Genomic DNA, 144,179 nt, shown 5'->3' with positions numbered 1-144,179 from the left:
GCTGACATTCTGGTCTGAGGTTCAGTAATATTTGTTCTAAAAACATTTGTTTTTAACGAGTTTCTGGTCGTGTGCTGAATGTACGCTTTTACTCAACGTTGCTCCTTCCATAAATGAATTAATTTTCATTTGCATTCTATTAATATTCAATTAGTCCTCCGAGCGGTTTAATATAGTTTGCCTTGGAAGGTACTATGTTCCATTCGTGCCTCCATTTATTGACAAGTTCATTAGAGATACACAGATATGAACTCAATTTTGGTCAACAGGGTACATTCGTGTAATATAATAATATTATTTGCGTAACTTTGCAATGAATGAGCGATGGAATTCACTGACAGTCAAAATATGAGTAGCCAAATTTGTAGTGATTCCACTCTCATATTGATTGATTCTGATTCTTCCTATATTCTATCAATATTCAATTTTTCCTTATATGCAAGTCACCTCCTCATATAAATCTCGCATCATCAATAGAGATGTGTCTTAGTCAACGCTAATGTCTTTGTTTAGAATTATTCAAGAGGAAGTCGTTTCATTAATTATATCTCCCACTTCATATAGATTAGATTTCAATGGATTTTGAAATTCTCAAAAACTGTACCTTTATAACAAAATAGTCGTCGGTAACCTTCCTCTCATATCTAATGGTGACGTTAGTCCAAGAAGGAAGGAGAAAGAAATTGAACATTTAAGTTTTGTGGCATACTTACTTCACCCCTAAGTTTAGGAAGAACTAAAAGTAAGAACCTGTCACTCATACCATTCGTTCAGTTTGCACTGTTCCGTAGACATTAGAAACAGCTACTGGAAGACTGTGTACAGCAAACTTCGAAATAACCTACAAATTTAATGGTACTGAGTTGCTTTTTCAGGAAGAAAAATGGACCCATTTCAATCAATCAATCAATCAATCAATCAATCAATCAATCAATCAATCAATCAATCAATCAATCAATCAATCAATCAATCAATCAATCAATCAATCAATCAATCAATCAATCAATCAATCAATCAATCAATCAATCAATCAATCAATCAATCAATCAATCAATCAATCAATCAATCAATCAATCAAATAATAACTACCGACGTCCATTTATTGCTGTCACCAAGGCGGCAAGTTCCATATCAATTGCTCACCTTATAATTTCTTAAATTATTTCAAAGGACTTGGAAATTTATCAAACGTCTTCCTTCATCAATTATTCCAATCTCTAATTCTACTTCCAATAAACTAATACTGGTTCCATTTGTCCTCTTCAACAGAAAATTAGTATTCTTTCCTAATTTAAAAAACTGCATTCAAGCTCATTGATATACTACAGTTATTCCAGGCTATCTCTTCATTGGCAGCTCGGAAGATATCTTTTAATCCAGCAGCTCGTCTACTTGCCCGCAACTCTTCCCAGCCCAAAGTTTTCAAGAGTTTCCTATCACTAATCTTCTGTCGGAAATCGCCCAGAACAAATCCTGCTGCTTTCACTCTTGAAGGTACAATGAGAAACAAAAAAAGTTTTTCCAAGTACTAGTTGTATGTTTAAGTCCCCAAACTAAAATGTAATTTCATTTATCTCGTAGAAAAGATTGCAAGGAGCAGTCTTCAACATAACGGAGTGGAAGTGTTAGAGTGGATTTGAAACCGTCGAGACCTTATCGATATTCAGGATAGATGGGAGCTTTTGGAAGGCAAAGTTTACAATCAAATATTTGTTAAAAATACGAAGCTGGGAAAATTTTCATGCCAGAGCTGAAACTACAAAATCGTTTGTTACTATTACCAAAGTCCGCCTCTGTGGTGTAGTGGTTAGCGTGATTAGCTGCCACCCCCGGAGGCCCGGGTTCGATTCCCGGCTCTGCCACGAAATTTGAAAAGTGGTACGAGGGCTGGAACGGGGTCCACTCAGCCTCGGGAGGTCAACTGAGTAGAGGTAGGTTCGATTCCCACCTCAGCCATCCTGGAAGTGGTTTTCCGTGGTTTCCCACTTCTCCTCCAGGCGAATGCCGGGATGGTACCTAACTTAAGGCCACGGCCGCTTCCTTCCCTCTTCCTTGCCTATCCCTTCCAATCTCCCCATCCCTCCACAAGGCCCCTGTTCAGCATAGCAGGTGAGGCCGCCTGGGCGAGGTACTGGTCATACTCCCCAGTTGTATCCCCGACCAAGAGTCTGAAGCTCCAGGACACTGCCCTTGAGGTGGTAGAGGTGGGATCCCTCGCTAAGTCCGAGGGAAAAACCGAACCTGGAGGGTAAACAGATGATGATGACTATTACCAAATTGAATTTAGATCATTACTATACAGAATTACACATTGTGTCATATCAAAAATGCGTAAGTTGTAGGATTAGCTTCTGACACTACTAGGATGCCGCAGAAAGCACTTTGATTTGTTTATTTTCTTGAATTTAGATGAAATGGTTCTTACTTCCGTTTTTAATTTTTATTTTACGTTTTGACACACTGATAGGTCTCATGCCGACGATGGGACAGGGATAGGCCAGTAGTGCGAGGAAATGACTGTGAACTCATTCATGGTACAGTTGATGTGAAAATGGGTAACAACGAAAAACCATCATCAGTGGGGTTCGTACCGGCCATGTCCCGAATGAAATTTGACGGCTAAGTGACGCAAGCCGCGCAGATATTAGCTCGGTACTCTATTCTCTAATATAGCAAACTACGTCCGAAGTGTAGACATAATTTAAGCATTTTAAGTGACACTCAAGTTATATATTTTGCTGTCAAATTGTAAATAACGTACATGCAATTATTGTACTATCCATTTATTTGCTTCAAATAGCGATATTTCAGGAAATAATGTTAATGGAATTAACTTAAATCACAACGGCATCTGACGACGAAATTAATGTTAGGTGATAGACTAGTTTTACGAAACATATGTTCACGATACATTATCCATAAGAACTTGTTTGCGTTCCCTACACTTTGTTCCTTAATCAAAGGCAAATTAAGAAAGCATTAACTTAACCACAAACATTCCAATCACTGAAAGAAACACGAAAACATAACAAAACCATTTAAAATGTAGCACCCCAAAGTGTGTCCGACTTATTGGCTGAATGGTCAGCGTACTGGCCTTCGGTTCAGAGGGTCACGGGTTCAATTCCCGGCCGGGTCGGGGATTTTAACCTTCATTGGTTAATTGCAATGGCCCGGGGGCTGGGTGTTCTTGCTGTCCCGAACATCCCTGCAACTCACACACCACACGTAACATTATCCTCAACCACAATAACGCGCAGTTACCTACACATGGCGGATGCCGCCCACTCTCGTCGAAGGGTCTGCCTTACAAGCGCTACGCTCGGCTAGAAATAGCCTCACGAAATTAGCACCCCAAAGTGTAATGATTTATGTCCTCTTTTAGGAAAAGGTTGGTAGGCAGTTAAATAGAAACTGCATAATATCCTGGATGTACATAAAATAGTTTGTTAAAGAATTTAGCTTATGCTTTTAAAATTATACGTACGTCCCAAAGTAATAGTATGTAAAATGAAAACAGTATGTATATACCAATGAAACATAAGGGCAATTGGTAGAAACTTAGCCATTGGTTCGATTTATTGATCCACTGTAGAGGCTCTGGAAAACAATCAGAATGTAATTCCAGGAAACTGTTAGACTTTGGATTCGTAATCACGTGTGAAGCCTCTTGACAATGGGGCCCGAACTTGTCATCTCCCGAATGTTTATTCACAGCTTCACAACCCATTCCGTGCAGACCGTCCATTGTGTGTGTTTGTGTGTGTGTCTGCATTCGTGTGTGTGTGTGTGGGGAAGGGTTTACAAATAAGAAGTTCAATAATGAGAAAATTAATCGAAACAGACTTTCAACGTATTAGGTCGTGTTACGTACATGCAGTACGTGTTGAAGAGATGTTATGTACAGAACAAAAATGGCCAGCCGGACACCAGTGGGATCCGAACCCACAACCTCCCGATTTCGCGTCGCTTGCTCTACCAATTGAGCTATGGTGGCCTAGGCCTTCTTTGCTCTGTTTGAAAGGATCTGAGCTACAGGTCTTGCACTACTGCTAGCACACTGCAGAGTGCGTTTAAGTCGCCCGTTGTGGGGCATGTCAATGAATATTTAATTTTCACGACCGCATTGTAATCGAAACAGACTTTCAACGTATTAGGTCGTGTTACGTACATGTAGTACGTGTTGAAGAGATGTTAAGTACAGAACAAAAATATTCAATGAGACAATTATTCGCTGGTTGAAATATAATACCGCCTCTGTGGTGTAGTGGTTAGCGTGATTAGCTGCCACCCCCGGAGGCCCGGGTTCGATTCCCGGCTCTGCCACGAAAATTTGAAAAGTGGTGTGAGGGCTGGAACGGGGTCCACTCAGCCTCGGGAGGTCAACTGAGTAGAGGTGGGTTCGATTCCCACCTCAGCCATCCTCGAAGTGGTTTTCCGTGGTTTCCCACTTCTCCTCCAGGCGAATGCCGGGATGGTACCTAACATAAGGCCACGGCCGCTTCCTTCCCTCTTCCTTGCCTATCCCCTCCAGTCTTCCCATCCCTCCACAAGGCCCCTGTTCAGCATAGCAGGTGAGGCCGCCTGGGCGAGGTACTGGTCATTCTCCCCAGTTGTATCCCCGACCGCCTCCAGGACACTGCCCTCGAGGCGGTAGAGGTGGGATCCCTCGCTGTGTCCGAGGGAAAAGCCGACCCTGGAGGGTAAACAGATGATGATGATGATGATGATGAAATATAATATATCTCTGAATTTTCTGAAATTAGAAGCAAATGATTCTCAGAAATACTTCATCGTTATTATTGCCTAGGAGAGAAATACTTCACTCTATTCCCAGTGCTCCCCAATGTTATGGACCTAATCATAATTTTTACAGAGTTGAATCTCCCCTCTAAATTAAACAGCACATAGTCCCAACAAATTCATTAAAGAATTCATTATTTTGCACATTTGAAAGCTCATGAAATCATGTCTGCCGGGTGAGTATAAATATACTTTTTCCACTCTAGCTTCATTATTCAGTTCAGTGGGAAAAAAGCTTTGAATTGAAATATTCTACGCAACAGGATAATTTATATTAAAATATCGTTTTAGTGGTGGTTTGTTTGGGTGATGACCCCTGGCGTTCACTGGATAATTTGATATCCTTTTTATCAATCCGGTTGTTTCCTTTGATCGAACATAGTAATGTACCTGTATGTTGCAAATTTAACGTTACCACAGATGTGACTCAGGATTTGGCTTTGGAGTTTTAACATAGATTTGATTGCCTACTTTATTTCAACATAATAACATTTCACTATCTCCTATATTATTATTATTACTATTATTATTTTGCTAGTGCCTTTACGTCGCGCTGACGCACATAAGTCTTACAGTGATGATGGGGGAGGAAAGGAATTGGAGTTGGAAGGATGCGGCCGTGGTCTTCATTTAGGTACAGCCCCAGCAATTATCAGGTGTGAAAATGGGAAACTACGGAAAACCATCTTCAGGGCTGCCGACAGTGGGATTCGAACCCAATATCTCCCCGATGCAAGTTCACAGCTTTGCGCTCCTAAACGCACGGCCAACTCGCCCGATATAATTTATTATTATTATTATTATTATTATTATTATTATTATTATTATTATTATTATTATTATTATTATTATTATTATTATTATTGTCGTCACAGTCCCATATTGAAGTCTCTCTTTCTCTCTTTTCTGGCGATATTGACTGTCCTCACACCTGCAATGACTTCGCCATCGTGGAAGTTGATGGCATCCTCGGTTGTCATAGGCCCTATAGGCCTCATTCATGTCTTCCTCCGTGTGGTTCTTCGAACGTCTCTTTGACTTTCCGCGAGATGGAAATCTCCTGAAGGCGAGTTACAGTGTTTTACTGACAACTAAATCTGTGGAAGGCATCCCTCCGCGTGTCTTAAGTGTCTCATTCCTGCCCTCCCTCTACTATTGGTGCAAGAATCCCGCAAACCTGGGCCCACCAAGTGGAAAGTAAGGCTCTGCATGCCGCAAGCCAAGAAGAAGAGTGAGTGATAGCCTGCATCTCTTTAAAATTAAACTCTTGACCCAGCTATCGTGGCAGTAGTACGTTATGAGAGCCCTTTTTATGGGTTTCAGGGTTCCTAATAACAATAAACCCATGAGTATTGCTCGATTCCTTTCACGGCTACCATTGTGAAGTCAGTAATTAGTGTCATAAAACCGGGAGATAACTCAGCGGAGTAAGCTATACGCCAAATCTACCGTGATGGTAGTATTCATTATGTACCTCTTAAAACTAACTCGACCGGGCGAGTGGGCCGTGCTGTTAGGGTCGCGCGGCTGTACGCTTGCATCCGGGAGGGGGTGGGTTCGAATCCCACCGTCGGCAACCCTGAGGATGGTTTTCCGTGGTTTCCCATTTTCACACCAGGCAAATGTTGAGGCTGATCCTTAATTAAGGCCACGGCCGCTTCCGTCCAACTCCTAGGCCTTTCCTCTTCCATCGTCGACATAAGACCTATCTGTGTCAGTGCGACGTAAGGCCAATAGCAAAAAAAAAAAAAAAAAAAAAAAAAAAAAAAAAAAAAAAAAAAAACCAACCTAACTCGTCCTCCAACAGTTGTTTTAAGTATGTACTGCATACAAACAACACTGAACCACCGTTTTTGGGTAGTTTCAATCGATAACAGTTAATATATTACATGATGATGAATACACGAAAATTACACGTCACAGCATGTCAATGATCTCACAGGACATTCATTAAAATATTTCATTTACAATAAATTAGATAAAGGGCACTATTACTCAGCTTTATTTGATCAGAGGATAATTTCAATTTAACTGATATTCACATTATTGCTGCTAAAACGTTCAAAAACTCAGTTACGCTTGCAGCTTGAATTGAGTGTTGACACCATTCAATCATCAATGATGTTCATTTAGGACTGCCATCCTGGTGCCAGACTCCCCATCAATTATTAACTAAGCCTTCTCTTAAACACTCTCAAAGAAATTGGGAATTTATTCAACATTTCCCTTTATAAATTATTCCAATCCCATACTCCATGTCGTATAAATGAATATTTGTCACAATTTATCTTCTTGAATTCCAACTTTATCTTCATATAATTACTACTCGAGCGTATTCATCAACTGATGTAATTCCACGCAATCTGTCAACTGATAGCTCGGAATATACTACTTATTCGAGCAGCTCGTCCCCTTATATCAAACTCCTCCGAGCCCAAAACTTTCGTAGCAATTCTGTTTTGCCCGAAATCACCAAGAAAAACTCCTGATGCTCTTCTTTAGTTCGCTTTCAGTTCTAGTATCTAGTAGTCCTGATGCGGGTCCCCTATACAGAAACCATACCCATTTGGGATCTTGCCAGAGACCTATACAGGATTATTCACCGAAGGTGTTACACGGAAATAACGTCTAAACCATTAAAGATATCAGTATTCTATTTCCGTATTCGTAAATGATACCCAGGGACTTGTAAAACAATGTGCTACGTATTCTCATGGGGTGATGTGATTATTAACCGAGATATTAACACTAACTCAATGTTTTAATGGAACGGCACAAATTCGTGCAGGTGGCCTAAAAGTTCAACTGCTTACAAGTTCAGATATGTAAGTATTTTGAAAATCGGACAGTTACTTTCTGAGATATCAATAAGAACCACATGCGCGGTTTTGCATGCCGCATTATACGGCGTGCAGTTGGACAAGGACAAATTGTCACGCAAGTGGTTTCCTGGGTGTGATTGCAGCCACAGAATGGATAACAGGTATGTGAGCATATCGTACACATGTGATGGATTTGCAAAGTGTGTATGTCAGACGAACTCATGACAGGACGGGCGGGGGATTTAATGTTCTTAAATGGAATAAAATAATTATTTTGACTTGTTACCTTTGAGATTTATTTATTTCGTATGGCGTAAAGAGGTTACATAGAAACTATATATATACATACACTTAAAACTATATACACTGAAAGTAGATAGAACAACAATCGGACGAAGGATCAATTGATGGTAATATAACTTATAATTTAATGTCCAGAGAATTTAGCCAATTCACTGCCTCTTCACTTGCCGCATGAAGTTCGTGGTATCTATCCTCCCTGGAAGCTCCGATGTGGGCACATCATTACAATATGGCCGATGTCCTTTCCAAATCCTTCCCATTCTCATCCGTGGAAAAAGACGCCAAACTGAGCGCAACCTGTTACACATGGATTTCAAAACAGAACAGAACAAAGCAAACAACAACTTTAACCTTTAAAAAATTGAGCTCAGTAAGTCTTAAGGCCTTTTCAATCGTGGAATTACCAGCGTTTCGCCGCAGTGTAGCAGTGGGCTCATTTATTGGAATGCTACACATTTCCAAGACGCTGGCGCTAGTGTGCCATTGAGATACCTCTGCAAGCCTCCTTTGTAGGACAATACAGTGACTGTGTACTAGGGGAAGCATGTGCCTCCACTTATATATTATGTGTAGGATAGTTTACAGTACATGCCTGGTAGCCGTTCTGTGGCTGGAATCAATGCCAGGAAACAGCTTGTGTGTCAATATGTCCTTGGCCGAACGCACGCTGCCTGATGAGGCACGCAAAATCCAAAATGCGGTTTTTGTAGATATCTCAAAAAGTAACTGCCCGATTTTGAAAATACTTACACATTTGAACCTGTACGCAGTTGAACTTTTAGGCCAGCTGTATGTATTCGAGCCGTTCCATTTAAATTATGGATTTAGTATTAATATCTCGGTTATTAATCATCGCATGAGAATAAGTAGCAAGTTATTTTACAAGCCCTTGGGTGTCTTACGAATATGGAAACAGAATACCGATACCTTTATTGGTTTAGACGTTATTTACGTGTAACACCCTAGGTGAATAACCCTGCATATCCTCTCATTTACAAGCTTACTACAACCCCTAAATACCCTAAAAACCATGTGAGTAGATCTGTATCCTGTATTTACAACCTCTTTAATGAGATTACCCCAAAGGAATTATATGCTTAAAGTATATTAACAGTACTTACGGTGATCTACATGGGGTGCTATCACCCCATTAACATAGTGATTAAAAGTGAGATGACTTTTCCTCTTGGTGAGACAACCTGACTTTCCATACCGTTTACCATAACACCATTGTCTGCCGTCCATCTCACATTGTCTAAGTCTTTTCGTACTCGCATAGAATCTCTTACTAATTTACTACTCTACACAGAATGACATCATGAGCAAATAGCCTCTTTTGTGCCTCCAGTTATTTTCTGATATCACTTATATACCGGTATATAAGAAAACATAACGGTCTTATAATACTGCGCTGTGGAGCCCCCGCTTCACCTACTCTAAGTTTCTGAGTTCTATTTTATAGAAATTTAACCACTCATTCGATCACTCTTTAGTCTAGTCCAATATCCCTCATTTTTCTTCAGTAACCCCCCATGATCTAGCCTCCCAAAACCCTTGGATAAGACAATAGCGACACAGTCTACTTGACCATCTGAATCTAAAATATAACACGCTATTTCTCGCTGGAATCCTGCACGTTTAGCCTTATTGGATTAACCATAACTAAACCTGAACTGCCTTCTACCACACTATTTAGTAATTTCGCAAACGTGTCTAATATAATCACAAAGAATGATTTCTCAGTGCTTACTAACAACACATGTCAAGCTGACACTTTATGTTTATCACCCATTCCCTTGTATACTGGGGTTACTAATGTAACACTACATTCGTTTGGTAACACTACTTCATACAAACCTTAATCAGATTAGTATTTTAAATATGTTACTATATCCCAACCTATCTTCACTCTTGTCCTCCGTTACAATAGTAATCATAGCCACGAAACCTCCAGCTTTACGTTGAATCTGAACAACAAGAATGTGAATTTTTACTTGAAATCTCCCACAATTATTGGCCGACATCCGAGTAACGGTCGCCTTTGTAAAAACCAGTGACATAGCCACTTGATTACCGCTCTCTGTTGCATGGTGTTAAAATGGAAAGCACGGGAAACCATCTTCAAGGCTACCGACAAAGGGGTTCGAGCCCATAGTATCTCGAATGCAAGCTCAACATATCCCACATCTTAAATCCCTTTTATTTCACTTAATGTCTTAATATCCGACATTGCTGCTCTCGAGAATATGTTTCAATGGCTTGCATTACAGCATTGTCACTTAACGTAACCAAGAATACGTAGCAATATAAATATTGGAAAAATATGCAACTGTGAATTAGGATAGAGCAACCACATTGTCGATCGTGCACCAGAGCTGTCACTCGACATTAAAACATCTTCAACGTTTGAAATGAAATCATGTCCCTTCAAAGTAGGTAAGACGTTCCACGGTATTTATATCGCAAATGCCAATAGAACAGTTATTGATATAAGGAGAATCTCAGGTTAACGACTCATATGAAAGCAGGTGTAGGCGTGGAGTAGTTCATTAACTGCTCACTACTTAATGAGCTACTGTAACCGATGAAGCGGGCCATCAACGAGCAGTAAAATGTTTCAATTGAACGCAGGTCTACAAGTCAAGTGACGAGGGCCTGGACCAGTGAGTGAAAGTATACAGTTTAGTGTAGTGACGGTTTCCAAAAGCTATAGACAAAATAATTTTATTTTCTGCTAGCAAACGCACCCATGCTTCGCTACGGCATACTAACTTGTATACGGACTTCTACGCATATTACTGTACACGCAGTGAGTAAGATTATATTAATTTGCATGTAACTTAGCGCTATCAGAGAAAAAAGTGGGAGTGGGTGAGCCCATGCGTTGTTTCCAATGTAAAGTGCGCGTTGGCGAAGTTTTGATGATAAGGACAGGTCACATTTCCTACTGCCATTCGCAATCAAGTTTCTGATATAACCGAGGGCCCACTTGTCGACTGCCATTCCCAATAGAGAGAGTTTTAAATAATGGCAGGCTCCATTTCCTAATGACAGTCAAAATCGAGTTGGGGAGATTTGATTATAAAGGAAAAATGCAGCGTTATCTAACGTATAAAGAATCGAAATACGAAAATTAGCCATAGGAGCAAATTTGAAGATTTCTCCAAATTGAGCAGGTATTGTGCAATTCTACTTTGTGAAATGACTTACCGTTTAGCCAGCAGTGACCCCGAAACGAAGGTCTGCACCGTCACTGAAATTGCCTCCATATATCTATACTTTTTGTGGCCAAAAAGCTATATATTTCAACACCATGGAATTTAACCTCGAAGGAAAGAGTGTCCATTGGCCAAGCGAAATAATGTACATTTCGCATGCAGTCCACGGATTTTGGAGAATCAATAGATTAAGGGAGAATGGAAGAAAATTGTTCCAGTTTTCCTATAATTTCCAAGTCTATACAGTGATTTTTGAATGATATGCATATCTGAACTTTACCCTGGACAAGTATACTCTAAATATGAAGTTTGGCCGAGATCTAACAAGCCGTTCTGCCGTGATGGTAGAACAAACAGACAAATAGAGACGAAAACTAAAAACGACTGATACGGTGTTGAGTTGACCTAAAACGGATAAATAGGCGAAACATTGTCAAAACAAACGAAATTACAGACAGCGGACCCCCTACAATTTTATTTAAATAGATAAGCATGGGTATATTTATATATGCAGACCTTCGTTTCGAGATTTACTGCTTTCAATGGTACGTCATATCGACAAACTTATTCGACCATCAGACGCCTCCTTTATTGTTTTACGCAGTTAGACCTATAATATTCTTTCATATCTCTTATATTTATATTAACTTAAAATCGAGAGTTGCAGCTCTATCTAACGTATAACGAGATACGACAAAAATGTATAGGACCAATGTTGTAGATCTCTCCGTTTTGTGATACGACTTACCATTTGGCCACCATTTACCCAACAAAGTTCCTCACCATCATTAAAAATGGATCCGTATTTCGATATGATCCAGCGCCAAGAGTTTATATATTCGAACAGCTTGGAGCTTTTCCTCAAAGGAAACAATGCCCAGGTTTCGGGATTAGCACTCACATACGCATGGAGTAATTTAGGCAGAAAGTAATACAGTTAAGAAAGTTGAAATTAATAGAACAGATTATTATAACTGAGGAAACCGGATAGGATATATATGTACGGCCTATATAGCAAGTGAATGTATTAGAGAATGTAATGTCCCTCAGTAAATTGTAATGAAAAGAGTTACGGATATAAGAAGGCGGTAGCAGAGAAGAAAATTAGGCGCAGCGATTATTATGTAGATAGATAAGAATATGGCTTATGGAGTTATTACTTAAGCCTAAAAAGCTAAGGCGGAAGCAAGAAATTAAGGCGGAAAAGAGAAGTAGGAGAGGAATACAGTAAAATATGATAGCAAATGCCAGAAAACATCTTACGTTGGGAAATAATGGGCTACGGTAATGTTTTCATGGAACTGGATTGTTTATAGGAGAGTCAGGATGCAACTGGTTGGTGGATGAAGTATTCATGAAGAATGAAAAGGTGGTAAGCAATGAAAACATTTTTTACAAGCTGCTTTACGTCGCACCGACACAGATAGTTCTTATGGCGACGATGGGACGGGAAAGGGCTAGGAGTAGGAAAGAAGTGGCTGTGGCCTTAATAAAGGTTTAATTGCCTGGTTTGAAAATAGGAAACCATGGAAAACCATCTTCAGGGCTGTCGACAGTGCGGTTCGAACCCACTTCCGAATACTGGATACTGGCTACACTTAAGAAACTGCAGCTATCGAGCTCGGTAATGAAAACATTAAGAATGAGAAACATGTAACACTAGGTGTAAGGTTCATCTGTAAAAATAATAAGTAACTTGTTATTTCTGGGGTGTAGAGACCTGGCAAGGATGACACTGACGCTGACGCAGAATTATTTGATAAGATAATGAGCTATATGGGGAGTAACACGTAAGGAACGTTATTGTAGAGGGTGATCTCAATTTACTAAATGTTAACTCGGAAAGTAACGCGAATGACCAGAAATCGTGACCAATAAGAGGCAAATAAGTGAATGTGGGAAGTACATCTGAATCATATTTACCGTAGTTAAAAATAATGGGACAGAAGTGAAGGTTGTAAAAGCAGAACTATTATGCAATACCATGAGTTCGATAAGGGAGACATGGGCCCATGGTTATCCGTATGAGCCACCTACCTCCCGAGAGGTAGGTGGTGTGTGAGGTACCGTTACCGGTACGCCCATTGGCGCTCCTCTCTCTGTCCTCTCTGTCTGTGATGAGTGTATAATGTTATGGATTTTTAACAATCTAATTTATTTATTTGTGTTATTTAATATCTTATGTGTGTTAGTGTGTTAGTGTCGTTGTGAAACTTGTGTGTGTTACCAGGGTCCACGGTTATTCTTAGTGTTGATTTAATTATACGGTGTGGTTTACCCTGAATCATTACGCATATAGGGTGTAGCCTAGATGAATACTGCTTTGAGATTTGCAACGCTGCACCGTATTTTGTTAACGCTAACTATCAATAAGTATGTGTGTATGGACTGAAGTTTTAGCAGCTATTTTGGCAACTATAGTAAATTGTAAACTATAAACAAGTGTTTCTCATAAGAAGGGGTGGGGGTGGCGCAGAAGATGTAAAAACAGGCCTTATAGTTGTGTTGTTCTGGTCTATATGAGGATTTATGGTAGTTTTATGGTGTGCGTTAAGTTTGTGCTTTTGTTATTGTTTCGTGTTTGTACGGGGGTGGGGGGAGGGTTTAATCAGGGTTTGTTAGAATGTAATATGTATTTACGGCATCGATGATATTTGTCTTTTCTATCTGGGTTGTATTGGCCTAGGATGTTTATTAGTGGGTTGTGTAGTTGGGTAGTATTATAAAGATTTGTTTTTTTTTTTGCTAGGGGCTTTACGTCGCGCCGACACAGATAGGTCTTATGGCGACAATGGGATAGGAAAGGCCTAGGAGTTGGAAGGAAGCGGCCGTGGCCTTAATTAAGGTACAGCCCCAGCATAAGCCACGGAAAACCATTTTCAGGGCTGCCGATAGTGGGATTCGAACCTACTATCTCCCGGATGCAAGCTCACAGCCGCGCGCCTCTACGTGCACGGCCAACTCGCACGGTGGATTTGTTTTTAGTGTACAGTATATGCGTAGTCTAATATGTAAGATACTTTTGTTATGTCGTGTTTTTGTACTATGGGAATGGTGTAATGTTTAACATCTAAGTGTAGTGACCAGTTTTCTCTCTATAACTTTTGTATGTTTGTTATGGGTAGGAACCCAATGGCTGGGTATGCATATGTAAGGGCAGGTCGTATGAGTGTCGTGTATATCAGTTTTACATTATTTTTATGATAGTGGGTAAAGCATTAGTGTGTGTTGTTTTGCACGGTGTATGGTACTATTTATTTTTTAGGGTGAGTCTTGATTCCAGAGTAATTCCTAAATATTTGTGACTGCCGGGCGAGTTGGCCGTGTGGTTAGGAGCGCGCAGCTGTGAGCTCGCATCCGGGAGATAGCGGGTTCGGCAGCCCTGAAGATAGTTCTCCGTGGTTTCCCATTTTCACACCAGGCAAATGCTGGGGCTGTACCTTAATTAGGCCACGGCTGCTTCCTTCCCATTCCTAGGCCTTTCCTCTCCCATCGTCGCCACAAGACCTATATGTGTCGGTGCGACGTAAAGCAACTAGAAAAAAAAAAATATTTTGTCACTATAACCCTGTGTATAGGGTGCTTGTGTAGTTTGAGTTGTTGCTGTGGTTGTTTCGGTCGTCGTGTGAACTGTTGTTTTTTGTACATGACACAGAGATTATGGCGAGAAGCAGGAACCCAGACGCAGCCACACAACGCATACAAGAACACTAGCCTAATACAGGCTCAAACCCTGACTCACCAAGTGGAAAATACAAGTTAATATTTTAGTAGTTTTCCATACATTATTTGTATTTTTATTATTATTATTATTACTATTATTATTATTATTATTATTATTATTATTATTATTATTATTATTATTATTATTATTATTATTATTATTATTATTTGTAGTTATATTTGAAAGTTTTTTAGTTCAGTTACTGGTTGTATGTTTAATTAATTCTCTTTTTGATTTAGACCGTAGTCGATTAAATTCTATTTTATTTTACAGTAATCGTGTTCTTTTAAATGTGGTTCTCTTGAATTAGTTTTATGAGTTGTGGAGGGAGTGTATTTGGTGTTACGAATCGTTGAATGAGGCTGGGTTTTGCTACGGTGAGTAGGGTGGGAGACATGGGCAGTTTAAAGAAAGTCATTTTGATGAGTAGAAGATATTGATTAAAAGTGTAAACTGCCTATGGAATGGTTTTAAACCAATTGTCGAGGAGCATAAAAATAAGTCTGTACCTTCAATGATGGTAAGGAATGGTAAAGGCGCACTGTGGATAGAGGTATAAATAATTTAAGAAAGAGATGCGGGTGAATAAGGCAATGCCAAATAAGCACCTGCGGATCAACTGAAGTCAAGAGAAAAACGGTCAACAGTGTCAAAGGCAGAAGAAGAATCTCATTTCTCAACGGCTGAGAGAGCGGAAGAACCTAGTGGAGTCAACCACAAAAAAGTTTCATTTCAGATCAATTTGATGCAGAATAGAAAAGTCGCTGAAAGAAAGCACTATCCGAGTTGGCAGCTCGGAAGAGAAATCCACCATTGCGTTATGCAATGCATCGGTACCTAGGGTTCTGGGGAGTCCCAACCTCTGCAATAAGGTTGAGTCGAAGCTTCCTTGAAATCCATTCAGACTTAAGTTTAAAGTATTTGCAGGAACTTTGAATGTAAATTCTTTATTGAAGGTTGTTAAACAGAAGGAATTAAAACTACCTCTGGATAGAAACGAAATCCAAATTTTAGCAGTACAAGAGACGAGATTTTGGGTTGAGAATATGGCAGAAACGAAAGATTATCGAATCTTTAATGGTAAACCTGCGATTAAAATTATAAAAGAAATGCCACTCTTGGGAACAGCCTTTTAGGTCCATAAAAGATTATTAGACAATGTAACTGAATTCAATCTTTCGTTTCTGTCACATTCTCATCCAAAAATTGTTAAAATTTGGATTTCGTTTCTATCTACAAGTAGTTCTAATTCCTCCTGTGTACCAACCTTCAACAAGGAATTTACATTCAAAGTGCCTGCAAACAACTTTTAACACTGAAATGCAAAAATATTATACTTTTGCTAACTGTCATGCACCAATAAATGAAGACAACAAAAAGAACCCAAATAAGTAGAGGACTTCTGGACACTCCTAGATGAAGAGTTATCTAGGATTCCAAAATCAAATGTAGTGATATTAGTTGGAGATTTCAATGCCCAAGTAGGAAGAGAGAGAATTCATACACCAATAGTGGGACAATATCGTCGTTGCCGGGACAAAACCTACTATGTGATAATATTTTTGGAGATTTACAGACACGCAGCACATACATTATGAATAGCGAGAGTGCCCTGACAACATTCACGCAATATTGCACCTTAGATGACAGAACCTTATCGGCCGAAATACTAAGCGAAAATATTTCACATATGAGGTTTTGTCCCGGCAGTGACGATATGCTGCACAACAATGAACAAACATCAATGGAATGAGATTAAACGCTCTCTGTAAAAACTTTCAGCTTTTCAACTTTCTTCAGGAAATTATGTAGCCATATCCATAAGAAACATGAATGAAATTAATAATGCCAAGGATGTAAGAAGCAAAGAATTTGATTCCGATAACTACATGTCTAAAAAAAGTCTTACCCAACAGAAATCACAGAAGGGAAAGAGTAAACAAATATAACACAAATAGACTCCAAATCAGACAAGAAACATTGGAAACATTTCAGGAAGAAATAAATGAAATGGCGTATGGCTTTTAGTGCCGGGAGTGTCCGAGGACATGTTCGGCTCGCCAGGTGCAGGTCTTTTGATTTGACACCCGTAGGTGATCTGCGCGTCGTGATGAGGATGAAATGATGATGAAGACGACACATACACCCAGCCCCCGTGCAGCGAAATTAACCAATTAAGGTTAAAATTCCCGATCCTGCCGGGAATCGAACCCGGGACCCCTGTGACCAAAGGCCAGCACGCTAACCATTTAGCCATGGAGCCGGACAGGAAGAAATAAAAGTATCTCATAATGGTAAGTGGAAAGATTTATCTAAAGACATAACTAATGCAGCCCAGAAAATATTTGGGCTAGTCAAACCTAAAAAGAAACATTGGTTTAATCAAATATGTGAAGATGCGTTACAAGACAGAATTAAACAATGGAAAAAGTGGAAATCCTCTGGAAATATTGAGCAATATGATCAATTCAAGCAGCAAAGGAAGGTCACTGCTAGAATAATAAGGGGAGTTAAAAGATCTTTTGAAAAATCATAAATTGATCTGCAAGGTAGCTTTGTTAAATTAACTCTCGAAATTTCCACCACACATTTAAGAGTCAATTAAAGGGGTATCAAGCGCCTAACATATGCTTCAAAGATGAAAATGTTAGACTTGGACTAAGCAATGATGAGAATTGTGAAATACTTGCGAAGCACTTTGATCAACATTTGAGCTGCCCTGAGCCTGTCCATAAGTCGGAATTCTCTCAAATAACTGAAAATCTGGAAGAAGATATACCACCCACTGCTGAAGGAATTAGAGAATTAAAAATCTGAAAAATAATAAAGCTAATGGAGAAGACTCCATAACAGCTAAACTTTTCAAATGGTCTCATGCAAAAATCATTGAAGAGCTGCAGTTAATCTTTGAGGATATTTGGAGAACAGAGAGGATTCCAGAAGAACAGAAAGAGGGTCAACTACATTCAATGCATAAAAATGGAGACAATCCAAAGGTTGAAAACTATAGAGAAATCCTGCAAATTGAATACAAGGTATTGCTGAATAGAGTAGAAACATTACTTGACAAGCAACTGGGTGAATATCAAGCTGGATTTCGAAAAGGCACGTGTTGTTCAGAACAAATATTTAACTTAAAATCCATAATTCGCCATAGGATATTGAATTCAAAGGACACTGTTGCGACCTTTGTAGATTTTAAAAAGGCCTTTGACTCGGTTGATAGAGAAACCATAGATAAAACAATTCGTGAATTTGGAGTTAAAACTAAATTGGTAAACCTAATACGTGAAACCCTTACTGACACAATTTAAAAGGTGAAATTTATGGATGAGTTATCAAAACCTATTAATATAAACACAGGAGTACGGCAAGGTGACGTATTCCACTGTGTTCTACAGAAAATTGTAAGAATTTGAACTGCAAAGATAAAAGAACATAACATTTTCCCTATAACTTTGCGCAGAAGAAACAAAGGCACTGAAACACAAATAAATAGCCTAGCATTTGCAGACTATTTTGTTATACTGTCAGAAAACCTAACAAGTGCAATAACACAAATAAATCCCTTAGAAGAAATAGCCAACAAGACAAGTTTGAGAATCTCCGTAGAAAAAACAAAATGTATTACAAACATCAAGAATGCTCCAAAATATTTGACCACAGATACTGGTGCAGTGCAACGAGTAACGAAATTCAAATATCTTGGAGAAATAATTCGAGAAAATGGTTTAGACAAATCTTCAGTAGAAGAAGAGGTACACAAGATGGAAAGGGCATACGGTATCACAAAGAATTTTTACAACAAAACGTGTCTACCAAAAAATCTTAAAATAAGGCACTACGCTACAGTGGTGAAACCTGAAGGCCTATATGCAAGCGAATGCCTGGTACTAAACTATAGGATAGATAAACTTGAGGTACTAGAAAGGAGAATCATGAGAAAAATCTTAGGCTCTGTGAAAACAATAGAAGTATGGAAATTTATTTTTATAATTTTTTTTGCTAGTTGCTTTACGTCGCACCGACACAGATAGGTCTTATAGCGACGATGGGACGGGAAAGGGCTAGGAGTTGGAAGGAAGCGGCCGTGGCCTTAACTAAGCTACAGCCCCAGCATTTGCCTGGTGTGAAAATGGGAAACCACGGAAAACCATTTTCAGGGCCGCCGACAGTGGGGTTCGAACCTACTATCTCCCGAATACTGGATACTGGCCGCACTTAAGCGACTGCAGCTATCGAGCTCGGTAGTATGGAAATTAAGATCTAATATTGAAATAAACAGGAACATAGAAAAAAAACAGAAACCATAAGAAATAAAAGGAGATTGCAATTTTTTGGGGGGGACATATTTACAGAATGGATTATTCTAGATGAACAAAAAGGAGTTTCAAGTTCCTTTGGAAGAAAAAGGCAACAACTCGCTGGATTCATTAAGCAAAGAATGATTTAGGGAGGAATAGCATAAGAGAAGGAGAAACTACAGACAGAAAGATTTTTAGAAAGAGGGTAGAAAGTATGGAAAGATTCCAAGGAAAACGGAACAAGAAACCTGGTGCGAAGTGGTCCGAAGAGAGAAAGAAACAGCATACTGAAAGGATGAAAGAATATTGGAAGGAACGGAAGGTAATACAACAAATTATGAATAATTGAATTGAAATTGACATGTGGTCCCTAGAAGGCCACATCGAAAAGAAGAAGAAAGTTTGAAAAACTTGTGGAAGTAACGCGAGATTTAATAAACGTGGAAGGAAATTGAATTTAACAAAAATGTAAGAAAGTAAGTAATTCGTGTTTATTTGTGGATAAGTAACGGCTCAAGGCACTATCTTACATTTAACCAGCTAAGGATAACATGGTGCCAGACGTAAATGGCCGTCAGAGATATTTTAAAGTAGGAACAGGCAGGACATTCCAGAGATCATTAATGAACAAGAGGAATGTTTATGGGAGGACTTATACAGTATTCGGTCGGCGATATGTAAACACAGTTGGTTACAAGTTGGTTCCAAAATTCCAAATGTACAGTATATGACGAAAAAATGTAATTTAATTAAACTGCTCATCGTCTGTGAGTGTGTGGGTGAATGAGTGGGTGTTTGGTAGAGTGAAAGAAAGTATGCGAGCGCAGGAATGATCGAATGAATGAATGAATGAATTATTAGCCGACTATCGATAGACAGAATTAATGAGCAGTAGGACATTATATATATATTGCACAGTACTATTTCAGTATTTTGCAAACTGTGTAAATAGTATGTCATCTTATGATATATTTAGGGAACATTTTATATGAACGTGGAGTCTCGCCCTTTTTCTGTAGACCTTAAACATTTCTGAACAGAACTGTGGTAAATAAATAATACTAACACTAATATTGTCCGGCTCCATGGCTAAATGGTTAGCGTGCTGGCCTTTGGTCACAGGTGTCCCACGTTCGATTTCCGGCAGGGTCGGGAATGTTAACCATCATTGGTTAATTCCGCTGACACGGAGGATGGATGTATGTGTCTTCTTCATCATCATTTCATCGTCATCACGACGTGCAGGTCACCTTCGAGCGTCAAATCAAAAGACCTGCACCTGGCGAGCCGAAGTCGTCGGATATTTCCCTGCACTAAAAGCCAAAAGTCATTTTATTTTCTAACACTAATTCTAATGTCCTGGTGGTGGAGGTCATTAATATTGAAATTTAACAGATAAAATATCGAAAGTCGAAGGATACAAAAGCAGATGGAATACCGTACGCCGTATCTCGACGGCCTAGAATGAATACCTCGTATCTCACAAAGTTCTTCCTATCCAATTTTTCCCTTAAGACTCGCCACGCCTCCCAGCCACACATGGATATGCAGTCCATCAGAACAATGTACGTTGTGTTCTTTTTTCCTATGCAGGTGTGTGAAAGAAAATGAACCTTACCTTACCGTACTATAGGAAAGCATGTTTGTGTGACAAATTTACTAACTCCTAGAGTATAAGTTTTATAAGGTTCATTTTCCTTTACGAGTAAGCATAGGAAAATATACCCAACGAACATTGTTCTGATGGACTGCATACCCAGATGTGGCTGGAAGGCGTGACCAGTCTTAAGTGAAATAATAGATAGGAAGAACTTTGTGAGATACGAGGTATTCATTCTAGGCCATCGATCTGAAATATTTATTTAATTACTGTTTTGCATGAAGGAACTATACCAAATATATTGTGAGTAGCTATATTAGCTATAGTAACCCCAGTGTATAGAGGAATGGGTGATAAACATAAATCGGATAATTACAGGACAGTCAACTTGACATCTATTAATTTCAAACCCTGGGAAAGCACTGTTTATGAATATAATTTAGCGAACATTTCTAAGTGGTTTGACAAAAAACAGGGTTTAGGACAGTTTATTCCAATGACGTTCAACTTGTAGGATTCCAGAAAGGGATAACAGATTTTTCAAAATCAGGATATCATATGTACTGTACAGTTATTGACTTATCCAAGTCTTTTGATTAGGTAGATCATTCAAGACTACTGACGAACATGAGGGCTATTGAACTATAGGCTGTATTTCTAGGAAATAGAATTCACAGAATTAGAAAAGGCGAAGCATCGTCTGATGCTGTAATGAATAATATGGGGGTTTCTCAACGCAGTGTAATTGGAAATATATATTTTTTGTGTACATGTACGGTACGGGTAGAAAACTGGAATCACAGATAAGGCTTTCTGCAGTTGATGTAATGCATAGTTTACAAAATAAGTTACAGGGTTGTGACCGACAGCAAAAAGCTCAAGAGTGTTGTGAGATGGACAGCAGACAATGGTATAACGGTAAACGGAATAATATTCAGACTTTGATTTTCCCTAAGAGAAAAAGGCCTTTCAGTTTTAACCCTTCGTTACACGCGCCGCGGAGTGAGAGTCCGCACTTTATTATTCTTTGGTATCATAGACCGAAAATGCAAGGCAGAACGGGCTGCCTTCTTGTAGCTTCCTTCTGCAACAACACAAAGGCCGTGACGGCATGAGAATGTCTGAGTAATCGCCGAGCTGTTGATTACAGAAGTTTATATTGTCAACTGCAGACTTGCGGAGTCTGAGTCCGCAGGCGTGTATTGGTGAGTTGTTAATCTTACTCACTCTTTTGGTAAGTCGTCAATTCTTCCGTTATTATTTATTATAAAATTATATACTTTTATTACCTACAAGTATAGTAGTGGGCTCATTTTGATATATTTTCTACTTGTGATTATTTACCGTGGGATAAACACGATATTAAAAAATGAGCTATGAATAATTATATTGCGTCCTCTTTCCACTTGGTGCGATTTATTCCGAGAGTTATGGATCAAATCGAGCAGTCATTGGACGACGATTAAGTTGGTGCAAGTGATGATAATGATCGGGACGTCGTAAACGATAGTGGATCATAATTCTGAGAGCAAACAGTCCACGTACGAAGAGGACGTGACTGAAAGTGAACAGCATGGAATATATGTTGGAAAGGACGGGGCCGAGTGGAATCATCGCCCTGCAATAGAAGGGTCAGGCAACCTGAACATAACATTATAAAACACTTGCCTGGAGTATTAGGAGTTGCCATGAATACTGAGACGCCAGTTGAAGCTCTGCAATTGTTCTTTACCGACGAAATGCTACAAGAAATCGTAACATGCATAAATCGCTATATATACTCTTGTGCCATACGTCAAGGAAAGATAAAGTTCTATTGGTTCTATCTACTTTCCATGAAGACCATTATATTGATGACGATTCAGATGGATCAAAACCCTCAATGGTTACCTATAATGACACGAAGTTGGGCGTTGATAAGGTGGGTGAAATGATATGCACTTACTCCATGGCAAGGACATCACGACGTCGTGACTTCTTCCGTGCGATATACGTCAATTAATAGAATGTAACGATTATAATTTTATTCCAGGAGTAAATTAATAACCAATTATTGTTAATTTACAATTAGTTTTGCTAAGTCCTGTGATTTGCAGTTGATAACTTCTAATTTATCCTAAAGGACTGAAATGTTCTTGTAAATGTACATTATATATACATTTATCAAAATAAATAAAATCAAAATAAAGTCATTACGATGTAAGACAGATTGAAAAAAGAGAGAAATAAGGAATTCTTGAAAAAAGAATTGAAATGAAAGGAATGGAAGCTTACAAACAATCGCGGACTGTCAGTCCTCGCGCGTGTAGTGGTGTTACAACAGAGCGCGCGTTTAACGGAGGGTTAATTACTGTGTTAATGGGGTAAAATGTACCACATGGGGTCACTGTATGTACTTAGGGGTTAATAAAACGAAAGATCTTTATTTTTGAATCACATTTTAAATAAAGTTTACAGATCCCTTCATATGCTTTTGTGGGTATTTAGGAGCTATATTAAGGATGAAAAGAGAGAATATGTCTCTAGTAAACCCCATGTAGTATATGATTTCATTATAGAGGACTCACACCAGGATTACTTGATTAGAGAACCGGAAATGATCCAAACAGAACGAAATGTTTTGAGTGATTTCTGGCAAATGTGTTGAAAACTTTGAACTGGAAAGACTGGGGGTAAGAATACGAGTTATTCGAAATGGTAAGTTCCGAGCGGTCAGTGGAGAGATGGCGTGAGTTCACATTGGCAGTCTAGACAAATAAACTCGAGTGGAGCTTTGTATAGTAGGATTGATCGAAATATAATGGTAAAGTTGGACTCATGGGGGAAAATTGGAGCAAATATCCTTTCTTATGTGGATGAATTGGGAATTTGAATAATTCATCAAGGGCCATATTTGATAAATATCCATTTTCTTAATTATTCGAAGGCTAGTTAAACTGATAGCAAATCAGCCAGCTGTGAGACAGCCCTTATTGAAGATTAATGTTGATTGACTGATTGATCGAACCTGTTCTTCTACTGAAAAGTATAGCACAACCGAACCCCTGGCAAGGCATGATGAAGGAATATGTTGTTTGAAGTTTATACTGTTTGAAAGTATTAACACTGACAAGGACTGGTTGTTGGTAGATCTCACTTCCAATGCTGAAACAGTTTCGGCATGATGCTACAGTTGACAATGTACCATGCAGTGACTTCATAACTATTCTGTACCACAATATGCTAAGCTCATGAAGGAAGTAGCAGTAATTAATCGTCATCATACTCCTTAAATCATATTAAGGATTACAAACCATAGCTCTCCACATGTGTTATATTTTGTACGAATATCCCCTATAATTAATTCAACTGCTAATATGGCAAACAGCTACTTAGCTGTATCTGCGCTAGAGTGTTGGACTAATGTTTTCTGCTAAATCTCGAAGAACTGCGTAAATTGAAATTGACAAAATTAATTCAACATTAGTAGCCCTCGAATAGATTTCGTTTCCACTGTAGAGCTGCATATAGGAACGGCGAAATTTGTGCGAAGCGTCTGAACGTACAATTTTAGAGTACCTAACTGGCCAATAACTAATGTGGTGGATATCATTGTTATCGTTTTACTAAGTCCATGTCCGGCTGTGGTCAGCCTAGTGGCTTTCGTTTCAGAAGAAACCGGGTTTGATTCCCGGCCAGGACTGTGGTTTTATTTAAATGGTTAATTCCCTTGCCTCGTGGATTGGACGCTCGTGCTATCTCCAACATCCTTGCAACTTATACGTAACACTAGCAAGTAACTCCATTCTGCACCACGAAAGCACGCAGTTTCCCAATACGCGGTGTATGCCACCGAACCCCATCGAAGGGTCTGACATACAAGTACTGTACGAGGCGATCAATAGTCTCACAAAATTTATTATTATTATTATTATTATTATTATTATTATTATTGTTGTTATTGTTGTTGTTTCCGTGATTCAGTAGCTCGCAGAGGAATAACAACTGTCTGGGTTGAATGGCTGGACAGAGAATCATTTATTGAAAACTTTTATGTTTACAAAATTTGGAAATGTTCTTTCTTTCCTTTCTTAACATTCAGAAAGAGTAACTCAATGACGTAACAAGAAACAGTTGAAATATTAACAACGAGATCGTCACCTCCAAGAATGCATTGGACTTAGAAGTCCTAAATCAGGAACAAAATAAATTGGGAGAAACTCCCAGCCGTTAACTTACATACGAAGGAGAATAGTTAATCCTGACAGGTACAATATTATAGCAGTCTCAGCTCCAGGATACAAAAGAGGCTACGCTCAGTCAAGCAGTCAATTTCTGTTCAGAAACTCCGTTACACTCAGTAACCCAAGGGTGACCCCAATTCAAAGTGTTCATACACTGGTTGTCCCATGGTGGGCTTACCTATTACAAAGTTCCACCATTAGTTTAAGTACTATTCCTAAAGGGAACCAAAATGTAGACACGGTTACTCTAAGAACTATAAAGAATATACAGGGGTATAATTATCCACACTACAAGAGGGGCTGCCTGGCCGAGGTGGTAAAGGCGTGCTCGGTTCGCCCGGAAGGAGGTGGATTCGAATCCCCGTCAGGAAGTGGTAAAATTTAAGAAACGAGGTTTCCACTTCCGTAGGTACATATGGCCTTGAGGTTCACTCAGTCTACACCAGGTAATTAACCAGGTTAATTCCGGGGGGCAAAGGCGGCCGGGCGTAGAGCTAACCACTCTACCCCACCAAGTGCCGAGGTTACGGATAGTGGAAGTCTTTACCTTCCACCCCTCCATGGGCCTTCATGGCCTGTACGCAGATGACTTTGCTTACAATAAATAAGGACATTAACAAAAGGCAAGAAGGCGAAACACTGGCATTCTTTAGCGAACATTCTGGAAGAGACGATAACCTACGTGGGAACAGGAGGAAACATTAAAATCCGAGACAGGTATCCAAAATTTAGAGGTTAAAAGTTGAAGGGGAGAGATCTGGGGTTCCCCTCTCGTACTCCCTTACATTTATATTTTCTCAGTAGGGAATAAAATAGAGTCCGAAGACTGCGCAGAAGGTCTTACATTTCAGCCCCAAAAGAATATATTACATGTTAGATACTAAGAAAACTGCTGAAAGCCTCCCCTCGAAGTACTCGCAGGCACAATCACATATTTAGAACACCACAGATCGAATTGCCAAGGTCCTCCGCAAACGCAATATAAAAACCGTGTTTGGCACCGTCACTAAAATTGAGGACCGTTTTTGCAAAACTTGCTTTGTGAAAAAGTGAATTTTTTCAGGAGAGACAAAAAACTGTTTTCCAAGAAGGGCTTTTTAGTTATAAACTTTCTTTTTTGTTGATCAACTTTATAATAATATTAGTGCTTATTACACGGTGATCTTTGGGTTTTATTTAATTTAAGAATTGTACACTGTATGAGGGTTCAAAAGTCAACAGTTCTTTCAAAACTTGCATTCTACACAAAATATTAGTGAAGAAAGTGTTAGTAATCTTACTAAAACATGAGTTATCTTGGTTTTTCCATCAATTAAACATATTTAATAACAGTGTAAGTTTTACAGTACACCATTCCTGCAATTTCTGATCTGTACACTCTGATGAATATCGGTATCCCCTGCCTGTCGTAAGAGGTGACTAAAAGGGGCCCCAGGGGCTCTGAACTTTGGAGACAGGGTTGGCGACCACGGGGCCCTTAGCTGAGCCCTGGCATTGTTTCCACTTAATTGTTCCAGGCTCCTCACTTTCATCTATCCTATTCGACCTCCCTTGGTCAACTCTTGTTCTTTTCGGACCCCGACGGTATTACGTATGGAGGGCTAGGGAGTCTCTCATTTTCATGCCCTTCGTAGCCTTTGTCTTCCTTTGGCCGATACCTTCATTTTTCGAAGTGTCGGATCCCTTCCTGTTTTCCCTCTGATTAGTGTTATGTAGAGGATGGTTGCCTAGTTGTACTTCCTCTTAAAACAATAATCACCACCACCATCAGTTAATTCAGAAGAGAATGTTATTCTTGTTCTATGAAATTTATTTACATGGACATTTTATCCACCTTTCACTCAAAATTATTCGACATCATAGTCTTCAAAATAATTTAAACATTGTCTTTGGTATATACGCTTTATGAATATAAAAGAAACCACAAAAAGAAAGGAAAATAGTATCATTCTAATTTTATCAGATATTTATTAACACCAAAAAGAGGACCATTGTCGTATTAATTTTAAACCAAATCCATGCAGTTATAAAGATTAACAGTTTCAATGACTTCAAAATGAAAATCATTCCTGTAGAAAGCAAGTTTTGCTGTAACTCTTAAGTAGTAGAAAGCTAGTTTTGCAAAAGCTCGCTAAATTTTATCGACTATTACTGCAGCAAGAAGCAAGTTATACAAAAACAGGTTTCACCATCCTATAGAGGACTTCAATATGAATGTGAATCAATAGAAAAGTAAATTTCCAATTTTTTGCAGAAAGCAAGTTTTGCAAAAACGGTCCTCAATTGCTCACAGTCTGGGACAGGTTGTCCCCACTTTTACATACTGGAACATACGAAATTCCCTGCACTTGCTCTGAGGTATACATTAGCCAAACATCTCGGTCCATTGGTACCCATATCAAGGTACATGAACGTAATATTCGTCTCAACCAGCCGAACAAATCAGCAGTAGCTGAGCACGTCGGGTCTTGATGTCATTTTCCAAGATGCTTGAGCTCTTACCCACACTAGAAACTACAGGTCCAGGGTTACATGGGAAGCAGTGGAAATATGTAGAAATCCTAAAAATTTCAACAGGACACTGGCTATCAATTAAGTAATACCTGCTTGCAGGCCATTAAGGATTTACGTAGGTAGTTCCCCTCCCTGTCCCTTCACTATTGTTAATTCGTTTCGGAGTTTTCCACCAAATTCGTACGTTCCTCATCGCCAAACATTTCATTCCGCGCTTTTGTCAGTGTCATACACCTGCCAATATCATATGTTGCGTACATCTGTTATGTTATGCGACCCTCTCAGCCTGATAATGATGGTTCCCTCAGCTTCCACTTCGAACGCTAGCGCTGTATCTCGTCCGGGGAGCCATCTGGTGACGAATGAACGTACCATTTCCACTTCTATTGCAACGTATAAATTCAAAGCTCATAATTTGAGAAGCCTTTCCCGTGGTCAGTCGAGATTTCTTCTGATGACGCAGAGCAAAGTTCTCTGCGAAACGTAAAGAATTTCATCTTATTTTCTTGACACAACGTAAGCCCAAAAGCCTATATCAAGTTTAGGTAAATTCTGTAATCACCTTGTAGCGCTGAATATTCTTTAAGCCGGCCGCACCCTGCCCCCAAGCCCTATCAAGCCACGGTCAAGCCGCACTCTAAGTAACTGGAGCAAATCAGAGAAGACGGCTATAAAGTGCCATAGATGGCCATAGCGAAGGCGCAATTATTATTTTCATTATTATTCAAGACCCGTTGGTAGAAAATAATTTCACCATCAGAATGTTGGCCGGCAGCGTAGGGGAGGTGGTGGTATACAATTTCTAGTCACTAGATTGCGTGCCAAAAGCACATATTAAATTCCAAACCTCTCCGTAATGCTCATATGGAATGAGGGTATATAACTCTGTCGATGGTAATTCTTCCGTCCGATGGAGACCTTAAGCCTTGAGCAGATCCCTTGGTGTTCTTCGACAGGAGTAGGCTATGTGTCGGCACCCTCTCCATTCCTACTATCATATATCACGTCATTAATTTCATCTCATAACTCCTCTGATGAGCTTGACGTCAGGAAGGGAATCCGGTCATAAAAACCCGCCACGACAGATTCATCCCACCTCATACCCGACTCCGTAGAGAAATGGTACAAGGGTTGGACAAAGAAACAAAAAAACATTATTATTATTATTATTATTATTATTATTATTATTAATATTATTATTTTATTTCTTTGCCAGCATATTGATGATAAATTTTGTTTTAAGTGTTGGAAAAATCGGTTATATGGTCGTCCTTATCATTGATATTTGGAGAGGAATTCTTAAATATTTATCAATGAATGAGGGAGAGGGCATAGTAAGAGAAAGACAATAGGAAATGAGAAATTTACACGTTCCCTTGAAATTGTAAACATACTATTGTTGTAGTCGTGAATAAGGTAGATTGTACAGAAACAAGGGAATCGAATAAGCAAGTAAAGGCAAGTAAACGCAGGATAAGCCACATGATGTAACACACGTCTTTAGAAGAGTTAAACTACTTACAAAACAGGTAGGAAAGTAGTAAATTCATGGATAACTAGAATAAATTCCTTGCCACTTCAGCACTGTTTCGGCTGCTCAGTTGACCACCACCTGTTTTCCCAGCGGAAGTACTGGTAGTCACTACGATTGTGCGTTAATATTAATACCAATTTCTGATTAGGTGACCAGATCGGTATCCATCACATGAGAAAGCTTGCAAAATGGGTAGGCAAGGCAGTGTGAAGTACGCTGCTAGGCAGCAATATTAAGAATTATCCATGATATAATATGACTGAAAAATTTCTGATTTTTTGCAGATAGATCCTCAGTGTACAATATCTTTCTGTACATATTTTTCGATACTACAGCACTAAGTGTTCAATGGTGCTATACGCTCAAGAATTATTAATTTATTGTCAACTTTCTGGGTACAGTAGTTAGCGTAATATAGCGACCATCGTGCATTTTCACAATTTTATAACTAATTTTTTTTACTTTAAATACGGTACGCTTACGTTTTCCATCAAGCTCACTAGAATGTACTCCATATTTACGTAAGAAAATTTAAATTCAAATTGTCACATTCCATACGGCGAACAAATTTAATTAATTCCAATGTACGCAAGTAGTGCTCACATAGCTGTATGTACTTTACCAGTACACGGAGTAACACACTGTGGGCTGTTTACTTCATCATGACTCTATCGTCGTAGCTCACATCTATGTTACTGCTACCTCTGACGGAAGCAAAGCAGGTTTTGTAAATAAAACCACATCGGCATATTTACCGATACCAATATGTTTGCACTACAAATACATATGCTGTGTAATTATTGAGTATCAATATATTTGAATTCAATATTCACTTTATGAAGGTGGGGCGCGTGATTAGGTCAGTGGCTTAGTTGCTGGCTTACCGGGCGAGTTGGCCGTGTGGTTAGGAGTGTGGAGCTGTGAGCTCGCATCCGGGAGATAGCGGGTTCGAACCCCACTGTCGGCAGCGCTGAAGATGGTTTTCCGTGGTTTCTCATTTTCACACCAGGCAAATGCTGGGGCTGTACCTAATTAAGGCAGGCCACTTCCTCCCCACTCCTAGCCCTTTCCTGTCCCATCGTCGCCATAAGACCTGAGTCGGTGCGACGTAAAGCAACTTATAGAAAGAAAAAAAAAACAACCTTACTATCTACGGAATGCAAGGTGAGAGTTACGTGACCCAAAACGCACAGCTACTTCATCGACGATGCACAAAATAACATTGTCTGACTTCATATATGTTAAGTCTTAAAACCAATTGTGGTACTATTATGAGGTGTACACGCGTGATGTGGTGTATGTAAATTTTCCACTGCTTTCCTCACTTGAAAATAAAAAGCAGTTTTTCACTACATTTAGCTTTATGAATAGCATCTTTTATAACACAAATGCACAATTGTACTTGGAATATGAATTCTTTGTACCATCCGTACCATAGCAGGTTCCATAATGTCACAAAAATCAGTGGAAGCTACATTTTGACCTGGCCTGCATTAAAAGATGGAAATAAAATCCATCCATCAGGCCAATGGCAACGTTGCTAATTCTCTTACCATCTCTACTCCCAGAGGTTTTATATGAAAACAAAGCGAAGTATTTGTAACAGTGTGAAGGTTCGAAAGTAACATTGTACGATACGTCATTTGTATCGTTTTTTGTACGAACGTTACCCTTGGTTTATCCTCCTGACCATTCCTGTTTTACTTCTGAAATCCTCCGTACATTCGCTTCCGAGGTATTTGGACTGATTAACAGCTTTGTTAGTGGGTCGATTTTTCTGTGTAGGCCTACGTGTTTCCTTTATTTTAAATCCAATGTTTTTCATAACATCAATTTTTATAAGACCTATTTAAAGTAGTCTTTTATTTATTTCAGTAATGTGGTCGAACTATTGTCCATAAAGTTTCTGTTGAATTTTACAGATCTCTAATTTACAAACACATCTTCGAGGGTTTTTTCCAACATATCAATAAATTCTATGAAACATGGAACATTTACATAACCTGTTTATCTGTAACTGGACTGACATGCATGGACCTAGATTAAATAACGTAAAATCTCAAGCTATAATAATTTCACATCCTTGGCTTTGTTCAAAAACTATAAGCAAATTCACGTTACCAAAACTCTACCTACAAAATTCACCCATTGATTTCAGTGAATCTGTCAAAGATCTCGGCGTTATGATAGACGAACATATTTCTTGGAAGCAGCAGGTTACCAGCATCTCCAGGAAAGTATTTGCGACATTTAACTCACTGAGAATATTCCGCAACATATTTTCTCGAGTATTAAAAGAACGCCTCATTTTCACTCTGGTATTACCTCATTTCGACTACTGTGACGGCGTGTACAACGACCTGACTGCTACTCTTAACGACAAACTACAACGCGCGCAAAACGCCTGTGTTCTCCATATATATGACCTACGTTACTTTGACCATGTTACACCTGCCTACGATGAACTCGGCTGGCTAAAACTCAAACAGCGCCGTAATCTTCATGCTTTATGCCTTCTTCGTCGAATACTTTCCTCATGCTCACCTCCCTACTTGCACAGTCAATTTCACCACCTCTCATCCAATCACAGTTTCGGAGCACGGTCAAAATCTGATACACTCTTATCTATTCCACCTCACCGCACCGCACGATACGCAACTCATTTGTTATTTCTTCGGCACGAAAATGGGCTAACGTCTCTGTCAGAGGAATCTCACCTGCTAGTTTTAGGCAACTTTGTCACCGCTACCTACTAAGTAATGCTGTGAAAATATTGTAGATTTAGCCTTCCTCAAACTGTCGACTTTATAAAATCCCACTGTTATTACCAACGTTAATAGAAATTAGGTAATCATGTCATAATTTTGTAAATAATCATCTTCATCATCATCACCATCATCATCATCAACATTCTCCTATTTTTTCCTATTTTTACTTTTTATTATCTATCATAATATTGTATTGTTTAGTAGTTGCAAGATATTTCAATTGTAAGTGTATTTATTTCAATTTTTCACATGTAGAAACTGTATTTTCTGGTTAGATGGAAGAGAGGGCCTAATGGCCTTAATCTTGCCAGACAAAATAAATCCATTGTATTGTATTGTATATGCCCTTTGTTCAACGTTAGCTTCAGTGTTCGTAATATCACGATACACTATATGTAGGAGTAGGTGTATAGTTTTACTGTAAATTCTGTAAGAAAATTGTACGTGAGGTTGAGTAGAGACTGTGAACGTCCTGTACAGCACTAATGTCAATTAATTTCAGGGATACTTCATTTCACTTCATCACTTATCTAAATGATGTGTCAATAAAATGCCTGCCCAACACATCATGTGTTTCTTTCAGACAAGTAGATTTTTTTTGCGACTGAGAAGACAGAGACAGAGTAAATTGCAGATCAAATGAGAAACTAGGTTCTAATGAAATGATTTTGCAAAGGGTAGTATTGAACCCGAGTGACTTAGGCCCATAATCAATCATGATTTGATCGGTAAAATAATATGAGACATTTATTGAAATACAGAGGAGTGTATTTGAAAATATTTCGTTTATGTAATGTTGAAATCAGAGCGAAGGAAGGACGACAGACTGGAGCCTGACGGATTAGCTCAACACGACAACTTTTAGCTACTTCACAGCAGGGAATATCATTAGTTGGCGTACAAGTAAATACAGAGTCCACAAATAAGTCTTGGTCAGAAAGAGGAAGGGGGAGAGTCATACAAAGAAAACCCACCACATGAGTAAGACCTTGGGATATTTTTGGTAGGACGGAAATTCCATGACCTCATGGAAAATTACAGCGGCTGAGTGTACGTTCGCTAGCCTAAGTTCGAGCAGGTGGAGATTTAAATCACGTGACCGCTTGCCGGCCAATAGTAAAAATTTGATGGGAGACTCAGTGATACCATCTTATGGAATGAGGAATGAGATATTTTCGTAACTACAAAAGTAATCAGTAATAAATTAATATGAGTACGCGGATGGATGTAATGAATTTATTAGATGTCACGCATGGAAAAATAATCAATACTTATTGGCAAATTAATTAAATTGAAGGCTGGATTTCTTGGAAACCGGACAGCTTGAATCTCATTGGCTGAAAGAAGACCACGTTGTCAGAGACGCTTACGAAGGCGCGAAATGTGAGGAGCGAAATCCATCCATATCTCCTAAATCTGTGATCACCTGGAGTTCATATTTTATCCAGCAGATATGCTAGCGGAGTGGATTAATTTGATGTAAATTTTAACTTCCAATTCGGAGTGCAAGTACCGATATTAAAAATCCACCCCCTCCCTAAGGGGCATGACGTCAACAAATCCGCGGGAAAAAGGCTTCATCCATATATACGGAGCTGAATTGACGGTCGCCAGCACACTTGTCTTGAATTGTTGGAGCTGAATTGACGGTCGCCAGCACACGTGAATTGAATATCGGGAGCTGAACTGTTGGTCGCCGGTAACTTAGAATTCTACGGACGTACAGTCATTTAATGGCGCGAGCATCCGCCAGTGTTTGTAAAGTGTGATCGCGCTCAAGCAACATGTTAAATCTGGGAATAGTTAACGTAGGATAGTGTTTTTTTTTATTTATGAATAATCAGTGACGTAAAGTAATTACCCTGCAAGAGAGTAGTATAAAATATATCACCATAAGTACGTACATAATAGACTGTGTGACGAACAGTACTTTAAGGAAGTAGTAGCCTGTACTTAGCTATACCGAACCGATGTAATGAACACGTCAAGAATGCCGTATAAATCGGGCGTATCGCGACGGGCGAAATAGTTGACACCTCGTCGTACGTGTCCAGGTCCATTGTGCGGTAGGTGGACGAAGATTAAATAGTGTAAATATATTAAATTCTTGGGTCTAGGATAGAAATTTGTTGTATCCAAATTAAAGTATACAGTGTTAACGTAGTAAATGGTGAAGGTTTGTGGTAATCAAGATATGAGTGTAAAATAATAATAATGTGCCAGGAAATCTTTTGTGAAACTACGCCATCAAGGATGGAGGAGTAAAACGCAGAGAGGGGCTGGATGAGGCCTCTCGTCTGCAAAGCTGCAATGGAATACCGATAACTAAGATGAGTACTAAACTGTAAAATATATTTGGGAAATGTTATCGTGATGGGAAAAATGGGAATAATTTGATTATACTTGGTTACCTTCTGTAACAAGATGGGTCGCTTAACGACCCCATCCTAAATTTGTAGCACGGACAGTAGTAAATCATAATAATGTAAATAATCGGGTCTTTTATGTATTCAGTTTGTTGGAGATGTAAATTTGTATATATAGTGTAGTACGTTAAGTCATGCATGCATTCATATTTTCTTTGTAGTCGATAATTTTCTTTACATTTGATTTTGATTATGCTAGTTAAATAAGACCCGATATGTGCTTTTATGTTTTGTCATTTTAACGAGCCATTTAATGACATGGAAGGAAAATCCAGCTTCGCCATACCAAGTGTGTTTTGTTGAAATTAATATGGTCATATTTTCAAAGTGAAGTTGTTAAATTTGTGAGATGCGATTAATATAATATTTCCAAGTAAATCATATCTGGAGTGATTAGTGCCAGAATAAATTGAATTTGTAAAAGGGGTTATGCGTTAAACATAATAAGAGTGGACTACCGTAGTACAGGCGAAATTATTATTTTTTTTAATATTAATAATAATAATAAATAAATAATATAACTATTTTTTTTGTGAAGATATTTTTTTTAATACGATTTGGAGATAATAATAATTCATATAATTCATGTGATCAAGTGCTGAGTTTATTGGGAATCATTTAATGACGGGAGGTCGTTTTAATTTGGAATTAAAGTGTGAGATAACTTAATTTGATCGATTAATAATATTGAAATGTAGATCGGTGTTAATAATCCGTACATGTTAATGAACGTGTGGTTTAAATTACGGTCCAATATTTTTTACGTATAAATGTCGCGTTTTGAAGTTGCGATTCATTAGCCGGAACATGTAGTGCTAATATTACGAGACCATGATTGTCAAATTTTGGTAAATATAATTTCAAGATGTTACGATTATTTGTGGAGAATGAACTAAGGCATAGATCCAAATGAGATAGAAAATGTGAAAGAATTTGCAGTCAGATAAAAAAAAGGTCGTACGATGTCCGAAATGAATAAATAAGTCAGTTGATAATTCTGTGATAAATAAATAAATGAATCGAGGAATATTGAGATAGAGAGGAAAATAAATTCCGTACGAGAGACACTTAGGATATTGATATGAGTGTAAAATGTACGGGCAGTGTCACAGAGAAATACTGAGTTACGCAGCGGGTAGAATTCGAACCCGTGACAGCATGTACGAAATAAATAGACTGCACAGTTATTCGTTGAGATACAACGGATCTAAGGATAATGAGAGTTCAGATTCCACAGAAATGGTCGTATATTGTATTCATTGTAATAACGAGTGAGGACGATCATGATGTCGTGATAATAATAATAATAAATATTGCAGATAAAGGATTGGACCGCCTTAATTAATTGAGCGTTGATAAAGATGTTAAACGGGAATCTAAATGATAATGTGCAACCGATAATAATAATAACGATGTAAGGACGATGTTAAATCACCGCGGTCGGATTAATAATAATTGTCATAATAATAACTGTAATGATGTCGTTGGTTGATCAGTGAATTAATTTGTAATTGCGACCGATATCTTAATATATAATTTGGCGGAAGTGACCGGTCCATTAATGATAATAACCTTTTTAAGTGACGTGAATAATAATAATATCTTGAGTCACCTATTCATTAATAATAATAATAATCACGAGAGGGATATAATAATAATAACAGTAATAACCATTTGTGTTTGCATCCCGCATAATAATGATGATATTAATCAAACGTGACAGTGCCAGGAACCGTTGAATAATAATAATAATAATAATAATAATAATAATAATAATAATAATAATAATTTCGAGGATGATAATTTTGTGGATTAAATTATTTGGTGACGATATCCCTCTATTCGTATGTTGAATAATGAGAGTGATAATATTAGAGTCTTTTGGTATCTTTTTATTGTACGGTTTCCGTATGGGACGATGTGACAGTCATACTTGCGTGTTTGTTTACTTCGCTCGCGATGCGAGGGGGGTCACTGGCACGGTATTTCCCACCGCTCCTCGTTATCTCATCTGTGTCAGTAGTCTACTGAGGCTAACTGGTGACAATTCAGATCACATGTAAATAAAATGTAAATGCTAATTCATTGGTATGGTACCAGCTGGATATCGTAAGATAGGAACTGTCCGTGGAATCCAGTTTTCGCACTTCACGAGAAACATTACCCAGTCCGAGTACCGGTCTCGGAAAAATGTATATAGCCGGAGTACATCATCTTAGTTAAATCGGGAAGCCGACCGTAACGTGGGTTATGCTCGGGCTCCCGATAGAAGGAAGCTATATCTTTGAGTGACGGTTCGATTCAAATGGAATCGATCCGTAAATTATACCTCCAAAATGTCATTTTATTTCAGAAGCAACGCAGCAAGATATTGATACCACTTGCGGTATGGCAAGTGATTTATATATGTAACATGTGGGTAAATTCAAATATTGTTGCCACGTGTATCAAAGTTTTATACGTCAAATGGCGTAATAAACCGCTCCTTCTGGCAAATTATTTCAAAGGAAACCACTCTCATAATCTTTTTATTGTAGTTAGATGATGCCCTTTTTAAAGTAACAGTCACTTCCTAGTCCTATCATGGAGTCCTTAAATTCAAGTTACAATCGAGCCTTCCCCCTTTTAATTTTAAGTTACTCCGTTCATCCCCGTGTTCTATTATGCCGTTATATTTATATTTGATGATTTAAATAATGAACCGACACCCCTGAGATAAATGCTAGTCTGGGACTCGGGAGGTGGACGGGTGCAGTATGAAGATCTTGATGTTGTGGCCAATTATTATTATTTTGTATCCTTCTACAAAATGCGCATATTGATGATCATCAGACCCTCAACTAAGTTCGCACTGGTTCAACTTACATAATATGTCACGTTCCTCACTTTATATTTTACAATCTAACCTCCCTTACACAATTCCTGGCTTCTTCTCACTCAGGTTTCAGGCATGCGAGGCCTGGCTGGTTCCACGTTCCTTGCATCCCTTCCCTTTCATTCGTCGATTCGTTTACGAAGTGTGTTCAAAAAGAAACGGAACTTCTGAAATAGTGCGCTAGCTAGCAGAGGGTGCGCGCTGCGGCAACTAAGCGCACGTAGCAGCAGGTTTAGACAACAAAATTGCATTTGCTGTAGTTCACTCTGACCATCGGTTGGCGAGTTTCAGCTACTGAAGTGAGCACATGCACTAGCTGTTCGTTGGATTGGTGCCAAAGTGACAATGAATGAGCTTGAATAACAACATGTGGGTGTGAAATTTTGTTACAAACGTGACAAAACTTTCACGGAGAAATTTCAATCAAATTCCTAGTGACAAACTTTGAGGTGCTCCGTGTCAGTGAAAAATTTACGCCGCGTTTACTGACTGACGATCAGAAACAGACCCGTGTCGAAAGCAGTACCAAGAACTGCTAACCACTGCAAATGACAATGAAAACATCCTTGAGAAAATCATAACAGGCGATGAGACATGGGTTTATGGCTATGATGTTGAAACCAAACCATACAGGAAATTCAGGGCAATGTGACAAGACACTTGCTTTCCAAAAGACTTTTCAAAAATTTAAGAAAATGATGGGAGCGGTGTATTGCCAGTAGAGGGGACTACTTTGATCGAGATAGTGCTTACAATGACGTACAATAGGTAAATATGTTAAAGCAAAACTTCGGTTTCTTTTGAACACTCTTAGTATTCATCAAAAAGGTTACCTCTTCGTTTTCCTTTCTGATTAGCTTGAACAGGGATTATTGTTTAGTTGCACTTAGTAACTGTACTGAAATCAAAGTCCGACCAAAAGAGATATATCATATATTGTAACTGAGAATAAATGACGAACATGACGACGCTGATAGTGTATTCAGTGGATAATAATTCATATATGGCAGTTCTACGGTTTAAATGCGAAATATTATAAATGTATAAGTCTGAATATAGAGCCCTTCATAATTACTCAATGTACAGTAAATATAGCTATTAGTGTTGCAATATGGAAAGTTTGTTGAGAAGAAATCAGACGACTGAAGCTTACAAATAGAATTCTGAGAAAATCTTGATACATTTTGATGAATGCCGGATACGGCCCGAACAAGTGTCTATTGGATGTAGAACCAAAACCAAACCCCACGGCACTTAACGCCCTACAAAAGGCCTTGGCCTGCCCAGCTACCGCTGCTCAGCCTGCAGATCACGAGGGATCGTGTGGTCAGCACGACGCATCCTCTTGACCGTTATTCTGGGATTTCGAGACCGGGGCCACCGTCTCACCGTCAGTAGCTCCTCAATTCTAATCACGTAGGCTGAGTGGACCACGAACCAGCCCTCGGGTAGAGATAAAAATCCCTGACCTGGCCTGGAATCGAACCCGGGGCCTTCGGGCTAGAATCAGGCACTCTACCCCTACACGACTAGGCCGGCATGGGATGTAGAACAATCAACGGGAAAATTAGATTGTGATCTTCCGTATATTTTACAACCTTTTGCTCGGTCTATTAGAGCCAAGTAATGTTTGAATAGTTAAATGAACCAGCAATTATTTGACCAAGTCTGCGCTTGATAGTCCACGTGGTATGTAAAGCCACTATTTGGGAGCGTGCAAACGTATAGCGCCAGTCACATTACTCTCATTCAGATTCATATTGAGATATTGAGATTCTCATTATGAATAATTTGTTTTTACTGACCACCGTCCGGTTGTAAGTCACGCGGTATTCTCTTTGATTGATATGTAGTTGTAAGTGCAACGTTAATACAGTGTATGTATGATGTTAATATATTCTTGATATGGCAATTTTCCTTTCTTCCGTTCTTAATCTGCTTACCCTCTAGGGTTGGTTTTTCGAGGTACAGGTCATCCTCTCCAGTTGTATCGCCCGACCCAGAGTCTGAAGCTCCAGGACACTGCCCTTGAGGGGGTAGAGGTGGGATCCCTCGCAGAGTCCGAGGGAAAAACAGACCCTGGAGGATAAACAGATTACGACACGATATTTTAAGTGTATAATTCAAGTAAATTTGTTATTTTAAATGTTCGAATAACCTTGGAATGATATTTTCAACAAATCTGAGTTATTTCAGCAGGTACTAATGTAAGATCATAAGCTTGGATATCGTCAGCCCATGAACCACCTGTGAGAGATGAACTGAACTCATGCAATTTGAGGCGAAATGGCGGCCCCGGCCTAGAAAGTCAAGAATAACGGTCGAAAGGTTTCGTCGTTCCGAACACACGACACCTTATATTCTGCAGACCTTCGAGCTGAGCAACGGTCGCTTGGTACGTGGTTGCTCCATGGGGTATGGTTTGTTTTTTAACTTGGTGTATTGGGCTGTTTCATGTCGAATGTACTTTTTCAACTTTTCTAACTTCCTGGGTAACTACACAGTTCAAAATTTAGGGGAACATATTTTTGAACGTAAGCCATGCTGCAAAAAACAATACCTCACACAGAGGTATATTACCAAATAAACCTTTATTCTTTACCATTGAAGTATACAAAAGAACATCGATGGATTCGCGTCCTTTTTCAGAACATAGACGGAAATGTCGAAGTAGGAGCGAAAACAAAGTGATAGAAGTCCTCCAGGGTGGATTTTTATCGCAGTAGGAGGGCTTCAGTATGGTGTATGTTCTCCACGAGCATTTATCACTGCTTGGCACCTACGTGGCATGCTCCTTATAAGTAGACGGAGGTCACGTTGCGGTATCAGGTCCCATTCTACAATGAGAGCCTGTTCGAGGGCTTGGAGAGTCTGTGGTGGAACAGGATGCCCACGAACACTTCTGTCAGGCCTGACCACCACATGATCGATGGGATTAAGGTGGAGACTCACTGCTGGCCATTCCATCTCTTGAATGTCCAGTCCTCGCAAGACAGCTCTGGTGATGCGAGCTACATGAGCCCTGACATTGCCGTGCATGAGTTCGAATTCAGGGCCAACACCGTATGCAGCAACCAACACATACTGTAGCAGTATTTGCTCGATGTACCCCGCAGCGGTAAGATTACCACGAACGACGACAAGATCCGTACGGCCATGAATACTGGTACCACCCCACATCATCACAGAACCTTGTCCGAATCGGTCGCCTTCCTGGACAACATTTGGCATGAACTGTTCACTACGGCGTCTCCTTACACGTTGACGTTCATTACGCTGTGTCAGGCTAAATCTGGACTCGTCAGTTAACAACACGGGTTTCTATTGGTGAAGTTGCCACTAGACACGGGTACAGGCACACAGAGGGTGAGCTACGCGATGTTGCTGCATTAAACGGGGCACTCGAACAGGACATCTGGATCGTAAGGACACTTCTCATAACCCAGGTGTCCTCACCTGCTATGCTGAACAGGGACCTTGGTGGTGGATGGGGAGATTGGAAGGGATTGACAAGAAGAGAGAAGGAAGTGGCCGTGGCCTGAAGTTTGGTACCATCGCGACATTTTCCTGAAGGGGAAGTGGGAAACCACGGAAAACCACTTCCAGGACTGCTGAAGTGGCAGTCGAACCCACCTCTACTCAGTTGACATCCCGAGGCTGAGTGGACCCCTTTCCAACCCTCGTACATTTTTTCTAATTTCGTGGCACAGCCGGGAATCGAAACCGGACCTCTTGTGGTGGCAGCTAATCACACTATCCACTACACCACAGAGGCGGACCTTCATTTCTCAAGGTTTGACATTTCGCTTTCCAGGCCTTTAATGACTCAATTAGTGTAGTCTACAACTGTTCGGTGTGACTGAACTGATCAACGGTGTCTTGCGGACGATCAATGACATCGTTAAATCCACTTTCCCAGTTTGGTTGCATACGTTGAGTCATTTCAAGCTTCCAAGTATAAGACGCTTTAACAAACAGGCCGAAATGTACGGAAGAATCATAGAACACAGCTCTCCGTATCCAATATGATATCGCTCTAGAATTTTATGCGCGTGACGTTAAGATCGTCACCAAATCAGATGACACAGATATAATCAGCAGAAACTGCAATGGAATATCAAAGTGGCACATTTAATGGTGCTGAGAAGTTCCAAAGGAGTGGAGGTCATAATTCAACATCAAGCGCCCTCCTGCTGGTTTTCATCTCCGGCAAAGAACTTGAATTACCATTATATGAATTGGGTGAAATAGGAAAGCGTGTACTAAATGCTTCTTACACCTCGGTATATGTTTCATTTTCAGCAAGAACATTCTGGATTCGGTCACAAACTTCTCTTGCCCTGATAGCCGGGCCTCAACACTTTCTTCACGATGTATAAATAAATTATACGCAATTGTGAATGTGCATACGCCAATTAATGTTGATAATTAGATGGATCCAGAATGAACGGGTAAATTTTGGAAAGATCTCGAAGATATCCTCAGTAAAATCTCCCCAAACTTGCCTAAAAACATCGTCCTACTTGAGGACTTCAAGGCTCAGATTTGCAAAGAAAGGAATTTTCAGATTGTTTTCGGAAACTACCCAGCCCACCTGAGAACTAATATCAACGGACAAAGATTCACGGACATCTATGAGGCTTTCAACGGACCTATGTAGTAGACTGAATATACTGCTTTAACATAAGCGCAGCAAACAAAAAACATGGACGTTTCCAAACCCCAGACGTGGTGAGTTTCATTTGGTCCCGTTGTCATCGCACCGAAAGTAAAACTGCAGGTCCAGAATATGAAAGTGCTGAGAAATGCTTAACGTTGACTCTGATCATTATCCTTCTAATGTCAAAGTTAAACTCTTTGAACGAAATAAATAAATAAATAAATAAATAAATAAATAAATAAATAAATAAATAAATAAATAAATAAATAAAATAAATATATAAAGAAAGAAACAAGGAAACAAACGCAACGAACCTACTACGCTGTGGTAGCAGGGGGAGTTGTATGGTAATACTCCCGCATGGCGCGTCCCAGGTGGCGGATAACCGGCTTTCTGGCGGACTTCAGCGAAATACAATATGTCTCGTGGACCAAACACACAACTCCCTGTGGATGGGGGACGCAGAGGAAGAGTACACTCACGGTATCCCCTGCCTGTCATAAGAGGCAATTAAAGGAGGCGACAAAGGGATGCATAATTTTGAACCACGATATTACCTGTGATCAGTACCATCACACTAGGAACATCATGATTCGACTTTCCCAACGATTAGTATCACTATATGATGAATACCATGGGCCAATGGGTGGATCACTTTGGGTTTACAATACCCGTCTATAGTATCTGCCACTGTGATGGAGGCTCCCCTCGGTCCTGGTTTGGTTGGAATACCCCAAGGAGATAAAACGAAGCTAACATCGCTGGGTTGTTTCAGCATCTAATTGTGGACATGATGGGTCTGCGTTTCAAGGAACTCCGCTGGTCTGAGCGTTACCGCTGATTAGTACCAGTATATGAGCGACGGCATGGGTCTGCGCTGTCTGTTTTTAGTGCCCACAACGTGAGGAACACTACGGGGCAGTAGGCGTCCTGTGATTGGTAACACTATGCGAGGAACATCATGGGATTGCATTGCCAATGATTGGCGCCATTATGTTGGAAATACCATAGGCCTGCGTTACCTGTGCGCAGTAAATTACCTGTGAGTAGTACCACTTTGTGAGGAACACAGTGAGTCTACGTTACTTGTTATTAGTACCGCTACATGAAAAATACCACGGTTCTAATTTACTAGCGATATGTCATTATGAGGGGCCGCTGAACTGAATTTTGGACACCTTTAGACAACAAGCATCATCAGTTCAGGACTGTGCTTTGGAAGCAGCCTCTTGGTTAGTATATACCATTGTTTTAAGTTAGTTTCTGGGAAGGTGGGGCATTGCGGGTCAGATCCACTGACTGTTCTAAGTTCATAATTCTAGTTCACCGTCGTCTTTTTTAATGCTACTCAGTGGTTTGATTTAGGAATTATTTTTAACTTTTATTGTTGTGAGTTGACCCGCTGATTATTTTACACTCATATTTTTTCATTCATTCTTCATAGTCAAGTTTTGAATTCTGGCCAGTGGATGAATTCAGAAATTTTAAATTGTCATTAAACTTCGTCTTATTTCGTAGCATTAAAGGCCGATGACCTAAATGTTAGGTCTCTTTAAACAACGATAATCACCATCACTAAACAAACAATCAGACAAACAAACAAACTAAGAGAATTAATAGCTTCGATACGATACGAATAACTCAGTCAGAATTTGGAATCCCTAGATCTTAGCAAATGAGAATAACAGAAAGTGGCCATGGCTAAAATGTATAAGGAGACAGTCAACAAATTCGAAGATATATCTGGTTGACCCAGGAATGCGAGGAAGCAATAAAGCGAAGACGGCTAGCCTGGCAGATATGGAACACGCTTGGGAACCAATATAACAGAAAGAACTTCTCGGAGGCGGGAAAGCACGCAACCAAAATCATTCGTGAAATGAAACGTGCCTTAGACAAATACAGCCAGTCCACAATGGTTCAAGCCTTGGCATTTCCTATCCCCACGAATGGCTCTAAGTCCTGGACTATAAAATGTTGCATGTCGTATCGTGCTATCGAAGAATGCTACGAATATCATAGGTAGTAGGTAATAGAAAGAACTGAAAACGATGCAGCTAACGCACGTCTACTACCAAACATCCAAAGACAAATATTGTATTTCGTTTACTTTGTCATCAGACGAGACAGCATTGGCCAGCATAGCATCCAGCACAGAGCTAATATAAATCAGCTAAGGTCACGCACCACGAACCGGTACATTGACCACATAAGGACTTTGACGAACCTGCCGTTTTAAATATTAATGAACCGACCAGGAAGAAAAAAGAAATAGAAGAAGACATAGACCAATGTTCCAAGAAAATGGAGCACGATGGTTTTATACAAACCTCAAAAAGGATCCTGAGTAAGTACACCCTACCAATCCTCCACTTCAAAAGCCTGATGGTAAAATTGATAACAATGACAAGGACAAATGTCAGATCTCGGCAAACAATTTGATACTTCCCGCAACCGTGAGCTTCCAAAATCAGAACCCATATTCGAAAGAAACACATCCACTAAATCTGAGTGATCTCCACCCCACCAGAGGAGAAATCTGAAAGACGAATCTAATCATTCATGAACAACAAACACATGCTGAAAACTCCATAATTAAAAAATTCCGGAAATATTAAGCTAGCAAGGTGATCGAAAAACTAATTCCGCTCTGATACACTCTCATTTAAAAAAAAGTGAAATTGCAGACGTGAACGCAGCAATTAATTTTAAGGATCATATCTGAAACTCAGGAAACGAAAATTATTGGTAATCTTCGCTGATTAAGAAGACCTACTACTCGATTGATTGAACCATCTTTTGCAAAAATCTAAAATAATATGGTTGGGACAATAAAGCAAGAGCGATCTAAATGTATTTTTATTTCCATACCGGGCAGTGATCAAGTGACCTATGTCTCGCTGAACAACCTAGAACGAAATCGTTACATTCATTGACCAGCTTTGGCCTGATTTGTAGCTTTGGCTATGCAAGAATGACTTATAGTATGAGCGGTGCTAGTAACTTCACTTCTTATACAGCCACTTCCTCTTGTAGAGTTGGTATACTACTTTCGGTAGGTTTGGCGCTCAGCTATCTTAGAACATTTTCCGGCCCGTTGAGTACAGCAAACCAATCCACCTTACTCCCCACTGCAGGCCTCCTGGCTGAGCAGCGGTCGCTTGGTAGGCCATGGCCGTTTGGGGCTATTGCGCCATGGGGTTTGGAGGGGGGGTGATTTACTCCCAACTCCTTCCCAAGAACGCCATTCCAATTGCGTCAGCGATTTTCAGTGGAACTGCAGGGCTTCGGACTCGCCATCGGCGTGAGAGTTCTCCACCATCGCATTAATCATCGGTAAATAATTCGGAATTATATTGTATAAAAAATTGTGTGCGGTGGCAATTGTTGACTGTCATTTCATATTGCTGATATAGCATCTGATTTCTTTTTAACGTATTAATGTAGTATATTTGGGTGGCCACAAAGTCCTATTACCCCTCATAAATGTTTTGTTGTACGTTTCAGATTGTGTGAACTAAACGGTGGCTGATACGTCCAGTTACAGTATTGAACAACGTCTTATTGCAAGTTGTTGGGTGCATGAGAGAGTTCAAACAGGGAAAACAATAGCACACGTTCGTACTGACTTCAACGAGAGCCTCCTCCAAAAGAAACACTTCTCCGATGGGAAAAGGAACTCTTCGCCACAGGAAATGTGAAAGATATGGACAGAAATGGGAGACGAGAAACATGTCAGTTTATCGAGGAGTCCGTGGAGAGGTCGCCGAAGAAGTTGATGCGTAAAAGATCGGAGGAATTGCAAATACCATGGTCGACAATGCAGAAGCACCTAAGAAGACTTAGGTTTGCTCTCATATCGGCCTACGCCAGTCCAGAAATTATCACATGCTGAAATGGACCGGAGAGGTGCGGCACTTCTTCAGATGTTTGACACAATACCAAAACGAGGTACAGTGCTCTTTTCCGATGAGTGTGCGATTTACACGAGCTCTCGCGCACGAAATGTGGTCTTCTAGAGCAAGACAAATACACACTTTTATGAAGCGTTGGAAAATAACCCACCGCACGTCATGGTATGGGCAGCCATGGACAGCAGACGCTTGTTTGGGCCTTTCCTTTTCGACAGTGTTGTGAATCAGTACAGTTACCTGAACATGTTGCAGGACTGTTTTTTTCCCTCTCTTGGAGGAGCACGGAGTTAAAGAGACATGTTTGTTCCAGCATGATCGGTCACCTGCTCATTTTGCCATCGCAGTGCGCTAATATCTTAATGAAGTTCTTCCAGGGCGATGGGTAGGTCGTGGTCCTCCTGTGCTGCCGGCTCAACTTGCCTGGCCACCACGAAGCCCATACCTTACCACATATGATAATGCGCTATGGGGGTACATAAAGGGTATCGTTTCAAAAAAAACCGATAAAATACCACGGATGAACTGAAAGATGCTGTAAAACAAGATTTCACTAAAGTCACACCAGCAATGCTCCGAAGAATGTCGCACAGAACTTGGCGCCGTATTATCCTTTCCCATGAAAATGATGGTGCACAGACTGATGCTTTGGAGTAGTAACGCCGTATATTCCCAAGAAAACTTGTCTTAGAAATCGTGTACAACATATTTAACTAGGTTTAGGGGTTTCTCTTGGTTATGAGAGGGGGGTAACGGGACTTTGTGGCCACCCGGTACAACGTTCCGTCATCATTAGCGCACTTCATGTTACTAGTATTACTCATTACTAGTATTAAACGTCCCAAACGGAGAGTGAGAGCTCTGAATGCACGTCGCATGGAGGGGTTCACAAGGGCAAAGTCTGCACGTCACAACGATAAATGACTGAAGGAATCTGGAACATCAAATAAAGACGCGGCCCGACTGGAAATTGGGATGGAAGGAGAGAGAGAGAGAGAGAGAGAGAGAGAGAGAGAGAGAGAGAGAGAGAGAGAGCGGAATATTATTTCTACCCCGAGGGCACAGTGTATGGCACATACGATGAATTTTCTATCACATTTTTATGTACGCCGTCTCTTGCGGGCCGAGCTGAGTGGCTCAGACGGCTGGCTTTCCGACCACAACTTGGCAGGTTCGATCCTGGCTCAGTCCGGTGGTATTTGAAGAATATCCGGGAGATAGTGGGTTCGAATCCCACTATCGGCAGCCAAGAAAATGGTTTTCTGTGGTTTTACATTTTCACACAGGCAAATGCTATGGCTGTATCTTAATTAAGGCCACGGCCGCTTCCTTCCCACTCCTAGCCCTTACCTATCCCATCGTCGCCATAAGACCTGTCTGTGTTGGTGCGACGTAAAGCAATAAAAAGGTGTATTTGAAGGTGCTCAAATACGTCAACCTCGTTTCGGTAGATTTACTGGCATGTAAATGAACTCCTGTGAGGCAAAATTCAGGCACATCTGCGTCTCTGAAAACCGTAAAAGTAGGTAGTGGGACGTAAAGCAAATACCATTATTATTACGTCTCTTGTGGCATTATCCTTTTCTCCGGTGTGATGGATCTATATCCGCACTAAAATTCTTTGAAAACAAATGGAGGCATACGAATTAATACTTCTATGATATACTTGCGGAAAAGTCATGACGGCCTCAGTTCCCTGGCGAGCTGGAAGCCAGCAGTCAATCCCACCCTGCACTCTGCTGAGTTAGGAGGTTGTAAGTGATCCTTGCTTGGTGTGGAGAAGTTGCCAATCCACATTCGTCCACTCTCTTCAGTCTTACCCTTTCACCGTGTCGAGTGCATTACACAATTACACTAGAGACGTAGTAAATCCTATAAGCCACTAAAAGATACCGGGTTGCCCCTGGAGAGTAGTAGTGTGAGGCGAGATCTCATATTTTGTCCCAAAGTATATACAGTACAGTTTCTACAGTAAGGGTGTAAATAAGACGAGCTGCTCGACTAATAATTATGTTCCGAACTGTCACTGGGGAGATAGCGTGGAATGACATTAGTAGGCGAATAAGTTTGAGTGGTGTGTTTATGACAATGTGAAGATAAAGTTGGCATTCAGACAGACAAACTGGAGCAAATATTGTTTATAGGAAGAGGAGTCAGGGATTGGACAAATTTACCTTGGTAAAGTTTCTTCAAGTTAAAATTTGAGATAATTATTTATCTACTCACGAATCTAGTACCCCATACTGTGAAATGTCAGTGGAGAAGTACATTCAGCCACGCCTACACCTCTTTTCTCTTTGCCAATTCTAATTCATTCATTTAAATTTCAATATCTCGTTGAATTTCATTACAACTCTCCGCTACACAAGGAGACGAACTTCAATGCAATTGTTTCCTTTAACTCCAGTTCCTATAAAATATTAATTTAGGTAAATTAATTAAGTCCACAATTATGACATGACGGGTTTCCTTGGTCCCAAGGAAGGTCCAAAATGTGAAGTATGATTTCCCTTTCTTTTTTGTTGTTACAAATGAATGTTTCTAATATTATTATAGGTCAATTGTTCCTCAATAGAATGTCGATTGTACATACAGTCCACTTAAAATATGCCCACACTGTAGAATCCAATCAAATAAGGCCACAACGGAAAATATCTTTTGGAGAGGAATTTCAACAAGTAAAAATGTACAGTAAGCAAACTTATCTAGAAGTTTCAGAATTGTGTATGGACATCATGTAGGAATTTCGAGATTTATAGAAGACATATTACAAGAAAAAAGGGGCACAAAATAGCATTATGCATATTAAAAATATAATAAATTAAACGCGAATTGCAGGGATTGTACACCAGTACAATGATATAAGGAATAAAATATCGTCCCCTAAGCAGCAATACCTCGTATGTCACATTGCTCTCCCTATGCATTATGTTCTTTGACAGGTTACGCCTCCCAGCCACTTGTTGATATGCAGTCCGTCAGAACAATTCGTTGTGTTCATTTTCCTATGATTACGTGTAAAGGAAAATGAATCTTATCGTACATTACTGTAGGGGTGTATGTTTGCAAGACGTATTTACGCACTTCAAGCCGCCTCTGTGGTGTAGTGGTTAGCGTGATTAGCTGCCACCCCCGGAGGTCCGGGTTCGATTCCCGGCTCTGCCACGAAATTTGAAAAGTGGTACGAGGGCTGGAACGGGGTCCACTCAGCCTCGGGAGGTCAACTGAGTATAGGCGGGTTCGATTCCCACCTCAGCCATCCTCGAAGTGGTTTTCCGTGGTTTCCCACTTCACCTCCAGGCAAATGCCGGGATGGTACCTATCTTAAGGCCACGGCCGCTTCCTTCCCTCATCCTTGCCTATCCCTTCCAATCTTCCCATCCCCCTACTAGGCCCCTGTTCACTATAGCAGGTGCGGCCGCCTGGGCGAGGTCCTGGTCATACTCCCCAGTTGTATCCCCCGACCAAGAGTCTGAAGCTCCAGGACACTGCCCTCGAGGCGGTAGAGGTGGGATCCCTCGCTCAGTCCGAGGGAAAAGCCGAACCTGGAGGGTAAACAGATGATGATGATGATGATGATGATTTACGCACTTCTACAGTAAAGTATTTTTAAATTCAAACCGATATAATTGAGAAGTCTTCCTTGTGAACAAACCAGATATTATTCTGGAGAAGCGGACCAAAGTCCTTTGAGAAACGTAAAGAATTTCAACTTCTTTTCTTGACACGTCAGAAGCCCAAAAGCGAAACGATATTATCATGTCTATAATTACGGTCGGTGAAAACATCAATCTAATTAATATAAAACAAATCTGCTCTCCGCTGATGGTAGTAATAATAAAAATGTCCGACTCGTTGGCTGAACGGTCAGCGTACTGGCCTTCGTTTCAGAAGGTCCCGGGTTCGATTCCTGGCCGGGTTGGGGATTTTAACCTTAGTTGGTTAATTCCAACGGCACGGGGGCTGGGTTTATGCGTTGTCTTCATCATCATTTCATCGTCATCACGACGCGCAGTTCGCCTACAGGCGTCAAATAGAAAGACCCGCACATGGTGAGCCGAACCCGTCCTGGGATATCGCAGCACTAAAAGCCATACGACATTTCATTTTTCAATAATAATAATAATAATAATAATAATAATAATAATAATAATAATAATAATAATAATAATAATAATAACAATAATCCTACTGCCTTAGCTACAATGTGCAGACACTTTAATTCGACACCATCCGGCTGGCAGCACGATCGTCAGTTTTAAGTTCCGTTTTACGCTAGTATAACGAATCTCTCTTGGGCGTCCATAGCTGAGTTTCAATTAATTTTGTCCGGTGAACACCAAATGTGCCACCAGAAATATTTTTCTTGCCGAAATCGTACTACATGCTACGCGTAATGCTTCACTGTAACGATATCTTTCTCATGTAGTTGTGACAGAATATGAAGGAAATTAAGGATCACCAAGTAATATTCCTCTTGGAAATTATGATGTGAACGATGTGAATGTTTATGTTCTTGTTCCACGAAGAGCTGTCATTAACGTCGTTCTCCCGTGTTGTCTGACCCTATCCATCAACACCAAGAATAGCAAAAGGAAAGTTCAGACAGGAGTAAAATGATTGATCGCCTGAAGAAGTGACAGTGTGTGACAAAACGAACATATTAACGGCCATCTTTTTGTAACTTCGTGCAATCCACTGGAGGAATGCCCATCCGTTTGCTTAGCTTTCAAATCTGTCAGGCAGAAGGATTTTTGATTTATTATACCCTTCTTACAATACTTGATAACTACATGCAAAGAAAGTGTGAGAAAGCAAAATAACTGAAATTACTACATCCGAGGAACTTTGTTGATAATGCTGGGTAGTTGGTAATATTATGGTCACGGACATCATCGCTGACAACTTGTTGGAAATAGGGTTTATCTCAGAATTGTCCTCCGGTCACATACAGTCAAAATTGTGTTGTGTTATTTCAATAGTGAGTAATATCTCAAATTACTGTAAGCTCACGCATCTAAATCTGTACGTGCTAGTGCGTGTTGATGTGTACGCAAGGGAAGTCACGTAAGGATGACAATATTGCTAGTGTTGAAGTATAGAAACACTGTAAAGAAATAAATTTGAGTGCTGCAAATAAAGTTGTTTCAATATTAATAGAACGCAATGTTTAATGAACTAACAAGACTTATTTCATAACATTCCTACAATGTAGTAAATCGCAAAGTGCCAATTAGCGGGAAGCTGTTGGGGACGATTGACAAGGCGTTCTTTGTTGATGACAGCGACGGAGCACCCTAATGCACGGAGTATAGATGCTACGTCAGGAAATCGGTGGCCTCGGAAGGGTTCCTTCAACTTCGGAAACAGGTCTAAGTCATAAGGACTCATGTCTCTTGAGTACGAGGACGTTCGAAGACCTCACAATGCCACCGTTGCAGTAAGAGCTGGACAATTTTGACAACGCCAACGACGACTTTTGTGGTATCCCTAAAACTTGTGTATTTATCTTCATACAGGGATTTATTTTGGAACTTAAAGGTAAGGAAGTGCATGGGATAAATGGCTGGACAGGGGATAACTTAGAGCAACGATTTACTTTAACAAAAATTGGAAATTTTATTTTAGTTAATACGATTTCTGAGGATAGGCCAAAAGCAATGGGTTGGGATATAGCACCATATTTGAAGTATCCTACTTATTTGATTACTGCTAGCATTAAGGAGCTATTCCAGATGAATGGAGAGTAGTTATAATATCCCCAATGTACAAGGATATAAAGGTGATAGGTATAAAGCGGATGACTATATGCCAGTCAGCTTCACATGTGTTTTTTAAGCTCTGAGAAAGCATTCTTTCTGATCATATTTGACACGTTTGTAAGATTACTAACTGATCTGATAAAATGGCAGTTCGGTTTTAGGAAAGGTTATTCCAGTGAGGCTCAACTAGCAGGATTCCACTAATACACAACCGACACTTTAGATTCGAGCGATCAAATGGGCTTTATGGCAAATGACCTATCTTATGTCTTATAAGGTAGATCATGGGAGACTTCTGAAGAAAATGTGTGGTATTGGACTAGACAAAAGATTGAATGAGTGACTAAATGTCTAGAAAATGGCTCTCTGATTATTAATGATGAATTATCTGATCGTCCTACTATTTAGTTGAATGGCCAGCGTCGAGCCCTTTCGTTCAGAGGATCTCAAGATCAATTTCCGGCCAGTTCGGCAATTTTACTCACATCTAATTAATTCTTCTGACTCGGAGACTGGATATTCGTGTGTGTTACAACACTCTCCTCTTCCTGTCCACACAACACTGCCACACTGCCAACCAGACTGCCACAGAAATGTTAGAACAACTCATATGATGATTCTTGATGTAACCTGGGCAGATGATGTACCGTGCTATAAAAGTGGTTTTGAGCATTGTGTCTGGCATCTCGTACTATAAAATAAAAAATATCAACCTTAATTATAAAACTGAATTTCTAATATTAGACAGTGATTCCTAGAATAAGTTCTGTTTCTGAAGAAAACCAAACCAAGTGTAGTGGACACAAGTTGCATGAACCTGAATCCTATACATTTTTACAAGATGTAATATCCATTTCACTAAACCTATGATAAGCTCACTGAGAACCCGTTTTTCTGATATAAAATAAGAGGATCTGTGAGTACAGAAACGAAATAATTATTTGGATGTCGTTTAAGTTCTTTTCATGTGAAATATATTTATACGACGTATAATTTACTGCTTTAAATACAGAGATACAATTGGTATGTAATTCTTCATACCGTGTGGACCACATTCATTTATTTTTATGTTTCATGGTGTGGTGTTGTCGTTTCCCTAGGGTATGTTAATTTGTATACGGAATTGTATATCTGTCATGTTTGAAATGAGACAAGGGACTAAAGTATGTATCCAACTAAGTAAGAATATATATATATAAAAACAGTTTTTTGCTGAAGGTGCGTAGAGTTAAATTTCCGTCATATGTCATCATTCAGTGGTTAACCTTAGTTAACTGGTGTGCTATAGGTTGAAATTTCTGTTGCAATTTCAAACAATTTTATTTCTACAGTCTCTACCACTACACTTGGCGAATTAAGTGTGCTATTAACTTTTATTTAACGGATGGCAGGTATAGAATACCAGAAAATAAATGAACACTTCGTAGGGAAATGAACATTGCAAAACCAGAAGTAATTAGTCACACGTTAATATTGGAGATATAAAATCGTGCCAATTTTAAATTCATTTCATGCGGCTATTGTTTGCCTGGTGCAGCATGAGCCAAACTCTTTAACGAGTGTGGGTGGCATCCGTCATGTATAGGAAACCACTTGTTAGCGTGATGGAGAGTAATGTGAATTTAGGCACGTTGGGGATAGTACAAGCATTCAGTTCCTGAGTCATAGGAATTACGCCTTTAAGATTAATATCAGTCGATCCTGCCAGGAATTGAAACCAAGGCCCTTATAAACGAAGCCCAAGACGCTGAAAACTTAGCCATTGATTCGGACTGTTCCAGTTAGATACGTGGACGATACTGATTTCAGGTCAATTCGATTATTCGTCCGTCCCTTCCCATCCGATTGGTCACGAACAAACCGCCTCATGTTTCGTATGAAAAGCCCAGTCAGAGCTGCATCAAAGCGTAATCTGAACTGCAGTGACGTGAAAAGTTCGTGTCTAAATCATGCCTCGCGACGGATACCAGTAGTTTATGAACAACAGTCGCCGTTGGAGAGGTCTGGATAATTGTTTGAGTACTATGAAAATAGAACTGATAACCACATTTACTCTAGGTCCATTAAGAAACAGTAACGATGCCCAGTTTGAAATAAAACTTTTCCTTGGATGGGTGCTCCGAATTTTTGAGCAAAAAATGAGGTGAATTGTGTATTAATTAATCGAATACGCATTACATGGAACATAAAAGTACATTTTGCTCTTCAGGAAAGGCAAAAAATTTCAGTTTCAGTATATGAAAATATGTATAACGTAAGTGCGATTTAGTTGTAAATGAATACAGTTATTTTCATTGGTGTAGGGTCAGGCGGCAGATTGGTCGGAATAAATCGTTTCATCATGATTCGGTTTATTTCATATATAAAGCACAGAAGCCTATGGCTTATATCCTGCTCTGTTATTCCGTTATTCTGTTAGTGCTGCAGTCTTCTTTTCGAGTCAAATACTGTCTGGTTACTTTCACGGCTTTCATATGGTGGATGGTAGAGTAGGAGGCACTTGTAACAGAACCTATTTAACAACTTCCATAAAAATGCAGTATAAATTTACTGTATTTACGAAATAATGTCTTAATAGTAAACCAATTTCAGCAATGGCATTTTTTTTTGCTAGTTGCTTTACGTCGCACCGACACAGATAGGTCTTATGGCGACGATGGGACAGGGAAGGTCTAGGAGTGGGAAGGAAGCGGCCGTGGCCTTTATTAAGGTACAGCCCCAGCATTTGCCTGGTGTGGAAATGGGAAACGACGGAAAACCATCTTCAGGGCTGCCGACAGTGGGGTTCGAACCTACTATCTCCCGAATACTGGATAATGGCCGCACTTAAGCGACTGCAGCTATCGAGCTCGGTAATGGCAGTTTAATATACCGATATTTTCTCCTTCATATTAATTCTGCATGAACTCTTCGTGTTAATGGACTTGGTTATTTTCCACGTTGAAGTAGTACTTAAACTATCGGCGACCTCAAGTTGCGAGTGAACACTTATATCAACTCCTCGTTAAAGGAGTTATTTTCTACGTTATAGTTATTTTTCGTCCTACGCAAGTAATTTCTAGAAATGTTTGACAATTTACTTCGCGTTTCCTAATTCAGAATAAATACTTATTTCCATTGATCGTGAGTGAACTTCTATCTTCAGAGGCAATGATCGAGTGTGAACATAAATTCTAAGTGTAGGGACTTGTAAACACTCATTCAACCTACAAATTCTCAGTTAATAACTTTTCGCGCAAAAAGTAATCTATATATATAAAAGCAAGTCGGGCTGGAGCGATGTATATATAAATATTTAAAAATGAAAAAAGACGTGAATTAATGAGGCACTTCCAGAAATCTCAGAAATTTGAAACTTGGTACGGGGGAAACTGATGACCCCAGGATGCCTAGAAAAATCGGAAATTCTCAAAATTTCCTGAAGGGGGCACGCTGGGGGGGCTCAAATTTTGGGCTCAGCATAAGAACACAGTCGTATAGTATATCCAAAACGATAACCTATAGGTTTCGTGGGCTTAAAAATTTTCGGGAATTTCCTCATTTTTATCCCCTATCCCCCCAAATCAAGATGGCGGCACAACCTGCCAGACGAGGTAGACAATTGAAATGTGGTGAAATTATAGCTTTTGGTCCCTAACCGACGGGAAAATTCCAAGATGTTCAAATTTTTCACTTTTTACCCCTAAAGATATCGAAATATGGAGGCAATTTTAATGACTGTGCAGACATTCCTTTTGAGCTATTTTTTGGCTAAACGGTAAGTCGTATCACAAAACGGATGGCACAATTTCGCTTCAATTCGGAGTGATCGACAACTTTGGTCCTGTGACATTTTGTCGTATCTCTCTCCCTTATACGTTAAATTTGGCCGTATTTCTGGATTGTTCGTAAATTTGGTGATTTTTACAAGTATATTTCATTGTTTGACACACTTATAAGAATGATAGGATCATCACGTTAGGTGCGCACATTGGCACGATTAAGGGACATATGTGTACCAAATTTCATGATTCTAGCTTATACATAAGTAGGCAAAATGTAATGTAAAATGTTAAAAATGCACCCAAATTTCACCCTATTCAAAATTTGAACTCAATTTACCCCCTTAATGGGACATACGAGGATATGGTTTAGCAACAAACATTTAGAGCAATAAATGACGCGTCTGATGGCGCAAACCGTTTCTTAATATCATAAACCGTTTAGGAGATATGAATCTCGAAGTGGAAGTCTGCACTTTTCAACGTGCTCATGCTTATCCGTCATCTATATATATAAAAGCAAGTCGGGCTGGAGCGATGTATATATAAATATTTAAAAATGAAAAAAGACGTGAATTAATGAGGCACTTCCAGAAATCTCAGAAATTTGAAACTTGGTACGGGGGAAACTGATGACCCCAGGATCCCTAGAAAAATCGGAAATTCTCAAAATTCCCTGAAGGGGGCACGCTGGGGGGGCTCAAATTTTGGGCTCAGCATAAGAACCCAGTCGTATAGTATATCCAAAACGATAACCTATAGGTTTCGTGGGCTTAAAAATTTTCGGGAATTTCCTCATTTTTATCCCCTATCCCCCCAAATCAAGATGGCGGCACAACCTGCCAGACGAGGTAGACAATTGAAATTTGGTGAAATTATAGCTTTTGGTCCCTAATCGACGGGAAAATTCCAAGATGTTCAAATTTTTCACTTTTTATCCCTAAAGATATCGAAATATGGAGGCAATTTTAATGACTGTGCAGACATTCCTTTTGAGCTATTTTTTGGCTAAACGGTAAGTCGTATCACAAAACGGATGGCACAATGTCGCTTCAATTCGGAGTCATCTACAACTTTGGTCCTGTGACATTTTGTCGTATCTCTCTCCCTTATACGTTAAATTTGGCCGTATTTCTGGATTGTTCGTAAATTTGGTGATTTTTACAAGTATATTTCATTTTTTGACACACTTATAAGAATGACAGGATCATCACGTTAGGTGCGCACATTGGCACGATTAAGGGACATACGTGTACCAAATTTCATGATTCTAGCTTATACATAAGTAGGCAAAATGTAATGTAAAATGTTAAAAATGCACCCAAATTTCACCCTATTCAAAATTTAAACTCAATTTACCCCCTTAATATGGGACATACGAGGATATGGTTTAGCAACAAACATTTAGAGCAATAAATGACGCGTCTGATGGCGCAAACCGTTTCTTAATATCATAAACCGTTTAGGAGATATGAATCTCGAAGTGGAAGTCTGCACTTTTCAACGTGCTCATGCTTATCCGTCATCTATATATATAAAAGCAAGTCGGGCTGGAGCGATGTATATATAAATATTTAAAAATGAAAAAAGACGTGAATTAATGAGGCACTTCCAGAAATCTCAGAAATTTGAAACTTGGTACGGGGGAAACTGATGACCCCAGGATCCCTAGAAAAATCGGAAATTCTCAAAATTCCCTGAAGGGTGCACGCTGGGGGGGCTCAAATTTTGGGCTCAGCATAAGAACCCAGTCGTATAGTATATCCAAAACGATAACCTATAAGTTTCGTGGGCTTAAAAATTTTCGGGAATTTCCTCATTTTTATCCCCTAACCCCCCAAATCAAGATGGCGGCACAACCTGCCAGACGAGGTAGACAATTGAAATGTGGTGAAATTATAGCTTTTGGTCCCTAACCGACGGGAAAATTCCAAGATGTTCAAAATTTTCACTTTTTACCCCTAAAGATATCGAAATATGGAGGCAATTTTAATGACTTTGCAGACATTCCTTTGAGCTATTTTTTGCCTAAACGGTAAGTCGTATCACAAAACGGATGGCACAATGTCGCTTCAATTCGGAGTGATCTACAACTTTGGTCCTGTGACATTTTGTCGTATCTCTCTCCGTTATACGTTAAATTTGGCCGTATTTCTGGATTGTTCGTAAATTTGGTGATTTTTACAAGTATATTTCATTGTTTGACACACTTATAAGAATGATAGGATCATCACGTTAGGTGCGCACATTGGCACGATTAAGGGACATATGTGTACCAAATTTCATGATTCTAGCTTATACATAAGTAGGCAAAATGTAATGTAAAATGTTAAAAATGCACCCAAATTTCACCCTATTCAAAATTTAAACTCAATTTACCCCCTTAATATGGGACATACGAGGATATGGTTTAGCAACAAACATTTAGAGCAATAAATGACGCGTCTGATGGCGCAAACCGTTTCTTAATATCATAAACCGTTTAGGAGATATGAATCTCGAAGTGGAAGTCTGCACTTTTCAACGTGCTCATGCTTATCCGTCATCTATATATATAAAAGCAAGTCGGGCTGGAGCGATGTATATATAAATATTTAAAAATGAAAAAAGACGTGAATTAATGAGGCACTTCCAGAAATCTCAGAAATTTTAAACTTGGTACGGGGGAAACTGATGACCCCAGGATCCCTAGAAAAATCGGAAATTCTCAAAATTCCCTGAAAGGGGCACGCTGGGGGGGCTCAAATTTTGGGCTCAGCATAAGAACACAGTCGTATAGTATATCCAAAACGATAACCTATAGGTTTCGTGGGCTTAAAAATTTTCGGAAATTTCCTCATTTTTATCCCCTATCCCCCCAAATCAAAATGGCGGCACAACCTGCCAGACGAGGTAGACAATTGAAATGTGGTGAAATTATAGCTTTTGGTCCCTAACCGACGGGAAAATTCCAAGATGTTCAAATTTTTCACTTTTTACCCCTAAAGATATCGAAATATGGAGGCAATTTTAATGACTGTGCAGACATTCCTTTGAGCTATTTTTTGGCTAAACGGTAAGTCGTATCACAAAACGGATGGCACAATGTCGCTTCAATTCGGAGTGATCGACAACTTTGGTCCTGTGACATTTTGTCGTATCTCTCTCCCTTATACGTTAAATTTGGCCGTATTTCTGGATTGTTCGTAAATTTGGTGATTTTTACAAGTATATTTCATTGTTTGACACACTTATAAGAATGATAGGATCATCACGTTAGGTGCGCACATTGGCACGATTAAGGGACATACGTGTACCAAATTTCATGATTCTAGCTTATACATAAGTAGGCAAAATGTAATGTAAAATGTTAAAAATGCACCCAAATTTCACCCTATTCAAAATTTGAACTCAATTTACCCCCTTAATATGGGACATACGAGGATATGGTTTAGCAACAAACATTTAGAGCAATAAATGACGCGTCTGATGGCGCAAACCGTTTCTTAATATCATAAACCGTTTAGGAGATACGAATCTCGAAGTGGAAGTCTGCACTTTTCAACGTGCTCATGCTTATCCGTCATCTATATATATAAAAGCAAGTCGGGCTGGAGCGATGTATATATAAATATTTAAAAATGAAAAAAGACGTGAATTAATGAGGCACTTCCAGAAATCTCAGAGATTTGAAACTTGGTACGGGGGAAACTGATGACCCCAGGATCACTAGAAAAATCGGAAATTCTCAAAATTCCCTGAAGGGGGCACGCTGGGGGGGCTCAAATTTTGGGCTCAGCATAAGAACACAGTCGTATAGTATATCCAAAACGATAACCTATAGGTTTCGTGGGCTTAAAAATTTTCGGGAATTTCCTCATTTTTATCCCCTATCCCCCCAAATCAAGATGGCGGCACAACCTGCCAGACGAGGTAGACAATTGAAATGCGGTGTAATTATAGCTTTTGGTCCCTAACCGACGGGAAAATTCCAAGATGTTCAAATTTTTCACTTTTTACCCCTAAAGATATCGAAATATGGAGGCAATTTTAATGACTGTGCAGACATTCCTTTGAGCAATTTTTTGGCTAAACGGTAAGTCGTATCACAAAACGAATGGCACAATGTCGCTTCAAATCGGAGTGATCTACAACTTTGGTCCTGTGACATTTTGTCGTATCTCTCTCCCTTATACGTTAAATTTGGTCGTATTTCTGGATTGTTCGTAAATTTGGTGATTTTTACAAGTATATTTCATTGTTTGACACACTTATAAGAATGATAGGATCATCACGTTAGGTGCGCACATTGGCACGATTAAGGGACATACGTGTACCAAATTTCATGATTCTAGCTTATACATAAGTAGGCAAAATGTAATGTAAAATGTTAAAAATGCACCCAAATTTCACCCTATTCAAAATTTGAACTCAATTTACCCCCTTAATATGGGACATACGAGGATATGGTTTAGCAACAAACATTTAGAGCAATAAATGACGCGTCTGATGGCGCAAACCGTTTCTTAATATCATAAACCGTTTAGGAGATACGAATCTCGAAGTGGAAGTCTGCACTTTTCAACGTGCTCATGCTTATCCGTCATCTATATATATAAAAGCAAGTCGGGCTGGAGCGATGTATATATAAATATTTAAAAATGAAAAAAGACGTGAATTAATGAGGCACTTCCAGAAATCTCAGAGATTTGAAACTTGGTACGGGGGAAACTGATGACCCCAGGATCACTAGAAAAATCGGAAATTCTCAAAATTCCCTGAAGGGGGCACGCTGGGGGGGCTCAAATTTTGGGCTCAGCATAAGAACACAGTCGTATAGTATATCCAAAACGATAACCTATAGGTTTCGTGGGCTTAAAAATTTTCGGGAATTTCCTCATTTTTATCCCCTATCCCCCCAAATCAAGATGGCGGCACAACCTGCCAGACGAGGTAGACAATTGAAATGCGGTGTAATTATAGCTTTTGGTCCCTAACCGACGGGAAAATTCCAAGATGTTCAAATTTTTCACTTTTTACCCCTAAAGATATCGAAATATGGAGGCAATTTTAATGACTGTGCAGACATTCCTTTGAGCAATTTTTTGGCTAAACGGTAAGTCGTATCACAAAACGAATGGCACAATGTCGCTTCAAATCGGAGTGATCTACAACTTTGGTCCTGTGACATTTTGTCGTATCTCTCTCCCTTATACGTTAAATTTGGTCGTATTTCTGGATTGTTCGTAAATTTGGTGATTTTTACAAGTATATTTCATTGTTTGACACACTTATAAGAATGATAGGATCATCACGTTAGGTGCGCACATTGGCACGATTAAGGGACATACGTGTACCAAATTTCATGATTCTAGCTTATACATAAGTAGGCAAAATGTAATGTAAAATGTTAAAAATGCACCCAAATTTCACCCTATTCAAAATTTGAACTCAATTTACCCCCTTAATATGGGACATACGAGGATATGGTTTAGCAACAAATATTTAGAGCAATAAATGACGCGTCTGATGGCGCAAACCGTTTCTTAATATCATAAACCGTTTAGGAGATACGAATCTCGAAGTGGAAGTCTGCACTTTTCAACGTGCTCATGCTTATCCGTCATCTATATATATAAAAGCAAGTCGGGCTGGAGCGATGTATATATAAATATTTAAAAATGAAAAAAGAGGTGAATTAATGAGGCACTTCCAGAAATGTCAGAAATTTTTACTTGGTACGGGGGAAACTGATGACCCCAGGATCCCTAGAAAAATCGGAAATTCTCAAAATTTCCTGAAGGGGGCACGCTGGGGGGGCTCAAATTTTGGGCTCAGCATAAGAACACAGTCGTATAGTATATCCAAAACGATAACCTATAGGTTTCGTGGGCTTAAAAATTTTCGGGAATTTCCTCATTTTTATCCCCTATCCCCCCAAATCAAGATGGCGGCACAACCTGCCAGACGAGGTAGACAATTGAAATGTGGTGAAATTATAGCTTTTGGTCCCTAACGGACGGGAAAATTCCAAGATGTTCAAATTTTTCACTTTTTACCCCTAAAGATATCGAAATATGGAGGCAATTTTAATGACTGTGCAGACATTCCTTTTGAGCTATTTTTTGGCTAAACGGTAAGTCGTATCACAAAACGGATGGCACAATTTCGCTTCAATTCGGAGTCATCTACAACTTTGGTCCTGTGACATTTTGTCGTATCTCTCTCCCTTATACGTTAAATTTGGCCGTATTTCTGGATTGTTCGTAAATTTGGTGATTTTTACAAGTATATTTCATTGTTTGACACACTTATAAGAATGATAGGATCATCACGTTAGGTGCGCACATTGGCACGATTAAGGGACATATGTGTACCAAATTTCATGATTCTAGCTTATACATAAGTAGGCAAAATGTAATGTAAAATGTTAAAAATGCACCCAAATTTCACCCTATTCAAAATTTGAACTCAATGTACCCCCTTAATATGGGACATACGAGGATATGGTTTAGCAACAAACATTTAGAGCAATAAATGACGCGTCTGATGGCGCAAACCGTTTCTTAATATCATAAACCGTTTAGGAGATATGAATCTCGAAGTGGAAGTCTGCACTTTTCAACGTGCTCATGCTTATCCGTCATCTATATATATAAAAGCAAGTCGGGCTGGAGCGATGTATATATAAATATTTAAAAATGAAAAAAGACGTGAATTAATGAGGGACTTCCAGAAATCTCAGAAATTTGAAACTTGGTACGGGGGAAACTGATGACCCCAGGATCCCTAGAAAAATCGGAAATTCTCAAAATTCCCTGAAGGGTGCACGCTGGGGGGGCTCAAATTTTGGGCTCAGCATAAGAACCCAGTCGTATAGTATATCCAAAACGATAACCTATAGGTTTCGTGGGCTTAAAAATTTTCGGGAATTTCCTCATTTTTATCCCCTATCCCCCCAAATCAAGATGGCGGCACAACCTGCCAGACGAGGTAGACAATTTAAATTTGGTGAAATTATAGCTTTTGGTCCCTAACCGACGGGAAAATTCCAAGATGTTCAAATTTTTCACTTTTTATCCCTAAAGATATCGAAATATGGAGGCAATTTTAATGACTGTGCAGACATTCCTTTTGAGCTATTTTTTGGCTATACGGTAAGTCGTATCACAAAACGGATGGCACAATGTCGCTTCAATTCGGAGTGATCTACAACTTTGGTCCTGTGACATTTTGTCGTATCTCTCTCCCTTATACGTTAAATTTGGCCGTATTTCTGGATTGTTCGTAAATTTGGTGATTTTTACAAGTATATTTCATTTTTTGACACACTTATAAGAATGATAGGATCATCACGTTAGGTGCGCACATTGGCACGATTAAGGGACATATGTGTACCAAATTTCATGATACTAGCTGATACATAAGTAGGCAAAATGTAATGTAAAATGTTAAAAATGCACCCAAATTTCACCCTATTCAAAACTTGAACTCAATTTACCCCCTTAATATTGGGGATGCGAGGATATGGTTTAGAAACAAACATGTAGAGCAATAAATGAGGCGTCTGATGGCGCAAACCGTTTCTTGATATCATAAACCGTTTAGGAGATATGAATCTCGAAGTGGAAGTCTGCACTTTTCAACGTGCTCATGCTTATCCGTCATCTATATAAATAAAATCGTAACGACCGTGTGTCTGTACATTGATTATTTTGGCGAAATTTCCGTACAGTTATCCGTTTCAGGTGTCTGTTTGTCTGATTTCTATAACTTGAAAACTACTGGATATATTTCCACCAAACTTCATATTTAGAATCCACCTGTCCTTGGGTAGGTTTTTGCGCAAAAAATAAAGTCGTAACGACCGTGTGTCTGTACATTGATTATTTTTTCGAAATTTCCGTACAGTTATCCGTTTCAGGTGTAATAATGACCGTCTGCATCATTTTTAGCTTACGTGTCTGTTTGTTTGTTTGTCTGTTTGTCTGTTTGTCTGTTTGTCTGTCCTTCTATAACTTGAAAACTACTAAATATATATTTCCACCAAACATCATATTTAGAATCCACCTCTCCTTTGGTAGGTTTTTTTAGCGCAAATATCGTTTCTAAATCATTGAACTGAGTGGGGATTTTTACGAAACCGAAACCGTGATTTTGCTCTCCCTCAATGTATACACAACCGAACTTAATGGAAATCAACCTCCCTTAATGAAAATTAATTTCAAAACCTTTTTTTTTCTCATGTGCATCATTTCGATAACAGGATTTAGTAAGGGAGATATCATTAACGGACCGTTTTTCGGTACAAATCCTAGCGGACTTAACACAAGAGCGGGTGCGTGTAAAGCGTACTTCTTACAACTTGAAAACTAACAAGATATTTGAACCAAATTTTATATATAGCATCCATCTGTCCAAGGGTAGGTTTCCTTGGTGTCAGTTAGTTAGTTAGTTAGTTTGTTTGTTTCTTTGTTTGTTTGTTTGTTGGTCTGTTTGTCTTTCTCTAACTTGAAAATTACTGGATATATTTCCACCAAACTTCATATTTAGAATCCACCTGTCCTTTGGGGAGGTTTTAGGGCAAATATTGTTTCTAAATCCCTGAACTAATTGGAGGTTTATACGAAATCGAAACCGTGATTTTGCACTCCCTCAAAATACACACAACCAAACTTAATGGAAATCTACCTGCCTTAATGGAAATTAATTTCTAAACCTTTTCTTCTCATGTGCATCATTTCAATCACTTACAGGAAAGATAGTATGATCAAACTCTACACGAACATTGGCCCACCCAGTACCCATATGTGAGCCAAATGCTATGTCACATAATTATCCGAAAAGTAATGCATTGTAAGATATTCTTACACAAATTTCAACGTTTCTGATTCAATCTGACCCATGAATAGATTAGATGCGAGAAAATATCATAGGACCAGCCATTTAGATCGCTAAATACTGCGCCTTACGGTACAATCCTTTGTCGATATGACGTACCGTTTAGCAGCAGTTAATCTGTAAATGAAGGTCTGCAATATTGTAAACATTCATATACTTTCGTATGTCCATCTGTATATATTCATGGATGTCGATTTGTAGCGATCGAGAAAGGATGTGTCTGCTATTGTAATCAGTACTCCCTACACCGACTTTGACTGCTGGCAGTAGGAATGGGGTCCTTCTCCAACTCCTGTGTAACTGGCATTAGTAAGGAGGGCCTACCATTTTAATGAATAATTCACTTTTCGATTTGTCTTGCAGAAGGCAAGGGATCATGCAGTTTTGTTCGTAAGTCCCCTACTCTATTGTGTTTGGCTCTAGGCCAGGGTGCCCGCCATTATAAACAAATGTTCCAATCTAAAATTTGACTAGCATTAGGCATAGTGGTCTGCTATTTTCATGGAAACTCACTAATTCTGTGTGACTGGCAGTAAGCTGGCTAGCAGCAGTAAAAAGGGACTGTCATTACAATGATAACTGCACAACTCAATTTTGACTGGTGGTAGGGAAGTTGCCTGGTATTATAATAAAAACTCCTCAACTGTAACCTGTCTGAAAGTAGGAAATGGGTCTGCCATTGTAACTAAAACTCCCCAAATCGATTGCGAGCGCGGTAGGCATTGGGGCCTGCAATTATAATGTAAACTTGCCAACTCGATTGTGAATGGCAGTAGGCAAGTGAGCCTGGCGTTATCATCACAACTCCGCAACCCTCACTTTACATTGGAAACAACGTATGTGGACCTCCCCATGCTATTTCTCGGATAAGGCTAAGAGACATGCAATTTTAAAACAATCTCATTTGCTGCACGCACAGTATTTACGTCGATATCCGTATACAATGTAGAATACCGTAGCGAAGCACGGGTACGTTTGCTAGTCTCTAATATATTTCTAGGTCGACGTTAGAACTTTATTTATTATTTAGAAACAAATTCATCTTAGTTTTCTACGTATACAGATTTTATTTTCTATGACTTGGCTTTGAAATTCATCTAGTGAAACAATTGACTCATACGTTCTGATTTTCACTTCGGAAGTTGTACTTTAAACTTCACATTTCAAACTACAAGTGAGTGTAATCCGTCATCGAGAACGTCTGTTTAGGGAGCTTCAACGGGATAAGGGGTTCCGTGGTGAGGACATTACCACCGGGTCTTGGAATATACGTCATTCAAGAAAGCTACTACTTGTTATAAAAGTGATATGAATAGAACATTGAAATTAAACCAGAACTTCAAAGATAATGACTATTATTGAACTACAACCTCGCTCTGTATCCACTACAATAATGTACCTCACATACGCTTGAGTTATCTGCACATGCTCATTAAGCTAGCGCTCAAGTGCGAGCATTTCCTGCACAGAGAGGAAAAAGTAAATACGTGGCCTTCCAACATTTAGGACTTGGAATTAATAAATACGTGGCTCCTCAAAGTGTATGGCTCGATTGGATTGATTAAAGACATTCTGCCGTAATGTGTCAGGCTCGACTTGAGTTAGCACCACTTCATATAGGACTTGACTGAAGTTACAAGTAACAAGAGACAAAATAAGTCAACTATTTGGTTGCAGAGGCGGTGCAATGAAGTATATATGGAATCTCATAAAGAGGTTGATTATTCATCACCCTACACTGAAACTCGTAAAATATTCACTCAGCATCCTAAATTCCCATATCTCTCATACGTAGGTCACGGCAGTTTACAGATTCTGATTTGTGCTGTTCACGATATTGTTGTGGTAATTTTAATCTATAGAATAGTATGCACTTTTCTAATAATTTGAATTTCAATTAGAATTGAGTATCTTCGTAGTGACTCACAATTCGTGAGATGAGGTCATCTTGGAATATAAATATATAGTTTCTATATATAGATTTCTGGAAGGTAATACCACCAGTCGAAATTCCTAGCCATCTGATATAAATCGACCAATACTCCATAGTTCGTGCTTTAATAAAGTTTCACTGGAAGATATGTTCAATTAAATATTGAAGTGTGGACATATTTCACCCAATGCCCTGACACAATCACAATTCAGCAGACAGATATCGTGCGATATCATACTGCAGAGATCGTATTCAGTTTCAAAATGTATATGCTATCAATGCGGCGCTGATGAATATATCACTTTCTCATTACCTGCCGAATACGATTATCTCGATATGTTATAGAAGGACACGTTTCACCTACGCATTGAGCCGTTATCGTCACCCATGACAGAGTTCAAATAACGCAACGTGAATACTGACGGCGTTACTCGCCCAGGACAATAATGAGCTTCCTGTTCATTATTATCTACCCAAAGTGTAGAGCGAATAGTACGTTGTTTGACGGGAGTCTCTATTCCCTTGTGAATTAAGGACGGCGGCAAAGTACACCGGCTATTTAAGTTTCAGTGCAAGCCCTGAGGGTGCAAAAAGATGACTGTGGACGATAGAGATAGAAAATATCAGTTGCATACGCCACAGACTGAGTTGAGGAAATGAATCTTTGCATGACGAAGTAGATTTAATTTTTAGCAATGCAGTAAAAGGGATAGAAGAACATACTATATATTAGCAACAGCTCCAAATTTAACAGTCTTACTATTGAATGGTCTGCCTTTGTGGTGTAGCAGTTAGTGTGATAAGCTGTCACCACCGAAGGCCAGGATTCGATTCCCGGCTCTGCCACGAAATTTGAAATGTGGTACGAGGGATGGAACGGGTCCAGTCACCTCGGGAGGTCAACTGAGTAGAGGGGATATGGTGTCCTCTCAGCTATCCTCGAAATGGTTTTCCCTGTTTTCCCCATTCTCCTCCAGGAAAATGCCGGGATGGTACCTAACATACGGCCACGGATGCTTCCTTCCCTCTTCCTTGCCTATTCGTTCCGATCCTCCCATCCCTACTCAAGGGCCCTGCTCAGAATAGCAGGTGAGACCGCCTGGGCGAGGCACTGGTTATACTCCCAGTTGTATCCCCACCGACTCAATGTCTCACGCTCCCGGACATTGCCCTTGAGGAGGTAGAAGTGGGATCCCTCCCTATGTCCGAGGGAAAAACTAACCCTGGAGGGTAAATGGATCATGAAAGAAAGAAAAAAAGAAAGAATATATAGAGTACTTTTACACATACTTTAAATTACCAATTCATAGTCTAAGACAGTAATATTGGAACTGATAATATGAAAGTAATACAATCACAACCTATGAATTTCATTGTTGGTCACGTACTAATATTAACAATATTCAAAAATTAATTCTTAAACATAATGTATTATGAACATTCTACCTTTTCAATACCTAAAATCGACCACATAACAATTAAAAAATCATACCTAAGCTAAAACATGCTTCGGCCTTCTTGTGGCCACCCTCATCAAATTCAATCACTTATTTTTAGTACATGTCAAACACACGTTAAAGGAGGGATATACACATTGAAATATTTTTGTACAAATTGAAATAAATGTGTGCAGTATTCTATAAAATAGTGTTGTTGTTGTTTATTTGCTTGTTAAAAAAGTTCTTCGATTAAACCTTCGTCAAGATATTCGTTGAAAATATGATGAACAGATTCTAGGCTGACTGATAGTTGAAGATGGTATCTCTGCGATCTTTCGTTCTCATGTAGTATAAAGTATTTTTCTTTGATTTCAATATGGAACCTGATGTTTGAATTTATAAATTGATTCATTTAGCGCATGTTGAGAAAGAGGGCTAGAGAGAAAAGAAAAAACAGAATATGAGAGAACGAATTAAACTTAATTGAAATGGGCGAATAAATAAAAACAATTCCTCGCGTTCCTTCAAACATCCACTGATGTTAACACTGCTAAGTGAGGTGATTGATTCTGACTGAGTGCGAGAATGGATAAAAACAGGCCGAAACATGTTTTAGTTTAGGTATGAATTTTTTATAGTTAAATAGTCGATGTTAAGTATTAAATAGGAGGAATCTTAATAACAAATTATTTTTTGAATATTAATATCAAGTTAAGTTCTGTGTTTGTGCAGTTCCATAAGCCATCATAATAGACCTTCTCTCTTCATTCTATCCACATTCTTAATATTTATCTTTGAGACTTGTATTACATTATTAAATAAACTAAGGGAAACTCTATTACTACTTTCTTCCAAATATTCTTGCCTATTTATGTCACTGATTCACATTATAATCGCCCTCTGACTTCTACCGTCCCTTCTATTCCAGACCTCCTGCCAAATGAAACCCATACGCACCCTCTCACATACAATTTAATTTTTTACAGCCAGCTCCCGTCATACATACTTTTCAGTTGTTGCTGATAGGCCGCTTGGAACACTTTACCCCCTCCCCTCTTTATAAACGCATCCAATAATTAAGTACTCTCATTATACATTCCACTTCTATATATCCCCGCACATTAATATCACCCCTACATTCTCTGTACATTGCGGGAGTCGCATTACCATTTTAATGAATTTACAAATAATTTCACTTAGCATTTCACTCTTTTCCTCTAGTACCCATAATTCAGCTATATACAACAGTCTGCTTAACACTATTGTCCTTAACACTAACCTCAATATCTTATAATTTACCCCGGAAAATTTCTCTCTAGAATTTTAGCCACTGAGAGAGCCAACGTCCCCTTCCATTTCGTTTTCTTTACTTGATTTCCCATCCCCCTCTTTTATTTATAAAAACACCTAGATATTCCAGCTTTTCTACCTCTTCAATCCTCTACCCCTGGACCACCCAATTCCTTTAGTTCCTTCTTCACTATTTCTTAGGTATCACCTTCGATTTGTTACCATTAATTATCACGGACCACTTCCTAGCGTATTCCGAAACTGCATTCAAACTGCTCTGTAGATCCCCTCCTGTTAATGTAAGCAAAATCACGTCATCAGAAAAAAATTAATCCTGGGATCTCTTACTCGTTCACTACCGGCGCCGACCAGTTATTTCCTCCGTGCCCTCCCCTATCTCTACAATTCTACCTCTTCAACTGGTCTACTGTTGCTTCTAACCTCTGCGTGTGTTCCGTCCGCTCGCTCAGCCGGCCCTGTGCTTCACTACTGCTCTCCCTCCGCCCCTCCCCTCTGCACGCTGCTTGTGTCGTCACCATGCGCTCTCGCTCCTTCTGGACTCTTCTTTTGCGATACAAATAGGCCTGCTCTGGCCTCGATCATCGAGTCCGACTTTGTGCAACGAACTGTGTGGAGGGAGGACTCCTTTTATTCGCATTATACGGCTGGCCCGTATGCGATGTTTACTTCGTCTACTGCTCACTATCCGAACTCAAGACCGCTGGCTGGGTGAGCGAGTTTTAATCTCTTTCCGCTTTTTCAATTGAAACTATTTTCCTTTTCCAACATGCCCTCCTGGCTGGAAGTGCAACTTTATATTTGCTGTGGCTGCAAGATAAAGCTGTAGACTTTGGTGTTCTATTTCAAGATCATACTTGGATTTTCTAAATTTCATTCCCCAATTAGAAGTGAAAGAAAGAAATGTAAATGAGAAAGGATATAAATATCTGTGAACAGACACAATAAACTGACTGTACTATCTGTGACCTTTTCGAAACTCTCATTTAAGCCTAGTTTTCGGTGTGTGCTCTCTTTGTTTAAAAAAATTAGTTGCAGGCTATACCTTTCTTTTCCCTTTGCCAGCCCTTCGATACTATTTTCTCTTCCCGTTATCTGTTATTTTTCCTTTATCCTATCCTGTGAGTTTTTTGGATATTGTACAGTGGCCTAGGTATCTTTTAAAATTCCTTTTATAATTTGTGTGGTAATATATATCGGTAGGATACTTGTTGTTAAATTCTAGTCAATCTTATGGTGTATAATCCCTTATTTTGTGTCAAACAACTAAATATCGATAATCCATTTGGTTTTCTGCATCAATTTATTGCCCTATTTTAAGGTGATATTATTAATATTTCGATTGTTTACTGCTGAACATAGTCATTCATTTCAAATAATCATTCTACTTTGTTTCGTGTGATCATTTTTGTTGTCTTTACAATACATGTCTATTATCAAAATACGGTTGGTTCTGTTTCCCTGATTACTGTTTCGGCCTTTACTATACTCCTCCCCAAATTGTACTTACCACGCACACCTTTGGAATGGTTTCAGCAAAAAGCATTTTCGCGCACTCTGCTTATTTGCTTCCACTTAGTATTTGAAAAGTGAACTTTGCTTTAAGCTGCGCACGCCTATTCTGATCAAGGTCAGTAATCCTTTTCACTGTGTGCTGTAAATTGCTTCGCTTGCGTTGTTTATGGTACCATGCTGGTCAGACCAGCGTCAAACTATGCTACGTGCTGTATTTAATGGTTGGTTGCAATGAATGTTCTACAATCTTAGTTGTATTTTCATACGTCCATCATCAATCTATTTATCCACCATCGCCGTCCCACACATAATAATTTCATGTGCAACTTACGTCACACTTGCAACATATCGCTTCTGAATAATATAAATAAAATCGGCAATAAGTTGTATCTCTGTTTTAATCTCATCTTACAATCTATCGGACTACTTACTCAATTTTCTTCCAGTTTTATGTAACAATATACATCTTTCTTGACACTCCTATCCTTCCTAATTTTTCTATTAGCGCTCTTCTACTCAATGTATCGAACGCTTTTTCAAAATTTATGGCAGCTAGGTATACTTTGCATCTTTCCCTGTTCAGGTATTTTTCTATGACCATCTTCACTGTCATTATATTATCCGTCGTCCTTCTTCCCTTTCTAAAACTAACCTGAAAGAGTACCGACAGTACCGACTTCTCTTCAGCCAAGTCTCTCAGCCTGTTTGCTGTGCTCCTGTGTAAATCTTGTTCAAGGAGTCCACTAATGTTATCCCTCTATAATTACTCGGGAGATTTTTGTTACCTTTATTCTTATAGATTGGACATTATATTCCCTCTTTCCCACTCTTATGAAATTTACCGCCGTCGAAGATCCTATTGAATAGTTTTACTATGCCTTCTACCATATGTCTGTATTTACCTATTTCTTTCCAAATCAAGTTGCTGATACCGTTGCTTCTCCACCTCTCCCCCCCCCCCCACCCCGCAACCTACACTTAAGTTTTCGTATCACCTCTAGTACTTCCTCTCTTGAAATATCTTTATCAAACTCAAATATCGTTAACTCGGTATCTCTCCATGAAACCTCGTCCCCCTTTCCACAATTCCATTTGTTTTTCTCTCCTAATTCTTCGCGGAAGTAGTTCACCCCTGGTCGTAATCAATGTTCTGTTTATCAGACCTCTTCCCTCCCTTATTAATTTTATTTATTCTGTCCCCCACTCTCTCGGTTTGGTTCATCCTACACTCCCTATTTATTAACTCTGTTTGTTCCTTCATCCAAAATTTCTTCCTTTCAACAATTTTAATTTTCTATTATTTCCTTTACAGAAAACTTATTTTTCTGCAATTCCTCCGTTTCCCTATATTCCTTTAGCGACTTCATAACTATTTTCCTTGATTCCTTGCATTCCTTGTTTTACATTGTCGTACATATCTTGTTGTATATATGTATGTATTTCAAGTCTTGCTGACTCAATCATGTCAGAAGGGGCAGGTTGTTAGCCTCTACCTGGGGATGCTCTGTTGCCAATACTTATCGCGAGCAACCTTACCATCCTTTGGATATCGCCAAGTATCTGGTTAACACCAAGCTCCTTCTCGCAGTTATCACTGCTCGGAGGAACTATCATTCATTTCTATATTTTCATTCTCATCGTGAGCAACCTCGCGATCCTCTGGCTATCGTCAAGTATCTGGTTAGCTCCAGGATCCACCTCGCAGGTATCACTGCTTTGAGGAACTACTATTCCTATTATTCTTATGTTCTATGTTGTTCTGTTACTGTTACTGTTCAGTTTGATGTCGTGAGGTATTCTTTATCCTTTTTCATTTTGATATCTTCTCTCCGAATGGGAGAACAATCCTCTTTTTGATTTGATTCTGTTATTGTTTAGTTTTCTGTAGTTTGCAAATTTCCAGAGTTGGCTTGGGTTTGGATATGTTGTTATTTTTCTCCGTTATAAAGATCGAAGAAAAGTAATTAAATAAATTAATTAATAAATAGTAAAGTGTAACACACAAATTAAGTTATACATTTTGACAGGGCATCGGAAATGAATGACCGTATCTTCATCCGGAATCATACTTAGTTAATAGCCTACATCGGCAAATTTAGCCTGAAAGAAGTTGAATAACAAAATGATTTTGAAAGCGTAGCTTCTATAAAGGATTACACAGTTCATGTAATGGAATGTAGATAACATCGTAGAAATCTAAACATTTGAGTTTTGCTCTTTGAGGGATTTTTCGACCGACACAACAATGGAGTAACATTGTCACATTTGCGATTTTCGCACCTCAGCGAGGATATCTCCTATACAGTACCTACAAGGTGTTCGAAAATAGGTACAAGCTACACCTGATGTCATTTCTTAATGGATACAGTATTTTTGCACCTATCTCTTGACACAGGTCAGAGTAAAATATAGCTTCCACAGAAGATCAGTCTCAATTATGGCCATGATCCAATAAGCAGTTGAGGAATGGGTGGTGTTGAGATACGACAGTTGGAGCACGATCCTTAACTTCCTGATATTATGAAAAGGGCTACTCATAGGGCCAGTCGTGCTTTAATAGCAATTTCTGGGACAGTGAGGGTAGCAATGGCAAACTGCCTCATGCCTCATGTTGCTTAGTACGCCTCATTACGGCGCAACCACTGGTATTAAGCAGCATAGATAAGAACAGGACAATCGAGCTAGGAAAGAGGTCCTAATAAGTATTAGGCCCGCAACCAATAATTTCCGATAACCAATATGACTGTGAGCCGTATCCTGCCGGCCCATAATAATAATTAGAGTATTATTTGACCAATATGTAAAATTTATTTATGAAAGTTACAGCCTAATATGTTAAAGCATCGTATCCCAAGATAATTGATACCGGATGTTGAGCAAGACAGTGAGTCGCTGTATATTGCTTCATATTTCCGTATGAGCGTGAGAAAGGGTGGCGTAACCAAGCGTTGGCAAGTATCGACACGTGTATTAGATGCTGACCAAGCAAGATATTTCAGCCAATGGGAACTTAAGGACTTGGCAAACATGGAGGCCACACCGCGCCAAATCTTAATTCCAGAATGACCAACGTGCTCAGTTGCTAAAGTCAGTTTCTGTCGGTAATCGGTTTTCCACAGTTTCTGAAGTCAGATATATTTGGAAATGTAATATAAAAAGTGGTGGAAGCGATTTGCTAGTGTTTGAGCTGTGTTTTGTAAATATATCACAATAAATATTGTGTCATCATATACGACGAATTTTCTGATTGGTGGTTGGTTCAGACACCCGGGAACCCCAGTATTGAAATGGCGTCACCGAAGCCTCCTCAGTAACCCAAGCTATGGAGAGCGTCACTCTGTGTTAAATGCTTGGATAGTGCGGAAGCACAAACTCTGATTGGTGATCGTGATTAACGTGGTGTTATTCCAGTACCAGTAACTGGTTCTAAATGATATTTTAAATTGTGCAGTTGGAAGATTTTACTGTTCTTGAGTAAATGGAAGAGTATATTTTGGCAGAGTTTACTTTCAATATCTAAAGACGGTGTTTAGTGACCGCTGTGTAGCAAGTGTAGAGGAGACGTGTTATTGTTTCACTACTTCGCGACGGGCGCGTTTCGCGAGGAACCTTTGTAACGAACCGTGTGCTGCTTTTCAAACTGTATTCTCACCCTTTAAGTGAAGTGTGTATTATAAATGTATCAGTGTGTTTAGCTGATCTTGTAAAGAGAAAGGGTATTTCGGCTCGTAGCATTGAGCAGCGAAGATATTGTCAACCAAAGTCTTCTGTGTTCCAGTGAATTATTTTCCAGCAAGTTGATGGCTATGCATGCAGAAGAAGGAAGTGCATTCCCACATGTTAATGCTGTGATTAACATGGAGTAAATCCCTCAATCAGCGGGGATGTAAGCTGCTAACCTGGTATCTCGAGAGTCGTCGGATGGAATTCAGTTAAGACGCATGTGTTATTGATGGCATGATATGTAAATTATGTTAAGGTACTAGGGCAGTGCAGATATGACTTTTAATTTTATGTAAAGTAAGCCTGACGGCATGTGTTTAATTTTGTTATTATGATAGATTCGGATACGAGAATAATGCATGTTTATTTTATTTTCATTTTGCTTTATGATTAGATGATTGGGGAAATGAGGGATTGATAGGATTAGCTGTTGTTTATTTATGCATGTTACTTAGTGTAGGATATTCCGAGTTTTCCTTATATATATGCCAGAAGGGCTAGATTGACAGTTTCATCTTTATACAACGTTAAATACGTATTATTTCATTTTATTTCGGTTATTCAGAGAGGCAGGTGTAGCTATTTTGCATGATGCATGATGGGATTTATGAGAAATAAGAGATAAAGATTGCATGCTGAATTATAATGTATTGGTGCAGGCTGATTTTATGCCTGACAAGAGAAAGAGTATTGTGCAGATGTGTGTGCCTGTCAAGTGTCTTCTGAGTGTATATTGTGATCAGAATGGACAGTATTAATTCCAGACTATTGAGTTTGATTTTGTTAAATGGCACAAGCATGCTAAGAAGGAATGAATATACGTGAGTTTCCGTGTAGCCGGCGAAAGACGTTATCTCATGGCAAGCTGATTTCTGGCCTGTGTTTATCTGTAGGCGTGAATGAGACGATATTTCCTTGTGACAGCCTCGGGAGACAGAATCCAAACTTTAGCATAGAGTTGAGTTCAACATTTCTTTTCAGCTCGTAATCTACCCGGAAGTACATTACGGATGACCGCGCTGTAGAGCGCTCAAATGCAGCAGAAGGAGGCAATGTTGCCCATTGCTTTCTTCATGATATCAAGGGTTATTTATATGTTTTTCCCTTACAGGATGATGTTTTAAATTGTTATTTGTGGTTGTATATCTTGTCTCGTTGTTATAAAAGGGAACAGTCTGAGCGCTGAAGTATTGGTGGTTTATCTAGTTCTGTCTAGATCTTTTGCAGTGAACCGGGATTCACATTAGAGTCTGTGTAGCATTTAAGATTTTACTCGATATCCGATGTATATATATGTGTTTAGTTTGATTATTTGAATTGTTGTAAATAGAGTATAGGATATGTCCCTAGTATTTTGCATAACTTACATAGCGTCCTATTGCGCCTTAATTATTTTTCTTTTCGTCGTAACTTTTCTTTATAATGTAACTTTTATTTACGGTAACATTTCGGCGACTCTCGATTTAACTTAACTTTGGAAACCGTATCGTGGTAATGCAATAGTGTGTAACTCCATACGGAAATACCACATGTCAGTGTTTGCCACTTGTTGCTCATTTTGACATCTTGTTATTCCTTGATTTAATTGTTTTCTCGTAATATGATCGGGGATATTTATCAATAAATCTATCTTACCCCCTATGATTGTTTCTCATTCGTGTTATACCTCCATTTCCTCTCATTGATTGATATTGTAGTGTAGAACATCGACTTTTTATCCTGACCCAACCGACAACCAACCCACACTCTGCCCAACCCTGAGTTAGTCGGATGTTCATACAGGAATGGAGGCATCATCCTAGAGGGTATTTACCCTTGGGTACGGTACAACTGGGGTCACTAACGGTAATTTACAGGAGGAAAGGAGATTATACAGCGTGCCTCACTATCACCGTGGCTGTCTTCTCTTTGGAAAGACCAAGATACAACCGCGCTGTCTCCCGTCCATTGCCGTTGCCACGTTCGCACGTGAAATGAATGGGGGTCACTCCTCCGTTTGAAAACTTGTGAGGTGTCATAACAACTGTTTTGAATGCTGCCGCGAGTACAAGGCGCTGCTGTCATTCCTTGAAGAGTCTGGTACCTAGAATACAACACGAACAACGTTCTGACGACTGTAATAATGTGCTTAAGTTATATCTTGGAAACGGTTTGTTTCTGGACTTGTTCATTAGCAGTTTTTTCTCTATTCACACCAGCAGTTTGTGTCTACCATTTTGAAACGCCTTATTATGTTTATGATATTCTAACGCAAAACTTCTCCATTATAACCTTGAGTTTATTAAGAATACAAGTGATAAGCTTTAACAGCTTTATTTCAAGTAATACTAATCCCGTATTGACTATAATCAATCAATGAATATTCAAGATAAACTTAAATATTATAATCAAGCGGTCCGCCTATTCAATACAATATATAATTTATTAATATCTAGGACATGTTTCGTCCCCTAAGGGACATCGTCAGTTCATAATAAATTAATATTAATATATCAGAAATAAACATTAAAATTGGAAAGACACATTAAAATTTTTGACAATTAAAATAAGATCTTCAAATTGTAAGTCATAAGACAGGTAAAACAGTTAAATTGTCCATAATTCTCTTGTTGATGTTCTTGGAAATTACCAGTTTTGCTTATAAAATCTTAAAATATCACTTGTTGTAAATAGCACACTTGATTTGTATTCCTTGGTGAAAGATTTGTTGAAACATAATAAGTATTCCTTAGATGGTATACTAAAATTTAAATGCTTCAGAATTTAAAGTCAGATCGGGGCCGTGATGGTTTCTGTGTGGTAATGGATAAAATTTTATTCCTTATTATTGGTCCCCATGTGCGGAGAAGGACTCACTTCTACCGAGGTAAGTTTATCTTGAATATTCATTGATTTATTAAGTTTATTCATACTGGAAAATTTATTTTCATTAATATTCATTGAAAAATATTCACACAAACTTCTCCGAGATTAATGATCAATGATGTTCCTACGGTTACGTATACCGAGCTCGATAGCTACAGTCGCTTAATTGCGGTCAGTATCCAGTATTCGGGAGGTCGTGGGTTCTAACTCCACTGTTGGCAGCCCTGAATATGGTTTTCAGTGGTTTCCCATGTTTACACCAAGCAAATGCTGGGGCTGTACCTTAATTAAGGCCACGACCGCTTCCTTCCCAATCCTAGCCCCTTCCTGCCTCATCGTCGCCATAAGACCTATCTGTGTCGGTGCGACGTAAAGCAAATAACTGACTGTTACGTGAGTCCTCTTCTTAAATGCCTGGTACCTCAACAGATCCACCCATTAGCTGTTATAGGTAGCTTAGCTGTCAATGGACAAGCGTACTAGGGAATTTATGAGTGAGCTAGTTACCTCTTGTTTTCCCACCAAGCCAGACGGTGCTGTTACATATCAATCACTCAAACCACCGAAATGCCTGCACCAATCGACCCTACGAGGAACAATTTCGAGTCATTCATCACAGGGACTGGATGCACAACTGAGCCACATTCCCTAATGTAATTGTGAAAGCGACGGGTTAGCTCTAGCCCGTATCAGAAAACACAGAGTATTCAGTGAATTATAAAGTAACTGACCAGACATAAATCTAGACAGACCCGTATGTGAATTAACAATAATTATCTTGAAATGGGTGTTTCTATTCTTCTTCAATTTCGGCTTTAGTGTGGGCAAATGTCCTTCGCCGATGGGTAGTATATTTTGCTGGGTTTCCTATTTGAGAGAGCTGCCATTTCGTCCGCACCCGTTTTTCTATTTACTCATCTTGCAGTCACCGAAATGATGAATCATGCCATATCGCACGCACAGATTTGATGACACCATTAAATGTATTCCACAACAAATTAACTTCCTATGTACATTCTTGGGTTATTTGTGTTATGCAATTAGAGACATGCGTTTTCAGTCTTCTAGCGTAGGATATGATTCATTATGAAGAACGACGGTAAGTTGAATCCTTTCAAAATATTCCGTCCATGGACATAAAATAATATTTAGTATTGCTCTAATGTATTTATTTATAATGCTTTTGCTGGCAGGACCTAGTGTTTGCAGTGCACTATGTCTTCTGGTATAGGCTAGGGCAAGTTTGTTACTTTCATTGATCGGTCTCTCTCTTTTCCTTGGCTTTGAAAATATGAAAGTGACTGAGGTATGAGCGATGCTAGTAATGCCATTCCTTTTGCAGCCAGTCCCTACTATGAATGGTATGGAATGTTGCTCATAGGATCGACTGGTGGATGCATTTCAGTGGGCATGGCAAAATGATATGTAATAGCATCTTCTGGCTCATTGAGGAAAGGAACGGGAAATTACCTCGCTCCTCATTTCCCTAGTACGCCTCTTCAGTGATGCCTAGGCCATCTATGATCGATGATGGTGGAGCTATTGAGGATCCAACCAGCGTTAGGGCTGAAGACTGAACATACATACACGTGTAAAGGAAACTGAGCCTTACCGTACCGTACTTTAGAGATATATGTTTGAATGCCGTATTTACGTACTCCTGCAGTAAAATTTTCCTTCGTACATAAGCATACGAGAACGAACAAAACGAAAACATTTCTGATGGATTTCATATCCAAAAGGGACTGGGAGGCGTGACCAGTCTCAGGGAAAATAATAGATAGGAGGAGGATTGTCAGATAGGCGGTATTATTTTTAAGCCATGATATGTTGGTTATACTTAGTTCTCGTATGCACCACCTCGATGTCAAACTTCCCACACCGAGCAAGTAGCCGTAACAGTCGTTCGAACCCCACTGTTGACAGCCCTGAAGGTAGTTTTCCCGTGGCTTCCCATTTTCTCGTCAGGTAAATGCTGGGACTGTGCCTTCATTCAGACCACGGCCGCTTACTTCCCATTCATAACCCATTCTCATCCCATCGTCGCCATAAGACCTACCAGCGTCAATGCAACGTAAAGCAAATTGTAAAAAAGGGAACTTTCTACGTTGATTTCAATGATATGTCGGTGGTCTGTGAATATCCAGTTCTATTTTTTATTTTGTTTACGAATGTCTTCAGTGACCGCAGAGAGGAAGGGAATAATTGAACAGTCGTTGGTATTGTCAATCGCCAATTTAATGTATGTACTCTATGGTGAAGATCACTGAAATTGCACATATTAAACATGAATATTTGTAGGATGTTAACAAGTATTATTTTATCACAGACACATTTCATCAATACGGACTTGTAGTGAACTACCCACTGTTATAGTAGTGTAGCTCATACTCTATATATCGAAATTTTCGAATGAGCATTTGTAAAATTAACTATCAAGTTCTTTTTGTTTGCCTCTTTTATGTAGCCTATCGATGGTTTAACGTCGATCTTCAGGTCAGAAGGTCGTGGACTGCGTTCAAACCTTAAATTGCAGTTCAGCGTAGATGGAGCGCGCTGTGGCGAAATCGACTCGTGAAGATCACGCTCGAGTGTGACTCAAACAGGGCGTAACAGTTCCATATTTTTCGTTTGTAATTTTGTAATTTTAAGTTCATTCATTCATAAAATTAATATTTGTAGTATGGTAAAATAAATACAACATACGTTAATAACTGGTGTTGCTCTCAGACATTGGACGTACACCTTCTATCATTTCTGCAAGGCCTGGTGTTCCCGCTTTGGATGAACCGGGTTCGGGAGATGAACTTGAGGATGATCCGGACGATTAAGAAAGTCTTATTAAAATATTTTAATCGTCTACATTGTCCTGTAATTCATCTGCTTTCCACAAATCTCTTTCATTTTTCTTTACTTCGTTCACGTAATTTGCCCAATTGTCTTACGTTCTTGTACGCAGCGGTTATCAAATTTTCCGTATCATTTTTCTTGAATGATACGTTATGATACCGGATGTAGTTTTTCACCTTGACCACACAATCTTAATAGGGTTTAACTTGCAGTGATAAGGCGGGAGACGTAGAATGTGCCGACCTGCCGCTTTTGCCATTCATCTATTCTCTGCTTATCATACAGAGCTCTATGCTGAGAAGCGATGTGCAACAATTCTCGCTTGAGCATCCCGTCCTCAATAGATATTTGTTTTTTACGTAACCACTGTACGATATCATCTTTTCGCCACGACGCCACCGGCAAAGGTTCCAACTTACGGGAATGATAAGCGGCATTATCCAGCACGATCACGGCACCTTCGGGAGTGTTCGGCAACAGTTGTTCCGAAAACCGCTTCTCATAAATTTCAACAGTCATTTCCTCGTGGGAATCCACCGTGTTTTTATGGCATAAAAATGTTAGTTCAGCACTTGGAACAAAACCATGTTCATTACCCGCGTGGAATAAAGGCAAATCACGGTCCTCGGCTTTTCGGTGGCCTAAGTCTAGAACTCACCCCTTCAATGGCGACCTGTCATATCCTTCCATTCTTTTGTCACTGTCTGCCCAATATTTATCCACGATTCATCTGTGTAAATTATAGCTTTATTTTGTGCCCTCAAACGTTTTATCTCCCTGATATATCTGTGCCTCCAATTAATAATGTCATCGGTTTCAATGAAAGCTGTTTTATTACACCGTCTTAACTAACGGAAGCCTATATCATGTAATAAGCGATACAGTTTTGGAAAATCGTGGCAAAGAATCTTCTCCAATTAACCGACTCAAAATCACGTTCAATGTCGGTGATATGTTAGCAAATCAAAGAGAGTGTGAACCACCCGACGCATTCCACTTCGCACAATTTCATTATATTTAATTTCCCTTGCATTTTTCTGCCTCCATACCATTTTTGCGTATTTTAAGGGAGTTCGCAAAGGACCGTGTGTGTGTTCCTTCCTTATAGCATAGATTGTTCTTTCGAAACAACCTGTAGCTTTAGCTGTTTCACTGACTGCACTGCTCACATTCATAGTCTTTAAAAAATAATCCAGGACACTCATTATAATATTGCGTTCTTTCCCTTGAGTTTACCTACGGAATGTTTCTTTTTAATTTGACGATCCATTGTATATCCTTCTGCACTTTTTCTTCCAACTAAGAACCCCCCGCACGAGCACGAACTGACAACTGCACAGACTACACAAACACAACAAACAAAATCCACTTGTCCTCAAGTACTATACATTTATCACAGAGCTTGTCCGGCTCCATGGCTAAAAGTGCTGGCCTTTGGTACAGAAGGCCCCGGGTTCGATTCCCGGCCGGGTCGGGGATTTTAACCTTCATTGGTTAATTCCAATGGCTCTGGGGCTGGGTGTGTGTGCCATCTTCAGCATTAGAATTCATCACAGGTAGGGCACCATTCCTATAGACGCACAGGTCGCCTATGCGGCGTCAACTCGAAAGACCTGAGGCCACACGCCATTAAATATTATATATTATAACCTTTCAATGGTCTAGAGGTCATGAGCGAAGGAGCCATTGAACGTTATAGTTAAATAGATCAACAGAAGCGGTGCATAAGTACACAATCAGCCGCAATACGTCCAGTTTATACGACCAACTACGTACGAAAACCGAGACAACTCGCTCATCAAATGGAATTTTACGGAGTGAAATCAGGAAATTCATAAGCTCAAAACCCCGTGGTGTTCGGAGGATTGAATTAAGAACATGAGTTGGAATACAAATAGAGACCAGTAGATGAAAGATCTCATATCAACAGCTGTGAAGCAGAAATCTCATATGTAACATTCAGGTCCAGAAACGTCGCGCGGCGGTGGCCATGGAATAGTTTGGAGCAATGCAAGTTCTACCATCAGGAAGGCGTATGCGGAGTGACGGATCGTATGCATTGAGGAAATAAATGAATAGCAGAATGTGTTCCTTTGTGCAGTTCTATGAATGAAGAGAGTGACTGTGTTAGGCAAAGTTCCTCAAATGTCAAAAACATATGTAACAGGGATTACGCCATAGCAATTTTAGCGCGAATCATAAAATGCGAACCAAGTATTATTGTGATGTTATTAAAATGGTATTTTGTTTTATGACAATGTATGACGAAAATACAGCGTAGAAGGTTGATTCGAGAATAGCTCTGATACATATTAAAAGGAACTGAGGAGATTATAAGAGTTTTTAAAATATTGCAAAGTTTAAAAGAGCTGAATAACCAATTATACGACGTCAATATACGAAGGCGAGTTTAGTAGACGAAATTGAGAATTTTAAACTCTGTTTAGTACTATTCTAATGCTGTAAGTGGTAAGTGATATGAAGTTTTTATATGCGTATAGTTGAGGTTCTTCGAAACCTGCGCTTGTATATTTGAATAATGTCGACATGGTGCACGTTTTTTATGAGATATGGTAAATATTAGGGTCGTCAAATATGTTATGATAAAATAGTGTGATTATTATAAGACCGAGCTCGATAGCTGCAGTCGCTTATGTGCGGCCAGTATCCAGTATTCGGGAGACAGTAGGTTCGAACCCCACTGTCGGCAGCCCTGAAGATGGTTTTCCGTGGTTTCCCATTTTCACACCAGGCAAATGCTGGGGCTGTACCTTAATTAAGGCCACAGCCGCTTCCTTCCCAGTCCTAGCCCTTCCCTGTTCCATCGTCACCATAAGACCTATCTGTGTCGGTGCGACGTAAAGCAACTACCCTAGATTATTATAAGAATGAGGTTTGTTGAAATTGATGCTGCGGTAACGTGGTAAATCTTCGAGAAGTTCAATGAACCTAAGGTAGTAATGTTATGTGAGGTGTTCATCATGTGATTTTAAAGATTTACAATAGGCAAGCGGAATAATATGATGCTAGTATTTTCAAAGGAATCCCGGAGAGATTAATTTTAAGCATGTAGAAATCATCAAAATACGAATATACGGCATAGCATAGAGGTTAAACGGATGTATTATCGGATAAATTGTTAGGATCTTTGGTAAATGACATATCTAAACAATAAAATAAGTTGTTTTAAGAGGTTAATGTCACCTGATGAAGTGCATTGGCATTCAAGCTAATTGCTTGCTGTAGTTATTTGGCAGTGGTATTATTTTCAGGAAACACTGGAGTAGAGCAGATAAAGTACAGACCTTCCGATATTATCGTTTCATTGAATATGCCAGTAGTTAGATGTTGTTGATTTTCAGACACGGCGAAGCTGAATGTTCCCGATGAGTGTCACAGCACGATGATAGATAATTTTTTGAATTTATTTGTGTCTTTTAGATGATTGACAGATAATTATATTTTTCTCTTGCGACGTTAGGGAGACTAACCGTCAGGATATTCAAGTTGTATATTAGATAGCTAGACATTTAAATGATCAAACAGATAGAACTGAGGAAGGCAGACTATAGGCAAATGTTGACTCAGATGAATGAACAAAGTGAATGACTTTAAGATTGGCAGATTTTCAGAACTGTTAATAATTTCATTATTTGTGGAAAATATTTCAGATATTGTGATGAATTATCTTAGAGTTTAAATTTAACGTCAGATAATGTTTTTAATGTGTTTGCGAAACCAACAAAGATTGAAAATATGTGTGTTACTTCTCCGTCATGTTGTCTAATCAGGTGATTATTATTGTTATTATATTTTTCTTCATGATTACTTAATTAAATGGAATATCTTTCCAAAATTTTATTGCGATCTTTCATTTTTAAAATTATAATTTAAGAGCCTTTACATGGTTAGGTAGGACGTGGAAATTACTCTCTCTGAGCTGATGTTGGAAGAGATTTAACCATTGATACTAGCCGAGGTTTAATTGAAGAAAATCATATCATTACGAACCACCCACATCCACGAACGGTCACAATATATATCACTGATGCTTATTTAATCAATCTTATAATACTGATTAAATGAACACCACTGCACACGGCTGTCAGTATATTTAAAAGCTCAGCCAGCCGAGTCACTCTTGAAACGTAAATAAACGGGGCGTTCTCCCTGTCATAAATTAAGAGATAACGAGATAAGGACTTGAGGTATGATTTAAAAATAACTTCCATATCCGAATACCGTTTGCTTTGCTTTAACCACGTCATGATCCTTCTGCATTTGTTCTTCGAAATTAGATCCACACGCACGAGCACGAACTCACGAACCATACAAACGAAATACACTTTCCCTTAAGAATTGTACATATGTCACTGATATGTATTTATTCACTATTATACATACTACTGACGAAATGAGCACTGCACTGCATGCGACTGTCTGGAAATGTTAAAAGAGCATGCTTGGTAGATTCCCACCGTATTTCAGCCTCCCAGACAGCCAGCCGAGTCACGCGCGAAACCAAAATTCAAGGAGATATTCTTCCTGTCACAAATTAAGAACTGAGCAAGATAAGAACTTCGGGATTGTTTTCAAAATAACTACTATATCTGAAGACCTTTAGCCTTGCTTTGACGCCCCATTCAAATTCAGTAGAAAAGATGCTGGCGAGCGACTGACTTTTTCGTGCCTGCACATAAAATTCCCTGAACATGATTGAAAATAAACGCATATACTGCATTTTGTTTTCATTTAAATTTAAAAATAAACTTATCTACATCGAGCTGAAATGCTTCTTTACCATCAGTGAAAAATTTACGAAAATAATGAATATGAAATGGGAGTTATGAAATAATTTCTATGCAATGAAGATTTTGCATTTGGCGAAACTTTCCACTATATTACCATTTTCACACTATTTTTTTTTTACATTTTGTTTGTTAACGGCATCAAATGCGCCTTAACATTCTGTAGATAACACGATATTTACCCATTTTAACCGATAATATTCTAATTTACGGATATTTGGCAAACCCGCTGCATTAGAGTAGGAGAAGGGGAGAAGGAAAGAGACGGAATTATCCCATTGCTGCTGTACTGTATTTTAAGGTTGGAACGCTCTATAGAATTAATACTTATTGAAGTTAAGGAAATAAACCATCCAGCACCCCATATCATACGACTTAGCATTTAAGAGGCTTTTAGCGACAGAATTAATCGAAATTCAGCGATGGGTAGCCCAGTTCAGTCTCAGTTCCCCGGGATAGTAAAACAGAAATTTTAAGTGACGTGCAGACGGCCTGTGTAATTTATAATCAAGAAGTTTGCACACGGTACTAAGGACGCACGATGATGATTATTATTACTACTATTTTGATTGTTATTACTCCTTCCTTGTTCTAATCGACCTACTCCTTCATTCGTTGCCGGTTTTGCTCCTTTTTTTTCCCTCCATTCACGTCTTTCCCGTCTTCAACTTTGACCTATCTTGAAAGCCCTGGTGGTCTTTTAGTTTCTCCCTGAATGGGTTGTGTTCTTGTATGTCTTCATAAGTGATTCCCACCTCCTGTAGGTCCCTTTCCATCTCTTTGAACCACATTGGCTGGGTCTTCTTAAAATAGGTCAACATCTGGTTCGTGTGGGTTTCATTCTTAGCAAGTGCCCATAAAATGCAATTCTCCTTCTTCGCATGACATCAGAGATTTTCTGGACATGAGTATACAGCTCATAGTTATGCCGATGTCTATAAGTTATTCATATTTGTATTTAATTGGGCCAAGAATTTTGTTTAAGATATTTCTTTTTTTAATTTTCTATTTTTCAATCAGGCTTTTCTTGTTCATAACAAGGCATTCCGCTCCATACAACATCTTACAACAGTGCAATAATGTCTGACTTTTGCATTCAAGAATATGGACTTTTTGTTGTAAACGTCTTTGGTTAGTTGATAAGCTATTTCCATTTTATTCCTGCGCGACGCGAAAGCTTCTTTCTAAGAGATGTTTCGTTCTATCCACTCGCCAAGCCATTTAAATTTATATGTCCGCTTGATTGCCCCCTGGTTTACTTTGGTGCTGGCTTGATGTTAGTTATGAATTGCGTTTTCTCCAAAGAAATCTGTAGGCCTGATTTTTCACCTGTGTCATGAGGTGATTAATTTGCTTTCTAGCCATGGTTAAAGAACCAGAGGAAATTGCTAGATCATTCGAAAAAGGTAGGCAATCAACTGAAAGGTTCATGTTCCTGTAACCCAACCTCACACCATTTTGGTGCTCATCGTTGTTCATTTCTTTGCTCCACTCGCCGATGACTTTTTCAAGGACGCAATTGAAGAGCAGGGGCGAGAGCCCATCTCCCTGCCTAACTCCTGTCTTTATCCTGAAAGCGACTAAAATCTCTCCTCTGAACGTAACTCTGGAGGTTGTGCTAGTTAGGGTCCGATCGTTGATTACCATGCTTTTTATTTCTTCCAAGCCAAATTCGTTTACGACTTGAATATGAGTGATTCCATTAATCGAGACATAGGCCTTCTTGAAATCAAAGAAGGTAACCACAAATTTCTTGTTCCTTGGTTTCAGGTTTGAGAGGACAGAGTTAAAATTCATAATTTGCTCTTCGGCACATGAGCGCACTTTCCTGAATCCTGCTTCGTACTCTCCCATTTGTGGATCAAGTTGTTGTTCTGCCCTGATCTGGACAGCTTTGAAATAATTTTGTAAGATACCAATAGGAGGGAAATGCCACGGTAATTGTTATTATTATTATTATTATTATTATTATTATTATCCTGTATGTTAACTAGGTTTTCTTAGCCTTTAACATTTTATTTATATTTAAATGGAACGCTTCCTACTCTCATACAGCTTCTTGTGATGGGAGACCAGATACAGGTGGAACTCACAGATTCTTATTTATGTCGTATGTTAGCAACAACAAGATATTTGTCTTCCCACCTTGGCTTAAAGGATTCAAAGACTTATGAGAACTACCTTTACCTTAAATTGTACACGGCCGTCGGAGTTTGGCCATGCAGTTAGGGGCGCGCAGATGTGAGCTTGCATCCGGGAGATAGTGGGTTTGAACCCTACTGTCGGCAGGCCTGAAGATGGTTTTCCGTGGTTTCCCACCTTCACACCAGGCAAATACTGAAGCTGTACCTTAATCAAGGCCATGACCGCTTCCTTCCCACTCTTAGCCCTATCCTATCCCAACGTCGCCATAAGACCTATGTACGCCGGTTCGACGAAAAACAAATTTAAAAAAAAGTACATCGTCTGAATAACACCACATCAATTCATTTTAAAAAGTACTTCTATTAACAGGATAAGTGATCGAGTACTTTAAATCTCTAGAATTAGTAGCACTGTCATAATGAACCGTAACAGATGCATTAATAAGTCTTCTGGGTTCGCGCAAGGTATCATGTCCCCTTCTATATTATAAACTAAGGGTAATGTTCTGTTCGTATACTTGCTAAAAATTTGCCTACTGATGAATAAATATTTATTGAATTTAATGCTAATTATATCGTTGGAATCATGCTTCGTTCAACTGGAAGGACGTGAGCTCTTTTTCCCTTTCTCAAAAAATTATAAGCGAAGAAATTATAATATTAATTTAAATTATAAAATAAATATCCAGTTCCGGAGAGGTGCCTGACCCTGATTTTCACTCAAGATACAGTACACAGAAAATTAGATCTAGTATAATTATCGCCGACGAAGGTGGCCAGTGCCCTACTATGTGCCGAGGCTAAAAATAGTAGAAACCTTTACTTTCCACTGCTCCAAGGGCATGCATGACTTGTACAGAGATGATTTTGCTTGGAATTTGCTGACTAATTTATAATGACGTTTAAATATATATTAGACAAAGAATAATAATCACTATTATTTATTAAAAAGGAAAATGGGATAGTAAGTACCAGCGTAGAATACAAGAATTTTAAATATGCTAGAGGATTTCTGGCTGCCATAGTCTGCACCAGCACATCCTAAGACCGATTATTCTCATCCCTTAATGAAATTTGGTCTCCATTTATTACATTAGTCCCCACATTATCCACCAACTGCTGTTTGGCAAGCAAGAAATACTTTTATATTCAGCGGCGACTCGCGTAGAAAAGCACAAATGTAAGAGAACACCCATAATGTGGAACTGAGACCCATGTTACCCTCTAATTACTAGGTATCTAACTTATTCATCAGAATTCTGACCTGCCACATTTTTTATTTGCCGCGTTCTACAGGCTTCAGAATTTCAGAATTGCTTGCATGTGCACATCGGTCTCGTGTTCTCACTGCGGTAGGTTTCGCGCATGCGTGTATGATGGTAACGTCATACTTAACGAAGATGTTACCATATGGGAAGTGCACACGTCCAATGTGCTATCTCTTCAAAACTCCAGTAACCAAACCTTACTGGATGATGCTGCCATCTCTACGGATTTTGCGCCAACTCGTACTTCTTTGAAGAGCAAGAGTCTTTAGCATCCCGTAGCCTTTAAGCTGGTGATGGCCACTTTGAGTTACTGTTATTCTTCGCTGTGTGACTGCGTATGTACTGGCTTAGACAAATTACGGAGTAGTTGCGTCTGTCAATTGAATTTTCATATAGATTTATTTTGTTTCGTCAGGCGAGGCAATCATGAAATCGATAGATACAATATTAAAAAGTGACGCCTTTACATGCCAACAGTGCGCAGTTAGGCGAGTGACAACCATATTACTTAATAAGTTATTATCAGTCCGTTTCTGTGGTGTAGTGGTTAGCGTGATTAACTGCCATCCCTGGAGGCCCGGGTTCGGTTCCTGGTTCTGCAACGAAATTTGGAAAGTGATACAAGGGCTTTTACGGAGTCCACTCAGCCTCGGAAGGTCAACTGAGTAGAGGCGGGTTCGATTCCCACCTCAGCGTTCCTGGAAGTGGTTTTCCGTGGGTTCCCACTTCTCCTCCAGGCAAATACCACGGCCGCTTCCTTCCCTCTTCCTAGTCTATCCCTTCCAATCTTCCTATCCCCCCATAAGGCCCCTTTTCAGCATAGCAGGTGAGACCGCCTGGTGGATGTACTGGTCCTCCTCCCCAGTTGTTTCTCGGCCCGATGTCTGACGCTCCAGGACACTGCCCTTGAGGTGGAAGAGGTGGGATCCCTTGCTGAGTCCGAGGGAAAACCCATCCTGGAGGGTAAACAGATTAAGAAGAAGTTATTCCTGTTAAATTTTGTTGACAGCCAATTTTTTACTTGTCAAGCATTTGTATCTAACCAAATTGCCAAATTACTATTGCAATTCTTGACAGTGATGATAAATTACTGGAAGTTAAATGTAGTAGGTAAGCATAGCCATACAGTATAGTCTTTATATTAACGTGAGTTTTAAGTCATAAATTTAGACTGTCAGACAGAACTTGTATTCTACATGCAGGAGGATCTTGTAGGGACTAATGTTTCTCTAGTAATAATGCACTCTTGAACGAGATATTCGAAAGTCTAGAATTCATATTATATTTAAATTAAATTTTGTAACGAAGATAAAAGAATCATGTAACCAAATTTGTTTTCAATATCCTAGTCAATAGACGTATAGACATATTCCAACACACACACCAATTAAAGTTTGAAGCATACCATGTAAACTTTCGCTTCATAACGAATTAATGGATACATTTCACAATCTGGCTTGCAAATGAGTTCTGATGCCAGGATACAATGTACTGTAGATCACTATTTAGACTCACTGATTAAAACATTAGTACTTTAGAGTCCGATTACGATGAAATGGGGTGATGATAAGTACGTAGTAAAATTGAACCATATAACTCTTGATATAGTGAGCATTTACGATTTTACAATTTCCGTTAAAAATATGAAGTGTAATTTGTATTACAAATACAATAAATGAAGTGTTCCTGAACAACGACAATGAAAATGCACAATCTAATCGTAGAAGGATGCTAGGTCAGTGCATTTAGACCGTTGTGTCGCCAAAATTTGGAGAAGTATCCTGAAATTTTGTCTCAAAAATAAAGAAAGAAGGAAAGAAAGAAAGAAAGAAAGAAAGAAAGAAAGAAAGAAAGAAAGAAAGAAAGAAAGAAGAGATAAATGAAGGATGGAATGAAGGGAATAAATATATACATAAATAAATAAATAAATAAATAAATAAATAAATAAATAAATAAATAAAGCAAAGAAAGAAACCGCTGTTACTCGGATAAGGATATTGTTCATTCAACGGCATTAAAACTCGTTTTCTCATTATTGTTTAAGCTTTTGGACATTTGACGGAAGCACAAAACAGGGATTTCCTTTCGCGATGCTCAACGCAACCAGCATTGTCATTGAACTGCATTTCAGTTGCAGTCTATGTGTGTCCCAGTTACGTTCGCTTTGTTTGTTTGTTTGTTTGTTTGCGGACAGCGTCTGTTGTAAACAATGGCTAAGTTCTTTTTAAAAAGGCGTAGAACTGAAGTAAACCATAATGCTAATTTTTCGACATTTTCCAATTATGTGAATAAGAGTATTACAGTAAATACTTTAAATCGAAATGTAATAAATGGTGGAAACTCAAATAAATTGTCTTATGATAATCCTTAAGTGTTAGGGAATTATAATGAGACTTATTTAGCTTTCGGTTTCACATGAACTGGAGTTTGTGACAGGCTAGTTCCCACATATATCATCTGCGGGGAACGATTGAGTACGGGAGTAGCGGTACCGAGCAAACTGAAATCACATCTAACAATCAAACATTCCGGTGAGTCTCAGGAATAAGAATCATATTTTTAAGGTAGAGAACAACATACTTCAGCAAACAGAATGGGAAAAAAAGGTTAAACTTTCAAATAGTGCACTTGAGCATCGTTCAAAATTTCTTAATTTATTGCTAGAAAGATGAAACTGCTTACGATTAGCGAAGATTAATTTGGGACAGCTAGTTGAAACCATTGTGGGAAAAGAAGATGAAGAGCAAATTTCTAAAGTGCCTTTGTTAAATAATTCGATTGCTCGACGAATGTCTGAAAATATCAACCAGAAAGTCATTGAAAAAACTAAAACCAAAGATACAATTTGCTCTTCGAGTAGACGAAAGCACCGACAGAAACAATAAGCTCAATTAATTAGATTTGACTCTTTCAATGGAACAAGTATTATTGAGTGATTTTACCATGTAAATGAAGACTACAATGACTGAAAGTTACGCATTTTAATCATTGAATCATAACATCGAATATTCATGCCTGTCATGGATTGAATGCTATGCCCTTTGCATGAACGGAGGACCATTAGTGTTTAGGATATAAAAAGGATTTATTTCCAGAATAAAAACGAAAACCAGTCAATGTTAATTATACACGGTTTTGTTCATAGGGAAGTATTAGTAACCAAAATTAGGAAATACGTTATCGGAAATGCTCGATCATATTATTAAAAGTGACTTGTATGAAGTCTCGCCCTTTAAAGCTACGGGTTTTTTAGAAACGTTGTCATGAGATGAACGCGATTCATGAAACTTTCCTATTCACACTGAGGTAACGTGGCTATTTCGGGGAAATCGAGTTCCTAAACCGAAGGAAAAGTTGAGAATATTTTTGAAGAGAAGAGCCACCTATCATTTTCTGCTTTCCAGAATGATGAAAAGTGGTGGTTTAATCCAGATTATCTTGCAGAAATTTCCAAGAAGTCTGTGATTTACTCAAGATTAGCGTTCTGTGAAGTAATAGTAATTGCAGTTGCAAATGTACTTATTACTTGTTGGAAAAGCAATTTGTACTTGTACGTAGGCTATGTAAAATAATTCTCAGTAACTGTAATTCAGCCCAGTTACTTTTTTGTACTTTCCCCTTTACAGTCTGTAACTTTATTCTCAATACCAATAGAGTTTGCTAAAAGAGAATATTCTCTTAAACAGATTAATAATGCTCTCCCAAAACATATACAACAGGCAACAACAATTTCAAAATTTAAACAAAAATAAATAGTCAATGGACAAAAGAAAATGAGCAGTAAATCTTACAAATCAAGTAATGTACAGTGAAATTATATATTTGTAAGGGTTTCCTCTTCTCTAAGACTATAACGTATTTAGAAATAAGCTATTATTATATTGTAAATATTTTGTAAACTCTGCCAATAGTTAATCTATTGCGCCGTAAAAGCCTCGGCTCAGGTGCCTTTTCTTGAGTAAATAAATAAAAAATAAACTAAAAACTATAATAATAAGTCTGTCTTCGACGAAATATTTTTCTTTAAGTAAGAATTTTCAGTTGTAGAAGTCATTCATCGTTGATTTTTGCACACCGCCGGGCTGAGAGGCTTAGACGGTTGAAGCGTTGGCCTTCTCCCCCAACTTGGCAGCTTCTATCCAAGAAATACGTCAGCCTCGTGTCGGTAGATTTACTGGCACGTAAAATAACTCATGTGGGACAAATTTCCGGCACCTTGGCTTCTCCGAGAACCGTAATAGTAGTTAGTGTGACGTAAAGCCAATACATTATTATTATTATTATTATTATTATTATTATTATTATTATTATTATTATTATTATTATTATTATTATTATTATTATTATTATACACCAAATTATTTATATTAATTCTTCTTAATCTTTCTTAATCGTTTACCATCCTGGGTTGATTTCTCCCTCAGACTCAGCGAGGGATCCTACCTCTATCGCCTCAAGACAATGTCCTGGAGCGTGAGACTTTGGATCGGGGATACATCTGGAGAGGATGACCAGTACCTCGCTCAGGAGGCCTCACTTGCTATGCTGAACAGGGACCGTGTGGGGGGATGGGCAGTTTGGAAAGGATATACAAGGAAGAAGGAAGGAAGAGGCCGTAGGCTTAAGTTTACGTACCATCCCGGTGTTTGCCTGGAGGAGAATTGGAAAAGCACGGAAAACCAATTCGAGGATAGCTGAGGTGGGAATCGAATCCCCATATATTCAATTGACCTCCCGAAGCTGAGTGGACCCCGTTCCAGCCCTTGTACCAATTTTGAAATTTCGTTTCAGAGCCGCGAATCGAACCCGGGCCTTTGGGGAGTGGCAGCTAATCACACTAACCACTACACCGTAGACGCGGACATTTATATTCATACTAACTGTTAAAGAGAGAGGTGTCAACTCCCACTAGACGAAGGTAAACAAAACAACAGCACGTTTTCATGGCAGCTCTGACTTTAGTTTCACTGAACAAAGTGAAAAGTGCGCCAGACCATAACACACTACACGTATATTGGCATCAGTCACCGCAAATCAATGCTGAATATTTACTCTTCCTTCGAAACAGATCCCTATTAAGTTGATTGAAAGCATGGACGTTTTATCCATTATGTGAAATGACATGCCATTCAGATCAAATCTAGCCTTACCTCGTGCTCTAAAATTATCTATTTGTAACTGCTCAACGATAATTTTCTGAAATATATGATTTTACTAGCACAGATTCCTTGATGAGATGAATCTGAACATCAATTCAAAATATCTGTATTAAATTCCGTTATTTTATACACACGTTATTAGCTTTGTTCTCCTGTTAATACTGTCTGTCTGTCACCGGGGCTTTTTTTCTTAAACAGCCATGCAGCCACCCCTGGATGATTCTTTGTATAATGACCTTAACTCTTTTATTTTCAGGTCGCTGAGTGGTTCGCTACAACCGTTTTTTGAATGCGATGTTCTTAGCACGCACATACTGTAGAGAACCAGGCAAATGCTTGGGCTGTACTTTAATTAAGGCCACGGCTGCTTAATTCCCACTCCTAGCTCTTACCTATCCTATCGTCTCCATAATAACTATCTGTCTCAATGTGACGTAAAATCAATTGTAAAAGATGGCATACCGAGCTCGGTAGCTGCAGTCGTTTAAGTGCGGCCAGTATCCAGTATTCGGGAGATAGTAGGTTCGAATCCTACTGTCGGCAGCCCCGAAAATGGTTTTCCGTGGTTTCCCATTTTCACACCAGGCAAATGCTGGGACTGTACCTTAATTAAGGCCACGGCCGCTTCCTTCCCACTGCTAGCCCTTTCCTGTCCCATCCTCGCCATAAGACCTTTTCTGTGTCGGCGCGACGTAAAGCAACTAGCAAAATGATGGCATAGGTTGCCACGGCCAGTGATCTCTCTAGAGAGCGATTGGATCCTCCGAAAATGGCAGCTGCACTTATTGAGGAAGCGTTGTAAGTCGGTCAAGTTGTGATAAGCCGGAAATCCACACCAAAGGTTACAACATAGAAAAACTACATGTACTCAAACAGAAACAGAAATCTACAAAGAGCCTGGGTCGTATTACTAAATAATCTATCGGAGTCCTATATTATATGTATGACGTTTAACATTTCTCTCTTCTTTCCTCGTCAATTACGTTTATTGTGGCTAGACCTCTCTCTCCCTTATATAATCCTTCAGATATCAGCGCATCAGTTGCATATTGGTCATAACTTGACGGGTAACTGTTTTTAAATACCCAATGGCATGAATGACCATACAGGTTAAATACATTTTGAGTGTTTATTAGTCGGACCCCTAATGTTTAAGTGTTAAAAGGACAAAGCTGTTGAATTTTTCAGGATAGCGACATTATTTACATTTGGTCCTTCTTTTTGTTCTTCTCCTTATTATTCTTCCTATCGTTTTCCCGCTGGTGCATGGTCCGATGTTCTGATCTTGGCTAGCCGTTTGCACGGTCTTGGGCATTAAGTGGATTTAAGTCCAGAGTCATCATACCGGCATTTACTGTGTCATGCCAGCGCTGCTTTATTTACATTTGTTGTTCGACGATATAGGACGGTTCGCTTTACGGTTTTAGACAAAGGGTGCATTATTATTTCAAGCCGAACACTACCACTGGAGGGAAACAAAGAAAGCGAAAGAAAAATATTCAGGTGAAGCAATATTCATGTTAGTAATTAATATCACTAACGCAACACTGCGCACAGAAATTAGAGGAGGTTTTGAAACAATTAACCAACTATTTATGCAAGTTGTTAATCTATTGTACAGTAGGAGTGAGTATTTGTATGGTATAATCCTGAATCCATTGAGTATTATAGAGGAGAAGCTTCAGTGATTTTATAGCATCGTACTTGAAGTGGAAAGAGTGAAGTAAATTATAAATTCACTAATGTGATTATTATGCTGTACTTATTTTCATTGTGCGAGTGCTCTGTTCCCTTCTGCGAATTACCGCATGGATAATTAACGAAGCCACTTTCATTTTGCTTTGAGAGAGGAAGGAAGGTTGGGGAGAGTCCCAGTGTGTCGACATGAGTATTTCTTTTGAACTCGATGAAATAATCTTGCGGACATTTAAAAAAATCTTACTGTCGCGAGAGCAGTACTTGATGTCTATAACTTTACTCCTAACTTTTTATATGCTCAATGGGTGTGAAAAATGGATCTCTCTCATCGGGAAAGAATTTATACTTCAATTATCATGGCGATAGTTTGGGTATGCACTGCCTGTGTTTGGGGCTGCAGTATAGATTTTCAGTGGAGTCAGGTGGCATTTGAGACCGCTGAAGTATGAGCATTCCATGTAGATATACAGAAATGTAAGATAAATAGCATATGTACCCGTTTTCCGCACGGGAATTGCTAATCTATTTCACGACTCCTTCATGAATTGATGTGAAATTATACGCCTGCATAGAGGCAATTTTAATTAAGGTGTAGAATTTTGTTTCGATGTATTTAGCGGATAATCGGTAAGTCGTATCACAAAACGGATAGCACAATAGAACTCAGCAAAATGAAATCTACAACATTGGTTTACTGATATTTTCTCGTATCTCCATCCCTTACACGTTATAACGAGCAGCATTTTTCGATTTTACGTAAAATTTGTACCTTTTGCTTTGGTACATTTATAGAAAAGATAGAGTCATCAAATTTTACACGCATATTCACATATCTCATGGCCATATGAGAGCCAAGTTTCATTATTCTAGCTTCCACATAAGTATGCGTAAAATAATTAAAAGCGTTAAAACTGTATCCAAGTTTCGCCCTACACAAAGTTCCTGACTAAATGTAACCTATAAGTATGGGAGACAAAGGTAAATGTTATAGGACCAAGCATTTAGTACGACAAAAGTGGCGTCTGATGGTGCAATCCGTTTGTCGATATGATGTACCGTTTAGGAGCAGTAAATCTCGAAATTAAGTCTGCACCTACAAGCGTGCTCATGCATATCTGTCATCTATATCTCTATAATATAAAAGGCTAACTCATATTGACTTAAATCAACGCCTAGCCAAGACTACGTGACATAAAGGAATGAAATTTTGGGGGTACATTTATATTACAGTGTAAGTGTTCACTAACGGAGGTTGTTTGGATATTCCGACGCTAACCGGATGAAAAGGGGGTGAACTTAATCGTTTACAGACATTAAAGATAATAGAAATAGGTATGTTTTGTTTTCGAAAAGTTTCCTTTAAGGGGGTGAAATATGTTGAAAAACGGTTTGATTTCAATTTACATCTCAAAAACTGCAGATGTTACAGACATGAAAATTGGTATTTGGAATGTCCTTTAAAAATAAGGAAAGACGTATTTTTTTCGGAAAGTCCATTTAATAGTGCGTGAACTGGATAGGAAAGTGGGTTAACTTTTAGACTGAGTGTATCACGAGTATAACTAAAAAAAGTAACATCATACGGAAGTGATAATTGGTATTTGAAATCTCCTGTAAAGTTAAGAAAAACGCATAACATTTTTTTCGGAACAACCACTTAAGGTGAAGTGAAAAAGAGGATAAATTCTTAAAATGAGCATATCTACAGCGTATCTGAAAAATTTGACATGTTATAGACGAGAAAATTGGTATTATTAATCTCTTTAAAAAGTAAAAAAAATCGTATTTGTTTGTTTCTGGAAAACGACTTAAGGTTGGGGGGGGGGTGGAGTAAAATTGACTGGAAATTGGGTTGAAGTATTTTCATTAGGGTACTGATATCTCAAAACTAAAGATGTCACAGAAGTGAAAATTCATATTTGGACATTAATAATAAAGAAGCACGTATTTCCTTGTTTCCGGAATATCCAATTAAGGGGGCTTGAAAAGAAGTGAAATAGATGTTGAAGTTACTTGTATTATTATTATTATTATTATTATTGTTACGGACTTTTCCGTGGTAGGTAGGGGTGAAAGAAGGTGCGGGTGTGAATGGGTTTCAAGCTACGAAATTATAGTGCAATGTAAAATTAATTTAAAAGTTAACAAGGTTATATTTTCTTTTCGAAAACAAAGAAATAACAAGCATGGCAGGTACAAGGTAGCAATTCAAAAGGGGTTAGTTACAATATTTACAGAATTTGGGCTTCGCGCCCTGACTTCACAATGCTTGGGCAATCAGCTCAGTTTTACCTCAAACACAAGTTTTAACAGAGGGGGAGAAAACCCCATTCATACCTAGGAGCCCTTGCTCCAAATTACACTGAAAAACCTCCATGAGGCATACAACCCAGAATTTTCAAAAGAGCCACTCGCTCTCAAAATTTAAGCCTCTCCCAGGCCACACCAAACTCCACCTTCAAGTTGTCCTCAACGGACATAAACACAGGGGTAAAATACCCAATCTACTGAGGTCTATTAAAAGAAAAGCAGGTTAATTAAATGACCTCTAAAATAACAATATGAGAGGAGGCGAACTTGCACTCCTAATACACTTTGATTAAGACCTACTTGGCACTAGGCCGTTAATACAAGGGCTAATCCCATGCTAAAGAGGTGACTTAAGAAAAGAACAATTTGTTTTACATTAACGAAAAATAGGTTGAGAAAATAAGTTCACCTCAAGACAATGTGAGTGGGAGCTCGAGAGGGTTAGCACTCTCTATCCCAATATGTCGTTTTAAAAGAGAATATATGAAAGGAGTAGTTACATTTTAGGAAAAGGTTACATGGCTGAACGCTTAGAACCCGCCCCGAAAGTTAAACTGCTGAGCTAGCAAAGAAAGAAGTTATTAATCGGCCATTACCTTGTGTTGAACGGCTGGAGAAGAAAGAGGCGCTTCCCGCCCCCTGCTATGTACTTAACACACTGAAAGATGGAACAGAAGTGGCCTAGAGACCCAAAAATCAGCAGTTTAAATACTCTCGCGGAAGTTTCTAGGCGTTAGGGGAAAGAAAACACCCTCCCACAAACTCTTTATTGGATAGGACCCCGCAACAGATTCAAGTTGGGGGAAGATACTTCTGATTGGATAGAAATTAATTGAAGAAATTCGGGATTGGATACATTCATAACAAGGGGAAGAAAGGGGTAACTATTGCCAACTTAAACAATGATAGAAAGAAATTTAACAAAGAACAAACTCTTGAAATTAAATTTTCTCCAAAAAAATAGTTCTTTGACTCCGCACTAGGTTGCACTATTGTAGATCTTCAGTAGTGTCCTCTAGAAGAGAAAGTTCACACTTCTTACTTCAAGCGAAACAAAAACACATCAAAAATGACACAGTTCAAAAACTCAAAATTTTCCACGTGGTGACATCTTCTGAGAAGGTAGAAAATTAATACTGTCAATAAAGTTCGGACTTCCTCCAGCAGAGGAGTTTCAACAGGCGCACATTTTAAATTAGCGGAGTGGAGGTGTACCGCCCGGTACAGACCTCCCCCCCCCCCAAAAGTTCCTCCAGGGATGACACATGAAATCAGTTTGAACCAAGGTCCAAGTTATGCTGTGGGTATGAAGATTGATTGCCAAAAAATTTATAAGATTTTCTTAATTTGGGGTTGATTTGGTTTCAAAATTTGTTGTTGCAGATGAAGTAAAGTCTTTATATTTGTAGAAGTTGAATTTCAGAAGATAACTTTTTATACTTGAAAGTGAAGAAAAAAAAATTTCAAGGTCCACCAAATATTGCAGTTGAATTCCCAAGTGTAGTCATTACTTATGGTATCTGTTCATTTAGTAGATGGTGATGAAGTGGGATTGCCAGACCGGCCGTTGCGGCTTGCGTCCAAAGGAGGCCGCTCGGACCCCTCAAGTACCCTGAGATACCGCTCGCCCGCACTATGAGGGGAGCAGAGGTGTTGAAGCACGCCGTGCCCGCGGTGAACATATACAGGCTGCGGGCAAGTAGCAGGTCGTGCGCCGCACATCAGCCTTGGCCGGGAGGAGAGCTCCGGCTCGCCGTGCACACGTCGTCCTCGCTGGGGCCGAGGGGGCCCGTCCTCAGCTCCAGTTGCTGCACGGCGCCGCGCGGCTGCGGGGGCACTGAAACATTAAAGCTTGGCGGCAGAATTGTGTTGGACCATCATCTTTTTGAGGGTACAGGCTTGTGGAGAGGTTGAGGGGCCAGCGGCGTGCAAATATCCATGGCATAAGTCAAGCCACTGTGTGTATTGACGCAGGAGACGGGAGCGTGGTAATGGCCGAGGTAAGGACAGGAAGGCAGTTTAACAATCGGGGAGGTTTACAAGAAATGCTTACATATAAAATAAAATAGAAGGAGCAGAATGCCTTAAGAGTGGAACTCAAAAAAAATATAACCTTCATATTCCTATCAAATTATATGAAGCAAGTTGACACAAAATTTACACTGGTTTCACCTGTGACAGGTGAACCCTAAATATCCTCTCGGTGGCTGGATTGCTTAATAACAACGTAACCGGGGTGAGGAAATCGAGAATTATACAAGGCCCATGAAATCTGGGGGCAAGCTTGCCCGCGGGAACAAAATTTTTGACCATGACCTGGTCACCTACCTTCAAAGGGGTGGGTCTCCGTCCACGATCATACCTTTCCCTAACCTTTTCATGAGACACTTTAAGATTGGCTTTAGCCTTCTTCCGAAGATCTTTAATGTTATCCGGATCTATTGTCTCGGGTAGAATGTCATTCAGAGACCAGAGGTTAGAGAGCGGCGAGTTGAGAACAAACTTGAACATCAAAGAAGCTGGAGTAAACTTGTGAGATTCATGAACCGCCGAATTCAAAGCAAAAGCTATCCAATGCAGGGACGTGTCCCACTTGGAATGATCTTCATGATGATAGGCAATAAGTGCTGACCTGAGATTACGGTTAACCCTTTCAGCCAGAGATGGTTGAGGGTAATAAGCAGAAGTAGTTACATGAGAGATTGATAAGTCAAAACAGAATTTACGAAATAAATTAGATGTAAAAGCCTTAGCATTATCAGATACAATATATTGACACGGACCAAAAGAAGCAAAAATAGAATTTAAGCAGGTAATGGTAGACTGAGCGGTAGCCAGCTTAGTCGGAAATAACCAAGAAAATCTGGTAAAACCATCTACGCACACAAAGATGAACTTGTTAGCATTACCCTTTGACTGGGGGAAGGGTCCTACATAATCGATATACAGACGTTCCATGGGGCGCGACGCTTGATGCGAAGACAAAAGGCCTACCTTGGTGGACATGGTGGGTTTACTGAGCAAACAAGATTTACAAGCTTTTACAAGTTCCCGGATTTCACCGTCCATACCTTTCCAGATTAACATTTCACGAATCTTCTCACGAGTTTTAAAGATTCCAAGATGCCCTCCTAATGGGGTCTCATGATAATACTTGAAGATCATAGGTACAAGAACAGCTGGAACGACAACTTTCATCATCCTATCATGCCTCGATGGGCAACATAGAACACCATTCCTCAGAACATAAGGGACAACATGTTCCCCAGAAGAAAGGGTTTCCATTATCGGAGCCAGCGTCGGATCTTCACGTTGGTATTTCTCAATATCCCTAAAAAGCATGGGAGCATCTGTTAAGATGGCATTAACACCAGATAGTATGGACTCGGGAGGTGATGAACTGTCGACCGGTTCGTGGGTCTCGACGTCGTTATGAAACATACGGCTGAGTCCATCAGCAACAACATTTTCGGTACCTCTGATATGTCTAACATCAAACTGGAAGGCGGAAATACGAATAGCCCAGCGGGCTATACGACCAGTACGACGCGGCCTACCTAAGACCCAGCTTAATGCTTGATTATCTGTCTCCAGGTCGAATTTGACGTGTTCCAGATAGAGACGGAACTTTTCTAAGGCGAATAAGACTGCCAAACCTTCGAGCTCATAGATGGAATACTTGGCTTCTTGAGCCGACAATGTCCTAGACGCATAGGCGATGGGTCGCCTCCCTAGTTCAGTCTCTTGAAGAAGGACTGCAGCTACCGCTGACGACGACGCGTCGGTTTGGACGATGAATTTCTTCGAGAAATCAGGCATAGCAAGTACAGGGGCATTACAGAGAGCTAATTTCAGATCTTCAAAAGCGGGTTGTTGAGAAGGTCCCCACTCGAATTTGATGCCTTTCCTACGAAGAAGGTTTAAGGGCGCCGCTCTATTAGCAAAGTTAGGAATGAACTTCCTGAAGAAATTCACCATACCAATGAACCTGGCGATACCTTTAATGTCCTTGGGAGGTTTAAAATCACGGATGGCCTGTGTTCTAGAATGATCGACTGATACACCATCGGGTGACACAATATGCCCTAGGAATGACATAGAGGGCTTAGCAAAGGCAACCTTGGACAACTTAACAGTTAACCCAGCCTTACGAAGGCGATCGAGAACTTCTCGCAGATGATCTAGATGTTCTTCAAAAGTCTCTGAAAATACGACATCATCTAAATAGTGATATAAGTACTCGAATTTGATGTCGGAGAAGACCCTATCTAGTAGCCTAGTGAGCACAGCTGCCCCCGTGGGGAGCCCGAAAGGCACGCGGTTGTATTCGTATAAATTCCAGTCCGTGGCAAACGCTGTAAGGTGTTTAGACTCTTCGGCAAGGGGAATTTTATTATAGGCCTGATTCAAGTCCAAGATAGTGAAGAACTTGGCCTTACGAAACCATGAAAAGCAAGAATGAAGGTCAGGAAGGGGCACAGATTGCAACACCACCTTCCGATTGAGAGCCCTGTAATCAATGACAGGCCTGAAGCCTCCTTGGGGTTTCGGGACTAGAAAAATAGGCGATGAATACGCCGACTTAGAGGGCCTAATAATACCATCCTTCAACATCTGATCGATAATTTCTTTCAGAGCCTTCATTTTAGGTGGAGATAGCCTATAAGGTGGAAAACGGACAGGAATCGAATCCGTGACCTCAATTTTGTATTCAATAAGGTCAGTAACACCAAGAGTATCAGAGAACACCTCGGGAAACGACTGACACAGTTTGCGAATACTATCAGCCTGCTCCTCAGGTAGATGTCTAAGGTCTAACAACATCTCATCCTGGGTATGCGAAATAGAAGAACATGACACAGAATTACACTTTAGTAGTGGTATTTTACAACTAGAAGCAAATTTGAATGTGCACGACCTAGACTGGAGATCGAGCACAAGACCAGTGTGAGAAATAAAGTCAGCTCCCAGTATGATGGGGCAAGACAGGTGCTTAGCCACAAACAATTTAATTTTCCAAGTAAACTTAAAAATACGAATTTTGACCAGTACGGAACCTAGAATTTCTAATGGAGATGAATTAGCCGAAACATATTGAATAGAAGATGAGACGTAGTCAGGTAGTTTACAAACAGCTTTCAATTTAGAATACCATTCAGCCGAAATAATCGAACAAACACTGCCTGAATCTAAGAGAGCTGTTATAGGCTCGTTATTTAACTCAATCTTAAGAAAAGGAACAGGTGCGGGGGTATCCGCCGCAATCCTAAGACACTCTTTGGGGCATTCAAAAGATGTATTCGAAGACTTATCGTTCCCTGAATTCTCGACCTTTTTGCCAGGGGCTGAGCCTTGGGAAGCAGAATTAGTTGACTCAGCCGCAGCCACTAGTCACTTTTGATTGTTGTTGGAAGTTACGCCAGAAGTTGAGCAGGAGGGGGTGCTATTCGAATTTGGACAATTCTTTGCGATATGTGAGAAAGCCCCACATTTAAAACAGCCTTGTGATGAACCAGCTCCATTATTTGCCCTACTAGTTTTGATCAGAGGACACTTATTGCGCAGATGGTCAGGCGACCCGCAAGCATAACATTTACGGGGGGTGACTGATCGGCGAGGTGGAGGCCGAGTATTACTAATGGAAGGCGGGGGTTCTTTCGCGACACGCAAAGAATCGGCGTATCTAACTCCTTCCGCTGAGACGGCCAATGCTTCAAGTTCCGAGAAAGTTTGCGGGCACGCCGCGAAACACAAATATGACCTATAGGGAGGTGAAATTCCCTCTACAATAGCCTGTACAATCTGATCTTCAGGAAAATGAAGGGCAAACACCCTAGTATAAAACTTAATGTCCTGTATGAAATCAGCCAAGTTTTCATCCAAGCGCTGTACACGATAATAGTACTTCTGAATAAGGGAGGACCTGGCCCTAGCAGGGATGAAGTTAGCTAGCAAATGGGCATGGAAATCCTCAATAGATGATTGCTCGGCAATGGCTCTTACGATTTTATCAGAGAGAATACCAATAGCATACGGATAGATAATTTGCAAGATTTGACATGGAGAAAGAGAAAAAACAAGGGCATGATCCTGAAATTCCACTAGAAATCTTAAAAATGAAATTACGTCACTGGTGGTATTAACGGAAAACTTAGATATACCTCTGAGCAACATTGCCAATGGATGAGGCAAGCTACTAAACCCGGGTGACATAGTAGGTAAAGGTTTCAATGGCAAGGAAGTTAATTCAGAACGGATGTTACTCAGCGATGCATGGCGTTCAGACTCGTTGTCCAATGGGGCAGAGATAGTTTGAGCAGCAACGGTTTTCCTATTTACTTCTCCCTTAGCAGGTTCTTCCTCGCCACCTACATTCACTATGGTGGGCAGATCAGATTTGGGAGGAACTTCCCCACTTAACAATTGAGTGACCTTACTAGATAATTCGGAAATATTTTCCAGGAGCGTACTAGCTTCCTTCCTCTGAACATCATTCAGTTTTAGAGACAACAGATCGTTAACCCTATTCGAAAAATGATATAGCCTGCCTTGCACACGCTTAATTTGATTAGGAGACGGATCATTTTCATCAAAAAAACTAACTACAGAAGCTAGCCCAGTAATATTCTCCGTGATCGTGGAAAGAGAGTCGTCAATTTCTTTCTCTCCCAAATTGGGGATGGAAATGGGCAAATCAAGGGACTCTCTAAGTTTGTTAGTGTCTATTGCAACCGTGCCTCCAGATTGCACATTTCTGATAGTTAATTCATAGATCAACTCCTCCTTACGCAAATAGTTAAGAAGGAGAACATCGCGAGGGCCGGGCATGATGACAGACCAATTTTGAAAAACTCAAAAAATTCCAGCAACTGGGAAAATAGTTAGAGTTCGGAACAAACAATATTTAGCCGTCAAAAGGGGCTAAATTGAGACCCATTCAACCACGCTCTGCTACCACTTGTTACGGACTTTTCCGTGGTAGGTAGGGGTGAAAGAAGGTGCGGGTGTGAATGGGTTTCAAGCTACGAAATTATAGTGCAATGTAAAATTAATTTAAAAGTTAACAAGGTTATATTTTCTTTTCGAAAACAAAGAAATAACAAGCATGGCAGGTACAAGGTAGCAATTCAAAAGGGGTTAGTTACAATATTTACAGAATTTGGGCTTCGCGCCCTGACTTCACAATGCTTGGGCAATCAGCTCAGTTTTACCTCAAACACAAGTTTTAACAGAGGGGGAGAAAACCCCATTCATACCTAGGAGCCCTTGCTCCAAATTACACTGAAAAACCTCCATGAGGCATACAACCCAGAATTTTCAAAAGAGCCACTCGCTCTCAAAATTTAAGCCTCTCCCAGGCCACACCAAACTCCACCTTCAAGTTGTCCTCAACGGACATAAACACAGGGGTAAAATACCCAATCTACTGAGGTCTATTAAAAGAAAAGCAGGTTAATTAAATGACCTCTAAAATAACAATTTGAGAGGAGGCGAACTTGCACTCCTAATACACTTTGATTAAGACCTACTTGGCACTAGGCCGTTAATACAAGGGCTAATCCCATGCTAAAGAGGTGACTTAGGAAAAGAACAATTTGTTTTACATTAACGAAAAATAGGTTGAGAAAATAAGTTCACCTCAAGACAATGTGAGTGGGAGCTCGAGAGGGTTAGCACTCTCTATCCCAATATGTCGTTTTAAAAGAGAATATATGAAAGGAGTAGTTACATTTTAGGAAAAGGTTACATGGCTGAACGCTTAGAACCCGCCCCGAAAGTTAAACTGCTGAGCTAGCAAAGAAAGAAGTTATTAATCGGCCATTACCTTGTGTTGAACGGCTGGAGAAGAAAGAGGCGCTTCCCGCCCCCTGCTATGTACTTAACACACTGAAAGATGGAACAGAAGTGGCCTAGAGACCCAAAAATCAGCAGTTTAAATACTCTCGCGGAAGTTTCTAGGCGTTAGGGGAAAGAAAACACCCTCCCACAAACTCTTTATTGGATAGGACCCCGCAACAGATTCAAGTTGGGGGAAGATACTTCTGATTGGATAGAAATTAATTGAAGAAATTCGGGATTGGATACATTCATAACAAGGGGAAGAAAGGGGTAACTATTGCCAACTTAAACAATGATAGAAAGAAATTTAACAAAGAACAAACTCTTGAAATTAAATTTTCTCCAAAAAAGTAGTTCTTTGACTCCGCACTAGGTTGCACTATTGTAGATCTTCAGTAGTGTCCTCTAGAAGAGAAAGTTCACACTTCTTACTTCAAGCGAAACAAAAACACATCAAAAATGACACAGTTCAAAAACTCAAAATTTTCCACGTGGTGACATCTTCTGAGAAGGTAGAAAATTAATACTGTCAATAAAGTTCGGACTTCCTCCAGCAGAGGAGTTTCAACAGGCGCACATTTTAAATTAGCGGAGTGGAGGTGTACCGCCCGGTACAATTATTATTATTATTATTATTATTATTATTATTATTATTATTATTATTATATATAAAATCGTAATGACCGTGTGTCTTTACATTGAATATTTTGGCGAAATGTTCGTACAGTTATCCCTTTCAGCTGTATTAATGACCATTTGCATCTGTATGTTACCTTTCGCTTCCTGAAATTCCTCATTTTTACCCCTATTCCCAAAATCATGATGGCGGCACAATCTGGCAGACGGGCTATGATTAAAATTTTTCAAAATTATAGCTTTTAGAATGTAACCGGCGAAAACATTCCAATATGCTTGAATTTTTCACTTTTTACCCCTGGAAAATATAAAAAAAAATGGAGGCAATTTTAATGACGATGCAGACCCTCGTTACGATGTGTTTCGTAGCTAAATGGTAAGTTGTACGGCAAAACGGGTGGCTCAGTCGAACTCAGCGTGAAAGTATCTACAACATTGGTCCTGTGATATTTTGTCCAAACTCCCCCTATACGTTAGAAAAAGCAGCATTTCTCGATTTTACGTATATTTTGTAATTTTTACACGAAGTTTTTATACATTGGCGCACTTATAGGAAAGATATAGTCTCAAATTTGGCACGCATATTCAAGCAAGCCATTGTCATATGCAAGCCAAATTATTATTCAAGCTTCCACATTAGTATGCGAAAAATAATGTAAAGTTTTCAAAATTTAACCTACAACCTATTCAAAGTTTTAACTCAATCTAACCCATAAATATGGGAGATACGAGAAAATGTTATAGGACCGATCATGTAGAACGAAAAAATGAGCGTCTATTCGCGCAATCCGTTTGTCGATATTATGTACCATTTAGGAGCAGTAAATCTGAAATTATGGTCTTCATTTATATACTGTACTAGAAACGCTGGTCCAGCATAGGCGTTGAAGTATTTCAAACCTAAAAATTCACGCTGCGCGCCATCCGAATAGCCGGCTACAGCAAGCATGTGGCGAGTGACATAGGAGCCAGTTCCAACACGCCAAGGCTAAGTTACGTCATCCATAGAAGTTTCCTTACCTTCTACCTTGAATAAAGCGTATATGAATTATGATACGAATATTAGAATAACATCACCGTACACACCATTTTAATATCTCAAATACCACCAAGTTTCTTTAAAATCTATTGAAATCACGCATTGATTCACACGTGAAGTTTTAATGTTTTCCTAACATTCATGTTCACCTTGAGAAATTACAAGCCCTGATGCACTATTTAAGATTTTAACTTGGCTATCAGCATAAATATGTCAATCACCTTGAGATATTTAAATTATCGCACATCTCGATTTCACGACTGAGTTCGCAGTGACTACGGAAATATTTCAAAGTTATTCTCACCGTAATTCAGTAGAGTTGTAATTAATATCTTTGATTCCGCAATATTGGATCGTAGCACCAACTTCCATCATCCAATCGTCCTGGTTCGTCTGGGGGATAAGGCTGTGTTGTGCCGAATTATCGCGTCCCATTTATACAGGTCGCGGAGACTGCAGCTGTTTCATTCTTCCCCCTAAACCATTGGAACAATTTCAACCAAATTTGGTACACTTATGAATTACTATTTGGAGACGGGTATTGTGGGGTAAACCATTCCTAGCATCCTAAGGATTGGGGTCAGGGAGGTTATATATAAAAATAATCGAAAATAGTGTCGAATCCACATTTTTGGGGTCGCTGAAATGAATAGTACACTCCGAAATTTGTTAAGTCCAAGTTCACCCCTCTCGTGAGTGGAGGGCAAGGGGGTGAGTGAGATTTAAAAATAATCGGAAATATTGTCGAATCCACAGTTTCCGTAGTAGCTGAAATGTATAGTATCACTCCGGATAATTTTAAAGTCCATCTTCATCCCTCTTCGGTATAGGGGGTTAAAAAGGGTGAAAAAACAAGTGACCACAATGACTGAGATTATGTATGTGTGCGTGTATTTTCCAGCATATCTGTCAAGTAAATTTGTACAAATATTATTAACTGTCATTGAAAAATGCTGCTGGGCCACTACACCTCTAGAATCCCATTGAATCCCCAGGGGAGTGGGTGAGATATAAATATAACTGAAAACGAAGTATATTAGAGTCGAATCCATAGTTTCTTGAACTACTGGAGCGATTTCAACTAAACTTTGTACACATATGAATTACTATCAGAGGACTAATCGCGTGGGGGTAAGACACAATTAGCATCCTGAGTGGTGGGGGATGAGGAGGTGAGATATAAAATAATCGAAAATAGTGTGGTGTGTATAGTTGGCGAGGACTCTGAATTGAATAGACACTCTATATTTGTTTAAAGTCCAAGTTCATCCCCCTTCGGGGTGGGGGACGAGGTGGAAGTGATATAAATAATATCGAAAATAGAGTCTACCCATATTTTTCGGGGTCGCTGAGATGAATAGTAGCACTCCGGATATTTTTAAAGTACAAGTTAAGTTCGCTTTGGGGTGTGGGCTAATAAATATTACCTACTATCTGGAATAAATTCTGTGGGGGCACGACGCCCCTAGAACTCCTAAGGAACTGGGTGAAGTATAATCTATATTAATAAATGGAAGTCGGTTTGGAGCGGTCCATATATACTGTACTGTATACATATTATGGTACAAAATGAAAATATACGTGAATTAATGATGTACTAGCAGGCATCTTAGAAACTTAAAACCTGTGCCGGAGAAGCTAATGACTTCAGCATCCTTTGAAAAATCGAAATTCCTCAAAATTCCCTGAGGGGGCCACGCTGGGTGTTTCAAATTTGGGGCGCAGTATAAGAAGGCAGTCGAATATATTTATTCAAAACGATAACCAGAAGGTTTCATGAGCTTAAAAGTTTCTTGAATGTCTTTACTTTTAACTCCCTTCTCCAAATCAAGATGACGGCACAATCTTCCAGACGAGCTAGAAATTTGAAATTTGGCAAAATTATACTTATAACCTGTAACCGAGGGAAAAATTAGGAGATGTTCAAATTTTTAATATTTTACCCCCGAAATGCATCGAAATATGGAGGAAATTTTAAGTGCGGTGTAGACCTTCCTTTCGAGGTATTTGGTAGCTAAACGGTAAATCGTATCGCGAAATGGATGGCGCAATCTGGGTTCAATTTGGAGTGATCTACATCTTTGGGCCTATGACTTTTTATCGTATTTCTATCCCTTATACGTTAGATTTGTCTCTCTTTCTCGACTGTACGTACCTTTTTCACTTCTACACGTATAACTGATAATTTGAATCACTTATGTGAAAGACAGAATCATCAAATTCTACGCAAACATTGGCCCACCCAGTATCCATATGCGAGGCAAATTCTATGTCTGTACCTATCACACAAATACCCTGTGAGAAAACCTTAACCAATTTTCACCCTATTCAACGTCTTTCACTCAATCTTATCCAAAATTAGATGAGATACAAGAAAATATGTATCGGACCAACCGTTTAGACCGCTAAATTACGCGTCTTATCGTAAAATCGCAAGATCCCCTGACATTCGTATAAAAACGAAGCTAAGGGTATTCAACTCAAATGTTAAATCTGTGTTACTGTATGGAAGTGAGACCTGGAAAGTGACCAAAGACATTATACAAGGTTACAGACTTTAGTAAATCGGTGTTTGGGGTACATTATGAGAATGTGGTGGCCTAAGACCATCTCAAACAAAGACCTTTATGAGGCCATAAGTCAAAGTCCCATACAGGTGTAGATAATGAGACGAAAATGGAGATTGATTGGGCACACCTGGAGAATACCACAGGAAAGTGTCACAAGGCAGGCATTGAGATGGAATCCACAAGGCAGTCGCAGACAAGGCAGACAGAGGGTTACCTGGAAGAGAACCATATACAAGGAGATTACTGGAGTTAACAAGACATGAAGGGAGGTGAAGGCATTGGCGGCAGATGGAACAAGCTGGAGAAAATTCGTCAAGGCCCTATGTTCCACCTGGAATTAAAGGGAAAAAATGTTACTGATGTTAGACATAGTGGACTGTTATTATAATGGAAACTCACCAACTTGGTGTGACTGGCAGTTAGCTGAATGGCATTAGAAAAGTGGGACTGTCATTATAATGATAACACCACAGCTCAATTTTGACTGGCGGTAGGGAAAGTGCCTGCCATTATAATAAATATTCCTCAACTGTAATCTGTCTGGAAGTAGAAAATGCGGCCTGCCATTGTAACGAGAACTCCCCAAATTTATTGTGACCGCGCAGTAGGCAATAGGGCCTGACATTATAATAAACATTCCCGACTGGATTGCGAATGGCAGTTATAATCACAACAGCGCAACTCGCACTTTACATTGGAAACAACGTTTGTGGGCTTCCCTATGCTGTTTCTAGGATAACGCTATGAGACATAGAATTTAAAAAATCGTATTCACTGCAACTACCGTAATTTATTTCCATACCCGTATACAATGTAGAATACCGTAGCGAAGCACGGGTACATTTGCTAGAGCTGTATATAGGAGGATGGGAACATGTCGCCATGTTTTATAAAGTACGTTTCTTGCTAGGAGGTGATGACCGTGGTTGTGTATAGGAGGATGGGAATACGTCGTCATGTTTTATGAAGTACCTTTCTTGACCGGAGCCATACAACTAGACAACTCTTTGCCTATTATTTGGAAATAACAATCTAACATGCAAGATCGAGGTGTACTTTTATGGAAGATGTCATTGCCTGTTATTGTAAATATACACCGCTTAATGAAATGGCGTATTGCTTTTAGAGGTGGGAGTGTCCGAGAACCGAGGACAAGTTCGGCTTTCCAGGTGCGGGTCTTTTGAATTGATGCCCGTAAGTGACCTGCACGTCGTGATGAAGATGAAATGATGATGAAGAGGACACATACACCCAATCCCCGTGCCAGAGGAATTAATCAATTATGGTAAAATTCCCCACCCTGCCTGGAATCGAACCTGAGAACACTGTGACCATAGGACAGCGCGATAAACTTTTAGCCAGGGAGCCGGACTATATCACTGTATATCTTGATTATATCCACTGAACTGGAAATCGAATCACAGGGTTATGACAGGTGTCTTCAAAACGTCAACATCCATTGGTTGGAATTCCACCTGCGACCATCTTAGGAAACTGGTAATGATGCCACTGGTCCCTGATTTGCTAAAAAATATCTCAGCTTGTTACCGTTTTGGACTTCAGTGAAGGGCACTCATAATCAGTACAGTTATAGCAAAGATCTAATTTCTAATTACACAATCGTTTTTAATCTTTCGGGTTCTTTACAAATTATTTCTTCTTTAATCAATATTACCTGCATTGTTTATTCTTTGCCTTCGGTCAGCCTCTACGTGCAGGAAGAATTTAAAGTAAGTATAGAATATCCAATCTCTTTAAAACAGTGCAAAAATTAAGTTTATGGGAGGAGAGTAGTCTATATCAAAACATCTTCCTTGTTAGGTCGTAAACGCAGAGGTTTTGCTGTATGGTAGCAAGTACGGAGTTCTCAAAAGACATAAATAAAATTGACCTTTTGTTGGTGTTCCATTTTTGGGGGAATTCATTTACCTTGGTGTGATATGCTTCACTGTCTCCCACCAAGATACTGTTAAGAAAATATACACTTTTATGACATTTGACCAAAAGAGAAATGTTCTGGGCCTCACGAGGTTAATAATATTCTACAAGGTGCGATATCCGTGCATTCGTTTCTGTCACATTTTGTATGGATATTTTTCCCTTTCAGATCAACTGAAGACGATACCAAAATTTTTTATCTTTCGATTCGACTTGTGTTTTAGCTTATTGTGTTCCTCTATTACAGACTGACGACTTAAGGTATTTCAACCAAATTTCAAGTTTTGTGTATGCTCCTCCATGAGCGGATTTTAAGGTGCAAATGATTTCAAAGTCACCTCAAAGGACCAGGAGCTTACAGGGAGACCGAAGGAGTATTGAAAGTTTTCTCGTGTAGGCTTACTACAAACTGCAACATATATGGAAAAGGCGACAGCAATCAGACGACAAAGTTGAAGAGATCTAACACTTCAAATAATGAGGGCTTTGTAAAAAGGAACGGTAAAGCTAACGAAGGGTGTGAAAATGAATGATTTCCTTGGCCTCACAAAAATAATATCATCGGATTCGGGAGACAGCAGGTACACCTTTTTAGTTACTCTTGAAATAACAGATGCGTTAATCAGTTGGATTGCTACACCTTTCGAAGAAGCTGGCGGCCAGTGCTACACTGGGGTGAAACGCTGGTAATTTCACGATTGAAATGGCCCGAAAGTCTTAAATGTTTTTCAACATCTGTAATCGATGAAAGTAAATTATGGTTTCCTTCTCGGAGCTTCATTTTTCGATATGAATGATAATATTCACATTTTCAGTAATGTTTAAAACATAATAGTTCAAGTTATGTTTAGGTAAAACCTTCATCAAATTGTGGACCTACTGACAATTAAGTGCGTTGGTATGTTAATTATCTGCAATATTTTGACATATTAGCGTACAAAAGTAGTTCCATTTCGTTTCTCAGGAGACATATGTGTGCCATATTCAGTCCCAAAGAAGACAAGGAGGATATTTTGAAGGCATGTTTACTTTTCTGTACCCTCGACTTAGGACCTTTGTAAATTATAAAAGGAAAATACAGTACTTCATTAATCTGGCAAACCAGCTGCTCAGACTGGATGCGATGTACGGAGTTGTAGCTGCTGAGGACATCCTACTATCCAAAAGTGCAGTTGCACGTGAAATATACAACTTTGCCAACCAAGTAAAGGGCGAGTTTTCACCTCGAGTAAAGGAGGCTTACAACAGATATATGGGCTAACAAATACAGACGGTATGTTAAGTTACGTCCCACCACATATCTGACAGTTGGACCTTTCAATATATGTGCTTTACACGGCTGAATTTCCGAAAGACACACCTGGATTAAATATTAGGGAAAAAATAGAAACCAACGTAGAATGACTTAAAATTCATCAGAATGGACTAAAGAATATAACATTTGTCTCATACCAAGGGGCGAATATTGAATCGTGATTCTCCGATTTCATAAGGTTAGCCTATTCTTCAAATTGCATCATTACCATTCTAAAGCACTTGAAGCGAAGATAGAAAGGAATTAACTAGATTGTAAGAGACTTCGACTGGTGTATTTGACTATCGAAGTATCCAAATGCACCTTGATTAATTTGAAATAAACAGTGATTTGGTAACACAACTAAAATTGACTATGGAAGTAGAGACGATGGAGTACTCGTTAAAATGCTGCAGTCCCTTAATGAACACGACGTATTCGAACGCTACTAGGTAGGGAAAAGAAGGGGTCCACAGTGGAAGGCTTCAACCAAGGCTTTGCCCAAAGAACGATTTTCTGATAACTTTAAAGGACAGACAGACTGGAAGGAGAATATATTCTCCTCTTCATTTGGGTTTTCTGCCAACAGAAGTTGTTTAATCATACGGAGGAAACAGAAGGCGATTGTCAGGTTGGTTTCTACTTAAAAAGCACGGTTCTGATACACAGTCATGGGAAGAATTTTTCATACAGCATGCACTGCAAGTCAAAGTGAATGTTTTTATAGTAAATAAAAAATGCATCCAACCCAATGCGTACCATGATGTGCCATGACTCAACAAAGTCATTGGCTATATATCTAATCATGCGTCCCGGAAACGAAACCAAACCCCATGGCGCAACAGCTCCGAAGGACTATGGCCTACCAAGCGACCGCTGCTCAGCCCGAAAGCTTAGATTAGGAGGTGTCATGTGGTCATCACGACAGATAATCTCAGCCGTTTTTCTTGGCTTTCTAGACCGGGCGTCAAGGAAATGTTTTATGAAAATACGAATTTGTATTTCGTACGGCATCCAACCGGGAACAAAGTATTAATACACGCGATTAGTTGAAATTACACTGACTGACAGTGACAATGCAACACCAAGGAGGAGTGGTTCGAAAGGGATGAATGTTGGGTAAAAAACAGAGACGGCACGGACGAATAATTGATGTTTATTTCAAACCGATATGCAGGTTACACAATGCGCACGGCATCGACTCAGTAGGATGTAGGACCACCGCGAGCGGCGATGCACGCAGAAACACGTCGAGGTACAGAGTCAATAAGAGTGCGGATGGTGTCCTGAGGGATGGTTCTCCATTCTCTCTCAACCATTTGCCACAGTTGGTCGTCCGTACGAGGCTGGGGCAGAGTTTGCAAACGGCGTCCAATGAGATCCCACACGTGTTCGATTGGTGAGAGATCCGGAGAGTACGCTGGCCACGGAAGCATCTGTACACCTCGTAGAGCCTGTTGGGAGATGCGAGCAGTGTGTGGGCGGGCATTATCCTGCTGAAACAGAGCATTGGGCAACCCTGAAGGTACGGGAGTGCCACCGGCCGCAGCACATGCTGCACGTAGCGGTGGGCATTTAACGTGCCTTGAATACGCACTAGAGGTGACATGGAATCATACGCAATAGCGCCCCAAACCATGATGCCGCGTTGTCTAGCGGTAGGGCGCTCCACAGTTACTGCCGGATTTGACCTTTCTCCACGCCGACGCCACACTCGTCTGCGGTGACTATCACTGACAGAACAGAAGCGTGACTCATCGGAGAACACGACGTTCCGCCATTCCCTCATCCAAGTCGCTCTAGCCCGGCACCATGCCAGGCGTGCACGTCTATGCTGTGGAGTCAATGGTAGTCTTCTGAGCGGACGCCGGGAGTGCAGGCCTCCTTCAACCGATCGACGGGAAATTGTTCTGGTCGATATTGGAACAGCCAGGGTGTCTTGCACATGCTGAAGAATGGCGGTTGACGTGGCGTGCGGGGCTGCCACCGCTTGGCGGCTTAGCGGCGGATGCGCCGATCCTCGCGTGCTGACGTCACTCGGGCTGCGCCTGGACCCCTCGCACGTGCCACATGTCCCTGCGCCAACCATCTTCGCCACAGGCGCTGCACCGTGGACACATCCCTATGGGTATCGGCTGCGATTTGACGAAGCGACCAACCTGCCCTTCTCAGCCCGATCACCATACCCCTCGTAAAGTCGTCTGTCTGCTGGAAATGCCTCCGTTGACGGCGGCCTGGCATTCTTAGCTATAAACGTGTCCTGTGGCACACGACAACACGTTCTACAATGACTGTCGGCTGAGAAATCACGGTACGAAGTGGGCCATTCGCCAACGCCGTGTCCCATTTATCGTTCGCTACGTACGCAGCACAGCGGCGCATTTCACATCATGAGCATACCTCAGTGACGTCAGTCTACAATTGGCATAAAGTTCTGACCACTCCTTCTTGGTGTTGCATTTGCTCTGTCAGTTAGTGTAAAACAACGGCTCATCCAACTCCATGGAATAAGGAACACTTAGTGTAGTCGCGTGGTGTACCGTGAAGTATTAAATGGCAAGACGTGTCTACTGTGGAACAGGAGAGTGGACCGTAAAGCGAAGGAAACGGCTGTGGAGGAAACAAACATTGCTGTCCCCCAATACCTTTAAAACGAATCAAATTGTGAAATATTTCAAGTACAATTGGAACAAGTCGAGCGACTCTGCAGTCAATCATTAAGCTATATAAGAACAGGAAAACAATAACTGACGGTGAAAGAATAGGTCGTTTTTAGTAGTTTATGACAAGAGAGACTAAAATCCTGCTAGGAATGATCAGTAAAACCTCTAAATTTTCAGCGTCTGCACCATCTGCACATGTGTGTGACCAGTTCGGAAAGGGGATCACTCGAATGGCAATCCGTATCTTTCTTTATCGTTTGGGCTACAGAGCCAGGGTATGTAGACGAAAACCCTATATTGATAAGAACAAGAAATTTCGATTAGAATTCACGCAACAATATGTATCAAAAGTATATTTCGGGGATATGGTATTACCTACGGTTGAGTGTAAATTTAATACCTTTCACAGCGATGGTAGGGTATTGGTTTGGAGGAGAATGCTGAGTTATACCCTCAAAATGTTCAAACCGCGGTAAAGCACGTAGGTGGTGGAGTCATGGTTTGACGATGTATGGAGGCCTCCGGAAACTTGTATTTATTGACGGAATTGTGAAAAAAATTATATTTGAATATTCTCAAAGATAATTTACAGCAAGATGTTGATACCTTGGGACTTGTAAGAAGTAAATACAGTACATTCATCAAGACAATGACCGAAACAAATAGCGGGAATTGAACATCTCTGGTTTCAGTACCACACGCCAGACGCTCTCAAAATTCCAGCTAGAGTCCGGACCTAAACCAAATCGAGCACATGAAGAGCGAATTTGAATCTAGAGTGAGAAAATACAAAATTCCTAGTAAGACAGCTTTGAAAGAATGACTGTTACGGGAATGGCATAGGAGTGATATGCATACGAAGTTTTAAACCGGTCGTGGTGTAATTATGAGTTGTATGTTCTGTCAGTGTATGAATACTTATTTCACAGTGCAGAACAGCACTCGGCAGTTTCATTCTGTATATTTTACAAATGCTTTCTTTTCTACCTGTAGAGGTACAGTTGTGAATGAAAAACGTACATGTTACAAATCCAATGAGTATTTTTGCTCCCACAGCGGAAAAATTATTTACTTCTGTATACTGCAGTGTGTGAATACTTATTTCTATGAATATATACAATTAAGACCTATAGCTATTAACTCCACTTTGTGATGTTTCAGGCTGAAGACACTGGAAAAATGAGCACGTTATTTCATACCCCTTAATCCATTGGTGACAATCACGTGAAAAACATAGCACCATTTCTGTGGCCACCTTTCCGTCACTTAAACATGTTGTCGCCTGAGAAGAAAGAAGAATTTTGAAAAGTTCAATCTTAAATCGTCCGCCTCTGTGGTGTAGTAGTTGGTGTGCCACCCCCGGAGGTCTGAGTTATACTCCCGGCTATGCCACGAAATTTGAAAAGTGGGACGAGCACTGAAATGAGGGTCCACTGAGCCTCGAGAGGTTAACTGATTAGAGGGGATTCGATTCCCACCTAAACCATACTCGGAATGGTTTTCCGTTGTTTCCCACTTCCTCTCACCGCAAATGCCGAGTTGGTGCCTAACTTAAGGCCACGGATGCATCCTTCCCTCTTCCTTACCTGTCCCTTCTAATTTCCCCATCTCCCGCAGGGCTAATCTTAAACATAGCAGGTGAAGCCGCCTGGCTGAGGTATTAGTTCTCCTCGCCAGCTGTATCTCTGACCAAATGTCTCACGCTCCATGGCATTGCTCGTGAGGCTATATAATTAGGATCCCTCGCGTAGTCCGGGGGAAGATCCTACCCTTCAGGGTAACCGGATTAAATAAGTAAAGTTAAAACGTGTAGCCTAAATAGGTCATAAACAATGTAAAACTGGGAAATTATTAGTATCGCTCATACTGAACCCTTGAGCTTACCGTTCCATCGTTCGTCGTCTGCCTCGGCTGCTTCAGTAGAGCAATACTCTTGGATCTTGGGGTCGTTGCGAGGTTTTTTCTTTTTTCCTGTCACTTCACCGACCAATCGATAGGGTTCAGAGGAGCATAACTACTTCAAATGTGGAGAAAAAATGTGCTTAGTAAAATATTTATTGAATGTAAATCACGATAATTTGTTTGTTAAATATGCAAGGGAAGTCAGTTAAATTTTTCTCAACATGTTATCACGAAGCCACAATGCAGAACGTAAGTGGTAAAGTTATATTGAAATTGTTTATACCAGTCTTCCAAAGAATGAAAACGCAATGTAAAGTTCGCGGACAGCAAAAGCCAGGAAAAGAACAGAAAACCTGAAGATCGGGCAACATTGATCCAAACGATAACACTGAGAGTTAATCCGCACGATCCGTGGTAAATCTGATATTCAACAAGTAGAATTCTAGATTTACATTTAATTCATGTTATCCAACAGTCGACTATCCTAGCGGATATTGGAACATCCCCCGAATGGATCCTTAATCGACTCAAATCGACTATCAGTTGATTTGGATAGGTTGCGAAATGTTACTTGAAAGCTTGGTGTTCATTACAAGTTAACAACAATTGTCAAAATAAAAATTAAAATTCCACCATGCATTGTCATCTCATGACGCCCTTAATTTACAGAGGATTCCTGATGCCGAAACATGCATCACCCCCGAACAGATGCTCAGAAGGAACCAACAACACTTGATCCGATGAGATCTTACGTTACATCGTTCTGAAGGAAGATAACTGCTAAATGCAGAAAACATTAATTCGTTATGCATTTAGAATAAATGCCAAACACTGAAGTTAAAGAAAAGTGATACATCACTTGAAAATGTTTTTACTAAACCAACTTTCAGGTTATGAAACAGTTACGTTGTCAAATTCGTTAAAATGTAAGTCCACAATATAAGACAAACAACAGGAAATCTTTCCAATTTTCTATAACCACGACTACAATTACAAATCCGTCTACCTAAACTTGTCCCATGAAACCAAACTACAAGTGATCGGTAGATCAACGTCTCACATAAATAATGTCAATATCGAAAAAATGAAAATGAAATATATTAACAGCTGACGAATCTAAACCGCATTCGCAGTGTAGATCCCACATAAATCAACTAAGTGTCAACACATGGCACTAGCATAATATACCGGACACCCGAAAAATTAATATTAAAGTAATGAAAAGGAAATAGAAAACAAAAATTCATCGAACTTGAACACACGCGGCTAAGCAGTAGTGATCAGTCTCCATTAGCCAGGTTTCCATGTGGGACAGCCCTTTCATGCCGCTACTGATGGAACACTATTAAGGGAGCACCTTCCGGCTAGTAAGATTTATGCCGAAACATGGCCTAAATTGTACCTGCTAATATCTTCCACATTCGTATCCACTACTGCAAACACTAACATAGTTCAAGTCGATTCGCAAAAATGCCTAACCTATGATTTCGCTATGTACAGACGACGTCCTAATCCTGTCGTTGAGTCACGTTACAGTGTCTACACATCCTTAAGCTATATAATACACGCGGCATCCTAAATCTATCGTTGAGCCGATGTTATGGTATCAACACCTCATTAACACTGTCAGACGAAATCGAAACTTTAACACAATGTCTGGACATTTAAATCTGATCCTCGCTGAAACTCTGTAACACATGAAGTGAACTTCACTACAAAAATGAACTCGAACCTGGAAATATTACTGTGTCTATTTCCTAAAACAAAGTGTGAAATCGTAATTAAATGACATGTTCTAATAGTTCATTATATTCCTCGTTACAATTTAAACACATGCGGTGAAATTCGCTAAATAAAAATAAACTCATCTCTTGTTTTGTGTTACGTAATATTACTGAAATCAATAATCACTACCATCACGATACTCAAGGCATTAGTCGAGTGTGAGGCTCCAACTGACGTACCATGTCAACACTCCAAAGAGGTATCACCACGAAGTGTCCAGTGAAAAAACTTCTCATCAACCTAAGCAAGCTAAAGACTCATTCTAATAAAATTCATTTTCACACCCCCAATGTTTCCAGTCAGTGATATTTTCGTCTCGTAAGGGTACAGAATAGAATTCAATTTACAATAATTATTATCTTGATCGTGTGTCAGAATTAATTTTGTTCGTGAGGCCGGCTATCACAAACATGCACTTCGCTGGTGTCAAATAGAACCGTCACTTAGACCTAATGCCGTTACCTACGGTCTTACATAGAATAGTAATCACGGGGAACATCAACTTATATTTAAAATAGATGTTACAACGCGCTCACTTGGATTTGACAAGCATTACATTCTTCAATCGTCATGGATTGCTAAAGAACATTGCTCCTCTTTCACAGCCCGCCTCAGAAATATCACACCTCAACCTGTACACGATGTCACAAAAATTCCTCTCCGTCGATCTACAAGGCCTCTTATCCTCGGCGTTCAGCTTATTCTACATCAATCATAAAATGCAGGCTTACTCTGCCTTTAACATCTTCCGAATTGTTCTCATAATATTTCATTTCAATTACAATCCATTTTCTTCTTGCTTGAAAAATTTAAACACTAGCGATCACATGACGACACAACTTTATAATGGTCTCACCATTAACTTCTCAAAATTTTTCTGGACCATATGAGCAAAATAGAATGCCGTGATTTTCTACGTCACAAATATGCGGTGTCACAAATTTTAAATTTAAACATGCCAAAATTTATCATACTTCACTGGATTTCGATACATACCGCAAATCTCGCTTACCTAACTGTTGAAAACATTATTATCTCAATTTTATCCTGACGTGAATATTATTGTTATTTTTGGATACGTCGTCATTTGACTTTATCACATTCATGGTGATTTTATCATTATCATTATTGTAACTTTTACCGGCCCGAGCATTATTTCATTGCAACACTTAACTTCACTTTTATTTTATTTTAATGTTTTAAGAAATTTAAACACAGTTGAAAGTCTCGCGCGCTGACCTAAATAACAGAAAATTCGCGTCCGCAATGGAATAACGAAAAGACACTTCATCGTCATCGCAACATACTTAATTACACACGCCACATATACAACGCGATGTTATGATTTATACACTAATTAATTGTCCGGCTCCATGGCTAAGTGGTTAGCGTGCTAGTCTTTGGTCACAGGAGTCCCGGGTTCGATTCCCGGCAGGGTCGGGAATTTTAACCTTAATTTCGCTGGCACGGGGGCTGGGTGTATGTGTCGTCATCATCATCATTTCATCTTCATCACGACGCGCAGGTCACCTACGGGTGTCAAATCAAAAGACCTGAATCTGGCGAGCCGAACATGTCCTCGGACACTCCCGGCACTAAATGCTATATGTCATTTCATTTCACTAATTAATTTAAAGGGAAAACCATTTACATCTCTAACTAGAAAACATAACGTTTAAGTCAGACAGACCTGTAATTGTAATTGCGCCCTTTTGGCGTGGCATTATTTCGGCTTCATCTTTCTCCAACCACCTCTGGACTTAGCCACTCGCAAATTGCGGGACACATTCTTCGCTTAAATAATACCTTATAAATACACTGATTCTACACTCGTCACGAAGCAAAACACATTAACTGGCTTTAGAGATTCTTCAAGTCTACTTCGCCCACTTTAAGTCTTCTTCTTAATGTCACCTGACGTAGGTTCACCCTCTCGGACAATTGAATGATGACTGACTCTTTTGGTTAAGTAGGGGGTATTTATGCATTCTCTGGGGACGCTCTGCTTGGCGTTATCTACTGTGGTGCAATCATTCCATTTGATGACCTCTGGGCCCATTTCTTTGAGACACTCCAGTTATTCCATCTAATTTTCCAGGCACGATGGTGTTGTTCTCTGATTATTCCTGTCTCTTTAACGAGCGTGATTTATTAATTTTATTCACAATGGTTCCCGCGCATTTTGACAATATGTCCTTGATACGTATGTTCCTCTCGGCCAAAATAGATGCTACATTCTCGCCAAGCTTATTTATACACATTTCCACCCTATGAAATTTAGCTTCATCAATTATTTCCTAAACTCCTAATTATTAATTTATTTGTTAATGACAGTGGCGAAATATCACACAATGAGGATTATTAGCCAGAATTTCATTATTAATTACGCGAGGTCTTCCGATATGTTCCGACCTCGTTCGAATGTTTTGGTGGGTCGCCTCCCGCTGTGATTTGTCATGCCACGGAACGCGAGATGAGCTTGCAATAAAAAATATGGATGCGCTCCATCTTGTAGTTGAAATTTCAGCAATGTAGAATTACGGGCTCAATACGTCAACGTAAATTTTCAGAAAATCAGACAGAAGAGCCGTCAGAGAAAAAGTCTAACTGACCTGACTTTGACGAGACACTTCGTCTAGGTAGCAATGAAGTTAGGATGTAGTTCTCTGTGTCCATTGACGTTAAAATTGTGGAAGAAGTATTTACTTCTTGACGGGGAAAATATCAACATGGGGAAACAAAATTAAGTGTTCGTTGTGTTCCCGCTACCTACCAAAATTTTACCAATATTTTCAGCGAAAGGAACATAAGTAAGGCGGGTATTTCTGTACAAGACAGAAGATTGCGATTATCTCCGAAAACGTACGACTCTATGGCTAAGTTGTTAGCACGCTGGACTTTGTTCCGGGGAGTCCTGGGTTCAATTCCTGGACCGGTCAGGTATTTTCATTAGCTGAATTCTCTGGCTTGGAGGCTGGGGTTTGTGCAGTCCTCAACATTAGAAATCATCCTCACAGACGCGTAGGTCGCCTGCAGGATGTCAACCCGGAAGACTAGGAGGCCGCTCCGGAGTCCACGCACCGTTATTATCATTTTTTCTTTGTTTCTTCCTTACTACTTCATCAGTTTACCCTCCAGTGTTGGTTCATCTCTCGAACTCTAAGACGGATCCCACCTCTACCACCTGAAGGGCAGTGTCCTGGAGCGTGAGACATCGAGTCGGGGGATATAACTTGGGAGGAGGAGGCGGCCCCAATTGCTGCGCTGAACAGGGGTCCTATGCGGAGGGAAGATCGGAATTGATAGGCAAGGAAGAAGGAAGGAAGCGGCCGTGGCCTTAAGTACTATCATGGAATTCGTCTGGAGGGGAAGTGGCAAACCACGGAAAACCACTTCGAGGATGGTTGATGTGGGAATCGAATCCCCCTCTACTCAATTGATCTCCTGAGGCTGAGTGTACCCCATTCCAGCCTTCGTACCACTTGTCATATTTCATGGCAGAGCCGGGAATCGAACTCGGACCGTCGGGGATAGCAGCTAATCACACTTACCACTACACCACAAGGCGGAGATTATTATTATTATTATTATTATTATTATTATTATTATTATTATTATTATTATTATTATTATTAAAAGGGATGTCATTCTCATCGTGTACAATGAAGCAAATGAATGAGTCGAGAATCAGTATGTTTCTGTACCATTTCTCTTTGTGGTTTGGTAGTTATGAGCGCCGTGTTTTTGCTTACGAAAATCCCCCCCCCCCAACCCCATGGCACTAGAGCCCTTGAAGGAACTTGGCCTACCAAGCGATCGCTGCTCATCCCGAAGGCGTACCTGTTACGAGTTGTCGTGTGGTCAACACGACGATTCCTCACGGCCTTTATTCTTGGCTTTCTAGACAGGGGGTGATATCTCACCGTCAGATAGCTCCTCAATTCTAATCACGTAGGCTGAGTGAAACTCGAATTAGCCCTTAGATCCAGGCAATAATCCCTGACATGGCCGAGAATCGAACGCGGGGCCTTCGGGTAAAAGGCAGGCACACTACCCCTACACCACGGGGCCGGCGTTGCTTACGATAGTTACAGCAAATTAAGATAGAAACCTATTTTATTTTGTCAGGAAATATAATTCTATTTCCTATATTTGTCAACGATGTACAATGCTAATACTACTTTTATGTTCTTTTCCTCGGGTTTAAATACTTATTTGTTCATTTCGTATGTTTACGCGCAAAGCTGCGGGGTAACATACTCATCCTTTTGCTTATTTATTTAATTTACTTTGAAGAAATGTGTGTTTGTATTAATAACTGCATTTGTTATTTCATTTTGTATGCTTGTAGTATTGCTTATGACAGTTGCAACGTGTTGAACGTAATGTGTATATTTCTCAGAATGTCAATAATTTAGTCTGCCCTATTTAGCAGAAATTGACAGTGCTAACATCTATACTGACTTCTTTTCTACAATTTACACAGTCACATGTTTGTTTTATAGGTTTGTATAAGCAGTTACGAAGAATAATAAGTAATTCTTCATTTTGGGTAATGCGAATTCTTTTTAAGAAGAGGGAGTGGAATTGTAGTTTTGGAGTTTCCAAGATTATCATGCATTAAATGAATATTGTCTCTATTACTTGCTGCCAGAAGTGAGAGTTCCTCTCAAAACACACTCCTTTTCCATTGAACTTCAGGCGGGTGGTTCACTCAAGACTCCGGCCCGTTGCACATGTTTCCCCGGATACTGGCGAACGTGTCAGCTGTATATGAATTTCTCTAGTGCAGCGTATAACAACGGCATCTAGAATTCGAAGAACGTCTTGAACTATAAGCAAAGCGAAGTCATCTTCGTTCATGCCATGAAGGACCTTGGAGGGGTGGAAAGTAAAGGCTTAAAATATCTATAACCTCGGCACTTGATGGGGTAATGTGGCTAGCTCTACGGTCCGCCGTCTTTGCCCCCAGAAATTTACCTGGTACTCATTTTTGGTGTAGTCTGAGAGACCCTCAGGGCCATATGCTCCTCCGGAAGTGGAGATCTCGTTTCTTAAATTTTTGGACTTCCTGATGGGGAAGCGAACCCACGCCCTTCCGGGTGAAGCGAACACGCCTTTACAGCCTCGGCCAGGCAGCCCCTACCTCTTGAACTAACCGGGTTCAAATGGGAATATCTGAAATATAATTTATTCCAACAGAAAATGTCCACAAGGTAAGTTGCTGGTTTAAAGTCCCACTAACAATTGTTTCTGGAGATGCCGAGTTGCCAACATTTTTTTTCTCTAGGGTTACCTTTACGTACCAGTACGTCTGCCGACAGAAGGTTGACATATCTAATAATAATGTTATTAGTTTTGCGTCCCACTAACTGCTTTGACGATTTTTGGGTCTGCTCTATAGCAAGGTTAGTACGCAGAACACTGTGCATCCTACCAATAGACAGAGTGGGAGATTTCTGATCGAAAACTTCGCTAGTGAAACTCCGTCACGGGCAGCGCGTGCTTGCGCTCTTCCGGGCCCATACCGAGGTAACCACTCTGGATTTATTATCTCATTGGTCTGTGATGGTTAGAAGTGTGGCAAGTTGCGCGTATTTGAAGAAATTTGTTGTGAAGGAAGCCATACTTTCCAATGTCGACTTAGTTAAGGTACCTTTAATGCTTTTTCAGTCTGTCGAAAACAATTATCACAGCACATACAAGATTACTAGCTCACGTGTCCGTGCATCGCTACGATATTCTACATTGTATACGGAACTCTAGGTAATATACTATGCACATTGTAAATAAGGTTTCATTACATTGCATTGCTCCTAGAATTATCCGTGAAACACGACGGGGCGGTCGTCATACGTCGTTTCTCATGTTAAAGTCGATTTGGGGAGTTTTCATTACAATGAGAGGCCCCATTTCCCTCCGCCAGTTACAGCCGAGTTTGAGGGATTTTCATTTTAATGGCAGACTCCCTTGCCAACTGCCAGTCACAATCGAGTTGGGGTGTTTTCATGATAATGGCAGGTCCCCTTGCCTCTACTGCCCGTCACACTCGACTTTGGAAGGTCGCATTACAATTGCATACAACCAGTCAGTGAGCACCGTGAGATTCTCTCACTGAATAATATAGGGTATATTGGTGAATTTAGTACATCGCTTTTTCTCCCCTCCTTATTTTTCTTTGGATGATAGAGCATTTGAACTGCTTTTCGAGTCGGAGGGGTAATTCAGATCATCATCAGGCGCAAAAGAAAGACATTTGTTTTTCGAAAGAAGACGATGAGCAGTGAAAGGAAATTCATTGTCAGTTTTGTCATCGGCAGTACACTGGACAAAAATTACTTGCACGGCTGATTACATTCATTGATTCAAGGACAGGGCTAGCAATAGTGGTTGGTTGTTGGTGAAGAGGGACGTACTGACGTTTGAGTGGTTCAAAATGCGATGATATCTTGGGACCAGAAAGGCAAAACCTAATATGGCCCTTCCTTCAGGCTGTATTATCATATTCCCTTCACGATACACCTCCACATGATAAGGGCATATTTCACCAGCAGCCACAATTTCACAGTGGACGGCGTATGTGATGGGACACGTAAGATTGGTACTGAACCAAGTTTCTGTCCCTGTATCCTCACAGCATCATAGTAAACATTTGAAACTGTTGTCAGTGTTACGAATGTGCTGTACGACACTAACCCCCACCTGAGGTGCCAGCGAGTCAGTGCGGTACATTAAATAATATAGGGGATAGACCGGCTCCCTTCGAAAGGTACAATTACAGAAATGAGCTCCATGCCTAACGAATTCTACTATGGAAAACGAGAGGAAAATACAATCAGCTGTGAGAAACAGGAACTAGAGTACACAGGAAAGAAAACCTGGTAGAACATCTAAAGCGTTGTGACCAAAGTGAGTCGCAAAAAGGTGAAAAGTGTTAAGAATAATACAAAAGAAGAAGATAAGATGTGTACCGTGAACTTTCCTCACAGAATAATACTTCTGACAATCTTTCTGCATGTCTCATGCAATCTGCCCAAGCGGAAGTTGTAATGATGATTTATCGTTCGTGAATCTGTCAAAACGTGCTCTTCAGAACTCTTGATTGTTGAGCTGTGCAGTGTGGTGCCGATATGTCGAAAACAGTTAGTTGGTTTTAGTGCCAATAGAGACATACCGAGATTTGATCCTCGCGTCGTGATTTTAAATTTGCTTTGGCTGTCCTACGAAAATTTTGATTTCTTACTATGCTAGCCTATGCTACTGTAGCAGCGGGCCTAAGTCAGGGACAGAAATTGAATTTTGAAAAATTATTTCTTAGTACATCTCTAAGCTAGAAGGTAAACCGATGTTCCTAATTTCAGATTTCTACGTCTTTTGGATCTAGAGAGGTGATGGTTATAAGAGGAAGTACTAGGCAACCATCCTCTTTTATCTAGAGATATAGTGATCAGTGAGTGGCATTTGGGTTATACATATAGCATAACTGTAAGGAATTCTATTATACAAAGAATGGCATGTTTTATTCTACAGGAACATCCTCAGATTCAATTAAATCACTTTCAATAATGCGCATTTCCTTTTTCTTCTACAGCTTTTCTACAGTGTGAGGTCGCCGGTGCGAACTATGTCGCATATGTTGATTTGGCCCCGTTGTGCAGCCGGATGCCCTTCCTGACGCCAACTCTGTATGGAGGGAAGTAATTACTATTGCGTGTTTCCGTGGTCGTTGGTAGTGTGTTGTGTTGTCTGTATATGAAGAAACACAAACGCCCAGTCCCCGAGCCATAAGAATTGATCATAAGTGATTAAATCTCCGACCAAGCTAGGAATCGAAACCGGGAGCCTCTTAGCCGAAGGCCTCAACGCTGACCACTCAACCAAGAAGTCAGAAACTTTAAATCATTCGTATATATGTACAATATGGATTGCTTTGCTAAAACTTGTCAGTGACTGAGTGTAGGTGATAATATAACCGGTAATAACAAATATTATTGTAGCAGTACTCAAATGTTACATTATTAGGTAACTAATAGAAATGTTTATGTACTTACCAAGGCTGTTAATTAATCGCCTGTTACCGTCAACAATGCGTCTGGACTGCGGTCAGTGTCCTTGCCCAGTCCCGGAAGCTAAGTAATGGGGTGAGTAAGATTCCGTAGGCAATTAAATTTTTTCTGTAGTGAGGGGAGGGGAAGTAGGGAAGTGTTGTGGTCAATGATTCTGTTCATTGGAGATGGGAGTGGATGTTGTTTTTGTGTAATAGAACCAAATGCAAGTTGATTATTTTCATGAAACAAACGTATGGAATGACCTCCTCATTTTTGTGACAAATATCATACAAAAATGTCTCGATAAGCTAAATAGGGACAACCTCTCATACAAAATATACAGAAAGTCCACTTAGACATTACACTCTATTGACAAATAAACCAACCACCCGCACACACACACACACACACACACACACACACACACACACACACACACACACACACACACACACACACACAAAGTTTACATAGATGCGATTCCATACCAATAAACACAACGGATTCCAGTGAAGGAATACAAACAATAAAACAAACTGTGAAAGTTAACACCCACCCCCCAGACACAGAGAATATGCTATTAAATAAACAAAGGAAAAACAGCAGAAATAACACACATTAAAGATAAAAATATATTGTCTTAAACTCCGCGAACAGGAACACATACAATATTACTAACATTTCCATAAACAAGGTCTATAAGTAGCCTTCGGAACGATCAAGACGCTACAATAAAACATGAGCAATGCGACCTAAACAAAAAATACTTTTTCTCCAAGTCAGGGGTTTATTAACTCATGTATCAAGAGACTAACCAAGAGGGCAAACTTTCGTCATGGGGACGTTTTTGTAGGTTATTATTTATCAGTAAAAATAATGTTTAACAAGATACTGTTTAATTCAATTCCGTACTTTCCATATGTATCGGCCAAACAATACGTAATTTCCTCACAAGATACAAAGGACACAAAAATATGATCAGATATAATCGGCATTCAGCCTTCGGAAAGCACATACATGACAATTCGCACCATTTCACGGACATCAAGACAGATCTAAGAATTTTACACATCGGAAATGAAAGAAATGTGGGAATATTAAAGAAGTGATCGAAATTGATATCGGAAGAAGCTAGCTAAACTAACCTCAATGATCATACACATTTTGAAAATTCCCCAAATCCGCCCTACTTAATTGACTTCTGAACAACATTTCACACTTTTCACACTAGCGCTTAATGAATTCCACTGGTAGGCTACATTGACTTGTATGGAATGTGGGTTAGGGCAACCTTTCGTCCTGGGGACGTTTTTGTAGATTATTATTTATCAGTAAGAATAATGTTTAACAAGATACTGTTTACTTCAATTCCATACTTTCATATCATAAAAAATCATTTACTTGTATTTACTCCCTACTACACTAAAATATATTTTAACATGAAGAAGCAGCACTTACCTCCCCTCTCCAATGATCAAAGTCTTTGCCCACAACACTTCTCTCACAACTACAATCATGGTTTGTTGTTGCTTATTCACATATTCACCAACTAGCAATCATAGGCAAATTTACGCAACGTAAATAGTATTGTAGGTATATACGCATCCTTTAAAGTGATTTGATAGAATCTGGGGATGTTCTTATAATTCGAAACATGCCATTCTGTGTTTGATAGAGTGTACTTTTCATATTTGTGTTATAGTGTTGTATGTGTTATAATTAGTGTCTTCGACAGACTGAAAGAAATTTAAAGTTACATGTACATAAGGAAAGGTGTGTTAGAAGGACACATACACCCAAACTCCGTGTCAGAGAAATTGGCGTAATTAAAATCCCCGACTCTGTCGGGAACCAAATTCGGGGCCCTCTAAACCGAAGGTTTTGAAGCTGTACATTCGTCTAAAGAGTCTGGCAACAAAGATAGGTTCATTCTGCACACACAGTTCTCTTTGCATTTATGTACGTCTACACTGAGCTTTCTCTAAAAGGAATAGGCCTACCGTCCATAAATTAGCGAAGGTGGCGCAAAAGGTTAGCAGTAAGAGAACGTTGAAATAAAGTCATTCCTGTGTTATCAGCTCAGGAAACATGTGGTTCTGCAGTCGAAGATTTAATGCGCTGACTTACAAGGCATCCGGCACCAACTCAGCTTCCACAGGCCCACTGCGACGTCAGCCTACAAAGGGTAATTGGTTCTGACGGAATAACTTCCTGCACAAAAGTCGATTGGGCTCAGCTAGTCACTGCTGGGTTATCTCACGCAGGAGAGAACTGGGTACACACTCAATTGAATAGACGATTTGAAGTTATTTTTCATTTCATGAACCATACATTCACCGCCTGGCTCTTGGCTCTTGACTGAAAGATTCCCATACCGAGCTGAGAGGCTCAGCCAGTTGAGGCGCTGTTCTTCTGACACCATCTTGGCAGGTTTGATCCTGGCACAGTCCCGTGGTATTTAAAAGTGCTTAAGTACTTCAGATTCGTGTCGGTGGATTTTTTTTTTTTTTTTTGCTAGGGGCTTTACGTCGCGCCGACACAGATAGGTCTTATGGCGACGATGGGATAGGAAAGGCCTAGGAGTTGGAAGGAAGCGGCCGTGGCCTTAATTAAGGTACAGCCCCAGCATTTGCCTGGTGTGAAAATGGGAAACCACGGAAAACCATTTTCAGGGCTGCCGATAGTGGGATTCGAACCTACTATCTCCCGGATGCAAGCTCACAGCCGGTCGGTGGATTTACTGGCATGTTAAAGAACTCCAGCGGGACAAGATTCCAGGCCCTCAGCGTGTACCAAAAACCGTCATAAGTAGTTCGTGGGACGTAGTAACAAAATCATTACTTATTATTCGATTCCCGGTTGGGTTTGCGATTTAAACTGCTAATGGTTAATCACCTCGGCTCGGGAACTGGGTAATCTTTTCGTCTGAATAGATTTATCTTCGGCAATATAGCCCTACATCTCACCATATTGCCAAGCACCACATTAACACGTAATAGAGAATAAATTATTTTAATATAATTTATCCGTAGTCCTCTCGCTAGTTCTATTTTAGTCGATTACCACCTGTCAGTCCGGCTCCATGGCTAATTGGTTAGCGTGCTGGCCTTTGGTCTCAAGGGTCCCGGGTTCGATTCCCGACAGGGTCGGGAATTTTAACCATAATTGGTTAATCCCGCTGACACGGGGGCTGGTTGTGTGTGTCGTCTACATCATCATTTCATCCTCATCACGACGTGCAGGTCACCTACGGGTGTCAAATCAAAAGATCTGCATCTGGCGAGCCGAACTTGTCCTCGGACACTCCCGTCACTAAAAGCCATACGCTATTTCACAACTTCTCTCTTCCAAAGTTGACATACCCGTGAACACAACATTGACGTGCTATTGATGACTGCAGGCCTAAGCATATTTCTTTATATCTCTCACTTTACCTCCTTATACTCGACAATTTCTGAACATTTTCTTACCGGGCGTATTGGCCGTGCGGTCAGGGGCGCGTGGCTGTTAGCTTGCATCCGGGGGATAGCGGGTTCGAATCCCACTGTCGGCAGTCCTGAAGATGCTTTTTCGTGGTTTCCCATTTTCACACCAGGCAAATGCTTGGGCTGTACCGTAAATAAGGCCACGGACGCTTCCTTCCAACTCCTAGGCCTATCCTATCCCATCGTCGCCATAAGACCTATCTGTGACGGTGCGACGTAAGGCCACTAGCAAAAAAAAAAAAAAAAAAAAAAAAAAAAAAAAAAAAAAAAAAAAAAAGGAATTCTAACATGTAACATGGCCATTTTACCACTCGGACACGCCAACTAATAGCAATCATACTCTCCTTGATCTTGTCATAGGGAAACAATCCAGGACTGTATCAAATGACGGCCACGAGACTATTTTAAAAGCAAAGTCATCTCCATACAGGCCATGAAGGCCCTTGGAGTGGTGGAAGGTAAAGGCTTCCACTATCCGTAACCTCGGCACTTGATGGGGTAGAGTGGTTAGCTCTACGCCCGGCCACCTTTGCCCCCAGGAATTAACCTGGTACTCATTTTTGGTGTAGGCTGAGTGAACCTCAGGGCCAAATGCACCTCCGGAAGTGGAAATTTCATTTCTTAAATTCTACGACTTCCTGACGGGGATTCGAACCCACGTCCTTCCGGGTGAACCGAGCGCGCCTTTACCGCCTCGGCCAGGCAGCTCCTACCAGACTATTTTGGTACGATATAATTTACCAGTTCTGCCAATTAAAATATCCGAAACTAAATACAAAACTCAGAGACCTCAGAGATGAATTGACTTAAAACAACCAAACCGCATGGCACAAAAGCCGTATTGGGCATTGACCTACCAAGCGACCGCTGCTCAGACCGATGGTCCACCGATTAAGAGATGCTACGTGGCCAGCAAGACGAATATCCTTGGCCATTATTCTTGGATTTCTAGACCGGGGCCGCCATTTCATTGCCGGTTAGTACCTCAGCTGTAATCTCGCAGGCTGAGTGATCCTTGAACCAGCCATCAGATTTTAGATAAAATACCCTGACTTGGCCGTAAATCGAATCCGGGGTCTCCTAGTAAGAGGCAGGAACGCTGTTACTAGCACATCATGCCCGCTCCGAATTTATCTAGACAAATTAGGAAAGGATGTGCTTTCTGTGTCGTAGATGGAGATAAATCCCGCCAGTAATATAGAGAAAATTATCAATCAATCAATCAATCAATCAATCAATCAATCAATCAATCAATCAATCAATCAATCAATCAATCAATCAATCAATCAATCAATCAATCAATCAACCAATAAATAAATCAATCAATCAATCAATCAATCAATCAATTACTACAGATCTGCATTTAGAGCAAACGCCCAGATGGCATATCCAGTATCTGTTGGTTTTATAGCCTTTTCTTGAATGTTTGCAAAGAAATTGGAAATTTATTGAGCATCTCCATTGGTTAGTTATTCCAATCTCTAATTCTCACTCCTATAAACGAATATTTTCCCCGATTTGTCCTCTTGAATTCCAAATTTATCTTCATCTTATGTTCTTTCCTACCACTCATTCCACGCCATCTCTCCACTGTCAGCTCGGAAAATACCACTTAGTCGAGCAGCGCATCTCCTTCCTCCCTTGTCTCACCGGGCGAGTTAGCCGTGTGCTTAGGGGCTTGCACCCGGGAGATAGTGGGTTTGAACACCACTGTAAGCAGCCCTGAAAATGGTTTTCCATGGTTTCCAATTTCACACCACGGAAATGCTGGGGCTGTACCTCACTGAAGGCCACGACCGCTTCCTTCCCATTCCTAGGCCTTCCATATCCCATCGTCGCCCATAAGACCTATCTGTGTCTGTGCGACGTAAAGCAAATAGCAAAGCAATCTCAAAAGTCTTCCCAACCCAATCTGTGCACAATTTTTGTAACGCTACTCTTTTGTCGGAAATCACCCAGAACAAATCAAGCTGCTTTTCTTTTGAACTTTTTCCAGTTCTTGAATCAAGTAATCCTGGTGAGGGTTCCATAAACTCGAACTGTACTCTAGTTGGGCTCTTACCAGAGACGTATATGCCCTCTCCTCCACATCCTCACTAAAACCCCTAAATGCCCTCATAACCAAATGCAGAGTTCTGTACACCGTATTTACAGTCCTATTTTTGTGATTACCACAATGAAGATCTTTCTTTATATAAATACCTAGGTACTCTCAGTGATCTCCAAAGGAACCCTCGTCGCATCCTGTATGTGAAACCCACAACCTGACTCTTAACCCCGTTTATCATCACACCATTGCCTACTGTCCATCTCAGAACATTATCGAGTTAATTTTGCAGTTGCTCACAATCTTTTAACTTACTTATTACTCTGTAGAGAATAACATCATCTACAAAAAGCCTTATCTCTGATACCACTTCTTTACTAATGTCATTTTTACATATTAGAAAACATAAAGGTCCAATTAAAGTGAGTTGAGGAATTCCCTTTTAAATATTACAGGGTCAGATAAAGCTTCCATTACTCCAATTCTCTGAGTTCCATTTTCCAGAAATACAGCCACCCATTAAGTCACTCCTTTATCTCGCCAAATTGCAGTCATTTTTGCCAGGAGTCTCCCATGATTTACCCTATCAAATGCCTTAGATAGGTCAATCTCGAAACAGACCATTTGACCCCTAAATATAAGATATCTGCTATATTGTACCGTATCCTGCCTCAAATTTGGCCTAGCTCAGCGTAAAAGCTCGTAGAACGTCCGGAAGTGGGCAAAGAACTCTACTTACTACATTATACTAAAAGTATATGGACATGAAATAGGTACATATAGAACTAGTGAATGAGAACGCAGGTATTGGGGTAAGACGGACGTATTAATCTAAATAAATGAATTGAAATCTTACTATTCACAAATCAAAAATCAAATAAAGGAAAAATCGACCGTAAAAATTGGTCAAAGAAAGTAATACGTACATTTACATGAATAGATATTTAACATTCTTATATACATAAGACACACCCGTAAATGTAATCATAAGTAACATGGAATCTGTATGTGTTACATTAATTCAATTCGTTGACTGCTTCCTTAAGTCCTTTGCCCGTAGGCTCGATATAAAACCGTCCATGATATGCGAAAATAACGCTCGATAGTAATTTACATACGTAAATTCCAGTTACTCGGGCACCAACATATAAAAATCCCTTGTTCAGGACAGCGTCTAAGTTACCAATCACAAAATAGCAATGGCAAATACGCTAATCATATGGGTCCGTACCCATGAGCAAAGAATAAGGGCAGAACCTTGCTTCCCTAAAATTTGCCGACGGGCTAATATATCACCGTTACTCAACAAAGGACATCACAAGACAAAAACTATAAATGCACTGGACAATAATAAACAACACAAGGTACGTATACAAAAATCACACCTGCGAAATAAGACACACACGAATAGGCACTGAAGTTGATAGAGGCGCCGAGATGCAATTCCGACATATGCAGGCTCCGAAGATTTTATATCTCACAAAGACACAGCACTATCGTATCTCTCGACACATGAAGGGACATCAGCTGGTAAGCAACAAACATTTATTTACCTGGGGCAGTTAGTCATCAGTTTGTGGAACTAACGGGATCTATCGTAAAATACTTTCACTCATAGTAGGCTCACAGGTTACAGTTGTCTCGGGCTCCTTTACCTGGGAGCTAATATTTGGTCGGCGCCACGCCGACTCCTTATCTGTGCACAATGGCACAGAAATCTCTCTGACAGAAATAACACACAGCCACGGCTTATTAATATACATATAATTCAGAACTCCCAGTAAAACACTATGGCTATATCATTTCAGCCCCGTCAACATCTCACGAACCGAGCTTGATAGCTGCAGTCGCTTAAGTGCGGCCAGTATCCAATATTCGGAAGATAGTAGGTTCAAACCCCACTGTCGGCAGCCCTGAAAATGGTTTTCCGTGGATCCCATTTTCACACCAGGCAAATGTTGGGGATGTACCTCAATTAAGGCCACGGCCGCTTCCTTCCCACTCCTAGCCCTTTCCTGCCCCATCATCGCCATAAGACCTATCTGTGTCGGTGCGACGTAAAGCAACTAGCAAAAAAAAAAAAAAGATCTCACGACAATTCTAGCCTCTCATATAAAATATCGTTAGTTCGATACCTGTTACATTCCTGAACTTGTCTGTCACCAAAGACCCTGCACTGTATTCAACGGTGAGTATAACTCTACCGTACAACTGCTTGAAGCTAAAAAATTCATGCTTCACGCATAGAAAAGCTCCTTATGTAATACTGTCTCTAATCTACTCCGTATAATCTCGTGACGCTGAAGGCGCGTAGCCCATTTGATACTGTGAAGAGTCTGCTGAACATCTCTATCAAAATCAACTCAAACAGGAATACAACACCATTAATACAAAAACACACACCGATATCCAACCTATTCTATCCCTTGTTCCAATCTTATTGAAATATAAACACTTAGTTCGGGGGTTAATCATGCAAGCAGCCCTGGACGTTTTTAACTTTACTGAAACAAAGCAAGGCAAATGACACACTGTCTTACATTTAATAATTATTTAATTGACTTGAAAAATCTATACTAATGTATGAATGTTACTTCACATGCTTATAGAAAAGGATTTAACTTCGGAGTAATCTCTCCACCAGCAACGAATCACATGATCGCTATGTCAATTGTGCTTAAGACATGGAAACAGCACTCAGCACGTGGTTGAAGATCATAGCCTCGAGTCCTGGACACACCATAGTTGCAGTCTGCTTGATCCTGGAATGGTAATTTACTTCAGAACATCTGCTTCACCGCTTAGCGTGATCGTACACAGGATTTCAAACTTAGTTTTAGACTACCATTGACTATAGCCTTGGCAAAAATTTTATTCCCAATCCGTACGTCACAAATTAAGGGAAGTCAATCCTTCACAGCGGTTAAACATTACACCGCTCGCACACGTTACTATCGTGGTCCGCGTACGCGTTATAAATGTCTGTGTTAGTTGATATTTTTATTAGCTCTTGTGAGCTAAATCACGCCGATTTAATAATTGTCTTACTATAGTTTCTAATACGTTCATGAATTACGCCAGGCCGCACTTGGCGTTTCATAACAACGAATGAGTATCACCCGACAAACTGACTTTCAATGAGTTCCTGTAACACGAGTGAGCGAATAACACTGAGCGAATAAGACAAACTGAATACTGCGAATCACTGAGATGCGAATAACACTAACAGAATGAGAGTCACTGAATGAGCGCTGCACAAATGAGGAAGCTGTTGAGGTTTGAATGTACAAGCAAACGACACCTACCGGACAGACTAGTAACTAAGTGGAGTTTTACGCTTGTAGAATCCCTTTTGTTTTGTGTGTAGTAGTAAATAAAGTGTTGTAAGAAAGACGTAGTTATTATTTGCACGTTACAACTCAACATATTGGTGCCGAAAACTCGCTCACGGTTCAAATTACGTATCACTGCATCACGAGACGACGTTCTTTGAACATTCTTAGACGAAGGTACGAAGTGGAAGGGAAGTGAAGTGCAGATTACATTAAATAAGACACGGGACTTCACAACACGAGACGCCAGCCGGTAATATCCGATACACACTTGATGAGTACGACATTTATTCATTCTGTGAAATATATCAAGAATCGTTTGCTTAACAGAGCATGCTAGCAAGGAATTCGCAACTACTGCAGGGATTGAGTCGAAATTACTGTGAGCATGCCCGCATGATTTTCTCATTGTGCACGAGTAGCCATTTTGAATAGCTATAGGAACGCCATCAGCCGCCTTCTAGGCCTCTCCACGATTACGCACGTGACTAGTGCTGCCATCTGTCAGCACCTATTGGAGTCAGAACACTGCATACTGCGCTATCTTTACGACTTCGCCGTACTATATCACATCAGAACTGACCTACCCCATCCCTCAGTCGTATACCTACCAGGAAGAGCAATAAATTACCTCCTCTCTACACCAACGGCACTTTCCATTCACAATGACTGACAACGAACAAGAGCTTAAGAAGCTTAAACGGAAGAGAACAAGTGAGCGTAATAATGCTACACGCTTCTCCACATTTTTAAAAGGCTGTAATGACTCTACAGACCTCAGTGAGATTCAGCACATCCATAATCGTCTTCAACATACATTGCAACAGTTAATAGCCTTAGATGACTCTATACATGACCTGTTACAAGATGAAGATTATGAAGCAGACGCATGTACTTGTGAAGAATATATAGATACCTCAAAGCGCGCTATACAGAAGGCAAATAGCCTTCTCGGAAAGAAGAAAGAACAAACTAGCGTGTCTTCTACACCCTGTTCAGACGTTCATCCCACGAATATTCAGGGAGTAAAACTACCAACGATCAGGCTCGAACAGTTCTCCGGCGACATAGAGACTTGGTCTACGTTCTGGGAGCAGTTCCAGTCCTCGGTCGACAAGAATCCGTCAATATCCGACATAAACAAGCACGTGTTCCTGCGAGGGTATCTCGAAGGGGAGCCAAAGCGACTCGTAGATGGCAATGCAGTGCGCGCAGATACCTACGAACAAACGAAGACAATACTGGTAGTACGCTACGGAGACAAGAACAGAATAATCCAGGCCCACCTGGACTTCCTGGAGAATTTAAAACCCGCATTCTCGGAGACCCCTGAAGAACTAAATATAACATACGTGGAATGCCACCGAAGAGTTCAAGCCCTCAAGGCCTCAAGGCCCTAGGGGAAGATGTAAACCTGTATGGTCGCGTGCTGGCGCCAAAAATCCTAAGAGCATTTCCAGCTGAGATCTGTAGACGTTGGTTGATCCACGCCAAACGCGAAAATATCCCAGAAGGTCATTTGATGACATTAATGGAATTCCTAAATGAAGAGGCAGAAGCAGCACTAAAATCTCAGAAGATACGAGGAGAATTTAGCACGCCACCTCCATCACCCTACACACCAACAGCGGCTACTCTTCAAGTTACTACGGGAGCAGAAAAATCTAACACGAAAAGAAAGACGACAATAACCCCCTTTTGTGTCTTTTGTGAAAGTAGAGGCCACTGGGCGCAAGGATGTAAAGAAACAGCTAACCTTCAGGACAGAATAGACAAGCTAAAACTTTCCAAAATATGTTTTCTCTGCCTAAATAGGGGCCACAGCGTCCGCCAGTGCTACAAGAAAGGGAATGTTTCATGCACAAAATGTAAGCAACTTCATCATGTATCAATCTGTAACGCGAACTCTCAACCCACGTCTGTCAGTAGAGTAGAAGTTACCACATCAAATTTCTCCTTTCTTCAAACTGCTCATAACTGGATCATAGGACCGACGGGAATATCTAAACTAACAAGATGTCTGTTAGACGCCGGAAGCCAGTCCAGCTTTGTAGCCAAGTCTTTGGTGAATGCTCTTCAACTACGCGTGACTGGTAGTCGAGAACTTGCAGTGACGGCCTTCGAAGCGACATCCAGCATTACCAAGCCACGCCGACTTATCCAGTTTGACATGATTGGATTTTCAACGAAGACAACCGTAACACGGCCTTTGAAAGTCAGAATACCTATTTCTTTCACCCAAGTGTCCCTCAGGATTTACGGAACCTGACACTCGCAGACCCGCAAGTTGACAACGAAGAACCACCTATTGAAATACTAATCGGCGCGGACCATTATTGGAAAAATGTAAAAATGGAACAACCGATGTCGATCACGCCTTCCCTCGTACTGCTACCTACAGTCTTCGGCTGGGTACTAACGGGAAACCTGTCTGGAGCTTCAGTAAATCAGGTTACGACGCACCACGTCTCAGTCACTAATAGTGAGATATCTGCAGAAACCATGCGAAGATCCTGGGATCTGGAAACAATTGGCATTCGCGATACACAAGACAGGACACTGAGCGATACGGATGCCGCTATCCTTCACAAATTTCATGAGACACACCGGATCCTAGACGGAAGAAGAGTTGTATCACTTCCAAGAAAAAAGGACATCGTCTTGTCTGATAATCGGTCAACAGCTGAGAATTCAGAGCCTTGAGAAACGATTGGATTAAGATGCAGATTTCCAAACTATGTACCACATGCACATGTTGGACTACATAGCGAAGGGACATGTAGAAATAGCTCCGACGTATGAGACTCCCGGAAACGTCTTCTACCTACCACATCACGCTGTGAAGAAACAAAAGAGAGAGGGCATAAAATGGAGGATCGTGTTCGATGCCTCTTCTCATGAACGAGGCCAACCACCATTAAATGATGCCCTAGAGATGGGACCAAATCTGCTGCCTGAAATTCTAGCGACGTTGCTCCGTTTTCGAATGCGTCCAAGTGCCATTGTCTGCGATGGAAGTCAAGCCTTTCTACAGCTATCCCTAGATGAAAACGGCAGAGATCTCACAAGATTTCTGTGGTACCGAGTCCAAGCCACCACTGATGGCACGTACCAGATCACCAGAGACGTCATAACGTATCTCTTCACTCGATTACCGTCTGGACTTACCTGCAGCCCCTTCCTTCTGTCCGCTACTCTACGAGAACTGGTTACACTGCATCAGGAGAAATATCCCACTGCAGCAGCACTCCTGGATGGTTGTACCTTTATGGTCGACTTCGCAGGGAGCGTCGATAGTAATAACTTGGCCGCCGTCGTCTATTATGAACTCACAGGCCTACTTCGACACATCAATCTTCCGTTGTCGAAATGGTTTACAAATTCAGAGCCACTGAGAGCCATCTGGAGAGCAGAAGGTCGAGAGGTGAAATCGGAAACACGAGTCCTTGGTGTTAATTGGAATACGGAATCTGACTACCTCTTCGCAACTCCAGACGATATGACTGCCGTACTACTTGACCAGCCAGCAACTAAACGCCGCCTTCTGCAAGTTACTGCCAGAATTTACGACCCTCTAGGGCTGTTTTCCCCCGTCCTGATCACCGGAAAGATCCTCTTCCAAGACACTTGGTGCAAGGGACTGCAATGGGATGAAATTCTCCCAACTGCCCTAAGCCAGAGGTGGCAAGCTTGGACATCTTACCTGCCGTATTTGTCTTCCATCCGCATTCCAAGATGGATTGGTATATCTAAATTTAACGACGATTTATCCGTGCACGTGTTTTGTGATGCTTCCGGAAGGTCATATGGTGCTGCGCTTTACGTTCAGATGACTTCCACAAACACTTCTTCCGTCACGCTGGTTTTCAGTAAAAACCGATTATCGCTCGTGAAGAAAGTCACACTCCCCAGACTGGAATTGCTTGCAGCCTTGCTTGGATCCCGTCTTCTTCACTACTTTTGCCAAGAGACTGGAGCTGAGTCCTCTTGTGCCACCTTATGGAGTGACTCAACCGTCACATTAGGATGGATCCGCAACAATCCAAACCGCTGAAAGACCTTTGTCTGCAACCGCGTGACAGAGATTCAGACGCATACCGTGTCCAGTCAGTGGAGACACTGCCCCGGCATCGACAATCCTGCTGATTGCCTCTCCAGAGGAATTACAGCCCAAGATCTAGCTTCGAGGGATTCATGGTGGCAAGGACCTTCTTGGCTTGCCGAACATCCAAACTCCTGGCTCCGTGACGTCACTGTCCCGGACATGACTCTGCCAGAAGAAAAGAAGACGTCTCAAGTCCTAGTATCCACAGCTCCAGAACCATTGCTCCTCGCGTCACGTTTCAGTTCGTACTGGAAGTTATTACACGTTACCGCATGGGTCCTACGTTTTGTTACGTGTATGAAGAAGAAACAAAGGGCAGTGGAAATTATTTAACTGCCCAAGATATCGAAAACGCCAGAGTGTATTGGATACGTCAGGTTCAAGAGGAATGCTTCACTGCTGAACTGGCAGCCTTGAAGAAAAATCATCAGTTGCCAAAATCATCCAAGATTTTGCGATTCAATCCCTTCTTACAAGATGGTATTATTCGTCTTGGTGGCCGCCTACAATTTGCAGACTTGACAAATGCTGAGAAACAACCAGTGCTTTTGGATGGATCGCACACTTTCACGCACCTGCTAATGGATGCATGCCGTGCAAAATATCCCACAAGAAAAGGTGTGAGGAGGTAGAAGCACCATTGCCTTCATATCGCGTCCGTCCTAGTCGACCATTTACTGTGACCGGAATAGACTTCGCAGGCCCACTCTATGTCAAGTCAGAGAACACGACCAAGAAGGTTTACATCGTTCTGTTCACGTGTGCAACTGTGAGAGCTATACACCTGGAACTCTCAACGGACTTAACTACCGACAGATTCTTAATGGCTTTTCAACGCTTCGTAGGACGACGAGGTGTCCCACACACTATATACACTGACAATGCTCAAACATTCCAAGCAGCGAACAGAGAACTCCAACTCTCAGACGTGCTCAGCAGTCCGAAGACTCATGAATATATGGCACATCACGGGCGGCTTGGTGGGGAGGATGGTGGGAGAGAATGATTGGCTCCACTAAGCGCTGCCTTAGAAAGGTTCTAGGTCGCTCACAGGTCGATGAAGAGGGTCTCCGCACAGTTCTAATCAGCATTGAAGCCACCCTGAATTCACGTCCTATTGTTCAAGACGAAAGTAACTCTGAAGTGTTAACACCCTCACATTTCCTCAACGGCAAGAAACTCACGACAATTCCAGTTGGACCTGAGCCAGTAAATAAGAAAGACCTTACAAGGGAATTTCGCACGAAGATGAAAATGGTTGATGACTTTTGGCGAAGGTGGAAAAAGGAATACCTCCTTCAGCTGCGGAACTACCATGAGGTCAAGTCCCCAACTAGTAAACATCCGAGACTTCGAGTAGGAGATGTTGCCCTCATACAAGAAGAGGTCCTGCCTAGCCATATGTGGAAAAGAGCCCGAGTTGACGAAGTCCTTCAGGGAAGAGACGGCCGAGTGAGGACAGCCATCCTGCGTCTGCCAGATGGTTCAAGAATCAGCCGACCGGTGCAACTGGTGATTGCTCTCGAAATCGACCAGGGTGGGGAGGATGTTGAGGTTTGAATGTACAAGCAAACGACATCTACTGGACAGACTAGTAACTAAGTGGAGTTTTACGCTTGTAGATTCCCTTTTGTTTTGTGTGTAGTAGTAAATAAAGTGTTGTAAGAAAGACGTAGTTATTATTTGCACGTTACAACTCAACAGAAGCTTCCCACTTGAAGCCAGCTTTCATAGCCTAACAGAGACTTTTCCTTTGTATCGGCCCACCAGATGTTAACGGATCCTCCTGAAAATACGCACATCTCTCAATTGAGGACAAGTAAATAATATAATCGACTCGTAGTATTCGATAATTCTCTTCTTAATTGTGCGTAGAGTCAGATCTGTGGTATTTAGCTTAGTGGCGGATTTATTTATTTAAATTCCGATTATCCCAGCCCTGGGAATGAGAGGTTTGTCAACCTGTGACAATTGTTCTGTATATCCCCCCGTGCAAATCTCATCCCCTCCAGGTTGCAGCAGTTGGACCTGGTGATATAGTAGAGGTCTGCATGACTGAATTCACGGCTTGCGGCTCAATTCCAACTCGAGGACTTCGTTCCTTTCGGACCAATACGGGGTTCTCTTGGCCTATGGCACGGCCATCCAGGGTCCCTGCCCTCACTCCTTGCGACTCTATGATGCGTTAAATAAAATAATGCCACAGTGATCTAATATATAAATTGAGGCATATTACGATAAGGGTCAATATCTTGCACCGGGTGAGTTGGTCGTGCGGTTAGGGTCGCGCAGCTGTGAGCTTGCATCCGGGAGATAGTGGGTTCGAACCCCACTGTCGGTAGCCCTGAAGATGGTTTTCCGTATTTTCCCATTTTCACACCAGGCAAATGCTGGGGGTGTACCTTAATTAAGGCCACGGCCACTTCCTTCTCACTCCTAGGCCTTTCCTGTCCCATCGTCGTCATAAGACCTATCTGTGTCGGTCCGACGTAAAGCAAATAGCTAAATATCTTGCAGGAATCCTACGAGTTGAGCATCAGTGGAATAAACTTTCCTAAACACGAACTGCCTTCTATCAATCCAGTTATTGATTTCGCAATCTTGTCTTATGTCATAAGAAATAATGCTTTCCCAAAGCTCACATGCAATGCATGTCTAACTCACTGGGCTGTAATCTTCAGCGTTATGTCTCTCACACTTTAATTTATACACGGGTGCTACTATAGCAACTCTCCATTCGTTAGGTATAGTTCCTTCATGTAAACAATATACAAATACGTACTTCAGAAATGGTACTATATTCTAACGTATTTTGTTTAGTATATCCCCAGAAATGTTATAAATTCCAGTTGATTTCTTGTTTTCAACCCTTCATGTTATTGTAAATCTCGTTTTTATCATAGGTAAATTTCAATACTCCTTTAGTATTAATCACCTCGTACATCCGGACATTATCCTTGTAACTATCTTTACACACTGCTGACTGAATACTTCTGGCTTTCGAATATCCTCGGATACACTCCCGTTGTTCATGAATGATTCCTGGAATGTCCTTCTTGGAACCTGTTTGCTCCTTAGTGTACCTATACATATACTTCATATTTTACTAAAATTTGTATGACGGCCAATTATGCTTGATATCGTGTTATCCTTAGCTGGCTTCTTTGCTAGATTCAATTTCCTAGCATGTTCCTTCAATTTATCCATACTCCAGATCCAATTCTAACTCTTTCCTTTCCAACCAGCACCTCCTTGTTAGTCTCTTTATTCTCTGTCATAATATAGTGGGTCTTTACCTTTCCTTACCACATTTGAATGTATAACCTGTTTTCACATTCCTCACCAAATGCTTTAAACCAATCCAAGAGCATTTTTACATTTTTATTTACCGTTTTACATCGATCATATCTACTTTAATTAAACTCCCTCATGCCTGTTTTATCAGCCATATGGTACTGCTTCACAGTCCTAATTTTACGACCTTCCTTTCTATGACATTTATTTTTAACTACGACAGAAACACACTAAAAAAGCTTTGTGATCACTAATACCATCTATTATTTCGGTTTCTCTATAGAGCTCATCTGATTTGCCAGCAACCTGTCCAGAATATTCTTCCCTCTAGTTGGTTCCATCACCTTCTGAACCAGATGCCCTTCCCATGCCATTTGTTGGTCATGCCTTCTGTCGTTTGCATTACCTTCCCAATTGAGATTTGATAAATTGAGATCACCCGCTATAGTCACGTTCCTTCCCATATCGTTTCCCACATATCTGATTATCTTATCAAATAATTCCGATTCAGCGTCAGCGCTACCCTTTCCCGGTCTGTACACTCCAAAGATATCAAGTTGCCTATTGTCTTTAGAGATGAGCCTTGCACCTAGAATTTCATATATCTTTTTCGTAGTTAACAACTTCTTTCACCAGAATGAATACTCCTCATCCTACCCATTCCTTTCCTATCTCTACGATGTATACTCCAGTTTCGTGAGGATGTTTCTGCATCCATTATATCATTTCTCAGCCATGATTAAACTCCTGTTACGATATCTGGTATATATATATATATATTAAATTACTTATTCTGTTTTTACAATACTTCTACAGTTTAGCACTAATATTTTTATGTCATCCCTACTTGACATCCCGATCCCTGTACCCTTATCACCACTCCCTATATCCCCCCGTTTCTCTGAATGTACCTCCCTGTAACCATTCTAAACCAATTTCCTAACTTATATGTACGAGTGCGGATTGATGAAGGGCATCTGAAAACATGTCCCCATCTCTTTTCCACACATTAGGATTTAGAAATCTTAACATTTAATGACTTACTAAAGAAATTCTACGATAGACACTCACCAGTGCTCTCGGGAAAGGGATTC

This window comes from Anabrus simplex, chromosome 1 (genome assembly GCF_040414725.1).
Source record: "Anabrus simplex isolate iqAnaSimp1 chromosome 1, ASM4041472v1, whole genome shotgun sequence".
In the NCBI taxonomy this organism is placed as follows: domain Eukaryota; kingdom Metazoa; phylum Arthropoda; class Insecta; order Orthoptera; family Tettigoniidae; genus Anabrus; species Anabrus simplex.
Note: the sequence above shows the minus strand (reverse complement) of the source record.